The sequence below is a fragment of the Stenella coeruleoalba genome, assembly GCF_951394435.1.
Source record: "Stenella coeruleoalba genome assembly, chromosome: 2".
In the NCBI taxonomy this organism is placed as follows: Eukaryota; Metazoa; Chordata; class Mammalia; order Artiodactyla; family Delphinidae; genus Stenella; species Stenella coeruleoalba.
Window position 1 is genome coordinate 130,653,739 of NC_137147.1, and position 144,179 is coordinate 130,797,917.

At 43.2% G+C, this 144,179-nt stretch overlaps 3 protein-coding genes across 4 annotated transcripts; 1 reads left to right on the forward strand and 2 right to left on the reverse strand.

Annotated features, from left to right (window-relative positions):
- Positions 1-1,965: 1,965 nt before the first annotated feature.
- On the forward strand, positions 1,966-62,205 carry CHRNA5 (cholinergic receptor nicotinic alpha 5 subunit). Its single transcript, XM_079915155.1, has 6 exons — positions 1,966-2,270; positions 50,113-50,264; positions 54,985-55,029; positions 56,590-56,699; positions 58,388-59,216; positions 62,034-62,205. Exons 1-6 carry the CDS (start codon positions 2,144-2,146, stop codon positions 62,193-62,195), a joined length of 1,425 nt encoding a protein of 474 aa, XP_079771281.1. The 5' UTR covers positions 1,966-2,143; the 3' UTR covers positions 62,196-62,205.
- A 3,251-nt stretch (positions 62,206-65,456) lies between these two features.
- Positions 65,457-91,983, reverse strand: CHRNA3 (cholinergic receptor nicotinic alpha 3 subunit; the record flags this gene model as incomplete). 2 transcript variants are annotated; one of them, XM_079915156.1, is made up of 6 exons in its annotated part: positions 91,042-91,983; positions 90,884-90,928; positions 89,650-89,759; positions 73,543-74,554; positions 66,681-66,710; positions 65,457-65,579 (listed from the first exon to the last, which is right to left on the reverse strand). In XM_079915156.1, the coding sequence occupies exons 1-6, from the start codon at positions 91,060-91,062 to the stop codon at positions 65,457-65,459; spliced, it is 1,341 nt and encodes a 446-aa protein (XP_079771282.1). In that variant the 5' UTR covers positions 91,063-91,983. The 2 variants fall into 2 exon arrangements, with proteins under 2 accessions (XP_079771282.1, XP_079771283.1); XM_079915157.1 differs by having other exon boundaries at positions 65,467-66,710.
- A 5,234-nt stretch (positions 91,984-97,217) lies between these two features.
- CHRNB4 (cholinergic receptor nicotinic beta 4 subunit) lies at positions 97,218-115,432 on the reverse strand (the record flags this gene model as incomplete). The annotated part of the gene is made up of 6 exons (XM_079913874.1): positions 97,218-97,602; positions 101,010-101,997; positions 103,073-103,182; positions 103,286-103,330; positions 110,921-111,069; positions 115,378-115,432. The coding sequence occupies 6 exons, from the start codon at positions 115,430-115,432 to the stop codon at positions 97,462-97,464; spliced, it is 1,488 nt and encodes a 495-aa protein (XP_079770000.1). The 3' UTR covers positions 97,218-97,461.
- Positions 115,433-144,179: the final 28,747 nt, after the last annotated feature.

Here is a 144,179-nt window from a genome sequence, read left to right on the forward strand (position 1 = left end):
CAGATTATGTAAATAACTTGTTCTCATGGTCATTTTTAAAAATAATTTTACCCCTTTAATCATTTTTTAAAAATTATTTATTTATTTGTTTATTTTTGGCTGCGTTGGGTCTTCATTGCTGTGCGCGGGCTTTCTCTAGTTGCAGTGAGCAGGGGCTACTCTTCGTTGTGGTGGGCGGGCTTCTTATTGCAGTGGCTTCTCCTGTTGCGGAGCACGGGCTCTAGGCACACGGCCTCAGTAGTTGTGGCACATGGGCTTAGTTGCTCCATGGCATGTGGGATCTTCCTGGACCACAGCTCGAACCCATGTCCCCTGCATTGGCAGGCAGATTCCTAACCACTACACCACCAGGGAAGTCGGTTCTCATGGTTATTGATATAACACTCTGGGGAGACCTAGGAGTCCCAATTATGCTTGCCATGGCTCAGCTAACAGCCATTTAATTCTATTTTTTCCACTGACAGGTGCTGTGACCTTCAACAGTTATTCAACCACTCAGTTTCAAATCCCCTAGCTGTAGAAGCAGAATAACACTTTACTTTCTCCAAATACCGTTAGGGTGAATTGCATAAGTGTCTACATGCCCCATAAATTCTTCAGAGCAAAATAGAAATAAGGGACAATAAATACTGTCTTTCCTTCCTATGTAGAAGTGTAATTAGTGACAACCTGGTTATCATTTTCTGTGGCCCCTTTCTTTCCCTAAGTCCAGCTTAAGCAGACTAGTTTCAATGGATATTGTTTCCATTTTCCTGGTGGACTTAGAAAAATGTCTTAACTAATTTTCACCTTTGGATTCTTTGCAACCAGGTTTAGTTTTTAAACAGATTCAGAGTCTGGAGCTTGGAGTGATATTTCTGCTTACAAGGAGTCATAGAGGTGTCAAATCCGTAAAGCTTTCTGTGAAGAATCAGAGAAACGCACTGTCATTGAAGTTTAAAGATGATTTGCCTGAATCTCTTCAGCCAAATGAAGCTTTCTAATCAATTATGAATAGAAGGGATGAAGTGTATGATCTAGTGCGATTTGAGATGGAATTCTAGCAATCATTATCAATCACCATCGGAGTTGCTAGTGTCAGCGGCAGATGGAGTCACTAATACTTGCTAACGTTAACTGATGGCAGCATGGAGGGCGTTGTCCACATTTGAGACACCTGCAAATCATTTCTGTGGATGGCTTGAATGAGTGTCAGAGCTGGACCTTCCAAGCCCTCTAGCTTATCCTCATCCTTTTAAGGATGAAGAAATAGGCCCAGAGAGGGAGGGTGACTTGCCCAGTGTCGCCTCGCTGGTCTTCTGTTGGGGATCACTTGGCTCTCATAACAGCCTTTTGAGGCAGCAAGCTGCGACTGGTATTTACCTCGCAAGGAGGAATTTAGTGGGCAGCAGTGTTGAGTGGAGAGAGCTTCAGCCAGGAGCCTAGGAGTAAGTGCCCTTCCACTATGTTTCAGTCTCCCGCCTGTTTCCTTTGCGTCTCTCATCACAACTCAATAACTTTATTTATGTTTACTGGTTTTCTGTCTGCTGAGAGCGGTTTCTCTGTCTGGCTCCCCTCTTGGTGCTGGGCACGGAGCAGACATTAATTAATGGTAGTTATCATAGGTATGCAGCGGCTTGCCCAAGGTCACTCTGTGGTTAGACTAAGGACCCGCCTGTGATGCCATCCTCTGGCCTTGCCCTTCCTGGGACTCTGAGCTCCAACATCTCACCCGCCAGGTGTCGGGCCTGAAGGCGGGGCCAGAGTGGTGAGGAGGGGCCAGGTGTGAAAAAGGCGGAGCTAGAATGGATAGTGTGGGGCCAAAACCCGGGCCTGGGGAACGACTGGGCGGAACGGAGGCGGGGCTATGAGTAGGAGGGGCGGGGCCAGAGACGACGAGGCGGGGCTGGGCGGAACAAGAGGTGGGCGGGGGGGGGGTTTGGGCGGGGCTAGGCTTCCTGAGCCTCTTCTCGCGCCCAGAGCCCGCCCAAATCCGGCGGGCAGTGGAGGCTACCCCAGCTGCAGCTGAGGGGCCGGTCAGCCCCTCCGCAGCCGCTGCTAGCCTTTGGCTCCAACCCACACTCCCGGCTCGGTCCCTCGAGTCCGCGTTGCCCACGCGGCCGTCGCGAGGCGGCTCCCTGCATTCCCGCGCGGGTCCCGGGCGATGGCTGCGCGGGGGTCGGAGCGCAGGGTCCTCAGCCTCGGGCACCGCCCGCTCCACTTCCTCCTCGTATTTCAGCTGGTCGCCGGGCGCTGGGGTCCGGAGGGCGCGGGAGGCGGCGTGCCCGGAGGTGAGCCTGGGCGACGGATGGCGGTCCGTGGGTTCGTCCTCGGAGCGGGCGGCGGGGCTCAGGGCCGCCGGGGTGCGCCGGGCGGGGACCGCGGGGAGGCCGGGGCAGCTTCACGGCGGTGCCCGGAGAGCCGCGAGGCTGCGGCCCGCACCGAAAATCTTGTTATACGGAGGGCGGTTATATTTTTCTCCTGGGGGCTTGGGGTGAGGTTTCAGTTTAAGTGCTCAGATGTGTTCATTTAAATGCAGAGAAAAGGCCTCTTTGAATTTTGTTCCACGACCCGCATCACTGGAGACTGCTGTGTACTTCGATACAACTTTTTCAATAAAAGATGCTGTCGTTATCCAGCAGGGCTTTCCTTCCTTGGTTTCAGCTGGGCTTCCCACGTAGTTACTTTATTCACAGGCATCTATGAAGGCTCCTTGGACTTAATACTAGGGATTAGGATTTGATCTTCTACCCCTTGGCCCCGTCCTCCTCCCCAACTCGCCCCTTAGCATTTGAAATCTTCCCTTTTGCCCGAAGATGAAACATGTTAGCTGTAGAAGGCTGGGCAGAGGGCTAACCATTTGCATCCTAAATTCCTCCCTAGCATCTTGGAATAGAGCTTTCCCCCAGCCTTCTCTATTTCAAAATGTTGTGGACAGGAATAGAAACAACAAAAGAAAATGCTTAGTTCTTTTTAAAATTCAAAGCTTCAGAAAGTTTGAGTCTGCCCTCTCAACACCTTGAAGAAAAATACTACTACTTATGGAGCACCTATGGTGTGATCTAAACATAGAAAAAGTAAGACTCCTTTAAGCAAGAGGTAAAAGCTGAAGTTCACTACACCAGTATTTCAAATTTTATGAGTGAGGAAACTTTATTTGGGTATAAGCAGAACCTTTTCTTGTCTTTCCTTCCTTAAGGTTTTTAAACTCTGATTCCTGATTCTAGGAAGTGATAATCTTGAAGACTAGAATTATTTATTGCAGGGTGTATTGCTTAACGAAGACTGTAGAGGAAGAACGTGGAGGATCATTTAAACAAATAAATCCTGTGCAGAGAGAGTCATAGTTTAACAGAAAGAAAGGAATGTGATTTTGGAGCCAGGCAAACCTGGGTTCAAATTATAACTCTGGTGTATCTTGACTTGGACAAGCTTGTCTCAGCGGTCCTCCTTCTTTGAAAAATGGGGATAATACTGCTTACCTCTGAGTCATTTTCAGGATTAAATAACACGTGTGAAATGCCAGGCACTCTGCCTGGCACTCTAGAAAACAGTAGTCTCTACTCCTTTTGGTGAAAGTGGAACTTCTTTCATCTGTTTTAATATAAAACATTGTAGCCAAGATTAAATGGTGTAAATAGCTATTGGTGTTGCTTGGTGTACAGTGTTATATCCAAACAATCCGAGCTGATTAATTCCTTCCTGCCCCCACTCTTCTTAGTGAATACCTCTCTTATAATAACCATCTTGTTGGATTACATTTATATATTTTTTTCTCTTGGTCCCACATGAGCTCCTTAAGAACTGTGATCTTATGTGTATCTTTGTATCTCTAAAACCTAGCGTATTGCAGCAGCCCAGTAAATGTTTGTGGATGAATGAATGGAACAGTAAGATCTCTCTGGATATCAGTTTCCTCATCTGTAAGAGGAGGGATCATGAAAAGCTTCCCTCTCAGACTCTAAAATGCCAAGATTCTGATGCTCTTAGTAAGTGATCATTTGAAGAACAAAGTGATGTTGAAAGAATGATGGAATTGCACACTTGCTCCTAATTGTTAATATGCTTTTGTGTAAAACTGCTGAAGTACTGTCTGGAATTGGGAGACCTGTCATTAATTTCCTGTGTTTCCTTGGGCATATTGCTTGACCTTGCTGAACCTTTAGTTCTCCATTTTTAAAATTAGAAGGTGGTAGTGGATGGATTTCAGGTCCTTCCAACTATAATTAATTTTATATTTTATTGTTTTCATATTCATCTCAGGATCTTAATAACTCTTCTTTGTGGTTTTCTGTGAGCCAATCTCTAGGAAAAGAAAATGTCTAGTCTGCCGGCAGCCATACTTATTTGGCTGGTGGAAGGTTACAGAGCTGTGAAAGATACTCAGGAGGCAATTTTGTCTGTATTAAAGTATAGATAATTAACCTAGTATATTAAGATAATACGAGCCTTTTAAACTGACCTGACCATGATTACAAGAGTGATTTATGGAAATTAGATAGTCATTAGTCAGTTATATTTCTTAGCTGTGTAGTTGTGTGACATTTTCAATGGTTGAAACTTTATTATTAGTATATGTAGGGGCTGAGTTCTGTTTCATTCAAAGGAAAATAAAATAATTATTTTATAGAAAATGAGAGCTATGAAAGATTCTTTTTCTTCTCACCTTTAGTTATTTTCATTAACATCTTAAGAAGCTAATAGAAATACACATATAGCGACTGTCCTCTCTACTTTTGTTATGATTATATCCAAAAGAGTATCTGGATGCCTTATGTAAGGATATAAACTTTTCATGCAGTTTAATTTGAAATTAAAAATTATTTTTGTTTCCTTGCAAATACTAAGTATGCTTTATGAGCTAGACTAAGCACCTGGAAGATAGGGTTTTATTTGTGTATCTCCTGAAACGTTTCAAACGAGTTTGTAAATGTAGCTTATGGATGGAACTTCAAAAAGGTTTTCAGTCATTTCTCAGAATAGGGTTTTTTTTTAACCTATAATCTACAAATTAGATCTAGTAAGTAATTTTTATAATTAGGATATGAGTTTTTAGCACAGTAATTTAAGTACAAAGCGTTTTTCTTCTAAAAGCATTATTTTTCTCCCCTAAGAATTACAATTAAATTCTTTCAGATGTAATTTTAAGTTTAATATTAAATAAGCATGTCTTGACGATGAGAGTTGGTAAATACTGGAATAGTTTTGGAAAAAAGTTTACAATTTGTTTCTTTAGAAAACTGCTCTCCAGAACAGCATAGGTATCGTTTTATAATGGCAATATAAAACTAGTCTGCTCTGTTCCTAAAATTTTAATTTAAATGTTCTGTTTCCATTTTGGGGAAGGATGATATTATTTCTCCTGTGTTTAATTCAGTGACCTCATGTTCTTTTCTTCTAAAGAAGAATTATAAAATATAGACTTTTACCAATAAAAATAGGAATTAAATATGAATATTTGAATTCTGACAAAAAGGACAATATGAACTTCGTTATGGGAGATTGTCCTTTGCCTTGTAGGTTGTTTGGCAGGAAGCTTGGCCTCTATCCACGAGATGCCAGTAGCAGCCACAAAAAAATACCTCCAGATATTGTCAAATGGGCTTTTGGGGACAAAATTGTCTCCCTCTTCCCCCACCCTTGAGAATCACTGCTCTAAGTCTTGTGGACCAGGGCTCCTCAAACTTTAATGTGCACAGGAATCCTCTGGGGATGTTGTTATAATGCAGGCACTGGTTCAGAGGTGGGACCTGAGGTTCTGCATTTCTCACAAGGCCCCAAGTGATATAGATGCTGCTGGTCAGAGTACCACACTTTGAGTAGCAAGGTTGTAGACAGTTTCCCATTCATATGAATTGGATGGATTTTTAAGAGGATCCAGTGATAGTAACTATGGAAACAGAGAATTTACAATGAACTATATAGCCCAAACAGGATAAGGCCAATAGAAACTAAGCACTATCCCACCAGCCTAACAAATAGAGCTGTCTTCCCATTTCCATGTTTCCTTCCAGTCCCCACTATTCATTCATATTTGGACAATCCTAAGGAGGAAATTTGCAAGAGTCTTTTTTTTTAAATATTTTAAGTTTATTTATTTCATCTTATTTATTTTTGGCTGCGTTAGGGTCTTTGTTGCTGTGCGTGGGCTTTCTCTAGTTGCGGCGAGCGGGGGCTACTCTTCGTTGCGGTGCACAGGCTTCTCAGTGTGGTGGCTTCTCTTGTTGTGGAGCACGGGCTGTAGAGCGCAGGCTCAGTAGTTGTGGTGCACGGGCTTAGTTGCTCCGCGGCATGTGGGATCTTCCTGGACCAGAGCTCGAACCCGTGTCCCCTGCATTGGCAGGCGGATTCTTAACCACTGCGCCTCCAGGGAAGCCCTGCAAGAGTCTTAATCAAGGTCACACAGGCTGTAGTGAACTGAGGCAACTTCATATTCCATTGGGTGTTTTAGTTCATGACACTGTAAATATATTAGCTCATAATACATATTTATTGCCTGTTGAGAGGTGTCAAATTACGATAGTGAACTCTGCATTTATTCAATCTGATGGTGCTTAAACTTTTAAAGTGTGCAAGTTGTCTCTTCTTGAAAACTATTGCCTGGACCTAAATTTAACACTGCCTAAGGTCATTTTCTTACTGCAAGTGTTCTGAGAGGGCAAGATGTTAAATTAGGTTTGCTAAAGCGTATCACTTACAGAGAAACTTTATCCGATAATTCTGTGATAAAAATCAATAGAAAATACAATGAAAATCCTAGAGTGAAAAAAAAACCCCTCTGCATTTCATCTGTAACACTTAAAATAATGACTGGTAAGCATACCTATTTGCCACATTGAAAATGTTGGATATAGTATGCATTTCTTCTCGTTTACAAAATGCTTGGTTATGTTCACTTTTTTATCTTGCTATTGCTTAAAATAGCCCTCCTAGCACTGCTGCAGAGAGGATCTTTAAAAAAGGTATACAAGACACTTTTTGTTAACTTAAAAAACATACAAGCAGACTTGTAGGGAAAGATTACTCTAGGAATGCCTTAATTATGAATTGAGTATATATAATATATGTCACTGTTACAAACCTTTTAGATACGTTATCTTATTTCTTCCTATGGTGACCTGTAAAGGAGAAAGGGAAGGCTATTGGCAGTAACCAGCAAAATTTACAACATGTATACCTTGACTCAGCAGTTCTACTCCTGCGAGTTGGTGTCATAGAAGTCCTTGTACAAGGATGTTAACTACAGCATTTTTCCACTGTAGCATGGTTAGAAATAACCAAAAACTAAAGACTGTATAAATGCCTACCAGTGGTGAAAGCTTACATAAATTATGATACACCCATAACCCAGACCGCTTTGCGGCTTATGAAGAAAGAGTGAGATGGATGGATGTACATTGACCTAGAGAATTGAATGACAGAAGCAAGTCGCAGAAGTTAAAAAGAAAACATTTGTTCTTCCTCTGTGTGTGTGTGTATTTTAAGATGTGTACACAACAGACTTAACAGTGGTTAGCCTTGCAGGAAGGGAGATGAGGAGGAGAGGGAGATTTCCTACTCTTAATGTGCTTTTGGTTGGAATCTTGACAATGATCATACATTACTTTTGTCACTAAAGTATTACTTTTCTTAAGATTTTTTAAAATGTGGACCATTTTAAAAGTCTTTACTGAATTTGTTACAACATTGCTTCTGTTTTTTATGTTTTGGTTTTTTGGCCACGAGGCAAGTGGGATCTTAGCTCCCCAACCAGGGATTGAACCCGCACCCCCTGCATTGGAAGGCGAAGTCTTAACCACTGGATGGCCAGGGAAGTCCCTAAATATTATTTTGAGAACAGAAACAAATCTGGGTTCTACTTCTACATCTGCTGCTTACTAGCTACTGTTGTTAGACCAGTGACTCTCAACCAGGGGCAGTTTTGTGCGTCCCTCCCTCCCCGCCACCAGGGGATATTTGGCGATGTTTGGCCGTGTTTGGGGTTGTCACATTGAGGGGGTGGTATATGCAGTGGATGGAAGCCAGGGATGCTGCCAAACATCCTGTAGTGCATGGGACAGCCAGCCCCGTGTAACAAAGAACTATCTAGCCCAAACTGTCAATAGTGTTGGGTTGAGAAATTCTTTGTTAGACTTCAGGGCTGCAGCCATGTTCACATATGCAGGGGGTGCCCTTCACATTGTGGGGTGTTCTCGGCATAGCCATACAGTTTATAATTATGATATGATGAAAGTAAATAAATATGCAAACTTGTCCCCAGGAAGGCAGGCACCAGAGTTTTCTGCTTTACCTCTAGCACCTAACAGAGGCTGGCATGGGAAGCAGGCACTCAACAATTGTTGAATGAATGAATGAGCTAAACTAGGTATTACATGTTAGGCTCTAATATATTCAGGTTGTAGCAGATGCTAAAGATTTAAGAAGAATTTATGGAAAAAAATTAAAATTATAGCAGGTGTTGTCTGTTAATTTATCTTTATCTAAAGATTGGCAAAGGACTACTATTATTCATATTTAGCTGCAGAACACCTTGGCTGACTTTTTTCAATACTTTTTGATAAGAAAATCATGATTCTTCGTGGAAGAATGCCAGTAGAGGACACTATTGTGTCTTATCTTCCTAGAATTGGTTTTAAAAATCCTTATCCATTTAGCTACCTACCGAATTTAGTGGAACAAACTTTAAAAAGAGTTTTAAACTACCTTAGACACTACCTGACATAGTGAGATAAGTACTTTTACATTTTTTCCGCATAACAGTGAGGCAGCAAAGCAGAAGTTATCCTTTTTATTAATGTTTTATGGTGGAAAAACTCAAAACATACACAAAAATCCTCAAGTATAACAAACTGAAGAGTTCTTGCCATTTAACAGTTTTCAACATTTTGCCAACAGATATCCTTATTTCTGTAAATTAGAAAATGGGGGGGATTCCCTGGTGGCGCAGTGGTTAAGACTTTGCGCTCCCAATACAAGGGGCCCAGGTTCGATCCCTGGTCAGGGAACTAGATTCCACATGCATGCCAGAACTAAGAGTTTGCATGCCACATCTAACGAGCCCACTGGACGCAGCTAAGGAGCCCGCAAGCTGCAACTAAGACCCAGTGCAACCAAATAAATAAATAAGTAAATATTAAAAAGAAAAGAAAATGGGGACATATGGAATTTAACACCTATTTAGTGGTGCCGAGTGTTCAAATTATGGTTTTCAGCTTTGCGGTTTTGTGCTGTTTCTTAATCATCATACTAAAATTAAGGATCAAGGTTACATTTCTTTGAAAATATATGTGGTTTCAGTAAGTGACTTAAAAGTGAAATTTCTTCGATAAGTCATTCTTTTAATTCCTCAAACCTGAGACAATATCAGAGTAATGATACTTGGAGTTACAAATGGATTTGTAAAACCCAAATTTAAATTTCTCAGAGTTAATGGCAGTATATATATTTGCACTTTTTACGTATTTAATTTAGTTTTTCTCTTGTATTTTTAACTACTTCAGAAGAATTGCCCATTAATTATTTTTATTGTTGTTCTTGTCCTATTTTCAGTGTGCTTCACAGTTTGGTTCTCTTTGTTTTTCTGAGATATGTGATTTATGTGCTGTTAGTAGGTTGGTATTCTACTTATTGTTACTAGTTGTAAAGGATATAGACTTGAGGAGAGCTATTCACTGAACTGTCATTGCACTGTGTTGAGAGTGCCCGATGCCACAGACATGTTATGTTCTTCCTTCTTTTTTTTTGCAAGGTCCTGTTGTCTAGATTAATCTGTAGGTAGATGATCTTTCTTGGGCTATCGTGGAAGTTTTAGGTAGAAATCAGTAGCTCTGCAGGCAGTGATTGCTTTTGTGGTAATATTTTTGTGTGTTTGCCTTTTGAGGTCTGTCAGGTATCATTACTTTAGCAATCATATATGGACTAATAAGAATGACCCTGTGGGGGCATTTATAGGAATAATTTTATTTAATCCTCACAATAACCTTATTAGGTAGGTATTGCTTTAGACCAGTTTTACTGATGAAAAAACTAATATGCCAAGAGGTTAGGTAACTTGCCTTCAGGTCAGACAGTAAGTATTAGAGGCTAGATAGAACCCAACCTGTGGACTTAAAATCCTGAGTTCTTAGCTAGTATGTTATATTAACTCTCTTCATATTCAAATCTGAGTAAGACAAGTTCTCTCTAACTGCAAGAAGCTGTCTAGTGACTCGTAATCCTTAAAAGCAAAATTGTGTATCTCTTGTGACAGTTGCTTTCACAACCAATGATGAAATTCTGACTTATTACAGATAAATGGGAATCATCAGATGGTACTGACTCCTTTACCCATTCATATATTCATTCAATAAATGGAGCATCTACTATGTGCCAGTATGTTGTTGGGTGATGGGGTTATGATGGTGAATAAAACACATTACCTGCTGCCATTCGTTTCCAGCACAGTGGGGAAGACAGACTTTAATCAGATACATCCAAGATTGTATAATTACACCCCAGATAAGGAACACGGTTCTCTGCAGAGGAACCTAATGGAGACTTTGGAGGCAGGACAGAGTCCTGAAGAAGTTGAGATTTGAAGGATGAGTAGGAGTTAGCTAGGTGAAGGGGAGGGAGGACATCTCAGAAGGGAAGAAGAGTACTCCTTACAGGAGGGAATAGTGTTGTGTGTTTGAGAAGCTGAACTGGCCATGTAGCTGGAGAGAGCAAAGGGGAGAGGCTACAGGGGACAGACCGGGCAGCGTTTGGCCTTAAGGATTTTGGTCTATCTTAATGGAATGCTACAGAAGGATTTTAAGCCAGGGTGTAATATCAGATTTGTGTTTTGAAAAGATCACTTGTGTATCAGTGCAGAGAACCAATTGGAGGGGGCTAAGAAATTGCATGGACACCACTTAGGGCAGTAGGCTTGCCCTTGTCCTGATGAGAGATGCAGATAGCATGTGCTAGGATGGTGGCCATGAAGCTGTTAAGAAGTGGATGGATTTGAGAAATATTTAGGAGGTAAAATCAATAGTTTCCTTGTGGATTGGCAATGCAGGTGGTATGAAAGATGACTCCTAGGTTTTTAAGTTGTGGAACTAGGCAGATGCTGGGACCACTCACTGTGATGGGGAACACCATCAGGGGACCATTTTGGGGAAGATCATGAATTTGGTTTTGCGCATGTTGATTTCATATAGATTAGAGAACTGTGACATATGGAGGTTAACAGGTAACTGGTGGTGCTGAGTATTCAAATTAAAGCTTTCAGCTTTGTGATTCTGTGTCCCTTCCTCTTCATACTAAAATTAATGAGTGAGATTACATTTTTTTGAAACTATGTGTGGTTTCACTAAATGACTTGAAATTTTTTTGGGAAATGGGTATTCAGGTGTGGACCGAGAGGAGAGTTCTGTATAGAGATACAGATTCCGTGAAAGCAATCTCTCTTTTTCCTTAAGCTTATTTTAGTTGTTGTACCCTTCAAAATGACCTTTTGGGATTCTCTGTTGTAAATAAATGGAGAACTAGAGTAGAATTTCTAGAATCTGCACTGTTGAGTGCAATTTTATAAGCCTCCTGAAAAATTACTAAAAGTAATTGTTGGGTACCCTAAAAAAATTCCCTGCCAAAGTAAGGATTAGATGTGCTTAAGCCAGTAGTTTCTGAAAGACTGTGCTTGATTGGTGTTTCTGAAAGTGTGTCCTGAAAACGCAAAGCATCCCAGAGGTCTATCAGGTGGTCAGCACTGGAATGATATTTTTTGCATACATTTTACATACTTGAAATGTAAGATTAATTGTGCTTTTTTAAACATGTGTGTGCCATTGTGTTCTTAATGTTTGCATTTTTTTTTTTTTTTTGTGCGTTACGCGGGCCTCTCACTGTTGTGGCCTCTCCCGCTGGAGAGCACAGGCTCCGGACGCACAGGCCCAGTGGTCATGGCTTACGGGCCCAGCCGCTCCGCGGCATGTGGGATCCTCCCGGACCGGGGCACAAACCCGCGTCCCCTGCATCGGCAGGCAGGCAGACTCTCAACCACTGCGCCACCAGGGAAGCCCAATGTTTGCATTTTTAAAGAATGTATATGTAACGAATTGTCCTTGCTAACATGTTAACCTTGTGGAGTTTCGCCAGGCTTCATGTAATTTAAGGGTAGTTATTGACATTAGCTATTGCATTATATTCCATTTTTAAAAAATGGATCAGTGGCTCGAAAATAGTGATGATGAATAGTAATGTACGATTCAGAATTTTGCTATAATGTAGTGTGTGTACAGAGTATAAATCTATACGTGTTGGGACAAATGTACCTGCAGATATGGTGATTTCACATGTACTCCCCCCAAAGGAAAGCAAAACAATGATTAGCTGGCAATCAGATTTCACCCTATCAGTAATCCATTCCCCAGTACCCAGGGGTTATTTTATTGTGAAACTTTGTCAAATAATGGCAGCCCAGAAAGCATTTGTGACATTTTCAAAGGATAGCAGCCTCTCTGGTGAACCAGTTATTTTCTTGAATAAATATAAAATAACTTTACAGTACAAAATTAATGAATTTTGTTGCTGAAGAGGCCAAGATCCCAGAGACGACATTCAGAGTAGAATGATTTCCATGCGCCCAAAAGGGCTTTAAGGCCTGCTAGTGGTAAGCAGCTTGTGAAGCCAGGCACAAGTTATTCTGTTAGAAGAGAAAGCAGAGTGACTATTACTAAAGTCCCTTTATTAAATGACAGTGCTAGGGACTTCCCTGGTGGCACAGTGGTTGGAAATCCGCCTGCCAGTGCAGGGGACACGGGTTCGAGCCCTGGTCTGGGAAGATCCCACATGCTGCAAAGCAGCTAGGCCTGTGTGCCCCAAGTACTGAGCCGGCACTCTAGAGCCCACAAGCCACAACCACTGAAGCCCGGGCACGTAGAGCCCGTGCTCTGCAACAAGAGAAGCCACCGCAATGAGAAGTCCATGCACCGCAACAAATAGTAACCCCCGCTCGCCGCAACTAGAGAAAGCCCACGCACAGCAACAAAGACCCAGTGCAGCCAAAAATAAATATATTATAAATTAATTAATAAATGACAGTGCTAGATGTCACATGGTATTTTTTTTTTTGTGGTACGCGGCCCTCTCACTGTTGTGGCCTCTCCCGTTGCATAGCACAGGCTCCAGACGCGCAGGCTCAGCGGCCATGGCTCACGGGCCCAGTCGCTCCGCGGCATGTGGGATCCTCCTGGACCGGGGCACGAACCTGTGTCCCCTGCATCGGCAGGCGGACTCTCAAGCACTGCGCCACCAGGGAAGCCCTGTTGCGGGGTGTTAATAGCATGCCAAGTGGAAGAGCTATTACTATCACTTGTGTGCTTTCTGGTATTTTGCTTTTTGGTTAGACAAAACCACTAAATGCAGAGTACGAATCATCCTCTGGTTTATGCCTGGTACGTATGAGGGAGGTGTGCCGGGTGGCATTTTATTTTTATCCCTGGGGACTCAGGTTACAGAAGAAGAGATTTTAAATTCCTTTTGGATCCTTTTGTGATCTCTGATGTAGACTGGAAAAGGGTGTTGAGAACAGCTCTGACAGCACCAAGTCTGTGGGCAGCAGGGAAGGATGTAGCTCTGCAAGTAAGCGGTGTTGCACGGCATGGCCGGGTCCTGCACTTTCATTCACAGAGAGCAGCTGGTGGGGACAGCATGCTTCCTGATCTCGGTTCAGTGTTGAAGGAGATATTAAACAGTTGTGAATAAGAGCAGATCACAGGCGCAGGCGTGTCTTTCAGCCTGGTTCATGAAGAAATGGGCACTCTGTGTAAGCCTCTGCTTTTCTGCATTGAACTGTCTTGGTTCTCAAGGGGAAAAGTGCACACATGAGTTCTTAAACTTGTGGGATTTGAGAGAAACATTTTTTTCATGACATTAATAATGCCATTTTTTCTGATTTCTGATGTTCTCAAGTAGCGTAGCTCCTTGGTACAGTCATATCTTGAATAGTTAGAAGTGATCTATCAAATTTAGTTTTGAGGATGTCAATGTGACAAGATAATATTTTTGAAATATTAATGCCCTCTTTATGTTGTTCCTGGTTTTTTCTTTTGCCTCTTGGCTCTTCCCCCTACCTGCTCAAGCTAGCTAATTCTGTGCTCATACTTCAGAGAAGGAACGTGATGTGCCAGCAGACAGTGGGTCTAGGAGTTCATTTTTGCCTTTTTCAGTTTCAAAAACTTGGACCGTAGAGGGCAACTTAGCATAGGCTACATAATGTTAGAGCACAGCTTTTCCTTGATAGGAGGAAATAATTCCTTGGGCTTGCGGAGGAGGAAAAGACAGAAGAGATGGACAGGAGTAAGAGTCAGTAGGACTCAGGGTGAAGGGACTGGGCTTGAAGGACACTTGGATAGAAGCCCGTATAAAGTCCATATGATGCAGCACTCAAGGTCTTTTTTCAGTTCCCTGTTTTTTTTAATATTTATTTATTTATTTGGCTGCGCCTTGTCTTAGTTGCGGCACGCGGGATCTTCTTTGCTGTGTGCAAGACCTTCATTGCAGCATGCAGGATCTTTTAGTTGTGGTATGTGGGGTCTAGTTCACTGACCAGGGGGTCGAACCTGGGTCCCCTGCATTAGGAGTGTAGAGTCTTAACCACTGGACCACCAGGGAAGTCCCCAGGTCCCTGTTTAAGTTGAATTTCCAGATCTACCAATGCTTGCTGCCATTCCTGAGAGCTAGGATTTTCTTTTTTTTCTTTTTTTTTTTTTGCAGTACTCGGGCCTCTCACTGCTGTGGCCTCTCCCGTTGCGGAGCACAGGCTCCGGACGCGCAGGCCCAGCGGCCGTGGCTCACGGGCCCAGCTGCTCCGCGGCATGTGGGATCCTCCCGGACCGGGGCACGAACCCGCGTCCCCTGCATCGGCAGGCAGACTCTCAACCGCTGCGCCACCAGGGAAGTCCGGTTAACTGATTTCTTTTCATTTCTACTAGTTAAGAAAATCTTAGGGCTTCCCTGGTGGCGCAGCGGTTGAGAATCTGCCTGCCGATGCAGGGGACACGGGTTTGAGCCCTGGTATGGGAAGATTCCACATGCCACGGAGCAACTAGGCCCGTGAGCCACAACTACTGAGCCTGCGCGTCTAGAGCCTGTGCCCCACAATAAGAGAGGCTGCGATAGTGAAAGGCCCGCACACCGCGGTGAAGAGTGGCCCCCCGCATCGCGATGAAGAGTGGACCCCACTTGCCGCAACTAGAGAAAGCCCTCGCATGAAACGAAGACCCAACACAGCCAAAAATAAATAAATAAATAAATAAATAATCCTTCCCTCCACAAAAAAATAATATATATATATATTTTTTTCACTTTTATTCCAATAACTAAGTAATGTCAAAACTTTACCTAATGTCAGCAGTCTTCCTGTGTGCTGAACACACACTGAGATGTGGGAAAGTATAAGAAACTTGTAGCCTATCTGAGGAGTGTGGCTACTTGAGAATTATTTTTTTCATTGAGTTTGGTATTTTCCCCCTTTCCTTTTTTGTACTCTCCCTTTCCCATCTCTTCTGTCTCCCTCCTTCCCTAACCCACATGAATATCCCCCCATATAACCCTTGTTAATTACCCTTGTTGATTTAGTATGCAAAATGCCATAATTTTCCTCAGGCGTATATAATTATATAGGTAGATAGATATAGATTTTAATAATTGATTATTTTACAAAAGTAGGATTACATTATAGTCTCTTTTCTATCCCTTTTTTCCCTTTAACAATACCTCATGAAAATCCTGAAGGCTTTTGCTGTGTTTTGTTCAGCTCAAGTTTTTATTTGATGCAACTTATTACAAACTCCTTGTTTTGTTGTTGAAATTTCAGATGCCATCTCTGTGGGTGATAGTTTCAATTGTAGTTTTTTTTAATAATTAAAAACTTTAATGGTGGTTTAAAAAATACATAGCATAAAATTTACCATCTTAACCATTTTTAAGTTCAGTAATATTAAGTATATTCACATTGTTGTGCAACAGATCGCCAGAACTTTTTCATCTTGCAGAGCTGAAGCTCTATGCCCATTGAACAACTTTCCATTTCTTTCTTCCCCCAGGCCTGGGGAACCACATTCTACTTTCTGTTTCTGTGAGTTTGACTACTTTAGATACCTAATGTAAATGGAATCATGCAGTATTTGTCTTTTTGTGACTAGTCTATTTCACTCAGCATAATGTCCTCAAGGTTCACCCATGTTGTAGCCTGTATCAGAATTTCCTTCCTTTTTAAGGCTGAATAATATTCCATTCTGTGTATATATCACATTTTGTTTATCCATTCATTTATAGATGGACATTTGTGTTGCTTATACCTCTTGTAAATAAAGCTGCTATGTACATGGGTGTGCTAATATATCTCTTGAAAATCCTGATTTCAGTTCTTTGGGAAATATACTCAGAATTGGAATTTGTGGATCATATGTAATTCTATTTTTAATTTTTTGAGGAACTGACATATTGTTTTCCACAGCGGCTGTACCATTTTACATTCCTACCAATGCTGTACAAGGGTTCTAACTTCTCTACATCCTTGCCAGCACTTGCTACTTTCTGTTTGTTTAATAGTAGCCATCTTACTGGGTTTGAGGGGATATCTTGTGATTTTGCTTTTAAAGATGGTGTAGCTAGCTTTTTTTTTTTTTTTTTTTTTTTTTTGGCTGTGTTGAGTCTTCATTGCTGCACATGGGCTTTCTCTAGCTGGGGCAAGCAGGGGCCACTCTTTGTTGCAGTGTGCAGGCTTCTCATTGCGGTGGCTTCTCTTGTTGCAGAGCACAGGCTTTAGGCATGTGGGCTTCAGTAGTTGCAGCATGTGGGCTCCGTAGTTACGGCACATGGGCCCTAGAGCCCGCAGGCTTCAGTAGTTGTGGCACATGGGCTTAGTTGCTCTGCGGCATGTTGGATCTTCCCTTAACAGGGATCAAACCCATGTCCCCTGCATTGGCAGGCAGATTCTTAACCACTGTGCCACAGAGAAGTCCCCATCTTGTGATTTTTCATTTATGTTTCTCTAATGATTAGTGATGTTGAACATCTTTTCATATGCTTGTTAGTCATTTTAATGTCATCTTTGGAGAAATGTGTATTCGAGTCCTTGGCCGATTTTTTAATTTGGTTATTTGGGGGTTTTGTTCTTGTTGAGTTGTAGGGGTTCTTTACATATTCTGGATATTATCTCCTTATCAGATATATGGCTTTCAAATATTTTGTCCCTTTCCAAAGGTTGATTGCAAAGAGACTGTTTAGTATTATTATTTTTCTAACATCTTTATTGGAGTATAATTGCTTTACAATGGTGTGTTAGTTTCTGCTGTATAACAAAGTGAATCAGCTATACAAATACATATATCCCCATATCTCCTCCCTCTTCCATCTCCCACCCACCTTCCTCCCTATCCCACCCCTCTAGGTGGTCACAAAGCACCGAGCTGATCTCCCTGTGCTATGTGGCTACTTCCCACTAGCTATCTGTTTTACATTTGGTAGTGTATATATGCACATGCCACTCTCACTTCATTCCAGCTTCCGCTTCCCCTTCCACTGTCCTCACGTCCATTCTCTACATCTGTGTCTTTATTCCTGTCCTGCCCCTAGGTTCTTCAGAACCATTTTCTTTTTTCTTTTAGATTCCATATATATGTGTTAGCATAGAGTATTTGTTTCTCTTTCTGACTTACGTCACTCTGTATGACAGACTCTAGGTCCACCCACCTCACTACAAATAACCCAATTTCATTTCTTTTTATGGCTGAGTAATATTTCATTGTATATATGTGCCACATCTTCTTTATCCCTTCATCTGTTGATGGACAGTTAGGTTGCTTCCATGTCCTGGCTATTGTAAATAGAGCTGCAATGAATACTGTGGTGTATGATTCTTTTTGAATTATGGTTTTCTCAGGGTATATGCCCAGTAGTGGGATTGCTGGGTTGTTTGGTAGTTCTATTTTTAGTTTCTTAAGGAACCTCCATACTGTTCTCCATAGTGACTGTATCAATTTACTTCCCACCAACAGTGCAAGAGGGTTCCCTTTTCTCCAAACCCTCTCCAGCATTTATTGTTTGTAGACTTTTTTTTACATCTTTATTAGAGTATAATTGCTTTACAATGGTGTGTTAGTTTCTGCATTATAACAAAGTGAATCAGTTATACATATACATATGTTCCCATATCTCTTCCCTCTTGCGTCTCCCTCCCTCCCACCCTCCCTATCCCACCCCTCCAGGCGGTCACAAAGCACCGAGCTGATCTCCCTGTGCTATGCAGCTGCTTCCCACTAGCTATCTACCTTACATTTGGTAGTGTATATATGTCCATGCCTCTCTGTCGCTTTGTCCCAGCTTACCCTTCCCCCTCCGCATATTCTCAAGTCCATTCTGTAGTAGGTCTGTGTCTTTATTCCTGTCTTACCCCTAGGTTCTTCATGACATTTTTTTCCCTTAAATTCCATATATATGTGTTAGCATATGGTATTTGTCTTTCTCTTTCTGACGTACTTCACTCTGTATGACAGACTCTAGGTCTATCCACCTCATTAAAATAGCTCAATTTCATTTCTTTTTATGGCTGAGTAATATTCCATTGTATATATGTGCCACATCTTCTTTATCCATTCATCTGATGATGGGCACTTAGGTTGTTTCCATCACTGGGCTATTGTAAATAGAGCTGCAATGAACATTTTGGCACATGACTCTTTTTGAATTATGGTTTTCTCAGGGTATATGCCCAGTCGTGGGATTGCTGTGTCATATTGTAGTTCTATTTGTAGTTTTTTAAGGAACCTCCATACTGTTCTCCATTGTGGCTGTACCAATTCACATTCCCACCAGCAGTGCAAGAGGGTTCCCTTTTCTCCACACCCTCTCCAGCATTTATTGTTTCTAGGTTTTTTGATGATGGCCATTCTGACGGGTATGAGATGATATCTCATTGTAGTTTTGATTTGTATTTCTCTAATGATTAATGATGTTGAGCATTCTTTCATGTGTTTGTTGGCAGTCTGTATATCTTCTTTGGAGAAATGTCTATTTAGGTCTTCTGCCCATTTTTGGATTGGGTTGTTTGTTATTGAGCTGCATGAGCTGCTTGTAAATTTTGGAAATTAATCCTTTGTCAGTTGCTTCATTTGCAAATATTTTCTCCCATTCTGAGGGTTGTCTTTTGGTCTTGTTTATGGTTTCCTTTGCTGTGCAAAAGCTTTGAAGTTTCATTAGGTCCCATTTGTTTATTTTTGTTTTTATTTCCATTTCTCTAGGAGGTGGGTCAAAAAGGATCTTGCTGTGATTTATGTCATAGAGTGTTCTGCCTATGTTTTCCTCTAAGAGTTTGATAGTTTCTGGCCTTACATTTAGGTCTTTAATCCATTTTGAGCTTATTTTTGTGTATGGTATTAGGGAGTGATCTAATCTCATACTTTTACATGTACCTGTACAGTTTTCTCAGCACCACTTATTGAAGAGGCTGTCCTTTCTCCACTGTACATTCCTGCCTCCTTTATCAAAGATAAGGTGACCATATGTGCGTGGGTTTATCTCTGGGCTTTCTATCCTGTTCCATTGATCTGTCTTTCTATTTTTGTGCCGGTACCATACTATCTTGATTACTGTAGCTTTGTAGTATAGTCTGAAGTCCAGGAGCCTGATTCCTCCAGCTCCATTTTTTGTTGTCAAGATGGCTTTGGCTATTTGGGGTCTTTTGTGTTTCCATACAAATTGTGAAATATTTTGTTCTAGTTCTGTGAAAAATGCCACTAGTAGTTTGATAGGGATTGCATTAAATCTGTAGATTTGGGTAGTAGAGTCATTTTCACAATGTTGATTCTTCCAATCCAAGAACATGGTATATCTCTCCATCTATTTGTATCACCTTTAATTTCTTTCATCAGTGTCTTATAATTTTCTGCATACAGGTCTTTTGTCTCCTTAGGTAGGTTTATTCCTAGATATTTTATTCTTTTTGTTGCAGTGGTAAATGGGAGTATTTTCTTGATTTCACTTTCAGATTTTTCATCATTAGTGTATAGGAATGCCAGAGATTTCTGTGCATTAACTTTGTATCCTGCTACTTTACCAAATTCATTGATTAGGTCTAGTAGTTTCCTGGTAGCATCTTTAGGATTCTCTATGTATAGCATCATGTCATCTTCAAACAGTGACAGCTTTACCTCTTCTTTTCCGATTTTGATTCCTTTTATTTCCTTTTCTTCTCGGACTGCTGTGTCTAAAACTTCCACAACTATGTTGAATAAGAGTGGTGAGAGTGGGCAACCTTGTCTTGTTCCTGATCTTAGTAGAAATGCTTTCAGTTTTTCACCATTGAGGACGATGTTGGCTGTGGGTTTGTCATATATGGCCTTTATTATGTTGAGGAAAGTTCCCTTTATGCCTACTTTCTGCAGGGTTTTTATCATAAATGGGTGTTGAATTTTGTCAAAAGCTTTCTCAGCATCTACTGAGATGATCATATGGTTTTTCTTCTTCAGTTTGTTAATATGGTTTATCACATTGATTGATTTGCGTATATTGAAGAATACTTGCATTCCTGGAATAAACCCCACTTGATCATGTTGTATGATCCTTTTAATGTGCTGTTGGATTTTGTTTGCTAGTATTTTGTTGAGAACTTTTGCATCTATGTTCATCAGTGATATTGGCCTGTAGTTTTCTTTCTTTGTGTCATCCTTGTCTGGTTTTGGTATCAAGGTGATGGTGGCCTCGTAGCATGAGTTTGAGAGTGTTCCTCCCTCTGCTATATTTTGGAAGAGTTTGAGAAGGATAGGTGTTAGCTCTTCTGTAAATGTTTGTTAGAATTCGCCTGTGGAGCCATCTGTTCCTGGGCTTTTGTTTGTTGGAAGATTTTTAATCACAGTCTCAATTTCAGTGCTTGTGATTGGTCTGTTTATATTTTCTATTTCTTCCTGGTTCAGTCTCAGAATGTTGTGCTTTTCTAGGAATTTGTCCATTTCTTCTAGGTTGTCCATTTTATTAGCATACAGTTGCTTGTAGTAATCTCTCATGATCTTTTGTATTTCTGCAGTGTCAGTTGTTACTTCTCCTTTTTCATTTCTAATTCTTTGATTTGAGCCTTCTTCCTTTTTTTCTTGATGAGTGTGACTAATGGTTTATCAATTTTGTTTATCTTCTCAAAGAACCAGCTTTTAGTTTTATTGATCTTTGCTCTCATTTCCTGCATTTCTTTTTCATTTATTTCTGATCTGATTTTTATGATTTCTTTCCTTCTGCTAACTTTGGGGTTTTTTTGTTCTTCTTTCTCTAATTGCTTTAGGTGCAAGGTTAGGTTATTTATTCGAGATGTTTCGTGTTTCTTAAGGTAGGATTGTATTGCTATAAACTTCCCTCTTAGAACTGCTTTTGCTGCATCCCATAGGTTTTGGGTCATCATGTCCCCATTTTCATTTGTTTCTAGATATTTTTTTATTTCCTCTTTGATTTCTTCAGTGATCACTTCGTTATTAAGTAGTGTATTGTTTAGCCTCCATGTGTTTGTATTTTTTACAGATCTTTTCCTGTAATTGATATCTAGTTTCATAGCATTGTGTTCGGAAAAGATACTTGATACAATTTCAATTTTCTTAAATTTACCAAGGCTTGATTTGTGACCCAAGTTATGGTCTATCCTGGAGAATGTTCCATGAGCACTTGAGAAAAATGTGTATTCTGTTGTTTTTGGATGGAATGTCCTATAAATATCAATTAAGTCCATCTTGTTTAATGTATCCTTTACAGCTTGTGTGTCCTTATTTATTTTCAGTTTGGATGATCTGTCCATTGGTGAAAGTGGGGTGTTAAAGTCCCCTACTATGAATGTGTTACTGTCGATTTCCCCTTTTATGGCTGTTAGTATTTGCCTTATGTATTGAGGTGCTCCTATGTTGGGTGCGTAAATATTTACAATTGTTATATCTTCTTCTTGGATCAATCCCTTGATCATTATGTAGTGTCCTTCAATAGTCTTTATTTTAAGTTCTATTTTGTCTGATATGAGAATTGCTACTCCAGCTTTCTTTTGGTTTCCATTTGAATGGAATATCTTTTTCCATCCTCTTACTTTCAGTCTGTATGTGTCTCTAGGTCTGAAGTGGGTCTCTTGTAGACAGCATATATATGGGTCTTTTTCTTGTATCCATTCAGCCAATCGGTGTCTTTTGGTGGGAGCATTTAGTCCATTTACATTTAAGGTAATTATCGATATGTATGTTTCTATTCCCGTTTTCTTAATTGTTTTGGGTTCGTTATTGTAGGTCTTTTCCTTCTCTTGTGTTTCTTGCCTAGAGAAGTTCCTTTAGCATTTGTTGTAAAGCTCATTTGGTGGTGCTGAAGTCTCTCAGATTTTGCTTGTCTGTAAAGGTTTTAATTTCTCTATCAAATCTGAATGAGATCCTTGCTGGGTCGAGTAATCTTGGTTGTAGGTTTTTTCCCCTTCATCAATTTAAATATGTCCTGCCACTCCCTTCTGGCTTGCAGAGTTTCTGCTGAAAGAGCAGCTGTTAACCTTATGGGGATTCCCTTGTGTGTTATTTGTTGTTTTTCCCTTGCTGCTTTTAATATGTTTTCTTTGTATTTAATTTTTGACCGTTTGATGAATATGTGTCTTGGTGTATTTCTCCTTGGATTTATCCTGTATGGGACTCTCTGTGCTTCCTGGACTTGATTAACTATTTCCTTTCCCATATTAGGGAAGTTTTCAACTATAATCCTTCAAATATCTTCTCAGTCCCTTTCTTTTTCTCTTCTTCTTCTGGAACCCCTATAATTCGAATGTTTGTGCGTTTAATGTTGTCCCAGAGGTATCTGAGACTGTCCTCAATTCTTTTCATTCTTTTTTCTTTATTCTGCTCTGCAGTAGTTATTTCCGCTATTTTATCTTCCAGGTCACTTATCCGTTCTTCTGCCTCAGTTATTCTGCTATTGATCCCATCTAGAGTATTTTTAATTTCATTTAGTGTGTTGTTCATCGTTTTTTGTTTGCTCTTTAGTTCTTCTAGGTCCTTGTTAAATGTTTCTTGCATTTTGTCTATTCTATTTCCAAGATTTTGGATCATCTTTACTATCATTATTCTGAATTCTTTTTCAAGTAGACTGCCTATTTCCTCTTTATCTGTTAGGTCTGGTGGGTTTTTACCTTGCTCATTCATCTGCTGTGTGTTTTTCTGTCTTCTCATTTTGCTTATCATACTGTGTTTGGGGTCTCGTTTTTGCAGGCTGCAGGTTCGTAGTTCCCGTTGTTTTTGGTGTCTGTCCCATTGTTTTTGGTGTCTGTGGCTTAGGTTGGTTCAGTGGGTTGTGTAGGCTTCCTGGTGGAGGGGACTAGTGCCTGTGTTCTGGTGGATGAGGCTGGATCTTGTCTTTCTTGTGGGCAGGTCCACATCTGGTGGTGTGTTTTGGGGTGTCTGTGGACTTATTATGATTTTAGGCAGCCTCTCTGCTAATGGGTGGGGTTGTGTTCCTTTCTTGCTAGTTGTTTGGCATAGGTTGTCCAGCACTGTAGCTTGCTGGTTGTTGAGTGAAGCTGGGTACTGGCGTTGAAATGGAGATCGCTGGGAGATTTTTGCCGTTTGATATTATGTGGAACTGGGAGGTCTCTTGTGGACCAGTGTCCTGAAGTTGGCTCTCCCATGTCAGAGGCACAGCACTGACTCCTGGCTGCAGCACCAAGAGCCTTTCATCCACACGGCTCAGAATAAAAGGGAGAAAAAGTAGAAAGAAAGAATTAGTAGAAGTAGAAAGAAAGAAAGAAAGAGAGAGAAAGAAAGAAAGAAAGAAAGAGAAAGAAGGAAAGAAAGAAAGAAAGGGAGGGAGTGAGGAAGGAAGGAAGGAAGGAAGGAAGGAAAAAAAGAAAGAAGATAAAGTAAAATAAAATAAGATAAAATATAATAAAGTTATTAAAATAGAAATAATTATTAAGAAAAAAATTTAAAAAAAAGCAAAACGGACGGATAGAACCCTAGGACAAATGGTGGAAGCAAAGCTATACAGACAAAATCTCACACAGAAGCATACACATACACACTCACAAAAAGAGGAAAAGGGGAAAAAATCATAATTCTTGCTCTCGAAGTCCACCTCCTCAATTTGGGATGATTCGGTGTCTAAGGGAGGGAAGGGAGGGAGGGAGGGAGGGAGGGAAGGAAGGAAGGAAGGAAGAAAGAAAGAAGAAAGATAAAGTAAAATAAAATAAAGTTATTAAAATAAAAAATAATTATTAAGAAAAAAATTAAAACAAAAAAAACCAGACAGATAGAACCCTAGGACAAATGGTGGAAGCAAAGCTATACAGATAAAATCTCACACAGAAACATACACATACACACTCACAAAAAGAGGAAAAGGGGAAAAAATCATAAATCTTGCTCTCAAAGTCCACCTCCTCAATTTGGGATGATTCCTTGTCTATTCAGGTATTCCACAGATGCAGGGTACATCAAGTTGATTGTGGAGCTTTAATCCGCTGCTTCTGAGGCTGCTGGGAGAGATTTCCCTTCCTCTTCTTTGTTCGCGCAGCTCCTGGGGTTCAACTTTGGATTTGGCCCCGCCTCTGCGTGTAGGTCGCCGGAGGGCTTCTGTTCTTCACTCAGACAGGACGGGGTTAAAGGAGCAGCTGCTTCAGGGACTCTGGCTCACTCAGGCCGGCGGGGAGGAAGGGGCACAGAGTGCGGGGCAGGCCTGCGGCGGCAGAGGCCAGCGTGATGCTGCACTAGCCTGAGGCGCGTCGTGCGTTCTCCCGGGGAAGTTGTCCCTCGATCCCGGGACCCTGGCAGTGGCAGGCTGCACAGGTTCCCCGGAAGGGGGGTGTGGATAGTGATCTGTGCTCGCACACAGGCTTCTTGGTGGTGGCAGCAGCAGCAGCCTTAGCGTCTCATGCCCGTCTCTGGGGTCCGTGCTTTTAGCCGCGGCTCGCGCCCGTCTCTAGAGCTCCTTTAAGCAGCGATCTTAATCCCCTCTCCTCGCGCACCAGGAAACAAAGAGTGTAGAAAAAGTCTCTTGCCTCTTCGGCAGGTCCACACTTTTCCCCGGACTCCCTCCCGGCTAACCGTGGTACATTAACTCCCTGCAGGCTGTGTTCACTCCGCCAACCCCAGTCCTCTCCCTGCGCTCGGACCGAAGCCAGAGCCTCAGCTCCCAACCCCGCCCGCCCCGGCGGGTGAGCAGACAAGCCTCTCGGGCTGGTGAGTGCTGGTCGGCAGCAATCCTCTGTGCGGGGATCTCTCTGTTTTGCCCTCCGCACCCCTGTTGCTGCGCTCTCCTTCGCGGCGCCGAAGCTTTCCCCCTCCGCCACCCGCGGTCTCCGCCCACGAAGGGGCTTCCTAGTGTGTGGAAACCTTTCCTCCTTCACAGCTCCCTCCCACTGGTGCAGGTCCCTATCGTTTTGTCTCTGTTTATTCTTTTTTCTTTTGTCCTACCCAGGTACGTGGGGAGTTTGACTTTTGGGAGGTCTGAGGTCTTCTGCCAGCGTTCAGTAGGTGTTCTGTAGGAGCTGTTCCACGTGTAGATGTACTTTTGGTGTATCTGTGGGGAGGAAGGTGATCTCTGCGTCTTACTCTTCCGCCATCTTCCCCTTGTCCCCCTGTTTGTAGATTTTTTGATGATGGCCATTCTGACTGGTGTGAGGTGATACCTCATTGTAGTTTTGATTTGCATTTCTCTGATGATTAGTGATGTTGAGCATCCTTTCATGTGTTTGTTGGCAATCTGTATATCTTCTTTGGAGAAATGTCTATTTAGGTCTTCTGTCCATTTTTGGATTGGGTTGTTTGTTTTATTGATATTGAGCTGCATGAGCTGCTTGTAAATTTTGGAGATAAATCCTTTGTAAGTTGCTTTGTTTACAAATATTTTCTCCCATTCTGAGGCTTGTCTTTCTGTCTTGTTTATGGTTTCCATTGCTGTGCAGAAGCTTTGAAGTTTCATTAGGTCGCATTTGTTTGTTTTTATTTCTGTTTCTCTAGAAGGTAGGTCAAAAGGGATCTTGCTGTGATTTATGTCAAAGAGTGTTCTGCCTATTTTTTCCTCTAAGAGTTTTATACTGTCTGGCCTTACATTTAGGTCTTTAATCCACTTTAAGTTTATTTTGTGTATGGTGTTAGGGAGTGTTCTAATTCCATTCTTTTATATGTAGCTGTCCAGTTTTCCTAGCACCGCTTACTGAAGAGGCTGTCTTTTCTTCACTGTCTATTCTTGCCTCTTTTATCAAAAATAAGGTGACCATATGTGCGTGGGTTTATCTCTGGGCTTTCTATCCTGTTCCATTGATCTATATTTCTGTTTTTGTGCCAGTACCATACTGTCTTGATTACTATAGCTTTGTAGTATAGTCTGAAGTCTGGGAGCCCGATTCTTCCAGCTCCATTTTTCTTTCTCAAGATTGCTTTGGCTATTCAGGGTCCTTTGTGTTTCCATACAAATTGTGAAGTTTTTTGTTCTAGTTCTGTGAAAAATGCCACTGGTAGTTTGATAGGGATTGCATTGAATCTGTAGATTGCTTTGGGTAGTATAGTCATTTTCACAATGTTGATTCTTCCAATCCAAGAACATGGTATATCTCTCCGTCTGTTTGTATCATTTTTAACTTCTTTCATCAGTGTCTTATAATTTTCTGCATACAGGTCTTTTGTCTCCCTAGGTAGGTTTATTCCTAGGTGTTTTATTCTTTTTGTTGCAGTGGTAAATGGGAGTGTTTTCTTAATTTCTCTTTCAGATTTTTCATTATTAGTTTATAGGAATTCAAGAGATTTCTGTGCATTAATTTTGTATCCTGCTACTTTACCAAATTCATTGATTAGCTCTAGTAGTTTCCTGGTAGCATCTTTAGGATTCTCTATGTATAGTAGCATGTCATCTGCAAACAGTGACAGCTTTACTTCTTCTTTTCTGATTTGGATTCCTTTTATTTCTCTTTCTTCTCTGATTGCTGTGGCTAAAACTTCCAAAACTATGTTGAATAATAGTGGTGAGAGTGGCAACCGTGTCTTGTTTCTGATCTTAGTGGAAATGGTTTCAGTTTTTCACCCTTGAGAATGATGTTTGCTGTGGGTTTGTCATATATGGCCTTTATTATGTTGAGGTAAGTTCCCTCTATGCCTACTTTCTGGAAGATTTTTATCATAAATGAGTGTTGAATTTTGCTGAAAGATGTTTCTTCATCTATTAAGATGATATCGTTTTTTTCCTTCGATTTTTAATATGGTGTTTCACATTGATTGATTTGCGTATATTGAAGAATCCTTGCGTTCCTTGGATAAACCCCACTTGATCATGGTGTATGATCCTTTTACTGTGCTGTTGGATTCTGTTTGCTAGTATTTTGTTGAGGATTTTTGCATCCATGTTCATCAGTGATATTGGCTTGTAGTTTTCTTTCTTTGTGACATCTTTGTCTGGTTTTGGTATCAGGGTGATGGTGTCCTCGTAGTACTAGTTTGGGAGTGTTCCTCCCTCTGCTACATTTTGGCAGAGTTTGAGAAGGAGAAGTGTTAGCTGTTCTCTAAATGTTTGATAGAATCTGGTCCTGGACTTTTGTTTGTTAGAAGATTTTTAATCACAGTCTCAATTTTAGTGCGATTGGTCGGTTTATATTTTGTATTTCTTCCTGGTTCAGTCTCGGAAGGTTGTGCTTTTCTAAGAATTTGTCCATTTATTCCTGGTTGTCCATTTTATTGGCATATGGTTGCTTGTAGTAATCTCTCATGATCCTTTGTATTTCTGCAGTGTCAGTTGTTACTTCTTTTTCATTTCTAAATCTATTGATTTGAGTCTTCTCCCCTTTTTACTTGATGAGGCTGGCTAATGGTTTATCAATTTTGTTTATCTTCTCAAAGAACCAGCTTTTTGTTTTATTGATCTTTGCTATTGTTTCCTTCATTTCTTTTTCATTTATTTCTGATCTGATCTTTTTGATTTCTTTCCTTCTGCTAACTTTGAGGATTTTTTGTTCTTCTTTCTCTAATTGCTTTAGGTGTAAAGTTAGGTTGTTTAGTTGAGTTTTTTCTTGTTTCTTGAGGTAGGATTGTATTGCTATAAACTTTCCTCTTAGAACTGCTTTTGCTGCATTCCCTAGGTTTTGGGTTGTTGTGTTTTAATTGTCATTTGTTTCTAGTATTTATTGATTTCTTCATTGATTTCCCCAGTGATCTCTTGGTTATTTAGTAGTGTATTGTTAGGCTCCATGTGTTTGTATTTTTACAGATTTTGTCCTGTATTTGATATCTAGTCTCATAGCATTGTGGTCAGAAAAGATACTTGATACAATTTCAATTTTCTTAAATTTATCAAGGCTTGTTTTGTGACCCAAGATATGATCTATCCTGGAGAATGTTCCATGAGCACTTAAGAAACAAGGGTATTCTGTTGTTCTTGGACAGAATGTCCTATACATATCAATTAAGTCCATCTTGTTTAATGTATCCTTTAAAGCTTGTGTTTCCTTATTTATTTTCATTTTGGATGATCTGTTCATTGATGAAAGTAGGGTGTTAAAGTTCCCTACTATGATTGTGTTACTGTTGATTTCCCCTTTTATGGCTGTTAGCATTTGCTTTATTTATTGAAGTGCTCCTATGTTGGGTGCGTAAATATTTACAATTGTTATATCTTCTCCTTGAATTGATCCCGTGATCACTATGTAGTGTCCTTCTTTGTCTCTTGTAATAGTCTTTATTTTAAAGTCTATTTTGTCTGATATGAGAATTGCTACTCCAGCTTTCTTTTGATTTCCATTTGCATGGAATAAGTTTTTCCATCCCCTCACTTTCAGTCTGTATGTGTCCCTAGGTCTGAAGTGGGTCTCTCGTAGACAGCATTTATATGGGTCTTGTTTTTGTATCCATTCAGCCAGTCTGTGTCTTTTGGTTGGAGCATTTACCTTTAAGGTAGTTATTGCTATGTATGTTCCTATTACCATTTTCTTAATTGTTTTGGGTTTGTTATTGTAGGTCTTCTCCTTCTCTTGTGTTTCCTGCATAGAGAAGTTCCTCTGGTATTTGTTTAAAGCTGGTTTGGTGGTGCTGAATTCTCTTAGCTTTTACTTGTCTGTAAAGGTTTTAATTTCTCCATCAAATCTGAATGAGATCCTTGCTGGGTAGAGTAATCTTGGTTGTAGGTTTTTCCCTTTCATCACTTTAAATATGTCCTGCCGCTCCCTTCTGGCTTGCAGAGTTTCTGCTGAAAGAGCAGCTGTTAACCTTATGGGGATTCCCTTGTGTGTTATTTGTTGTTTTTCCCTTGCTGCTTTTAATATGTTTTCTTTGTATTTAATTTTTGACAGTTTGAGTAATATGTGTCTTGGCATGTTTCTCCTTGGATTTATCCTGTATGGGACTCTCTGTGCTTCCTGGACTTGGTTGAGTATTTCCCTTCCCATATTAGGGAAGTTTTCAACTATAATCTCTTCAAATATTTTCTCAGTCCCTTTCTTTTTCTCTTCTTCTTCTGGAACCCCTATAATTCAAATGTTGGTGCGTTTAATGTTGTCCCAGAGGTATCTGAGACTGTCCTCAATTCTTTTCAGTCTTTTTCTTTATTCTGCTCTGCAGTAGTTATTTCCACTATTTTATTTTCCAGGTCACTTATCCATTCTTCTGCCACAGTTATTCTGCTATTGATTCCTTCTAGAGAATTTTAAATTTTATTTATTGTGTTGTTAATCATTTTTTGTTTGCTCTTTAGTTCTTCTAGGTCCTTGTTAAACGTTTCTTGTATTTTCTCCATTCTATTTCCAAAATTTTGGATCATCTTTACTATCATTACTCTGAATTTTTTTTTCAGGTAGACTGCATATTTCCTCTTCATTTGTTTGGTCTGGTGGGTTTTTGCCTTGCTCCTTCATCTGCTGTGTGTTTATCTGTTTTCTCATTTTGCTTAACTTACTGTGTTTGGAGTTTCCTTTCTGAAGGCTGCAGGTTCATAGTTCCTGTTGTTTTTGGTGTCTGTCCCCAGTGGCTAAGGTTGGTTCATTGGGTTGTGTAGGCTTCGTGGTGGAGGGGACTGGTGCCTGTGTTCTGGTGGATGAGGCTGGATCATTTCTTGTGGGCAAGTCCACGTCTGGTGGTGTGTTTTAGGGTGTCTGTGACCTTTTTATGACTTTAGGCAGCCTTTCTGCTAATGGGTGGGCTTGTGTTCCTGTCTTGCTAGTTGTTTGGCTTGGGTTGTCCAGCACTGTAGCCTGCTGGTCGTTGAGTGGAGCTGGGTCTTAGCATTGAGATCGAAATCTCTGGGAGAGCTTTTGCTGTTTGATATTACATGGAGCCAGAAGGTCTCTGGTTGACCAATGTCCTGCACTCAGCTCTCCCACCTCAGAGGCACAGGCCTGACACCCAGCCGGAGCACCAAGATCCTGTCAGCCAGATGGCTCAGGAGAAAAGGGAGAAAAAAGAAAGAAAGAAAGAAAAAATAAAGTTATTAAAATAAAAAATTTTAAAAAGTATTTTAAAAAATTTAAAAGTATTAAAAAAATAAAGAAGAGAGCAACCAAACCAAAAAACAAATCCACCAACAATAACAAAGGCTAAAAAATATACTAAAAAAAGACCAAAAAAACCCAAAAACAGACAGACAGAACCCTAGGACAAATTGTAAATGCAAAGCTATACAGACAAAATCACACAAAGAAGCATACACATACACACTCACAAAAAGAGAAAAAGGAAATATATATATATATTAAAAAAAGGAAGAGAGCAACCAAATCAATAAGCAAATCTACCAATGCTAATAAACTCTAAATACTAAACTACAGTAAACATAAAACCAGAAACAAATTAGATGCAGAAAGCAAACCCCCAAGTCTACAGTTGCTCCCAAAGTCCACCGCCTCAATTTTGGGATGATTCGTTGTCTATTCAGGTATTCCACAGATGCAGGGTACATCAAGTTGATTGTGGAGATTTAATCCACTGCTCCTGAGGCTGCTGGGAGAAATTTCCCTTTCTCTTCTCTGTTCTCACAGCTCCTGGGGTTCAGCTTTGGATTTCGCCCTGCCTCTGCGTTTAGGTCACCGGAGGTCATCTATTCTTCACTCAGACAGGACGGAGTTAAAGTAGCAGCTGATTAGGGTGGTCTGGCTTGCTTAGGCCCGGGGATGAGAGGGGTATAGAATGCGGGACGAGCCTGTGGCGGCAGAGGCCAGAGTGACGTTGCAACAGCCTGAGGCGCGCTGTGTGCTCTCCTGGGGAAGTTGTCCCTGGATCATGGGACCCTGGCAGTGGTGGGCTGTACAGGCTCCCGGGAGGGGAGGTGTGGATAGTGACCTGTGCTTGCACACAGGCTTCTTGGTGGCTGCAGCAGCAGACTTAGCGCTTCATGCCCGTCTCTGGTGTCTGCGCTGATAGACGCGGCTCACGCCCGTCTCTGGAGCTCATTTATACGGTGCTCTGAATCCCTTCTCCTCGCACACCCTGAAACAATGGTCTCTTGCCTCTTAGGCAGTTCCAGACTTTTTCCCGGACTCCCTCCGGGCTAGTTGTGGCATACTAGCCCCCTTTAGGCTGTGTTCACGCACGCAACCCTAGTCCTCTCCCTGGGATCTGAACTCCAAAGCCGGAGCCTCAGTTCCCAGCCCCCACCCGCCCTGGCAGGTGAGCAGACAAGACTCTTGGGCTGGTGAGTGCTGGTTGGCACTGATCCTCTGTGTGGGAATCTCTCCGCTTTGCCCTCTGCACCCCTGTTGCTGTGTTCTCCTCCGTGGCTCCGAAGCTTACCCCACCCCGCCCACCTGCCATCTCCACCAGTGAAGGGGCTTCCCAGTGTGTGGAAACCTTTCCTCCTTCACAGCTCCCTCCCACTGGTGCAGGTCCCGTCCCTATTCTTTTGTCTCTGTTTTTTCTTTTTTCTTTTGCCCTACCCAGGTACATGGGGAGTTTCTTGCTTTGTGGGAAGTCTGAAGTCTTCTGCCAGCGTTTAGTAGGTGTTTTGTAGGAGTTGTTCCACCTGTAGATGTATTTCTGATGTATTTGTGGAGAGGAACGTGATCTCCACGTCTTACTCCTCTGCCATCTTGAAGGTCTCCTCGTATTATTTTTGCTAACACCCTTTTGAAACTAAAAAGCAACTGTATGAATCCTGTGAATTAATTTATAAGTAGAGATGTTGAACAGTTTTGGAAATATATGCATCTTATAAATCAAAGCCTGTTTAGCAAGTAGGTTAATTTTTTTTTAACATCTTTATTAGAGTATGATTGCTTTACAATGTTGTGTTAGTTTCTGTTGTATAACAAAGTGAATCAGCTATACGTATACATATATCCCCATATCCCCTCCCTCTTGCCTCTCCCTCCCACCCTCCCTATCCCACCCCTCTAGGTGGTCACAAAGCACCAAGCTGATCTCCCTGTGCTGTGCGGCTGCTTCCCACTAGCTATCTATTTTACATTTGGTAGTCTATATATGTCCATGCCACATTCTCACTTTGTCCCAGCTTACCCTTCCCCCTCCCCCTGTCCTCAAGTCCATTCTCTACGTCTGCGTCTTTATTCCTGTCCTGCCCCTAGGTTCTTCAGAACCATTTTTTTTTTAGATTCCATATATATGTGTTAGCATACGATATTTGTTTTTCTCTTTCTGACTTCACTGTGTATGACAGACTCTAGGTCCATCCCCCTCACTACAAATAACTCAATTTCGTTTCTTTTTATGGCTGAGTAATATTCCATTGTATATATGTGCCACGTCTTTATCCATTCATCTGTCGATGGACAGTTAGGTTGCTTCCATGTCCTGGCTATTGTAAATAGTGCTGCAATGAACATTGTGTTACATGACAAGCAGGTTAATATTGTATTAAATAAATTGTTGTTTTATGGCAGGTATTAACACATTCACAGTGTTTTACTTCAACTGTGAATTGTTTTTATTTTTATTTTTTGGACCTCAGATTCGATGAGGAGACGGTAGAGTGTTCTCCCTCATTTTGTTCAGATTTTCCAAGGAATGCATACAAGGGTGTCATCATCGATCCAAGCACGTGCTGGGACGCTGCAGAACCCAACAGGGCAGGCCGTGTGGCTCCGCCGAGGAGCCAGTGACCCCCAAGTACTCCAGCAGCCTGGGGAATCCACAGCCCCCAGGCCACTCAGCAAGAGGAACAGTCAATCCATGCTTGCAGCCACTGGGCCCATCTGAGGGAAACCTAATATCCAGTGGCATATCTTGGGGTGCTTGAAGGCCTGCTGTCCTGAGGTATCCACAGCCACGCTCGGCACCCTGGGCCTACCTCATTTCTTCCAGGTCTCCCTACCACCTCCAGTCCTCAGGCCATGAGAAGGTCTTCTTGTCTTCGCCGACAGCCAGGCTTGCCCAGCAAGTGCACCTGAGAAGTAGACAGAAATCACACAGGCTTCAGAATTGGACCCGGGTCCTCAGAGAACACGATTCAGGCAAACATTTACCTGGGCGTGAGCCCTGCACCTGCTTCCCAAGTACCTCTATCACTTAGGAGAACTGAATGCATGTCTGACAGCACAACTGCAGGAAGGTAGGCACGTAGGTGGGCCTGCGTGTGAGAGGGTGTATGTGTGCGCGCGTGCGTGCGTCTGTGATTGCGTGCGAGGACGTGCTTGTGGGTTTCTGTGTGTGCCTCTGTATCTGCGTCTTGGTCTCTGTGTGTCCCTTTGCTCCTCTGCAGAGCCTCAAACAGTAAAAGCCATACCTTATACACAGAGCCCTGGCCTCGGACCCTCCTACTGAATGGAGAAAGACCCCAGCTGCCTTCAAGAGGCCGCATGCGAACTTTGACCCCGATGGGCTGTTGAAATAGACCACGGGCTCCCACTCTCCAGCAGCCCCGCCTTCTGACCAAAGCACATAGACTTGAGGGACCGGCCTCCCGGCCGTGGGTGTCACATGTGTGTGGACCTGGAGACCCTGCCAGCTACAAGCACATCTGATGTGCACTTGGGGCCACTCCCAGCGCTTCCAGGAACAAGGGAGCCTCCCATGGGCAAGCTGACACCTCCCTGCAGCTGGCTACAGGCAAGATGCAGCCTGTCTTCCTCTCAAGGGGCCAAAGGAATTCAGCCCAGGTGCCACTTCAGGCCAGCTAGGCCAGATCACCTTCTGGGGACCCGCAGGGTCCCCCTTCTGGGGACCACAGGGACGCAGTGGTCTTCAGTAACCATGACCCAGAGTCAAACCCCACGGCGGAAACTAGGCCACCTTCCCGGCCACGTTCCAGCCAGCTCCCCAGCCAGCAGGATTTGTGGCCCTGACCCCGGAGGAAATGCTCAAACACTCAAATGCTCGACAGCCTTGTCCCACGTGCCCTCCTCCTGCCCACAGGGCAACTCGACCCGACTGAAAGCCACAGATGCCATGCAAACATGCGGACACTGAGCACCAGGGAAGACAGCAAGCATGTCTGCTTTGATGACGGCGACCCCACCCCATGCATCCTGGCACCTCTCCTCTGACACAGAGACACTACTGAGGACCTCACAGAGATCCAAGGCGCTGTCCACGAGGACCACAGAAAGACTTCAAATGGAAGACCTCTGCCACGCGAGGGGACCTGGAACCCTGAAAGGGAGCAAGTGGCTGTCTATGGCAGCTGTAAATTGTTGTTTTTACATGACACAGTATTGTTTTTCAAACCTAGCTCAGTTTCTATCCATAGCTTCCCTGAACTGTACAAAGACTTCATTCAGTGACCTGTGGAGCACAAAAATATTGATTTTTGTCCCAATGAATTGAGACTGCTTGTACACTTTTGGAGAAATATGTGAATTTATAAAGATTTTGTATATACTTGTTTAGAAAATTGATTACATCCTTTGATGCACAGAAGTTTTTAAGTTAGATATAGTCTCATTTGTCTATTTTTGTTTGTATTGCTTGTGCTTTTGGTGTCATTTCCAAGAAATCATTGCCAAATCCAGTATTATGAAGCTTTTCCCCTATGTTTTCTTCTTGGAGTTTTATGGTTTGGGGTCTTAAATTTAGGTCTTTAATCCATTTTTAGCTGATTTTTGTATGTGGTGTTAGGTAAGCATCCAACTTAATTCTTTTGCATGTGGCTAACCAGTTTTCCCAGCACTATTTGTTGAAGAAAGTGTTCTTTCCCACATTGAGTGGTCCTGGCACCTTTGTCCTGTAAGCCTTTTAATGACTTCATAATATTTCATGTAATGGATATGTTATACTCTAATTGTTTTGTTTCCAGATTTTTGTTACAGTGTTTACTGTGGTAAACATTCTTGTGCATATGTCCTTATGCACTGGTGCTTTTATTGCTATGGGAGTTAGGTGTGGGGTTGCTGAATCAAGGGAATATATACTTTTATTTTTTGATAAATTTTGCAAGATTAAAATATTTCAAGATTACTTTTCCAAAAGGCAGTAACACTTTACATTTCTGTCAGCAGTGTTTGAGAGCAGCAGGATTCTTCTTTTATCCTAGGACCATTGGTATCAGGAAGGCCTCTCCCAGGGGGGGATCACATATATGACTAAGAAAAATAAAGATGTTTCTCTATATCGTTATATATGTTAGTGCTTAACATTTAAATGCATAAAGAGTCCCCTATTCTCATTTTCCATAACCTCAAGAAGCCTACTGAGTAAGAGGAAAGAGGATTGATCTGGGTTGCAATTAGAGTTCTGTGATTAACTGGCACTTAACCTATAAAGGTGCAATCACTTGACATGGAAAAACCATAGACTTGGGTGACAAACCTGGCTTCAAAGCCTTGTGACAAGTCAGCTTCCCAGCCTTTTGCTGTATGATCCTGGGCAAATGACTACCTTTCAGAACTTTGGTCTCTTCACTTATAAAGGATGTTCGCACATTTGCTGTTGACACTTTAAAAATGTACTGTTGAGGTTTACAAAGAAAAAAATGTGCAGTTGGTATTACTCAAATTCTGGCTTAGTCCATTTGGGCTGCTATAGCAAAATGCCACACACGGAGAAGCTTATACACAACAGGAATTGATTTCTCACACTTCTGGGGGCTGGAAGTCTGGGATCAGTGTGGTTGGATGAGGGCCCTCTTCCAGGTCTCAGACTTCTTATTGTGTCCTCTTATGGCAGAATGTGCTAGGGAGCTCTCTGGAGCCTTTTTTTTTTTTTTTTTAATAATTGCTTTACAATGGTGTGTTAGTTTCTGCTTTATAACAAAGTGAATCAGTCATACATAAACATATGTTCCCATATGTCTTCTCTCTTGTGTCTCCCTCCCTCCCACCCTCCCTATCCCACCCTCCAGGCTGTCACAAAGCACCGAGCCAATATCCCTGTGCCATGCGGCTGCTTCCCACTAGCTACCTACCTTACTACGTTTGTTAGTGTGTATATGTCCATGACTCTCTCTCGCCCTGTCACAGCTCACCCTTCCCCCTCCCCATAACCTCAAGGTCCTAGCCCTGTTCATGGGGATTCCACCCTCATGACTGAAGCAGCTCCCAAAGGCCCTACCTACCAATACCATAACCTTTGGAGGTTAGGATTTCAACATGAATTTTGGGAAGAAACAAACATTCAGACCATTCAAGTACCATAATCTGTTATTACAATAGTTATCAAAATAAACTGTTAAAGGCAAAACCATGGAGACAGTACAAAATTGAGTGATTGCCGGGGGTTGAAGGGGGAGAGATGAATAGGCGAGCACAGAGGATTTTTAGGGCAGTGAAAATACTGTAGGATGCCATAATGATGGGTTCATGCCATCATAAATTTGTCCAAACCCATAGAATATATAACATCAAGAGGCAAGTGTAATGTAAACTATAGATTTTGGTGATAACGATATATCAGTGTAGGTTCCTCAGTTGCAAGGAATGTTCTGCTCTGATGGGGATGTTGATAATGGGGGAGGCTATGCATGTGGGGGGCGCAGGGCATATAAAAATCTCTGTACCTTCCCCTCAGATTTGCTATGAACCTCAAACTGCTCTAAAAGGTATTATTTTTTTAAATTGTTTATGATCACCATAGTAAGTCTGGTTAACATCCGCCACCATACACAGTTACAAATTTTTTCTTGTGATGAGAACTTTCAAGATTCACTCTCTTAGCAACTTTCAAATATGTAACATGGTTTTATTAACTACAGTCACCATGCTGTACATTACACCCCCATGACTTATTTTATAACGGGAATTTTTTACCTTTTGAGCCCCTTCACCCATTTCTCCCACCCCGCACTCCCTGTTCCTCTGTATCTATGAACTGGGTTTTTTTTTTTTTTCCTGTTTTTTTTTTTAAAGATTCCACATATAAGTGAGATCACGTAGTATTTGTCTTTCTCTGTCTGACTTATTTCACTTAGCATAATGCCCTCAAGGTCCATCGATGTTGTCACAAATGGCAGGAGTTCCTTCTTTTTGATGGTTGAATAACATTCCATTGTGTGTGTGTGTACATGCGCACACACACATATTATGTGTGTGTGTGTGTGTGTGTGTGTGTGTATATCACATTTTCTTTATTCATCCATTTGTGGACACTGAGGTTGTTTTTATATCTTGGCTATTGTAAGTAATGCTGCAATGAACATGGGTTACAAATATCTTTTCAAGTTAGTGTTTTTGTTTTCCTTGGGTAAAGCCCCTGAAGTAGAATTGCTGTATCACGTGATAACTTTTTGAGGAACATCTATACTGTTTTCCATAGTGGCTGTACTGATTTACATTCCCACCAATAGTGCGCAAGGGTTCCCTTTTCTCTGCATCCTCACCAGTGCTTCTCAGTACCTTTTCATTTACTTCTTGGCCAGCTGTATGTCTTCTTTGTAAAAGTGTTTATTCAGATCCTCTGCCCATTTTTTAATTGGATTGTTTGGGGGATTTTTTTTGCCATTGAATTGTATGTGTTCTTTATATATTTTGGATATTAACCCCTTATCAGATATATGATTTGCAAATAATTTCTCCCATTCTGTAGGTTGCCTTTTCATTTTGTTGGTAGTTTTCTTTGCTATGTAGAAGTTTTTTAGTTTGATGTAGTTCCACTTGCTTATTTTCACTTTTGTTGGCTTTGCTTTTGGTGTCAAATCCAAAGAATCATCACCAAGACCAATGTCAAGGAGTTTACTGACTATGTTTTCCTCTAGTTTTATGGTTTCAGGTCTTATGTTCAAGTCTTTAATCCATTTTGTGTTAATTTTTGTGTATGGTGTAAGATAGTGGTCCAGTTTCTTTCTTTTGCAAATGTCTGTCCAGTTTCCCCAGGACCATTTATTGAAGAGGCTGTCCTTTCCCCATTGTGTATATCTATCTATCTATATACATTTTAAAAATTGAAGTATAGTTGACTTACAATATTATATTAGTTTCAGGTGTACAATGTACTGATTCAATATTTTTATAGATTACACACCATAATAAAGGTATTGACTATGTTCCCTGTGCAGCATATTACATCCCTGTGACTTATTCATTTTATAACCCATTGTATATTCTTGTCTCCTTTATCATAAATCAGTTGACCATATATGTGTAGGTTTATTTGTGGGATCTCTATTCTGTTCCATTGATCTATGTGTCTGTATGACAATACCATACTGTTTTGATTGTTATAGCTTTGTAATGTAGTTTGAAACCAGGGAACATGATCCCATCAGCTTTGTTCTTTCTCAAGATTGTTTTGGCTATTTGGAGTCTTTGGTGTTTCCATACAAATTTTAGGATTATGTATTCTATTTCTGTGAAAAATGCCATTGGAAGTTTGATAGAGATTTTATTAAATCTGTACATTGGTTTGGGCAGTGTGGACATTTTAACAATACTAATTCTTCTAATCCATGAGCATAGTATATCTCTCCCTTTGTTTGTGTCTTCTTCAATTTCTTTCATCAATGTCTTATGGCTTTCGTTCTACAGGTTTGTCACCTCCTTGGTTAAATTTATTCCTAGGTATCTTTTTCTTTTTGATGAAACTGTAAATGGGATTGTTTTCTTAACTTCTCTTTCTGATAGTTTATTAGTGTATACAAAAGCAACAGATTTTTGTATATTCATTTTGTATCCTGCAACTTTAAACTGAATTCCTTTATTCTAAAAGTTATTTGATGGAGTCTTTAGGGTTTTCTCTTTGTATAATATCATGTCATCTGCAAATAGTGACAGTTTTACTTCTTCCTCTCCTATTTGGATGCCTTTATCTCTTTTTCTTGGTTAATTGCTCTTGCTAGGATTTCCAACACTATGTTGAATAAAAGTGGTGAGAATGGGCATCCTTGTCTTGTTCCTGATCTTAGAAGAAAAGCTTTCAGCTTTTCACCATTGAGTATGATGTTAGCTATGGACTTGTTATATATGGCCTTTATTATGTTGAGGTATGTACCCTCTATATCCGCTTTGTTGAGAGTTTTTAATCATCAATGGATGCCGAATTTTGTCAAATGCTTTTCTGCATCTATTGAGATGACCATATGATTTTTTTTGAATTTAAGTTGATATTTTTATTCAGCAGGTTCTTATTATTTATTTTATACATATTAATGTATATATGTCAATCCCAATCTCCCAATTCATCCCACCAGCACCCCCCAACACCCCGCTTTCCCCTCTTGGTGTCCATACATTTGTTCTCTCCATCTGTGTCAACCATATGATTTTTATCCTTCATTTTGTTAATGTGTATCACATTGATTGACTTCTGGATATTGAATCATCCTTGCATCCCTTGAATAAATCCTGCTTGACCATAGTGTATGATTGTTTAAATGTATTGTTAAATTTGGTTTGCTAATATCTTGTTGAGGATTTTTGCATCTATGTTCATCAGGAATATTAGTCTGTTATTTTCTTTTCTTGTGGCATCCTTGTCTGATTTTGGTATCAGGGTAGTGTTTGCCTTGTAAAATGAGTTTGGAAGTGTTCCTTCCTATTTTTTGGAAGCGTTTGAGAAGGACTGGTATTAATTCTTCTTTAAATGTTTGGTAGAATTCACCAGTGAAGTGCTTGTTTGGTCCTGGATTTTGTTTGTTGGGAGGAACAAAGTCTTAATTTTTAAAAAATAGACTATTCCTGGGAAAGTTATAAAACATCAAAAAGAAATAAGGAAAATAAATGCAGTGGCACTGCACATTAAGTTTTATGTTTATTAAGAAAACTTATGGGGTAATTGTTCAAATAGCTTTTCTGAAGGTTATACCTATACTGTTTGTTATATTTTCTCAATTCTGATATACTACTATATTTGTACATATATTTCTCAGTCATTAGTTAGTCATAAAGAGGTTCTCTTTTAGTAACAGCTTTATTGAGATACAATTCACATACCATATAATTCATCTATTGAAAGTGTATAATTCAGTGGATTTTACTATATTCACATGCAGCCATCACCACAGTTGATTTTAGAACATTTTCATATCCCCCCCAAAGCACCCCCTCTCTAGGCAATCAAAAATCTGCTTTGTGTTTCTTTAGATTTGCCTATTCTGGATACTTCATGTAAATGCAATCATATAATATGTGGTCTTTTGTGACAGGCTTCTTTTATTAGCATAATGTTTTCAAGGTTCATCTAGGTTCTAGCATGCATCAGTAATTCACTCATTTTTATGTCCAAATAATATTCCATTAGATATACTATGTTTTATCCATTTATCATTTGCTGGGCATTTGCATTGTTTCTACTTTTTGGCTATTATGAATAATGCTGCTATGAACATTCATATACAAGTTTTTGTATGGACATCGGTTTTCATTTCTCATGAGTATGTACCTAGGAGTGGAATTGCTAGGTCTTTGGTCACCCTTTAACTTTTTAGGAACTGCCAGACTGTTTTCCAAAGCAACAGTACGATTTTACATCCCCACTAGCAGTGTATGAGGGTCCCAATTTCTCCATATTTTTACCAACACTCGTTTTTATCTGTGTTATTTATTATAGGCATCTTAGTGGGTATGATGTGGTATCTCATGGTTTTGATTTGCATCTTCCTGATGGCTAAAGGTTTTGAACATCTTTTCATGTACTTGGCCTTTCTTCTTTTAGATAACTTACCTATTTTTAAATTGGGTTGATTAGGTTGTTGGGTCTTTTATTATACAAGTCCCTTGTCAGATGTATGATTTGCAAAAACTTTCTCCTGGTTCCCTCTTTTTTTTTTTGAATTTTATTTTCTTTATTTTTTTATATAGCAGGTTCTTACTAGTTATCCATTTTATCCATATTAGTGTATATATGTCAATCCCAATCTCCCAATTCATCACACCACCACCCACTACCATCACTTTCCCCCCTTGGTGTCTATACGTTTGTTCACTACATCTGTGTCTCAATTTCTGCGCTGCAAACTGGTTCATCTGTACCATTTTTCTAGGTTCCACATACATGTGTTAATATACAATATTTGTTTTTCTCTTTCTGACTTACTTCACTCTGCATGACAGTCTCTAGATCCATCCACGGCTCTACAAATGACTCAATTTCATTCATTTTTATGGCTGAGTAATATTCCATTGTATATATGTACCACATCTTCTAAAATCGTTCGTCTGTCAATGGGCATTTAGGTTGCTTCCATGTCCTGGTTATTGTAAATAGTGCTGCAATGAACATTCGGGTGCATGTGTCTTTTTGAATTATGGTTTTCTCAGGGTATATGCCCAGTAGTGGGGTTGCTGGATCATATGGTAATTCTATTTTTAATTTTTTAAGGAACCTCCATACTGTTCTCCATAGTGGCTGTACCAATTTACATTCCCACCAACAGTGCAAGAGGGTTCCCTTTTCTCCACACCCTCTCCAGCATTTGTTGTTTGTAAATTTTCTGATGATGCCCATTCGAACTGGTGTGAGGTGATACCTCATTGTAGTTTTGATTTGCATTTCTCTAATAATTAGTGATGTTGAGCAGCTTTTCATGTGCTTCTTGGACATCTGTATGGCTAAGACATTTCTTTGGAGAAATGTCTATTTAGGTCTTCTGCCCATTTTTGGATTGGGTTGTTTCTTTCTTTTCTTTTTTTTTTTTGCGGTACGTGGCCCTCTCACTGTTGTGGCCTCTCCCGTTGCGGAGCACAGGCTCCGGAAGTGCAGGCTCAGCGACCATGTCTCACGGGCCCAGCCACTGCCTGGCATGTGGGATCTTCCCGGACTGGGGCACGAACCCGCATCCCCTGCATCGGCAAGCGGACTCTCAACCACTGCGCCACCAGGGGAGCCCTGGGTTGTTTCTTTTTTAAATCTGGAGCTGCATGAGCTGTTTATATATTTTGGAGATTAATCCTTTGTCCATTGATTCCTTTGCAAATATTTTCTCACATTCTGAGGGTTGTCTTTTCGTCTTGCTTGTAGTTCCTTTTGCTGTGCAAAAGCTTTTAAGTTTCATTAGGTCCCACTTATTTTTGTTTTTATTTCCATTACTCTAGGAGGTGGGTCAAAAAATATCTTGCTGTCATTTATGTCAAAGAGTGTTCTTCCTATGTTTTCCTCTAAGAGTTTTATAGTGTCCGGTCTTACATTTATGTCTCTAATCCATTTTGAGTTTACTTTATTTTATTTTTTAACATCTTTATTGGGGTATAATTGCTTTACAATGGTGTGTTAGTTTCTGCTTTATAACAAAGTGAATCAGTTATACATATACATATGTTCTCATATGTCTTCACTCTTGTGTCTCCCTCCCTCCCACCCTCCCTATCCCATTGAGTTTATTTTTGTATATGGTGTTAGGGAGTGTTCTAATTTCAATTTTTTACATGTACCTGTTCAGTTTTCCCAGCACCACTTATTGAAGAGGCTCTCTTTTCTCCATTGTGTATCCTTGCCTCCTTTGTCGTAGATTAGTTGACCATAGATGCATGGGTTTATCTCTGGGCTTTCTATCCTGTTCTATGGATCTATATTTCTGTTTTTGTGCCAGTACCATATTGTCTTGATTACTGTAGCTTTGTTATATAGTCTGAAGTCAGGGGGTCTGATTCCTCCAGCTCTGTTTTTTTCCCTCAAGACCACTTTGGCTATTTGGGCTCTTTTGTGTCTCCATACAAATTTTAAGATTTTTTGGTCTAGTTCTGTAAAAAATGCCATTGGTAATTTGATAGGGATTGCATTGAATGTGTAGATCGCTTTGGGTACTATAGTCATTTTCACATTATTGATTCTTCCAATCCAAGAACATGGTATATCTGTCCATCTGTTTGTATCATCTTTAATTTCTTTCATCAGTGTCTTATAGTTTTCTGCATACAGGTCTTTTGTCTTCCGAGGTAGGTTTATTCCTAGGCATTTTATTCTTTTTGTTGCAGTGGTAAATGGGAGTGTTTCCTTAATTTCTCTTTCAGATTTTTCATCATTAGTGTATAGGAATGCAAGAGGTTTTCTGTGCATTAATTTTGTATCCTGCAACTTTACCAAATTCATTGATTAGCTCTAGTAGTTTTCTGGAGGCATCTTTAGGATTCTCTGTGTATTGTGTCATGTCATCTGCAGACAGTGACAGTTTTACTTCTTCTTTTCCTATTTGTATTCCTTTTATTTCTTTTTCTTCGCTGATTGCTGTGGCTAGGACTTCCAAAACTATGTTGCATAATAGTGCTGAGAGTGGACATCCTTGTCTTGTTCCTGATCTTAGAGGAAATGCTTTCAGTTTTTCACTATTGAGAATGATATTTGCCATGGGTTTGTCATATATGGCCTTTATTATGTTGAGGTAGGTTCTCTCTATGCTCACTTTCTGGAGAGTTTTTATCATAAATGGGTGTTGAATTTTTTCAAAAGCTTTTTCTGCATTTATTGAGATGATCATTTGGTTTTTATTCTTGATTTTGTTAATATGATGTTTCACATTGATTGATTTGCGTATACTGAAGAATCCTTGCATCCCTGGGATAAATCCCACTTGATCATGGTATATGTACCTTTTAATGTGTTGTTGAATTCTGTTTGCTAGTATTTTGTTGAGTATTTTTGCATCTATATTCATCAGTGATATTGGTCTGTAATTTTCTTTTTTTGTAGTATCTTTGTCTGGTTGTGGTATCAGGTTGATGGTGGCCTCATGGAATGAATTTGGGAGTGTTCCTTCCTCTGCAATTTTTTGGAAGAGTTTGAGAAGGATGGGTGTTAGCTCTTCTCTGAATGTTTGGTAGAATTCACCTGTGAAGCCATCTGGTCCTGGACTTTTCTTTGTTGGAAAATTTTTAATCACAGTTTCAGTTTCATTACTTGTGATTGGTCTGTTCATATTTTCTATTTCTTTCTGGTTCAGTCTTGGAAGGTTATATCTTTCTAAGAATTTGTCCATTTCTTCCAGGTTGTCCATTTTACTGGCATAGAGTTGCTTGTAGTAGTCTCTTAGGATGCTTTGTATTTCTGTGGTGTCTGTTGTAACTTCTCCTTTTTCATTTCTAATTTTATTGATTTGAGTCCTCTCCCTCCTTTTCTTGATGAGTCTGGCTAAAGGTTTATCAATTTTGTTTGTCTTCTCAAAGAACCAGCTTTTAGTTTTATTGATCTTTGCTATTGTTTTCTTTGTTTCTATTTCATTTATTTCTGCTCTGATCTTTATGGTTTCTTTCCTTCTACTAACTTTGTGTTTTGTTTGTTCTTCTTTCTCTAGTTCCTTTAGATGTAAGGTTAGATGATTTATTTGAGATGTTTGTTGTTTCTTGAGGTAGGATTGTACTGCTATAAACTTCCCTCTTAGAACTGCTTTTGCTGCATCCCATAGGTTTTAGATTGTCGTGTTTTCATTGTCATTTGTCTCTAGGTATTTGTTGATTTCCTCTTTGATTTCTTCAGTGATCTCTTGGTTATTTAGTAACGTATTGTTTAGCCTCCATGTGTTTGTGTTTTTTACTGGTTTTTCCCTGTAATTGATTTCTAATCTCATAGCATTGTGGTCAGAAAAGTTGCTTGATATGATTTCAAGTTTCTTAATTTCACTAAGGCTTGATTTGTGACCCAAGATATGATCTATCCTGGAGAATGTTCCATGCGCACTTGAGAAGAAAGTGTAATCTGCTGTTTTTGGATGGAATGTCCTATAAATATCAATTAAATCTATCTGGTCTATTGTGTCATTTAAAGCTCTTGTGTTTCCTTATTAATTTTCTGTTTGGATGATCTGTCCATTGTTGTAAATTAGGTGTTAAAGTCCCCCACTGTTATTGTGTTACTGTCGATTTCCTCTTTTATAGCTGTTAGCAGTTGCCTTATGTATTGAGGTGCTCCTATGTTGGGTGCATATATATTTATAATTGTTACATCTTCTTCTTGGAGTGATCCCTTGGTCATTATTTAGTGTCCTTCCTTGTCTCTTTTAACATTCTTTATTTTAAAGTCTATTTTATTCGATATGAGTATTGCTACTCCAGCTTTCTTTTGATTTCCATTGTCATGGAATATCTTTTTCCATCCCTTCATTTTCAGTCTGTATGTGTCCCTGGGTCTGAAGTGGGTCTCTTGTAGACAACATATGTATGGGTGTTGTTTTTGTATCCATTCAGCAAACCTGTGTCTTTTGGTTGGAGCATTTAATCCATTCACGTTTAAGATAATTATCGATATGTATGTTCCTATTACAGTTTTCTTAATTTTTTGGGTTTGTTTTTGTAGGTCCTTTTCTTCTCTTTTGTTTCCCACTTAGAGAAGTTCCTTTAGCATTTGTTGTAGAGCTTTGGTGGTGCTGAATTCTCTTAGTTTTTGGTGGTGCTGAATTCTCTTAGCTTTTGCTTGTCTGTAAAGCTTTTGATTTCTGCATGGAATCTGAATGAGATCCTTTCCTGGTAGAGTAATCTTCGTTGTAGGTTCTTCCCTTTCATCACTTTAAGTATATCATGCCACTCCCTTCTGGCTTGTAGAGTTTCTGCTGAGAAATCAGCTGTTAACCTTATGGGAGTTCCCTTGCATGTTATTTGTCATTTTTCCCTTGCTGCTTTCAGTAGTTCTTCTTTGTCTTTCATTTTTGCCAATTTGATTACTATGTGTCTCGGCGTGTTTCTCCTTGGGTTTATCCTGTATGGGACTTTCTGCACTTCCTGGACTTGGGTGGCTATTTCCTTCCCCATGTTAGGGAAATTTTCGACTATGATCTCTTCAAATATTTTCTCGGGTCCTTTCTCTTTCTCTTCTCCTTCTGGGACCCCTATAATGTGAATGTTGTTGCATTTAATGTTGTCCCAGAGGTCTCTTAGGCTGTCCTCATTTCTTTTCATTCTTTTTTCTTTATTGTGTTCCGCAGCAGTGAATTCTACCATTCTGTCTTCCAGTTCACTTATCTGTTTTTCTGCTTCAGTTATTCTGCTATTGATTCCTTCTAGTGTATTTTTCATTTCAGTTATTGTATTTTTCGTCTCTGTTTGTTCTTTAATTCTTCTAGGTCTTTGTTGAACATTTCTCGCATCTTCTCGATCTTTGCCTCCATTCTGTTTCCAAGGTCCTGGATCATCTTCACTATCATTATTCTGAATTCTTTTTCTGGAAGGTTGCCTATCTCCACTTCATTTAGTTGTTTTTCTGGGGTTTTGTCTTGTTCCTTCATGTGGTACATAGCCATCTGTATTTTCATATTGTCTGTTTTTCTGTGAATGTGGTTTTTGTTCCACAGGCTGCAGGATTGTAGTTGTTTTTGCTTTTGCTGACTGCCCTCTGGTGGATGAGGCTATCTAAGAGACTTCTGCAAGTTTTCTGATGGGAGGGACTGGTGGTGGGTAGAGCTGGCTGTTGCTCTGGTGGGCAGAGCTCAGTAAAACTTTAATCTGCTTGTCTGCTGATGGGTGGGGCTGGGTTCCCTCCCTGTTGGTTGTTTGGCCTGAGGCGACCCAACACTGGAGCCTACGCAGGCTCTTTGGTGGGGCTAATGGCAGACCCTGGGAAGGCTCATGCCAAGGAGTATTTCCCAGAACTTCTGACGCCAGTGTCCTTGTCCTCACGGTGAGCCACAGCCACCCCCCGCCCCTGCAGGAGACCCTCTAACACCAGCAGGTAGGTCTGGTTCAGTCTCCTATGGGGTCACTGCTCCTTCCCCTGGGTCCTGATATGCACACTACTTTGTGTGTGCCCTCCAGGAGTGGTGTCTCTGTTTCCCCCAGTCCTGTTGAAGTCCTGCAATCAAGTCCTGCTAGCCTTCAAAGTCTGATTCTCTAGGAATTCCTCCTCCCATTGCTGGACCTCCAGGTTGGGAAGCCTGACATGGGGCTCAGAACCTTCACTCCAGTGGGTGGACTTCTGTGGTGTAAGTGTTCTCTATTTTGTGAGTCACCCATCCAGCAGTTATAGGATTTGATTTTATTGTGATTACGCCCCTCCTACCGTCTCATTGTGGCTTCTCCTTTGTCTTTGGATGTGGGGTATCTTTTTTGATGAGTTCCAGTGTCTTCCTGTTCATTATTGTTCACCAGTTAGTTGTGATTCTGGTGCTCTTGCAGGAGGGAGTGAGAGCACGTCCTTCTACTCTGCCATCTTGAACCAATCTCCCCTCATTTCCTCTTTAAGTAGTGAGGGAAGAAAAACTACTCTTAAGTAACTACTGTGATCAATACTAAGTATTAAACTTTAGGAATGCCAAACTAATGAAATGATTCCTACGTTCCAGGATATTGGTTTCTTTGGTGACCCAAGACTTATGTGACATAATTGAAAAATAATGCAGAACAGTATGATATAAATGAGAATAGTATAATATAAATGCCCCTGGATTCCAAGGAACCTAGGTTGAAAGTGATTGATTTAAAGTATTTATTTTGAGTAGGATGAGCACACATTAACTATTCACAACAACTTTTTTCTTATATGTATAAATTTATTTATTTTTGGCTGCATTGGGTCTTCAATGCTGTGTGCGGGCTTTCTCTAGTTGCAGTGAGCAGGGGCTACTCTTCGTTGTGGTGTGCAGGCTTCTTATTGTGGTGGCTTCTCTTGTTGCGGAGCACGGGCTCTAGGCGTGTGCGCTTCAGTAGTTGTGGCATGTGAGCTCAGTAGTTGTGGGCTCTACAGTGGACTCTAGAGTACAGACTCAGTAGTTGTGTCACACAGGCTTAGTTGCTCCATGGCATGTGGGATCTTCTTGGACCAGGGCCCCAAGCTTTTTCCCCTGAATTGTCAGGTGGATTCTTAACCAGTGCACCACCAGGGAAGTCCTCACAGCAACTTTCAAAATATAATTTTTTAGTTTGATTCAGTTTCTGTAGAATTTAGCTTATATACAGTATCACATTTTCGGAGCCAGTCCTTACTACTGGGCTGTAAATGTGGATGCTGTCTTTGATTACCAGTGTATTTCCTGCATTTGGCATGGTGCCTGATACAAGGCACATTCTGTTAAATGTTTGTTGAATGAATGAATGAACAAACACTGGTGTGGGCTTGAGGTCTCGGCATGTGATATTAAGCTCTTTTAGAAAGTTGTCCCAAGGTGGAAGATGTTAGGGTGGAAAGAGCAAAAGGTAGAGGGGAGGCCTTCAGAGCTCTGCCACTGATGAGCTCTGTAGCACTGGCCTTTCTGGTCATATATCCTCATTTGTGAAGTGAGGGAATGTATTGGATCATCTCCCTTTTAATATTTTGAGGTTTATGAGCAGTATAAACTTAAAACATTTAGAACCAGCTAAAGAAACATAACCTCTAAGTAGAATTTGAGTGCGCCATTAAGGTTTTGTGCTAAAATACCACTGACCTTTGCACCTGGCATTTCTGTAAAGTTGTGCTAAGAAAATGGTATTTCTAGTATTGGATGTACTAAGAAGGTATTCACAAGGCAGTATCTTAAATGTTCTCATTAAGTAGAATGTTAGGATAAATTTATCATTTTGTTTATTTATACCCTATCTACTTTCTTTCAAACAAAATTTGAGGTGGCAATTCAAGTTAGTATTTTTTTCCCTAAGGCAAAGTTTCCTTAGATTCTGTTAAAAAACATTTTGTTATCTCTGTCTTTTAAACAACCTTAAACTTTTGTTGTTTCCATTTTAAAATAGGATCAGAATAGGAGAAATGGTTCAATAATGCTATTTTAACTTGAACCTCTGAAATTAACAGCTTTTGAACATTACAAAGAATGCCTCTCTAGTGTATAATATTCTAACTGAATTGAAATATCTCCATTGCTGCACGTTTCAGCATAAGGAGGCTTTTACAGAGGCATGGCACAAACTCTATGATATTTATAGATCAAATCAAATATCTTAAATTGCCCAGGGGAGCAAGACGTAAACTCTGAGGAGTAAGCTGCTCTATTAATGAAGAAATAAGCAGTGAAAGAAAATCAGGGAATGGGTTTCCTCTAGCTAGAGTAACCAGATACTTTTTAATAGCTCCAAATAGAAAACATGGTCTATCACAACAAAAAGAGAAGATTTTGTGAAAGTGCTAATTTTCTGTTAAATCATTTCTTTTAGGTTAGAGAAAGGCCAACACTAGCTACTCTAAATCCCTATGTATATACTTTATGATAAATAAGCCAGTGACATTTTGTTTTAAATAAATGTTTTTTCTTTGTAAAATCATGAGTCTTGAGTAAATGTCATCCTTGAATTTCACACATTCCACATTTCCTTGATAGAGACTCCAGTGTCCATAAAACACTGAAAACTCATTTCTTTAAAGAGGCTTACTTAAGCTTATTAGAAGTGTAAACATAACTGTGATCCGTAAATCTAACCAGTCTTTGGCTTATGGCATCTAAAACTTTTTAAATTTTATCTTTTTTTTTTTTTAAGTCTTAGGCCCTAAGGTAATTGTATACAAATGTATAGCAAACAGATGTATGACAAATCTGAATAATTTGTTCAATATTTATATATTTGTATATTAAAAGCATGTAAATTAAAGCATGTTTATTTTACATTTATAGTTGATCAATAAACCTTAATATATCTGTTTTCTAGGTTTGGAATTTTATGACAAGCAACCCCCCTAGCCCTGGTAATTTAAAAGCTTTTGTTACTTAGTTTTTAAATTACTCTGTATTAAGTACTGAGTGCTTCTTTTGGAATTCAGCATATTTCCATGTGAATAATCTGATTTAACTAAGAAATATATCTGAACCAGAGTGTCCCTTATTGATCACAAACATTTTAAAATCTCCTTCATTTTAAAATCGCCTTTGACAACAGCCTAAATAATACTTTGGTTCATTAGTAATGCGAAACTTTTTTAAAGTAGAGGTATTTGGTGGGAGAGAAGCCAATCCACTAACTTTTAAAAATTTGTTATACAGGATTAGCTGAACCATCCTTTGTTGCCAAACATGAAGATAGTTTGTTTAAGGATTTATTTCAAGACTACGAGAGATGGGTTCGTCCAGTGGAACACCTGAATGACAAAATAAAAATAAAGTTTGGCCTTGCAATATCTCAATTAGTGGATGTGGTAGGTGTGCATATCATTCCATATTCAATTTCATACAGGTCTATGGAGAGCGTATTGTGTGCCCAGGCACCGTGCTCGGCTGCAAAGATTACAAAGGTGAATGAACATAGTCCTTTTCCTCCAGGAACTCACCAGGGAAAAACAATTATTACACCACAGACATAGGAATACTGTATGTTTACATAATCTTGTGTAGTTTAGAAATCATTTTATCTCATTTGGTAATTAAAATAGGTCTATTTTTTAATAAATTCAAAGATATTAAACCCTTTATATGGAAGTTTCTCCTTAAATATGTTAAAAAATATGACCAAAAAGTCAAAAAATTTAAAAGAAAAAACCCAAGAGTTAGAGTTGTAGATTTTTAGGACCGAAAAGGGATCTCAACAGATCATTGCCTCAGTATCACACTTAAAACATTTCTTAGGTTTTTCCATGTGACATTTACCAGGTAGTAAATTCCCCATTGTAACTTGTTCTTATTGTCAAGAGATTATTTCTATTTTAAACTAAAAGGTTCACGCTAATTTTTAAACTAGTTTATTCTTTTTCTGATCATGTCAATCAATAATTGTTTCCCTGTTGTGTTCCCAGAATAGTCAAATATGTGTGTGTGTATGTATGTATGGACACAGATAACATTTATAGGTGTGCCTTTATTTTCTGATTAGAGAGGCAATGCATGATTTTTGGAAAGAATTTAGAAAGTTCAAAAAAATACGAATAAGAAAATAAAACTTGACTGTAATTCTACCACCCAGAAATGACCATTGGTAACATTTTGTTGTATTTCTTGCCAGTTTTTTCTTTGTGAATATGTTACAAAATTGAAGTATTATTTTAGATATAATTTTGATTACTGCTTTTTCCCCTATTGTTACATGATGAACATTTTCTTATTATATAATCTTCAAATGTAATTTTTAATGGCTGTATTTCATTTATAATTTATTTAAACCTTCTCTTATTGTTGGCAGAAGCTTGTTCCCAATTTTCCCTATTATAAAGGACAATGATGAATATTTGTACATAAATGTTTGAATTTCTCCTTTCCTTAAGAAAGGTGATGAATCAAAGGATATACATTTTTGAAGTCTGTTGACTGATATATGTAACCTAATTGCTTCCAGAAAGATCAATGAATATGGACTCTGTGCTTGATCCTTTGCTAGGCAATACAGGAAGATTTTAAATATAAATTAAACATAGGGAAGTAGGAAGTAAGTTAGTAGGGCTTGCTTTCAACTTTTCTTTCTAGCTGGGGCTGTCAGCATGTAAATGGAGTAAGTGTAGAATGCCGCAGTACTAAATCGTGATGTCACAGAGATCTGGGATTTCAGATCTTGATGATTGAGATTATCAAAGAAGCCTGGGTAGAAGAAGTGGCACTTGAGCTGGGCTTGTGCTAAGTGTAGGATCTGGCATGCAGAGAGGAAAGAACTTTAATAACAAGGAACAGTATAATCACAGGTACATAAGCGATACTGAGCCTTTTTGTTCGGCTGTTTAGATCGATGGTCTGACTGGATGGTAGAGGAGGTGAGGAGTGATGCCTGTGTGCCACTGTGCCTTTGCTCCTGCCATTGCTTCTGTTTGGAGAACTTTCCTTCTCAGCACAAGCCCTTTATCCTTCAAGGCCAAATTCATCCGTCAGACTCTGAAATCTGAACTTCCTAAGACAGTCTCTCTTCTGTTCCAGTTACGCTGACTGGCACTCAAGTGCTGGCAGGGCCGCCTCAGAGCAGAGTGAGCTTTAGTCCTTGTGTCTGTCCCAGAGCCTAGCATGGTGTCTGGCACGTAGTAAATGCTGAGTGAATGAGAGATCTGATGGGTAACAGACATGGTAAAAGCAGTACTTTAAGAGGATCAATAAGATAATTAAATACGTGGCTTCAAAGAGTGAAAGATTAGAAGCTTGAGAGGCAAGTTAGATCAAATATAAGAAGGAACAGGACTTGACCACTGAATATGGAGGGAGGCATCTTATTTTGAAGCCTAGGTGGTTAGAAGGGTAACCAATTTGAAAGAGAAAATTGGTTGTTATGGGGGCAGGGCAGAGAAGACGATGGGTTTGCTTTTGGTATGAGGTCATTGTGGTCCATTCAAAAGAAAATGTTCACTGAGGACCTTGGAAGGTCAAGACTGGCTCCGAGGTGAGAGAAGAGGCTGAGGATGTCAGTTTGGAATTGCTGGCCTGGGGGTGATTGTTGAAAACTTTGAATTGATGCAGTTTTAAAGCAGAGAGAGCAGGAGCCTGATCCTTGAAGAACATTCATAGAAAGTGGTAGAAGCAAGGGTTAACCAAGCAGAGACGTTGAGGAAGGGTTGCTTCTTGAGAGAAGAGCCCAGAAAATATACGGCCGGTGACAATTAGAGGGGAGGAGGACTAGAGTCAAGGAAGATGAGGGTCAAGGGCCCTGGACATTGATAGAAGCTTCACTGAATTGCTTCTCAGTGGGTTTATGTTCCTTTTAATCGCTAAGGTCTTTGCCCCGCAACCTTGTGATCATGTTTAGTGGCTCTTCCTTGAAGTTTCCTCAGATTCCTATCTTACTTCCTACGTGTTCTCGCTCTGTCTTTTTAAAATATCAGTGTTGGCTTGCTTGTTTTATTTTTATGGTCAGGTTAAAAAAAACCCTATTACCCCTAAAACTTTCCTGCCATGCTTATGAGTAGTTAACATTTCTTTATCTGTGGTTTCCTCCTGAGTGTCATCATACATTTGTCTTCACTCAGTTTGGTTTTTTTTTAAAAAATTAATCAATTAATTAATTTATTTATTTTTGGCTGCGTTGGGTCTTTGTTGCTGCACACAGGCTTTTTCTAGTTGCGGCGAGAGGGGGCTGCTCTTCATTGTGGTGCACGGGCTTCTCATTGTGGTGGCTTCTTGTTGCAGAGCGCAGGCTTCGGTAGTTGTGGCTCATGGGCTCTAGAGTGCAGGCTCAGTAGTTGTGGCGCACGGGCTTAGTTGCTCCGCGGCATGTGGGATCTTCCCGGACCAGGGCTCGAACCTGTGTCCCCTGCATTGGCAGGTGGATTCTTAACCACTGTGCCACCAGGGAAGTCCCTCCGTTTGGTTTTTGTTGCATCCTCCACTGTGTTGAACACGTGATAGATGCTCAAGAGATACTTGAGGTTAAAAGAGGCTGTATCCCCCTAAGGCCATGGCTAACCCACATCTTTGGGGCCCGTTGTGAACTTATGGGTTTTTCTTTTATCTATGTTACTATTAAAGATACTAAGTATGGACTAGGTCCTAGCTCACAGAGCAAAATCTATGTGTGTTCACATTTTTCTGGTGAAAAGGTCTATAATTTTCATTAGATTCTCAAAGACGACCTACTGCCATGCAGCATCACAGGTAATATGTTTACCAGAACTTTCCTAATTTTTAATGCCTCTGGTTAGAACTTTTGTCTGAAAGGCATATTCTAATACAGGGCTCAGCAGTTATTCTGGATGGTGTGTGACTTTGGGGTGGACGGTAGAGCTGGTGGTGTAGCGTTTAAATTTAGGAGTTTTGAGTTTTAGAATCGGTTTTACCACTAATTGGTGGTGTGATTTTAAGCAAGTTGCCTCACTGGGCCAGTTTTCATATTTGCAAAATGAAGGGATTACAGTAGATAAAATCTCTAGGTCCTTTCCAGCTCTAGTGTTTTAATCAAGGAAAATTGCTCATTGGAAGACACAGTGTCAGAGGGATGGCCATGCTGTATTTCCTAGGACCCATTCTTTCCATGTAGGGACCTAACAGCTGTCTTTGTCCCTAGGGATGTGCTTCCTTCTGGCCTCCTCCTTTCTCCTAGGTCATTCACCTGTTGTTCGGATGGGATAGGGAATGGAAACACTCCAGTCACCTAAGCTATTTATATCCCATCCTCTCTACCCAACTGTAGGGATTGCCTCGTGCTTCTGTGTGTCTGTGTGCTCTGAGCATTGTATCCTACACAGGGTCTGTTTGTGGTTGATGATCATGGTGATCTTTTACTGGTTCAGTTGGCTTCATGATATTTCAGTAAAACTTAATGAAAGAGTTATCACTTTAATTAGGCCTTGAAAATTCAGTGAAGAACTGGCGTAAGTGAAGGTAAGACAGCAGGAAGGTGTAAGTAGCAAGGACCCCTGGTCCTCTAGAAAAGTAGGATGTAAAAGCTTTATGAAGTTGCCATTCAAGGCTCTGACATCCATATTTTTTTCTACGTAACAGCTCCATGGAGAGATTCAAATATGTGCCTCAGCAGAAGCAAATGACAAGTTATAGTCCCTCAAGAATGCACACATTGTATCTCACTGATTGTAAGATGCACATTTTTCCACATTTTAGCACTTCTGAAGTCAAGATGTCTTATAATTAATGACAACTTACAAGTCATTATCACCCTTTTTCTTTCTCAGTGCTAAGTACATAAAATAATGTTGTGATTCTTAGATTGCATCTTAGATTTGAGGAAATGTAGTAGCCGAGACTATTAATATTAAATCTAAAAATGCCAATGGTGTCCTTTCGGGCAGCTTATCTGAAATACAGAGTATGTTGGAAGGAGTAATGTGAAATTAGGATGGTAAAAATATCCTGCTTTTCTAGAGAACCAGATTGATGAACAGAACGTAGGTACTATATATAGAGGAGTGTTTATATAAAACTGAGAAAATTCTTATTTAAAGAATTATTGTTTCCATAATTGAAATAATCAGACTTATTTAAATTTTTATTTCATAGGATGAGAAAAATCAGTTAATGACAACCAATGTCTGGTTGAAGCAGGTATGTATAAAATTCAAGGGGCCACCCAACTGTTGACTGGTGCCACTGTTATTATAGGGTTTGTAGCATGAGTATCTGGTCTTGGTGGGTTGGCAGGAGGCAGAAGGATGAGGTAGATGGAGTCTTGTATTCATTCAGTTAATATTATTTGAGTGCCCGCTAGATGCCAGGCACTGTTCTGGGCACTGGGGAAACAGCAGTGAACAAAACAGACAAAAGTCTAGGCCCTCAATGAACTTCATTCCAATGGGGGGAATAAATAGGAAGTTGTATAGTACCTTTCAAGCTGACAAGCTTGGAGAAAAATACACCGGGAGAGCAGATAGGGAGGGTTGGGGACTGTACTTTTAAATAGGATGGGCAGGGGAAGTACCACTGAGAAGGTAATATTTGAACAAAGACTTGAAGGAGGGGGAGAAGCAAGCTATGTGAGTATCTGGAGGAGGACTGTTCCAAGCAGAGGGGGCACAAACGTGCAAAGGTCCTGAGGCTGGAGGGTGCCTGGCGTGTTCAGGGAGCAGCAAAGAAGCCAGCTGGCTGGAGGTGAGTGGCCATGGGACGGGTGTAGGAGATGAGGTCAGTGAAGCAACAGGAGGCCGATGGGTGTTCCTAGCATAGGTTATGAGTAGTGGCTTCTAGGCCACTGTAGGATTTTGGCTTTTACTCTTCAGTGAGATGGGAACAGGCAAGAATGTAATGATTTATTTTTATGTTCATAGTCTCTCTTATATAAAGGACTTCTTTTCTTTCTGGGCCAGATGTCCCCAACTGCTGTTGAGTGCTTCCCTTTGTTCTTTATAATTGCTGATTTTTAATACCTACTGCCAGTTTCCTAACCCCCAATTCCTGAAAGACATGTGTGCTTTCCTTGGGGTGCAAGTCTTTTTTTTTTGCGGTACGCGGGCCTCTCACTGTTGTGGCCTCTCCCGTTGCGGAGCACAGGCTCCGGACGCGCAGGCTCAGTGGCCATGGCCCACGGGCCCAGCCGCTCCGTGGCATATGGGATCTTCCCGGACCGGGGCACGAACCCGTGTCCCCTGCATCGGCAGGCGGACTCTCAACCACTGCGCCACCAGGGAAGCCCGGGGTGCAAGTCTTGACGTGATCACAGAATTGTTACTGTGTGGAGGTGGGACAAGGTGTTTAACTATGTGGAATGTGTAATAAATCCAACTGCTCTTTGCATGGACCAGTCCAGCCAGTCATTGACAAGACAGCTAGAAAAGAGAATGTTTCCCTTGAACTTGGACTTTAGGTGCCCATGGCTGCAGCTCCTGGGCATGGTCAGCTGGTGGGAGAAGAGGTGTTGAGCAGATCCATGAATGTACGCAGCTCTGGTCCTCGCCTGTGTCTCCTGAGGACCATGGCTAGAGCCACCACATGAGGGGACAGGGCTATATCCTCCAGTGCCCATAAGAAGGACGTGGAGGTGAGTTTTCTTTATTGGGAGTAGAGGTGACTTCGTGTCTGAAATGTCTGGATTTGGCAAAGAGAGTATAGCTTTCAGTGTTTTTGACTGTTAATTTTATTGAAATTGAGTCAGGTTTCTTTGTTTTAAAGGAATGGATAGATGTAAAATTGAGATGGAACCCTGATGACTACAGTGGAATAAAAGTTATACGAGTCCCTTCAGACTCTCTCTGGACTCCAGACATTGTTTTGTTTGATAAGTAAGTTATATCCAGAATACCATTTTTTGTTTTCAAAAGAAAACAACTGTATTACTATTAGGCACTAGTAATTTTTTCTTCCTTTTGAAAATTGTTTAGCTATAAAGTCAGAGGACTTCATCTCGTGTTCTCTCATTTCATGAACCTACAGATAGGTTCTGTGGATCCTCTCCCTTTTTTGGTATATTGTTTTCTGATCGTAAGTGTTCTTGGATTTCAAAAATTTGTAAAACATTTGGGAAGTCCAAAAAGGCATAAGGAAGTTGGGGGGAATATAATCAATCCCGTTATTACCATCTCTTGGTGGCAACCACTGTTATAAACTTATACGCATGGTGGGCTTACTCTGTGCCTGGCATGACGCTCAGTGCCTTATCTTTATTCATTCAGTTCTCAAGATAACCTTATGAACTAGGTACGATCACATCTATTTGACAGATGAGAAAATGGAGGCCGAAGATAGTTACACTTGTCCAGGATCACACAGCTCACACGTGGTGCGTGGGGAGTAGCCTGACATCCCCATTTACACTCTTATTTTCTAGACTACATATTTGGCAGACTGCCTTCCAGATTTTTTGGTAATTTTTTGGTAAAAATAGTTAAGGTAATTATGTAGGGTAATTTTTTGGTAAAAATAGTTAAGGTCATGCTTTATGTTTAAATATGCATCCTTCTAATTTTGCTTTAAATACTGTATAAGAATCTCCCAGAATGAGGAATGTTGGATTAACTATTAACTCATATTTGTAGGTATTCTACCTAAGTGTGTTTTGAGGATGGTTTTTAACTTAGGGGAGAGGATACTTCTGGGTGCCAGTTTCATTTTTTTCTAGGACCAACCACTCCAGGACATTTCTGGGAATTTGTGCTTATCCTAGTGCACTTTGTCTTGTTTGCAAGAAGGCGTTGACATGAGGACAGAGCAAATGCTAAGCAAAAAATACCTTTCACTTTTCAAACCTTTACCTCCATGCTTCTCAACATGGAAGGAGTGAACAAAGCATGATGCAGCTTCCTGGAGCATCATCTTACTCTAAGTCATTGCAAACATTTGGATATTTAACATGGATATATCACATAGGAGTGTGCAAAAGTCACACGAATTTTAAGATAGAGAGCAATATTTCGAAGATAGCTCATGTTGGTGGTGATGTTTCCTGCTAGACTTCTCCAGTGCGTGAGTTCACACGATGGCAGAGTTGGAGAGGGACGGCTGTTTTCCAGGGCTGTGCCCAGTTTGGGGCTATTGTTCTTTCCCTGTCAGTGTAGGAAGCGTCCAGTATCTGTCATGGAGGGAGAAGAACACTGAGGGGAGAAGGGGACGTCTAGGAATGTGGATTCAGGTTCTGGCTCTGTGCACATCCATTGTTATAAATTAGCCTAATTACATTTTGTGTGTAATCAAAGTGAAATCATTTCAACCACTTGAATCTCAGGATTCTGTGAATATAGATCTGTCAGTCCTGGAGTAGACATGGACATAGGGGTTTAGTTTCAATGGAGTTAGATATTTAAGGGCAGTGTCTTTAAACTAGAGTCCCCTACGTGGAGCAGGTATATCCCAAGTGTAATAATTTAAAAAGTATTTCGCGCTATGGTATAGGTTTTCTTTTATATTAGGCTTGTAAAACGCACGCCCAGGTTGTTTAATCTCTGCATTGTTACTGTGCATGTGTGTATTTCAGTGCAGATGGACGTTTTGAAGGGGCCAGTACGAAAACTGTCGTCAGGTACGATGGCACTGTTACCTGGACTCCACCGGCAAACTACAAAAGTTCCTGTACCATTGATGTCACATTTTTCCCGTTTGATCTCCAAAACTGTTCCATGAAATTTGGTTCTTGGACTTACGATGGATCACAGGTTGATATAATTTTGGAGGATCAAGATGTTGACAAGAGAGATTTTTTTGATAATGGAGAATGGGAAATTGTGAGCGCAACAGGAAGCAAAGGAAACAGAACCGACAGCTGTTGCTGGTATCCTTACATCACTTACTCATTTGTAATTAAGCGTCTGCCTCTCTTTTATACCTTGTTCCTTATTATACCCTGTATTGGGCTCTCGTTTTTAACCATACTTGTCTTCTATCTTCCTTCAAATGAAGGTGAAAAGATTTGTCTCTGCACTTCAGTACTCGTGTCTCTGACTGTCTTCCTTCTTGTTATTGAAGAGATCATACCCTCATCTTCCAAAGTCATACCTCTAATTGGAGAATACCTGGTGTTTACCATGATCTTTGTGACACTATCCATCATGGTCACTGTCTTTGCTATCAACATCCATCACCGTTCTTCCTCAACACATAACGCTATGGCTCCGTGGGTCCGCAAGATATTTCTTCAGAAGCTTCCAACACTGCTTTGCATGCGAAGTCATGTAGATAGGTGCTTCAGTCAGAAGGAGGAAACTGAGAGCAGCCGTGGACCAAAATCTAGAAACACACTGGAAGCTGCACTTGATTCCATTCGCTACATCACAAGACACGTCATGAAGGAGAATGATGTCCGTGAGGTCTGTGACCGCGTATATTTACAAATGCAGATCTGTTTTAATTCTAAGTCGGGCAAACAGCATGACCCTTAAGACTAAGTATAGATTGAGGGCCAGAGATGTTGACACACTGTTCTGTGAAAGATCTTTACTAAAATTTTGGTTAAAACATCTGCAAAATGTGGCATGTACACAAATCTCACGTCTCCTTTTCCCCCATCAGCATCTTGGATGACTTTTGAAAACACTTCGTGTTATGCTGACTGTTCTGTTATTCTAAGGCATAGTAATCCTGCCGTTTGGTTTTTGGCTCTGACATGATTAACTGTTTTAATTTGATCTTCAGTAACTTTGTTTCTGGATTCTATAGTAATCTGCAGGCACAACTGCATTATAGTTTATCAAAAGTGATTTCATTTTTTAAAGAATGAGTCTAATGGAGCCTTTATAAATACAGCCAAGATATTTTTCTAGAATAAATCTTTTTGTTGTTCACTTATAAGAATGTTAGCGAAATCAAAAGCAGTAAGGTATTCTCAGGTGTTATATATTATACATCAACGTGTACAAGTGAAGCTTAGTGTAGTACTTAATAATATGCTTAATTTGCTTAAAAACAAAAATTTGCTCAAAACTTTATTATAGAAAAATAACTCACTGGCTCCTTATTTAAGGTTAATATTTAAAATGCAAGAATTGAACTATGAATACATTTTATTAATGTGATCATATTGAACTGGAGTTTTCTTTCAAAACGTGTAATATTTCAGTCTTGTCGCTATTCTTTATTTCTGTTGTGTAATTTTTAAAAATTATTTATTTTTGGCTGCGTTGCATCTTTGTTGCTGCGCATGGCTTTCTCTAGTTGCAGCAAGCAGGGGCTACTCTTCGTTGCGGTGCACTGGCTTCTCATTGTGGTGGCTTCTCTTGTTGCAGAGCACAGGCTCTAGGCGCATAGGCTTCAGTAGTTGTAGCATGCGGACTCAGTAGCTGTGGCTCACGGGCTTAGTTGCTCCGAGGCATGTGGGATCCTCCCAGACCAGGGCTCGAACCCGCGTCCCCTGCATTGGCAGGCGGATTCTTAACCACTGCGCCACCAGGGAAGCCCTGTGTAATATTTTTAAAGCTACGACTATAGTACTATTTTCATAATTGAATTTACTTTGAATAGTCGCATTAAAATTATATGAATTCTCTCACAGATATAGAGAACAAACTAGTGGTTACCAGTGGTGAAAGGAAAGAGGGGGGAAAGGTAGGGGCAGGGGACTAAGAGGTACAAACTACTATATATAAAAAAGCTATCAAGATATATTGTACAGCACAGGGAATACAGCCAATATTTTATAATAACTTAAATGGAGTATAATCTATAAAAATTTAGAATCACTATGTTGTACACCTGAAACTAATATAATCAAAAAATAATAAAATAGTACCTAGAATAAAAAATGTATATGAATTCTAATCTCTAAAGCCTTTTTAAATGGAAAAATTTCTAGCAGGCGTGGTAAGCAGGTGGAATGAATCCGGTAAAATAACAGCCCTCCCCCCAAAGGGACATTTGACATATGTTTCTAATAAACTTTTTAAAAAATTTTATTGTAGTTGATTTACAATGTTGTTTTAATCTAATAAACTTTTAATGCTTGTGGATCATAAAGTTTCTATTTGGTGTAAGTATAATTAGTTTATAAGGTGAAGCTATCAATGGAGTCTTAAAAAATACAGATATTAGGGGCTTCCCTTCCCTGGTGGTGCAGTGGTTAAGAATCTGCCTGTCAATGCAGGGGACACAGGTTCGAGCCCTGGTCCAGGAAGATCCCACATGCCGTGGAGCAACTAAGCCTGTGCGCCACAACTACTGAGCCTGTGCTCTAGAGCCCATGAGCCACAACTACTGAAGCCCGCGTGCCTAGAGCCCATGCTCCACAACAAGAGAAGCCACCACAATGAGAAGCCCACGCACCACAACGAAGAGTGGCCCCCGCTCGCTGCAATTAGAGAAAGCCAGTGCGCAGCAACGAAGACACAACGCAGCCAAAAATAAATAAATAAATTTTTTAAAATACAGATATTAGATAATGATATGGATTGAGATGGGATTTAATGACTGTCTGCAAAGTGTTGTGCAAAATGATCCGAGCTCCTTCCAAGAGGGCCAGTAAATGGGGTTTATTTACAGGGGAAAAACTTATAAGTAGAGAAGCAGTAGGGTGTTTATAATCCATTAAATTCTACATTATCGTGAAACTTGGGGCACAGTTCCTGTAGAAGACCCGGTGCTTCATAGAGAAAAGGGGCTAGGGAAGCTCGTGGTCAAGGAAGTGGCCTGGTGGGAGGGAACCTCTGGTGCTTGGGGCCTGGTCTCAGCCTGCCCTTCCCTTGAGGTCACTCACACCTGCTGAGCCAGCTCCCTGCTTGGGCTGCGAAAACAGGGAGGGAATGAGCTCACCAGAAGCTCTGAACTCATGAGCTTAGGTTCAAATGGTCCCTAGGAAATCCTAGGAAAGTAAAGCAGGTGGGGTGAGGAAGAAGATTAACAGCTGTTGAACACATATTATTCTGAACCAACTTTTAATTTGTCATGAAATTAACTTCAGGCTGGATTATCTTCAAAAATTAAAAGAAGTAAACAATACTGGGCCGAACAAGTAATAAAGATAACTGTATATAGTAAGAATTAAAAAGATGTTTTAAAGTTTATTTTAAAATATCTAAGTACTATATTTTATTAAAATTCTATCAGAATAACCCACTTATATTACAAGTCGATGTGTAAATTTACGAATTTTGTGTCTTAATTATTTAACATGGGTTTTTTGTTTTTTGATACAGGTTGTTGAAGATTGGAAATTCATAGCCCAGGTTCTTGATCGGATGTTTCTGTGGACTTTTCTTCTGGTTTCAATTGTTGGATCTCTTGGGCTTTTTGTTCCAGTTATCTATAAATGGGCAAATATAATAGTACCAATTCATATTGGAAACGCAAATAAGTGACACTTCCCTAGGGGCTGTAGTAGGAATTTAGTTAAAAGGCACATAATTCTTATGGCACCTATAAAATTATGAAAATGTAAATTGTGTTTAAAATTTGATGCAAGCTTCAACAGATTAACAGACACTAACATCAGTTTATCTCAATAGACTGCCCATTAGAACATCTACCTGCATGACTGAAGTAATAACTGGCTGAATAACATTTGATCTTTTAAAAATAGCAGCCCAAAATATTATCTAAACTGTACTAGTAAAAATCTAATGTTTGTATCCTGTCAATTAATTCTGCTTTGTAATCAACAGTTAAGTTCATCTTTTGACTGTGCTGGGAAATTCCTGTTGTATTTGAAGACTGATTTCATTTAGTAAAGGTACACATTTAAAAATTCTCTCTGTCCTGTATTCATTGGGTAAGAGCTAATCTTAAGTATAATATATTGCTGTAGTAAATAAGCTGACTACTTGGTATGATAATGATCGAATGTGATGCTACTTTTCTATAAGGAACATTTTTAAAAAATGAAAAATGGGAACTGGGAACTCCTTTAAGGCTTACTTTATTTTGTAGATGCGTAAACTGAATAATTATTAACTATTTTTACAGCCTACCTTCCATTGTGAAATCATACAACAGATAACTCGTGTCGACATGCAGTAGCATATCCTTAACATTCATTTCAATCCTTTTGTCCACTTTTTCCCACAATTAATAGAACCACCTTCTATATAAATTCTGGTAGCATCTTTTTATCTTTGATCTTGGAAGTGTCCATGACAACTAAGTGAATCCCATTTTAAGAACACGTCTGTGGATACTACTAAATTGTTCTGTGAGAAAACCATCTTCTAAAATTAAAGGTGGTATTGTAATTATGTATAAGCACATTGTTACATACCTGTGATGTTTCAATTTTATCTCTTTCATTCCAACAGTTACAGTACTAGAATATTAGTGTTGCAAGGGCCTTTAGACATAATCTGGTCTTAGCCTATTACTACTTACTTATTCAATACAGTATCATGTATCACTGGTAGACAAGTTAAAATTTCATCTCTACTGTCATACAGAGTGAAGTAAGTCAGAAAGAGAAAAACAGATATCGCGTATTAACGCATATATGTGGAACCTAGAAAAATGGTACATATGAACCGGTTTGCAGGGCAGAAATTAAGACACAGATGTAGAGAACAAACGTATGGACACCAGCGGGGGAAAGGAGTGGGGGGGTGGTGGTGGTGGTGGTGGTGGGATGAATTGGGCAATTGGGATTGACATATATACACTGATGTGTATAAAATTGATGACTAATAAGAACCTGCTGTATAAAAAAATTAATAAAATAAAATTCAAACCAACAAAAACAGAAAAAATAAATTTTCATCTTTAATGTCCCTGACTCAGCTATGACCAGGAAGAAAATACTGACAGAAATCTTGTATTCGATTTCGAACTCAGCTCTTGAGAGAACAACTGCCTTATTTATTTATAGTAACAGATCTAAGTTCAATTCAACACTCCTTAGAAGGCAGAAGGGATCCTGTCTAATTTGCCTTTTATTTTAGGCAGGTGTTTAATGCTATTTAGTGAGTGAAAGTCTCCTCATTAGATGAGTTTAAATTGCCAGTTGGCTGTCATAGCATGTATATATCCCCGATCCCTCTTATTATGTCTCCATTACTATTACTTTAAAATTTTACATGTAAATACATTTTATAGAAATCTTCTTTTGGCTTACTGAAACATGAGTCACAGTGGGCTGCAATTTTGTCAGTTTTATTTTTGCATAGGAAAAACATCATAATGACTAATGAGAAGATTAAAATGGTCTCTGTGTATCATCATCTCTTGCCAGTGGTTATTCAGATTCAGAAGTGGAGTATGGGATACTCGGGATACTCTCTCCTTAATAATTTGTCTAAAGCAGTGGTTCTCAAAGGGGCAGTTTTGCCCCTGAGGGGATCGTCACACCTGGCAAGGGATGGGGGGGTATGTTATTGGCATCTAGTGGGTAGGGGCCAGGGTGCTGCTAAAGATCCTACAACGTACAGGACAGACCCCATCCGCCCTCAACACAGAATTATCTGGCCCAAAATGTTACTAGTGCTAAGGCTGAGAAACCCCGTTCTAAAGGTTCATTAACAATGGCTGTGTGATGAGGCATAATTTCTCATAGTATAATAATTTAGAATTATGCAAAATAAATAACTGAGGCCATCTACAATGAGGGCATGGTCCTTAGACTCTTGAAAAACAGTAAAAAAAAAAAAAAAAAAGGTGCATGGTAAGAAATGACAGTAGTGAGACCTTACTGAAATAGTATAACCTGCAAGGAGATTGTGAGCTAAACAAGAAAACCATTGGGAAATCTGTTGTGATACTGAACAAAACAATTTTTCGTATTTCTGAACAGTAAGGTTTTTTTTTAAATCCAGTTACATCTCGACCGCTAAAAAAAAAAACCAGTTTTCATATTTAGTCCATTTTTACATGGTCCATAGCACAGCATGCTACTTTATCACTGTAGAAGAATTATATTCTGACATTACCTTACCCGAAAGGCTGGTTCAATATTCATTTAGCCATAATTCTCTTGACATTTTTCTTGCATGAATCTTTTTTTTTTTTTTAACAAAAGTCAAGACAACTGGATAATAAGTAAACCTTGAAATGTCAAAAGCAAAGCCAGTAGCTTGATGATAGGAAGTGATGATAGGAAGCTCTATTGAGAAAAAGCTTAAATGTAAGACCTAAAACAATAAAACTCTTAGAAGAAAACAGGACAAATGCTTTATGACATTGGATTTGGCAATGATTTCTTGGATATGACACAAAAAGCACAGGTAATGAAAGAAAAAGCAGACAGATTGGACTTCATGAAAATTAAAAAATTTTGTGCATCAAAAGACACTATTGACAGTAAAAAGGCAACCCACAGAATGGGAGAAAATATTTGCAAATCATATATCTGATAAAGGATTAATATCTAGAATACATAGCGACCTCCTAAAACAATAAAAACCGCAATTCAAAACTGGACAAAGATCTTGAATAGACATTTCTCCAAAGAAGAAATGGCCACAAATGGCCAATAAGCATGTGAAAAAATGCTCAAAATCACTAATCATTAGAGAAATGAAATCAAAACTACAATGAGATACTGACTCACAACCAATAGGTTTGCTATTATCAGAAAAACAAAACAGGGCTTCCCTGGTGGTGCAGTGGTTGAGAGTCCGCCTGCCAATGCAGGGGACACGGGTTCATGCCCCGGTCCGGGAAGATCCCACATGCCGTGGAGCGGCTGGGCCCGTGAGCCCTGGCTGCTGAGCCTGCGTGTCTGGAGCCTGTGCTCTGCAACGGGAGACGCCACGACAATGAGAGGCCTGCGTACCGAAAAAAAAAAAAAGTATGATGAGGATGTGGAGAAACTGGGGAGAATCCATCCTTGTACATTGTTGGTGGCAATATAGAATGGTATCGCCATGGTGGAAAACAGTATGGCAGTTCCTCAAAAAATTAAGAATAGAATTGCCATATGATCGAGCAATTCCACTTCTGGGTATATCCCCAAAGGAACTGAAAGCAAGGTATCGGAGAGAGTACACCCATGTTCATAGCAGCATTATCCACAACAGCTAAAACATGGGAGCAACCCAAGTGTCCATCAACAGATAAATGGATAAGCAAAATGTATATACTTAAAATTGACTATTATTCAGCCTTAAAAAGTAAGGAAATTCTGCAATATGCTACAACATGGATGAACCTTAGGGACATTCTGTGAAGTGAAATAAGCCAGTCACAAAAAGACAAATACTGTATGATTCCACTTATATGAGGTACTTAGAGTAGTCAAAGTCATAAAGATAAAGTGTAATGATGGTTGCTGGTGGGAGGGGAGACTGGGGAATTATTGTTTAACTGGTCTATAGTTTTACAAGTTATGGGGATGGATGGTGGTGATGGTTACACAACAATGTGAATATATATATATATATATATATTTTTTTTTTTTTTTTTTTTTTTTTGCGGTACGCGGGCCTCTCACTGTTGTGGGCTCTCCCGTTGCGGAGCACAAGGCTCTGGACGCGCAGGCTCAGCGGCCATGGCTCACGGGCCCAGCCGCTCCGCAGCATGTGGGATCCTCCTGGACCGGGGCACGAACCCGTGTCCCCTGCATCGGCAGGCGGACTGTCAACCACGGCGCCACCAGGGAAGCCCTGAATATATTTAATACCACTGAACTGTGCCCTTAAACATGGTTAAGATGGTACATTTTATGCTAAGTGAATTTTACCACAACAAAAAATAAAATTAAAAAAACAGTGAGCCGCCTCTCCCCCAATACACATAAGTAACCTCATAAGTAACACACAGTTTAGTGCTTATGCATCATCCCTGGCCATCAAAGGTTGCAGAAACAATCCTGCTGTCCCTAAAATGCACACCAGAATGAAAACCCACAGAAATATACGATCAATCACCATGGCAACATACTTCCAATCGTCTTGAATCTGAAAGACAAAAACAAACATCATGAAAGAGGAAAAAATAAAGCAGGAAGGAAAAGGCAAGGTGGACACATTTTCAATATTGAATATCGAATAAATGGGTTTCAGTAGAAGAAGCCATTCTGCTTGCCAATATGCAAGAAACCTCTTTTTTCTAATGGATGTAGTCTGAGGAAGTCTACCATTCTCAAGTTTCTCTTTATGCACTAGAGAAACAGGAATAAAATATCTGTCATATTAAATGTTTTAAATCAAATTTCTTAACATCTACATAACCCTTTTTTTCCCTAAAAATTGAATTCCAATTTATAAAGTTAGTTAAAACCAGTTAACTTGATTTACACCTCTGCAGGAGGATTCTGGGCCTTTGTTAGAATAGCTAATACAGTCCAACATAATTCAAAGTACTAGCTCTTATCCAGTTTTAGATACTAATTTCCTTGTAACGTCTGTTTCAAAAATGAAATAAGCACATCAGGGTAAGCCCATCATCACTCTTCCTCTCCCACCGCCCTCTCTCCACAATGCCCAACTAGCCAAGTATCTTCTTCAATTAGAAGGCCAAAGTATCATGGAATTCCGTACAGTTACAGAACAGGTTCAAAATCAGAAATCAATGCTGACCATAAAGTAAAGATGGAAGAAAGAGCAAGACTAATTGTATATAAGACAGCTTCAATTTAGGCTTGAAATAGGAAGGAGAACTGCACATTAATTATACTAGACAACTCAGAAGGGAAACCATAATTGGACTGAGAAAAAGAGAACCCATAAATCAACTGATTTTGAAGAAATAATCACGTAATAGAGAGGCAGCATGTGATTTAGTAATTTAATTAAGTGCACTGAAATGGGGCTGGGAGACAAGGATTTTATTTCACCATTATGAGCGTGAGTGAACATGTCCCTCTGATGACATTGAGAAGTCAGTGGATTAGAGCTATAATGCCCTATTTGCCACCGGTTACTTATTTGAATTCCTAAGACTTTGGGTGTAAAAGATTCCAATATACAATAGACGCTGTGATTCCTGCCAACCCCCTACTGGCTAAACCTCCTAGGGCCTAGGAGGCAGCGGGGTGGGAAAACCAAGACTTGTTATAATCCCAGCTCTGCTCCTTTCTAGGCACGAGAATCTGGGTAAATTATGTGACCTCTCTCAGCCTCAATTTCCTCCTTGGTGAATCGGGGATAAGAACAGTACCTAATTCAGAGAGTTGTTATGAGGAGTAAATGAAATATGTGCCTGGCACAGGGTCCTTAATGAATAATACCTACTGATATTAATGCTGATTTTAAAAATGACCATTAACCAAGTATATATCTCCCTCTGAGAGCACTTCACATGGTTTAGCCTGGTGAAGAAAGAGGGGACTTGGGTTTTACACATGAATACAAACAGTGCTGCAAATAGAGCTGGGTGAAACTTAATTTTATGTCTAACTCTGAGTCTTTAAGGCACAAGGACACTGGTCATTCTCTGGAAACTTTGGCACTAATGATGCATGAACAGGTAGATGAGTGTTGGGCAGAATGGTGAACTAGCCCAAGCACTTGGCTCTGTTTCCCAGCCCAACCCTGGAGATGTCCCAGAAACAAGAGGAGACCGTGCCTTAAAGACTCTCAGAAACCTGGGCAGGTGTGGACTGCTGAGTGTGAGCATGCGGTTGGAAGAGAAGGGTCTCGGTGGAGGGAAGGACTGGGGAAGGCTTGGTTGTGCTCTTCTCTCCCCCAACCCTGTGCCTCTTTCCAGCCTGCCACTCCCAGCCCAGAGATGCAGGCAGGGCCACTTGTCAGCAAAGTACGGCCTGGCTGAGGGGAAGAGCAGAGCAGAGGTGCCCACTGATTGGTGGGGCCTGAGGCTTCCCTCCTCGCTCCCCACATCAAAGATGAACAACTGCAGTTGAGTGAAAGGGACGTGGGGGAGCTCCTCACGGACAAGGTCAGCTGGAGGGGAGGAAACGCCCCTGAAGGGGCATCTAGCCCAGTTTGTGGCCATGTGGGTCCTCTGCCTTGGGAAGCATGGGTTTGGGCCCCTCAAACACAGTTCAGTAAGGATGGCTGACACCCCCAGAAAAGGTGAGTTTACAGGCCCCCAATACACAAACTTAGGTATTTGAAAGAAAATTCATGGAACAGATAGGTTAAGGATTTAAACTAAACAAGACAGTCTTTTGAGACTATCCAGATAGTCACTGGATAGGAGAGAATATTGGAAACACGAAGTAAGGAACAAGCAGTGTTATAGAAGAATCAAGTGGAAATACAAGTGTGAACAACAGACAAGTCGCGATAAAGAACTCAAGAGCTGGGGTGACTGGCAAGGGTAAATACAGCCCCGGAAAGAAACAGGGAGGAGAGTAAGGACCTCACCTGGGGCAGCGATGTAAAAGAAAAGCTAGGAGATGGAGAAGCTGGGAGCAGAGGTATCCCATCTGTACAACAACAGTTCAGGGAAAGAGAAAAGAAGGGTGAACAGGAGATCTTTACAGAAATAACATTGATTTCCCCAGAGTTAAAGTGAGATGAAAAACCTTGGAATTAAATGGCTCACAGGAATGCCAAACAGACTAGGAGAGACCCACACCAACACGTTGTGTTTGGTGTCATTCGATTTCTCTACAAACAGAAAATTCTAATAGCTTCTAGATAGAATAGATTGCTTGCAAAGGAACAACATTCAGATTAACTTAAAACTTTTTCAGAAACGACACTGAGGCAAAAAGGCCATGGAGTGTTATTTAAGTATTTAAGGAAAAGAACTTCAACCCTAGAATTTCGTATCCAGCTAAACTCGCACTTAAAAGTGAGGGCACATGGGGTTCCCTGGTGGCGCAGTGGTTGAGAGTCTGTCTGCCGATGCAGGGGACACGGGTTCGTGCCCCGGTCCGGGAAGATCCCACGTGCTGCGGAGCAGCTGGGCCCGTGAGCCATGGCCGCTGAGCCTGTGCGTCCGGAGCCTGTGCTCCGCAACGGGAGAGGCCACAACAGTGAGAGGCCTGCATACTGCAAAAAAAAAAAAAAAAAAAAAAAAGTGAGGGCACAATACAGTTTAAAAAAAAATTATTTATTTTTGTCTGTGTTGGATCTTCGTTGCTGTGTGCGGGTTTTCCCTTATTGCGGTGAGTAGGGTCTACTCTTCGTTGTGGTGCGTGGGCTTCTCATTGCGGTGGCTTCTCTTGTTGTGGAGCACGGGCTCTAGGCGCGTGGGCTCAGTAGTTGTGGCACACGGGCTTAGTTGCTCTGCAGCGTGTGGGATCTTCCTGCATGAGGGCTCGAACCCGTGTCCCCTGCATTGTCAGGCAGATTCTTAACCACTGCGCCACCAGGGAAGCCCCACAATACATTTTTAAGCTTACAGGCCCCAAAAGGTTTACCCGTAAACAATCTTGAGAAGGCATGCCAACACAAAGAGATAAATCCAGGAGGACACCATAAGTAGATGTGAGGGGTGACTACAGACTAAATAAAAAAAGGAAGGTCAAAAACCAAAACATATATTCATGAAAAACCAAAACTAAAGCTCTAGTAACACCCAGGTAGCCAAAGCAGTGAGGAAGATCAGAGGGGAAGGACAGTGGGGTGGGGGCAAAACACAGATACTTAAAAATGTAAGAGACCAATTGATATGGAAAACGGAACTTGAGCATGGGTTTAAATCAGTTAGGAAGAGCTAGCAGAAGAATAAAAATAAAGCACACGACTTTCAACCAGCAAAAAATATTCAAACTTTCTAGTAAACAGCAAGAACTGAGGCAAAAAAAAAGTAAATGGAAAACGTGAAATAAGATGGCCAAAATTTAACCCTAGAAAACAGTAATTACAACACATGTAAATAAATCATTGATCAGAAGTCTGACTCTAGTTGGAATGAATGAACTAACAGATACACATACATATAGATATATAGATATATCTCTCTATCTGTATCTGAACCAAACAAAACAAGTTGTATCAGGGTTATTAGCTCAAAAGATCATGGCTCTGATCTATGCACACCTCCAAGACCTCAAGAACAACTCATACAGTGGAACCAACTTCAAACGATCAGCCGTCAAAACCGTAAGACGGAGAGTATTAACATGAGACCACAAGCTCCCTAACTAGTTTTCTAACTTGTAACCCAATCCTAGCCCTAACTCTGAATTTAGAGTATTAAACACCTCACAAGTGTGAGCAAGTAGGGGTGACCAACACAAACAACTTGAAAAGAGAACAGCCAAGGCAGGTGACACGATGACACTCCTGTCCCTTTGGGATCTGGCGTGTCCAGGGACAGTCATTCACAGGCTCTCAGCACCCTCAGGAGATGGCTCTGGGAGAACCAATCCTGTTCATTCCAAGTGCCTAGGAGCCCAGGACAGTTAAAACCAACCAAGTTGGAGCCAGGGAATTAGGAAATTAAAATACCTCTAGAAAACTCTATGTAAACAGCAGCATGTCCGTCACACAGTAAGAGAGAAAGAAGGCATCCTTCAGACAGCCCAACTCTCCTCAGAGCACTGAGTAGGCATCTTTATTCTAACACTTGCCACCCTTTCATAAACAGGTTGCAATCCACTGGACGGTGGTCCAGATTTCTGCTTTCTCTGGAAAAACAATGGGACCACATTCATCTGTGGTAACAGATGACCAGAAGTGAGCAGTGGCTGCCCCTTGAGATGAACCATGTGCCTCTAGCTGGCCACATTCAGGCTATTTCACTAATTTACCTTCCTGGCATTTCAGCTGTGACTTCCCTTTCAGTAACATTTTTTTTTTTTACTGTCTGCTTCCGTCACACATCTTGTGGAAACTCTAACGCTAACTAAAACCCTCGTGAAACTCTTAACACCTTGTATGGTTCCTAGTAAATAATTTTTGGAATAAAGATAGTTTCTAATAGCCTGACAAAGACGATGGGTACTTAGATCTCAATCTTTAGTAAATTATCACTCAAAAGAAGTGATTATTTTAAAAAGAAAGGGTAGAGAATATCTGCAAAAGTGAGTAGTGTTAGACAAATGAGATTCTCTAATCATGTACTTAATGTCCAACAACTGCTTCAGGGACTTCCTGGTGGTCCAGTGGTTAAGACTTCGACTTCCAATGCAGGGGGTGTGGGTTTGATCCCTGGTCCCGGAGCTAAGATCCCACGTGCCACAGGGCCAAAAAACCAAAACATAAAACAGAAGCAATGTTGTAAAAAATTCAATGAAGACTTGAAAAAAAAAAACAACCAACCAACTGCTTCAACTGAATTTAAAGGAGGGCCTGACTTTTTGGCTAAATTTCTGGTATCAGTGGGAGGTTTTGCATTGTTACAGTCACAAGTGGGCTCAGAGTTGCTCAGATGGGTAGGGTGAGGACACGGGGCCACTGTTGCTATCTCCCTCCTGTCTCATCTACTTTAATATGCCATTCACAGCTGAATAAAAGAGGCTCCAGACATTTCCTACCAACATTAATTACCTACAGTGCATCAGGAGCTGAAATTATCTGGTAATTAGCTCTTTGCTAATAATCAACTTAAAACAGAACCAGTTAATTTTAAAGCAGAGCTTCTTAAAAAATTATTGAACATGATTCTGGTAACCTTGGGGGTAAACAGTGTGGGAACAGCCAAACACATAAGTGTAAAGCTTCCCCATTACTAATACCTATCACTAGTTCTAGCATAAGATTTTTGAAGGAAATACAAGTTCACCCAATGAAAAAAAGATGGGCAAGAGTGTGAATAGACAGTTCACAAAAGAAGATATCCAAATGGCCAATAAGCATATGAAAAAGAGCCCTAATCATTAGTCCACAGGGACAAGAAAGGCCACTTCACCCCCGTTTGGCGGGGATGGGCAGCAGCTGGAACTCTCAAACATTGCCAGGGGGCATGTCAATCGGCTCAAACCCTTTGGAAACCTGACAGTGTCCACTAAAGTGAAAAATACACCTCTCCAGTGATCCAGCAATTCCACCCCTAGGAATGTAGCCAGGAGAAACGAGTGTATATATTCACCAAAAGATATGTATAAATTTATAGCAGCTTTATTCATATCGCCCCAAACTGGAAATAACCAAATGTCCAACAACCGTAGAACGAATAAACAGAAGGCGGTGTCGTCATACTGTAGAATCTTACACACCAATAACCAACCAAAAGGATAAACCTCAGACATCTTCGTACACTTTGCTGAATGAAAGAAGTCTGATATGAAAGTTTATGCTATGCGATTCCACGTATATGAAGTTCAAGAATAGGTAAAATTAATTAACATAAAAGACGTTGGGATCAGTGGTTACTGAGGAGGGAGGGAGGGGGTTACTGACTGGGGAGGGGCACAAGGGAACCCTCTGGGGCACTGGAAATGTTCTATACCTTTACCTAGATCATGGTTATGTGGGTGTACACATAATGTAAAAGTTCACTGAGATGTAGACTTAAGAGGTGTGTACTTTATGTAAATTACTCTTAAAGGGGAGTAGGGAGACACAACGAGTAAAGTTTAAAATGTCAGCTCAGCTGATCAATACTAATTGGAGATCATCTGGCCTCATGCCCTCTTCCAGCCTACCTCCTAATCCACTCACTCAGCATCAGGTGTTCCAATGGCCCAAACTGCTGGCAGCCCAGCAGCTAAATGCAGGGCACCACATACTCACAACCTTTATCATCCCATTTTACAGATGAAAAGACAGACTCACAGAGGTGAGGCGGTGTATCCAAGGATAAATAACTGGTAAATGAGGAGCTGGTCTGAACACAAGCCACTGATGCCAGTCTAATTCCTTGCCCACAAGGAACCAATACAATGTTTGTTGAATGAATGAATGACCAATGTAATAACAGACATATCCTTACCTCTTTGGCTTCATTCTGTGCTTTCATATTTTCAGCAATATACTTGACACTTTGGATAGCTTCTTTGATTTCTGGTGACAGAGCAGAGAGGGACAGCACGGCATTGACGGATTCAGAACTGGAGCTTCTCGTGAGATTGGCACTGAAATTCAGGATTTTTACCCTGCGGTGGTGGCAGTGGCTACATAGCTCATCCTGGCAGGGGTAGCCTTCTTTGCAGCTCTTGGACTCTATGTGGCTGAAGCAATTCAGGTTTGAGAGCTCAGCGCTATTGAAGGGTCTTGGCCTCTGAGTGTTACCCTCACTGCTTGCCGGCCTGGTCATGAACATGACCCTGGGAAGAAAGTTCAAGAATATGGTCTTCACCCACATGGGCATCGTGTGTGTGGTGGGGGTCCTGTAGTGCACGTTGAGCACAAAGACGGTGATGACGATGGACAAGGTTACAAAAATCATGGTGAACAGGAGGTACTCGCCGATCAGGGGAATCACCAGAGAGGTGGACGGGATGGTCTCAGTGATCACCAGCAGAAACACAGTCAAGGAGAGGAGGACCGAGATGCAGAGGGTCACCTTCTCGCCGCAGTCGGAGGGCAGGTAGAAGACAAGCACAGTCAGGAAGGAGATGAGCAGGCAGGGGATGATGAGGTTGATGGTGTAGAACAGGGGCAGGCGCCGGATGTACAGCGAGTACGTGATGTCCGTGTAGATCTCCTCGCAGCAGTTGTACTTGATGTCATGTTTGTAGCCTGGGGCTTTGATGATGGCCCACTCACCACTCTCCCAGTAGTCCCTGAGGTTCATGGAGGAGCCGATCAGGACCAGGTCGATTTTTGCCTTGTCGTAGGACCAGGAACCAAACTTCATGGTGCAGTTCTGGTAATCGAATGGGAAGTAGGTCACATCGATTTTGCACGAGCTCTTAAAGATGGCCGGGGGGATCCAAGTCACTTCCCCCGTGTACTTGAGTAAAGCTTTGGTCTTGTCGTCCACCTGGAAATCCCCAACAGCACTGCGGAGACAAAGAGGAGGTGTGCGGCACACAGGTCATTACCATGTGGTCAGCTAGCCCAGCTTCTCACGCTGCCAGCAGGTAAACGGCAAGTAACGATTTGTAAAACTGCAGAATATGAGAGCCCAAAGTGCTGTAAAAGGTCTCGCAGTTCACCATCGCATTTACCAATGGGGATACTGAGGCCCAGGACCCCCAACCCCCAACGATCTGACACACTCATCACCCCCCGCCCTGGGGCACGTCATGGGTTCATTCCACACCATACAACTCCCAGCTTGATATATATGGAGACACTCCCAAATGCCAGATTTTTTTTCTCCTTTAATTGAAGAAATAAATGAATGAAAGTGGTCATCAGAGGCAGGTGTTTAGGTGACCTTGGGGATATTTGCCACTCGCTGTCCCTATGGTTTGGCCCTGGTAATGCCTCCTCATTCTGTCTGCATTGGGAGCCCAATGTGTGTACACACACGGATGTCAAACCAGACCGTGGACCTGGAAGGGGCTGCAGAGACCACCGTAGGAGCCCACTGCCATTAAACTGAGCCTGTTAGATGGGTCTATTACCAGGCCCTATCTCTGGACCCTGGTTCTACCGTTTACCAAACTCCCCATTCCTCCCTGCACTGTTTTAGAATGAATAATCATGTTTTCTGATTCCTTGTCTTTCAAACCCAGCATGACAGGTTCCTTTGCCTTCTGTGTCCCTATCCTTCCCCATGTTCCTTCTCCCTTCTGTTTAGCTATGTGCGCCCTTTCTATGCAGAGACATACATTATTCCTAGAATTGGCTTGTTGGCATTTATCAGCTGGTTTGTGCAGTGGAAGATTTGCTGATGACCAGCTCAACACCCCGTCCAAGCTCACATCTGAGCATGAAGCCAGCCGGTCCTCATGACAATGGCCTCGCCCAGTGAAAGCTCTTGACATTTCCGTGGGTCAGCCCTGTTGATTTCTTAGAGTTCTGCATTTGAAGGCATGTATGTCCTTCTAAAGGGAGCAACCACTATACCCATTTGCCTGAAGAGCTGGAAAAAAAAAAAGACAAACCTATACATTTAGGGATATCCTGTCTGGTTGTTACTGGATAGCACTGTGTGAAGACAGGAGGGGGTGTGTCCGGGGTGTGTCTCCTTGCTGGTCTCTGGCCCTCCCACCATCACGTGCGTCTGTCGAGCAGGACAGTCGTTACATGTGAAGGGTTGATGTCAAATCCACTACCCGCCTTCACTCCAGCCAGCTGGGTTGTCCCAAAGGTGCCCTGCTGTGTTTATATGTTCTTAGCCCCACTTTATCCTACTGGGCCCTCAATTCCCCACAAGAAGAGGATTCCCAGCTCCAGGAGGAAAGGAGGGGTATGAGAAGTGGGGAGGGGGTGGGGACCCACACGGCCCCAAGTGGACTTGACCATGTTGGGCACCAAGGAGTCCTGGGAGGCTGGCCTACATTACGCAGAGGGCTGAGAGGACCCCTGGGAAGGCAGAGGCCTCCAGAACAACTTTCCTTAGGCATCTGGATCAACAAAATGGACCTTCAGAGCCCAGGGACTAGTCCACTGGCCTGCCCCCTATTTCTGTACATAAATTTTTATTGGAGCACACAGCCATACCCATTTGTGGTCTATTGTCTGCAGCTACTTTTAAGCTACAAGGGCAGGACTGAATAGCTGCGACAGAGACCCTAAGGCCCACAAAGCCTAAAATACTTAACTACCTGGCCCTTCACAGGAAAGCTTAATGATCCCTGCTTTAGTCTGATCCCCTTATTTTACCGACGAGGAAACTGAAGGTCAGAGGGCAGGACTGGCTTGCTCAGGGTCCCACAGAGTCTGTGGCAGGGCCTTGACCAGTCGGAACTTGAGTCCTTAAGTCTGTGTGTCCAAAAGGCCAAACACTGGAGATCAGCTTACCTTGGTTGCTGGGGCACATGTCTGCTATTTTCCAGGGATCCTGGTCACTGTGGCGGCTGCCTACAGACCCCCACAGCTGTGTCTGCCCAGACCAGGAGGCCTGCTTGCTGACAGCGTCAGCGGCCTAGCTCTGCCACCAGGAGACCGAAGATGAAGACCTCGCTGGGTACCTGGGTCTGGCAGAGCCCCAGCCACAGAGAGGGCGCTCAGTAAGTACTAGCTGACTGAACGGATGACCAAAAAGATAAATGAAGCTCTCACCCCCCTGGCTGCCCAAGAGATGGCTGGCAGCAAGGGTCAGCAGAGGGGGAAAGGTCTCACTCAGCCAGTGTGTTGCTGAACCACGTGAGCTGATTAAAAAAAAGAAAAGGCAGAGTGGGTGCAAATGATTAGTTGAGGTATCACTTTAATAGAAGGAAAGAGTAAGAGCTGAAGTGGGGCGAGGGTGGTGAGTGGTATGAGAAAGATCACGATGGCATCCGTTTCTTTAACCTTTCCAAATTTCCTCAGAAAAACAGGGCAACAAGATAGCAAAAGAAAAATCCCGCTGCCCACGTGGTCAACAAAGTTAGGTTACGTGGAACTCTAAGAACCTCAGGTGTGAGAGAGTGGGGTCGAACCACTACCACCAGTGGGACCTGCGTGGGATTTGGGTGGGGTTAGCTGCTGTGGAGGTGGCTGAGGGAAGAGGAAGGGAAGTTCTCCTGTCCCGAGAGCCCCAGACAGAAATCACCAAGAGGTATCTGCCCCTCAAAAAAGAGGACCCCGCTCTGCACTGCATCTTCAGCAAGGGGAACGGTGAAACAGAGAGGGCACCACAGGTTCCAGTTTGTGGGAGAGGACAAAACGATGGGGAGCCACCAGGGTCTGCAGAGGAGGCTGGGCTGGGCTCGATCTCAGAAACACCTCCCACCCCAACTGCCTTCCAGAAGGGCAAAGACCCACCCAGAAAAAAGCTGCATAGGGTAGGCTTCAAATTGAACAGCGTGGGAAACTGAGGGTAAGAAAAAGAAGATGGTTGAGAAAGTAGAGAAGCAGGTGTCTAGAAGTGGCAGCTCTCAGACTGTGGAGGTGGCTACACGGAGTATTTAAATGCTTCAAGGGAACCACTTGAGGAGGGAACTCCCAAGCAGGTGACACAAGAGACCCACCCTTACCCACTCCCATCCCCTCTGGGAACCTGTCCTAAAAGTACAACAAAGGCCATCTATTTAAACAAGAGCAACAGAAAAGGATTAGACTGAACCTCATATTAACATATTGTAAGAAAAATATGAAAAGTAATTGAATGACAATAACATACAAACAGACAAGTGCACACCGCAAAAATATAACCTCAGAGCAGATGAAACTGATAATCTGACATTACAAATTAAGGTAATAGAAAGAACGATCTTTAGAAACTTTGAAAGAGCAGCATAAATTAGAAATAGAAAAGTTAAGAATTTGGGTGAGCAATAGGAGGATGAATAAAGAACTGACAGAACTTAGGAAGGAACGGGAAGAAAGAAATTTAAAAAATCATTTTAGAAATAAAAACTAAAACGTAACAAGCAGCACACACCATGGAAAGTATTGTGATGAAAATAAAAAACAGAAAGGAGAAAAAAAATTCTTTTAAATCAAAAAGAGACAAAGAAAAAGAATGTGAGAGAAAATAATATGGAAAGAATATAGGTAAAGCAGTTCAAATATAGGTGAAAATGGAGTTCCTGGAGAGATAAAGCAATAGAACAGATCTGAAAAACTCTAATTCACAAAACATTTACTGGAATAAAAGAAGGCTTATTATGTATATGGTACAGAGTAAAACAACTAGATTTTAAAGATAAAGGGTAAAATATCTTTGGGTTACCCAATAAAAAGAACAACGCCCTTGTAAACAAGCTGACTATGCATCCAAGTTCATCCAGAACAGTCCTGGTTTACATCTGTGGTCCTGGCACACGTATTAATAGAGTCCCTTTACTCTCCCCAAAGTCACCAGATTTTACAAGAAAAAAAGAAAATTAGACTGGCAATCGTTTTTGACAGCAACACTTCATACCAGAACTTGAGTCAGCATTTTTAAGGTTTTCATGGAAGGAAAGTATGAGTGAAGGATTTTATATCAGCAAATGACCTAAGAGTATTACCTAAAAAGGCTACAGTGAGTTATGAACTTGTAAGAACTTAGGGTACACTGTGTCCACGAACACTTTCTGAGGATTCTACTAGAGAACGAACTTCAAAGAACAAAAACATGGCAGGAGAAACTGGCATAAGAAGGTAAAAAGTCTTTCTAGTGTGTTGAAATGAAAAGAAACTCTCACCCGAGGTTCAGAGAAACTGAAGTTTTAGTTAGGAGAGAGGAATTGAAAGATAGTCTCTAAATCTTATTTTCAGCTTCAGATTCCAAGGAAATTCCTTATGATATTTGCTCCTCTCCATATCCGATGGAAGCTTTTCACTATGTCTCTCAGTATTGTTAAAAGCACACATCCCTAAAGTACCCCAGCTGTTCACCCAAGATTGCCAGCAAGAAAACAGCTATGAAATGCAAATCATAAGATTAAGATCTGTGCCCACTTTCTTAATTCTAGCTTAGCAAAAATTCTTACCACCCTGCTCAGCTCCTTAAGAGCCTTTGGACCAGGAGATTTCTACAAACCAGTTAATTTATCTCCTGTCCCAGTTCTTTAAGGACCAATTTACAAGTTGCATGAAAGAAACACATTTATGAATGCTGTCTTTTCTTGGAAAAGCAGTAAACAAAACACGGACCTCTAAGAGTTTTATAGTTTCTGGCCTTCCATTTAGGTCTTTAATCCATTTTGAGTTTATTTTTGTGAATGGTGTTAGGGAGTGTTCTAATTTCATTCTTTTACATGTAGCTGTCCAGTTTTCCCAGCACCACTTGTTGAAGAGGCTGTCTTTTCTCCATTGTATATTCTTGCCTCCTTTATCAAAGATAAGGTGACCATATGTGTGTGGGTTTATCTCTGGGCTTTCTATCCTGTTCCATTGATCTCTATTTCTGTTTTTGTGCCAGTACCATACTGTCTTGATTACTGTAGCTTAAACTATAATTCAGAAAGAGTCACGTACCACAGTGTTCATGTTCAGCTCTATTTACAATAGCCAGGACATGGAAGCAACCTAAGTGTCCAGCGACAGATGAATGGATAAAGAAGATGTGGCACATATATACAATGGAATTACTCAGCCATAAAAAGAAATGAAACTGAGTTATTTGTAGTGAGGTGGATGGACCTAGAATCTGTCATACAGACCGAAGTAAGTCAGAAAGAGAAAAACAAATACCGTATGCTAACACATATATATGGAATCTAAAAAAAAAAAAGGTTATGAAGAACCTAGGGGCAGGACAGGAATAAAGATGCAGACCTACTAGAGAATGGACTTGAGGACATGGGGAGGGGGAAGGGTAAGCTGGGACAAAATGAGAGAGTGGCATGGACATATATACACTACCAAATATAAAATCGATAGCTAGTGGGAAGCAGCCACACAGCACAGGGAGATCAGCTCAGTGCTTTGTGACCACCTAGAGGGGTGGCATAGGGAGGGTGGGAGGGAGGGAGACGCAAGAGGGAAGAGATATGGGGATATATGTATATGTACATGTACAGCTGATTCACTTTGTTATAAAGCAGAAACTAACACACCATTGTAAAGCAATTATACTCCAATAAAGATGTTAAAAAAATTAAAAAATTAAAAAAATAAAAACACGGACCATCTTTGGAGTAAAGAACACTTCTCTTTTAACCCATGAATAGAAAGTGGGATTCAACCAAAAACGTAGCTTCTCTAGTCCCAATACGAACAGTAAAACATATTGATTGGTACTAATTCGGCATACAAACCTAAACACAGAATGCTTTAAAATCTGATTAGACTAATTCTATACGAAGTGTTTTGTTGAAAAATGCTCAGTGGTTTTTTAAGACATTAGAACTCCAGAGATAAAGCACAGTTACAAAATTGAAGTCTGTCAATACCTGGAGAACAAACTAGTACATACTGTAAAATACCAATTAAAATTATGTTTGTCTAATAACAGAGGTTAAATGTGGAAGGTGTCAGGTTTGTATGGGCTTATGAAAGAGGCAGGTTTTGTAGGTGCCACAATGGGCAGATTCAGATAGGCAGAGGAAGAACCTCTGAAAGAGAGAGAAAGGCGCAGCTTCCTGTGGCTGGTGGGCAGATGCACGTGTGCAGTGTGAGGCAGGGGCAGGGAGCATTCGTTGGGTGAGTAAAAGAATGAAGCTTGGAGAGGAACCAAGATGCTGGAGTAGAAGGACGTGCTCTCACTCCCTCTTGCAAGAACACCAGAACCACAACTAGCTGCTGGACAATCATCAACAGGAAGACACTGGAACTCACCAAAAAAGATACCCCACATCCAAAGACAAAGGAGAAGCTACAATGAGGTGGTAGGAGGAGCGCTATCACAGTAAAATCAAATCCCATAACTGCTGGGTGGGTGACTCACAGATGGGAGAACACTTATACTGCAGAAGTCCACCCACTGGAGTGAAGGTTCTGAGCCCCATGTCAGGCTTCCCAACCTGGGGGTCCAGCAACAGGAGGAGGAATTCCTAGAGAATCAGACCTTGAAGCCTAGTGGGAATTGACTGCAGGACTTTGACAGGACTAGGGGAAACAGAGACTCCACTCTTAGAGGGCACACACAAAGTAGTGTGCACATCAGGACGCAGGGTAAGGAGCAATGACCCCAGGGGAGACTGAACCAGACCAACCTGCTAGTGTTGGAGGGTCTCCTGCAGAGGCGGGGGTGGGGGGGTGCTGTGGCTCACCGTGGGGACAAGGACACTGACAGCAGAAGTTCTGAGAAGTACTCCTTGGAGTGAGCCCTCCCAGAGTCTGTCATTAGCCCCACCAAAAGCCCAGGTAGGCTCCAGTGTTGGGTTGCCTCAGGCCAAACAACCAACAGGGAGGGAACCCAGCCCCATCCATCAGCAGACAAGCAGATTAGAGTTTTACTGAGCTCTGCCCACCAGAGCAACAGCCAGCTCTACCCACCACCAGTCCCTCCCATCAGAAAACTTGCAGAAGTCTCTTAGATAGCCTCATCCACCAGAGGGCAGTCAGCAAAAGCAAAAACAACTACAATGCTGCAGCCTGTGGAACAAAAACCACATTCACAGAAAAACAGACAATATGAAAACACAGATGGCTATGTACCACATGAAGGAACAAGACAAAACCCCAGAAAAACAACTAAATGAAGTGGAGATAGGCAACCTTCCAGAAAAAGACTTCAGAATAATGATAGTGAAGATGATCCAGGACCTCGGATAAAGAATGGAGGCAAAGGTAGAGAAGATGCAAGAAATGTTTAACAAAGACCTATAAGAATTAGAGAACAAACAGAGATGAACAATACAATAACTGAAATGAAAACTACACTAGAAGGAATCAATAGCAGAATAACTGAGGCAGAAGAACAGATAAGTGAACTGGAAGACAGAATGGTGGACTTCACTGCTGCGCAACAGAAAGAAGAAAAAAGAATGAAAAGAAATGAAGACAGCCTAAGAGACCTCTGGGACAACATTAAATGCAACAACATTCACATTACAGGGGTCCCAAAAGGAGAAGAAGAGAAAAAGGACCAGAGAAAATATTTGAAGAGATTATAGTCGAAAACTTCCCTAACATGGGAAAGGAAATAGCCATCCAAGTCCAGGAAGCACAGTGAGTCCCATACAGGATAAACTGAAGGAGAAACACACGAGACAGATAGTAATCAAACTGGCAAAAATTAAAGACAAAGAAAAATTATTAAAAGTAGCAAGGGAAAAATGACAAATAACATGCAAGGGAACTCCCATAAGGTTAACAGCTGATTTCTAAGCAGAAACTCTACAAGCCAGAAGGAAGTGGCATGATATACTTAAAGTGATGAAAGGGAAGAACTTACAACCAAGATTACTCTACCTGGCAAGGATCTCATTCAGATTCGATGGAGAAATCAAAACCTTTACAGACAAGCAAAAGTTAACAGAATTCAGCACCACCAAACCAGCTCTACAACAAATGCTAAAGGAACTTCTCTAAGTGGGAAACACAAGAGAAGAAAAGGACCTACAAAAACAAACCCAAAACAATTAAGAAAATGGTCATAGGAACATACATATTAATAATTACCTTAAATGTGAATGGATTAAATGCTCCAACCAAAAGACACAGGCTTGATGAATGGATACAAGACCCATATATATGCTGTCTACAAGAGACCCACTTCAGATCTAGGGACACGTACAGACTGAAAGTGAGGGAATGGTGAAAGATATTCCATGCAAATGGAAATCAAAAGAAAGCTGGAGTAGCTATACTCATATCAGATAAAATAGACTTTAAAATAAAGAATGTTACAAGAGACAAGGAAGGACACTACATAATGATCAAGGGATCACTCCAAGAAGAAGATATAACAATTATAAAGATATATGCACCCAACATAGGAGCACCTCAATACATAAGGCAACTGCTAACAGCTCTAAAAGAGGAAATCGACAGTAAAACAATAATAGTGGGGGACTTTAACACCTCACTTACACCAATGGACAGATCATCCAAAATGAAAATAAATAAGGAAAAGGAGCTTTAAATGACACAGTAGACCAGATAGATTTAATTGATATTTATAGGACATTCCATCCAAAAACAGCAGATTACACTTTCTTCTCAAGTGCACACAGAACATTCTCCAGGATAGATCACATCTTGGGTCACAAATCAAGCCTCAGTAAATTTAAGAAAAGTGAACCCATATCAAGCATCTTTTCTGACCACAATGCTATGAGATTAGAAATGAATTACAGGGAAAAAAACGTAAAAAAGACAAACACTTGGAGGCTAGACAATATGTTACTAAATAACCAAGAGATCACTGAAGAAATCAAAGAGGAAATCAAAAAATACCTAGAGACAAATGACAATGAAAACACAATGATCCAAAACCTATGAGATGCAGGAAAAGCAGTTCTAAGAGGGAAGTTTATAGCTATACAAGCCTACCTCAAGAAACGGACAAAAAACTCAAGTAAACAATCTAACCTTACACCTAAAGGAACTAGAGAAAGAAGAACAAACAAAACCCAAATTTAGCAGAAGGAAAGAAATCATAAAGATCAGAGCAGAAATAAATGAAATAGAAACAAAGAAAACAATAGCAAAGGTCAATAAAACTAAAAGCTGGTTCTTTGAGAAGATAAACAAAATTGATAAACCATTAGCCAGACTCAACAAGAAAAAGAGGGAGAGGACTCAAATCAATAAAATTAGAAATGAAAAAGAAGTTACAACAGACATGGCAGACATACAAAGCATCCTAAGAGACTACTACAAGCAACTCTATGCCAATAAAATGGACAACCAGGAAGAAATGGACAAATTCTGAGAAAGGTATAACCTTCCAAGACTGAACCACGAAGAAACAGAAAATATGAACAGACCAATCACAAGTAATGAAATTGAAACTGTGATTAAAAATTTTCCAACAAAGAAAAGTCCAGGACCAGATGGCTTCACAGGTGAATTCTACCAAACATTTAGAGAAGAGCTAACAGCCATCCTTCTCAAACTCTTCCAAAAAACTGCAGACGAAGGAACACTCCCAAACTCATTCTCTGAGGCCACCATCACTCTGATACCAAAACCAAACAAAGATACTACCAAAGAAAAAAATTACAGACCAATATCACTGATGAACACAGATGCAAAAATCCTCAACAAAATACTGGCAAACAGAATTCAACAACACATTAAAAGGATCATACACCATGATCAAGTGGGATTTATCCCAGGAATGCAAGGATTCTTCAGTATACGCAAATCAATCAATGTGATACACCACATTAACAAAATGAAGAATAAAAACCATATAATCATCTCAATAGATGCAGAAAAAACTTTTGACAAAATTCAACACCCCATTTATGATAAAAACTCTCCAGAAAGTGGGCATAGAGGGAACCTACCTCAACATAATAAAGGCCATATATGACAAACCCACAGCAAACATCATTCTCAATGGTGAAAACCTGAAAGCATTTCCTCTAAGATCAGGAACAAGACAAGGATGTCCACTCTCACCACTATTATTCAACATAATTTTGGAAGTCCTAGCCATGGCAATCAGAGAAGGAAAAGAAATAAAAGGAATACAAATTGGAGAAGAAGAAGTAAAACTGTCTCTGTTTGCAGATGACATGATACTATACATAGAGAATCCTAAAAATGCCACAAGAAAACTACTAGAGCTAATCAATGAATTTGGTAAAGTTGTGGGATACAAAATTAATGCACAGAAATCTCTTGCATTCCTATACACTAATGATGAAAAATCTGAAAGAGAAATTATGGAAACACTCCTGTTTACCATTGCAACAAAAAGAATAAAATACCTAGGAATAAACCTACCTAGGGAAAAAAAAGACCTATATGCAGAAAACTATAAGACACTGATGAAAAACATTAAAGATGATACAAACAGATGGACAGATATACCATGTTCTTGGATTGGAAGAAACAATATCGTGAAAATGACTATACTACCCAAAGCAATCTACAGATTCAGTGCAATCCCTATCAAATTACCAATGGCATTTTTTATGGAACTAGAACAAATCATCTTAAAATTTGTACGGAGACACAAAAGATTCCGAATAGTCAAAGGAGTCTTGAGGGGAAAAACGGAGCTGGAGGAATCAGTCTCCCTGACTTCAGACTATACTACAAAGCTACAGTAATCAAGACAATATGGTACTGGCACAAAAACAGAAACATAGATCAATGGAACAAGATAGAAAGCCCAGCAATAAACCCACGTGCCTATGGTCAACTAATCTATGACAATGAGGCAAAGATATACAGTGGAGAAAAGACAGTCTCTTCAATACGTGGTGCTGGGAAAACTGGACAGCTACATGTAGAAGAATGAAATTAGGACACTCCCTAACACCATACACAAAAGTAAACTCAGGGCTTCCCTGGTGGCGCAGTGGTTGAGAGTCCGCCTGCTGATGCAGGGGACACGGGTTCGTGCCCCGGTCCGGGAAGATCCCACATGCCGCAGAGCAGCTGGGCCCGTGAGCCATGGCCGCTGAGCCTGCGCGTCTGGAGCCTGTGCTCCGCAACGGGAGAGGCCACAACAGTGAGAGGCCCACGTACCGCAAAAAAACAAAACAAAACAAACAAAACAAAACAAAAATAAACTCAAAATGGATTCGAGACCTAAATGTAAGACTGGACACTATGAAACTATTAGAGGAAAACATAGGCAGAACACTCTATGACATAAATGACAGCAAGATCTTTTTTGATCCACCTCCTAGAGTAATGGAAATAAAAACAAAAATAAACAAATGGGACCTAATGAAATTTCAAAGCTGTTGCACAGCAAAGGAAACCATAAACAAGACGAAAAGACAACCCTCAGAATGGGAGAAAATATTCGGAAACGAATCAACAGACAAAGGATTAATCTTCAAAATATATAAACAGCTCATGCAGCTCAATATTAAAGAAACAAACAACCCAATCCAAAAATGGGCAGAAGACCTAAATAGACATTTCTCCAAAGAAGATATACAGACTGCCAACAAACACATGAAAGAATGCTCAACATCATTAATCATTAGAGAGATGCAAATCAAAACTACAATGAGATATCATCTCACACCAGTCAGAATGGCCATCATCAAAAAATCTAGAAACAGTAAATGCTGGAGAGGGTGTGGAGAAAAGGGAACACTCTTGCACTGCTGGTGGGAATGTGAATTGGTTCAGCCACTATGGAGAACAGTATGGAGGTTCCTTAAAAAACTACAAATAGAACTACCATATGACCCAGAAATCCAACTACTGGGCATATACCCTAAGAACACCAAAATTCAAAAAGAGTCATGTACCAAAATGTTCATTGCAGCTCTATTTACAATAGCCCGGAGATGGAAACAACCTAAGTGCCCATCATCGGATGAATGGATAAAGAAGATGTGGCACATATATACAATGGAATATTACTCAGCCATAAAAAGAAACGAAATTGAGCTATTTGTAATGAGGTGGATAGACCTAGAGTCTGTCATACAGAGTGAAGTAAGTCAGAAAGAGAAAGACAAATACCGTATGCTAACACATATATATGGAATTTAAGAAAAAAAAATGTCATGAAGAACGTAGGGGTAAGGCAGGAATAAAGACGCAGACCTCCTAGAGAAAGGACTTGAGGTTATGGGGAGGGGGAAGGGTGAGCTGTGATAGGGCGAGAGAGAGTCATGGGCATATACACACTAACAAATGTAGTAAGGCAGATAGCTAGTGGGAAGCAGCCGCATGGCACAGGGATATTGGCTCGGTGCTTTGTGACAGCCTGGAGGGGTGGGATAGGGAGGGTGGGAGGGAGGGAGACGCAAGAGGGAAGACATATGGGAACATATGTTTATGTATGACTGATTCACTTTGTTATAAAGCAGAAACTAACACACCATTGTAAAGCAATTATACCCCAATAAAGATGTTAAAAAAAAAAAACCACAATGAGGTACCATAACACACTATTAAAATGTCTAAAACTGAAAACGCTGATCATATGAAGTGTGATGAAGATGTGGAATAAGTGGAACTCTCCTACATGCTGGTAGAATGTCAAATGGAACAACCACTTTGGAAAATAGTTCGGCAGCTTCTTAAATAAACATACATTTACTATATAATCCTGTCATTCCACTCATAAGTATTTGCCCAAGAGAAAAGAAAGTATACACCCACACAAGAACTAAGACACAAATGTTCACAGCACTTTTATTTGTAAGGGCCCCAAACGGGACACAGTCTAAATATCCATCGCCAGGTGAATGGTAAACAAATTGTGGTGTATTCCTACAATGGATATACTCAGCAATAAGAAGGAGCAAAATATTGATGCATGGAGCAACATGAATGAGTATGAAAATAATTATGCCAGGGCTTCCCTAGTGGCGCAGTGGTTGAGAATCTGCTTGCCAATGCAGGGGACACAGGTTCAAGCCCTGGTCTGGGAGGATCCCCCATGCCGCGGAGCAACTAGGCCCGTGAGCTACAACTACTGAGCCTGCGCCTATGGAGCCTGTGCTCCACAACAAGAGAGGCCGCGATAGTGAGAGGCCCGCGCACCACAATGAAGAGTGGCCCCCGCTCGCCGCAACTAGAGAAAGCCCTCGCACAGAAACAAAGACCCAACACAGCCATAAATAAATAAATTAATCAAAAAAAAATAATAATAATTATGCCAATTATGCCGAGTGAAAGGAGCCAGACAAAAAGAAAGAATATCTACTGTATTGTTCCATGTATATACAATTCTAGAAAATGAAAACATCTATAATGGCAGAAGGCAGATCAGTGATTGCCTAGGGATGGGGTATGGTGACAGGGAGGTGGAGCGAGGGATGCTAAAGGGGTGATAAGTTCACTTATCTTGGTGGTGGTTGTGGTTTCATGGGTATGTACATGTGTCACAAAGCTTATATTGTATACTTTAAATACCTGAGGCTAACTGCATGTCAATGCTACCTCAATAAAGTTTAAAAGTGTGAAAAAAAAAATACACATGCACCCCAATGTTCATTGCAGCACTATTTACAATAGCCAGGTCATGGAAGCAGCCTAAATGCCCATCAACAGACAAATGGATAAAGAAGATGTGGTACCCTATATACAATGGAATATTACTCAGCCATAAAAAGGAACGAAATTGAGTCATTTGTTGAGACGTGGATGGATCTAGAGACTGTCATACACAGTGAAGTAAGTAAGAAAGAGAAAAGCAAATATAGTATATTAACGCATGTATGTGGAACCTAGAAAAATGGTACAGATGAACCCGGTTTGCAGGGCAGAAGTTGACACACAGGTGTAGAGAACGAACATATGGACACCAAGGGGGGAAAACCACGGTGGGGTGGGGATGGTGGTGTGCTGAATTGGGCGGTTGGGATTGACATGTATACACTGATGTGTTTAAAATTGATGACTAATAAGAACCTGCAGTACAAAAAAACAAACAAAAAAAACAACTAATACTAAACTTTCTTTGGGTTATTTGTATGGAAATATATTAATATAAATGATTCAAACATTACATGAAATTTCTAAAAATCTTATATTTTCTGGTATAATGTTAGAAGTCATAATTCTAGTTATTACTTTAAAATGTATATCTCAGAAATAACTAAATTTCCTTGTCAATTGCATTATTATGAACTTTCATATCTTTAACCGTGGTAATATTTAAGTCTTTTGTCATTTACAGAGAGTTCTGGGTGTACTCTGATGCTTTCGCAAAATGTTCCTATAAAAGGGTTTCATCTTCAAGGAATTCATGGAAAAGACTCTGACAAGTACAGGTTTCTGGTAACTGACTATAGTGCTGAACTGAATGAATAAGCATTTTCAGAACTCTAATGGAAAACTGATGAATTCATAAAAGTGCTAACAAAAGATCAAGATGAAAAAAAATTAATTACATGGGACTGAGTGAACTGATGAGGATGATTACAATTTTTGTGACTTTCTGTTTGAATAATAAAAAAAAAATTCCCACAAGGACTCAGAGGCAAAAAATATACAAATCAATTTTCACTGCAAAGTAAAGGAGCTGTTACAGTGGAGGATTACTGGACTGAATGTCAACATTATGACAGTACGAGTGTGTTCCGTGTTTGGTAGTTGCAATCATTGTTGCTTTTGTTGTGGTCATCCATTAAAAAAAAAGAATGAAGCTTTCCTGTGGTCTAACCATGGGGCGTGGCTACAGCCTGACTTACAGGGATGGTCAGGTCCTGCCTTGGTGACAGAAGCCCACCCCCATGTTTCCTTCCTTGCCCTTCCTCCAGTCTGTAATTGCATATTTGGATACTGTAACTCATTCCTGTATTCCCTGGTGTGTCTGATAAACTCCTAGAGGCAAGGGGGAGGGTATCTATCTTGTGCCACAGTATCTCTAGGACCTGGCACATAGTAGGTCAATAAATACCTGCGGAATGAACCAAATGAATGGAGCTCTCTTGGAAAAGGTCCCAGGAAGACCAGGCTGTAAAGCACAGCAGGCCAAGGACCCAGGTCCAGGCTGACAGCCCTGAGAGGTGGGGGCCACCCAGCACCTTACTTGTTATACAGCACAATGTCTGGCTTCCAGATCTTCTGTGCAGGGACACGCATGAACTCCGCTCCGTTGTAGTCGGAGGGGTTCCACTTCAGCTTGTAGTCATTCCAGATCTGGGGGGAGAAGGCAAGGAGGGAGAGGGGGGCAGTGGAAGGACAAGCATGGTTTTACTTTTGACACCACTCATCTTGGTGACCTCCCCACCTCGGCTGCACGTCAGAGCCGCCTCTGCAATGCAGACCACACTGGCCCATTCCTCATGTGGGTGCTAGCGGGGAGACAGCACTGGGCTGAGTGTGCAGGCCGCCTCCTAGCTGCCCCCATGAGTGGGGCAAGCCCAGCCCCCATCAATCAGTCAGGACCACTAGGGCTTTCTCCAGTCATTTCCAGGTCCAGGTCCCTGCCTTAAGCTCCTGCTGTTTACATTCCTGAAACGGCTTGGACATGCCATCAGGCCCCAGTAACGGCGCTCATGACACACAGAACCCTCTTCCACCTCCGGGTTGAGCAGGGTTGGCCTCTGAAGGGTCTGGGGAAGGAGCCATGATCCCACCAGGGCCCAGGAAGTGTTTGGGTGTAGAGGCTGGGGGATGTGAGGCCTGAGCACCTGAGGGGAGAGAGGTGAAGCTGTGGCTGGAGGGAACGTGTACCATAGGGCGGTGAGTGGGCACCGTGCCCATCTGGCTTGCCAGCCTCCTAGGAAGGAAGGCTGCATGAGCTGAGTGTCCAGTGGGCTGAGCTGGTGGAAGGATCACCCTTAGGCCAGTGAGTTATCTGTCCATGTCTGCACAAAGCCTCCCTGGGGAGAACATGTGGAAGCCCATTTCTTTGGTCCCAATCTGAACAGGAAAATCCAGAACCCCAGCTCCCACCCCCCCCATCAACAACAAGGATGAGTTTTTAGCAAGAGGAAGGGGAAGAGGTGCCTCAGGCGCCACCCTAGAGTCGGGGCCAGGGCTCCAGGCCCGGGTCAGCCCCATTTTGTCTGAGCATGGAGGTCTCTCTTTCCAGGACGCAGTCTATCGTCTGTGACTTGAGGGGCTGGGCCCTGCAGTCTTTCCACAGGGGTGCAGAGCAGTGCATATGACCCCAAGCCCAGGTAGAGACAGACCAGTCAGTCAGTGGACCTCAATCTGGGTCCACAGGAGTGAAGTAGGCGTTTTGGCCCTTGGTTCACAGACAGCAAATAAAGCAGTCACCACCAGAGGGCAGCAGTGCCCAGGGTCTGGTCACTTACTTGCTTGAGCCACAGGTTGGTCTCCATGATCTGGTTTACTTCATCCTAGAAAGAGAGATTAAAGTAGATGGTGAATTACAAAAACAAGGCTGGTTCTGGGAAAGGCTATTCCAGAAGCTCCATACCCCACGGCCACGGCTTGTGGCTCTGGCACTCACCACCTTCACCAGCTGAGACATGGACACTTCAAACTGGATGATGACTGGGTCAGACACATTGGCCACTGGCCGGATGATCTCATTGTAATCTTCGAACAGCCGCTCAAACAGACGATGCTCGGCGTCGGAGGCTCTGGCCACTGAGGGAAGTAGCCCTGTCAGATCCTGGGGAAGTCACTTTTCCCCTCACCAGGGACACCATCCACCTACAGCTTCCTCTCCATCTGCTGAGGGTACTCTCTGGAACTCCAGACTTTCAGACTAGTCCTACTCCTTGAAGTTAAAGACTAGGAAACTGAGGCCCAAGAGAGAAGGGATTCCATCAGGTCACACACATTCGTTGAGAAGCACAATGATTACAAGCCTGGGCTCTGAATTTGGATAGATCTGGTGCAAATCCTGACAGAATCCTTGTGAGCTGTGTGAGCTTAGGCAAGTGGCTTAACCTCTCTAAACCTCATTTCCTTCATCTGTGAAAGATTATAAATGTATCCACCTCTTAGGGTTGTTATGAGTGAAGTGCTTAGCTCCATGCAGGCATATGGTAAGAGCTCAGGAACCGTCCTCACCATCTTTGTTACTGCACGGCAGCAGCGTGATCCAAATGCAATCTGCCTGCATACAGCCACAATGGAGAGACGACCAGTCCACTCCCAGGGCAGGAGTACCCCAGGGCCCGAGGGAGACTACAACCTAGGACTGGGGCTTTCCTTCTTCCCACCCAGGACCCTGTAGGGGTTTGGCCACCGAACATCTTAGAAGCGGGTGCCTACGTGGCTCCCATGCTCTCAGAGTGCGACCCACGGTTCCCGCTGATGTTGTCTTCACATCCTGATCAAAGACCCTTCCCTCTCTGAAACCCTTGGGGACCCTCTTTGTTTATAAGCCACACTCCAGGCATCTTGAGTCAGCTGTCTGCTGCTTCTCACAGATCTGGGAAAAATCTGGGGAGGGGATGAGGGGAATCCTTTAAGTCCAACCCAACTTCTCCAGGGATTTTGACTGTCCCCTAACCCCCCCCCTCCAAATAAAGAAGGGGCCACATTCAGGAGCTCCGTGGGGAGTGTTCAGCGCTCTGAGTAGTGGGGGCCTCAGCACCGGAGGGGCAGGAACAGCGCTCTGAGTGCATGGTCACAACGTGGTCTCCCAACACACTTACCCTCCCAGCTGCAGGGACCGCCTGCAGCCCTGCCAAATCCCTCGTCCCCTGGTATCTACCACCCCTCCCAGGACACTCAAAAGCCTTTCTATCAGGGCCGGCTTCTCCCTAACAAGCTCCTCTTAGAGACCGGGCAGAAGGCGAAGGCGGGGAGGTGCCAGGAGTGCGGAGAGGCGAGGACAAGGAGGAGAGGCTGGCGCCCCTTAACGACTCCCCTCTACCCCAGGTGGCCTTGAGCAAATCTTGAGCCCTCTCTGGCCTCAGCTTCCCCAGATATTCGTAAAACGAGGAGGTGGGCGGGATGCAGACAGTGGAACCCGCGGCCTGGGCGCGTCAGTTCAGCACCCAGTGCGCCAAGCAGGACAATGGGCAGGGCCGAGACTCGAATCTGTAACGCTGGGCTGTGGAAGGAAGAGCCCCAGTGCGGGCCCTCCCCGCGCCTCCAGGGAGCGCACAAATCACTCTCAAGGAGGGGCCCGCCGAGGGGAAAACACGCACCCCCCACCTAACTCGCCGCCGGGCCGGAGCCAGTCCACGCGAGTTTCGGGTCCCCAGCCACGGCGCCCTTCTCCCCACCTCGCGCTGCGCTCCGGGCCGCATCCCCTTCGGACCCCGCTCGGGCTGGGCGCCCGTCCCTCCAGTCCCCCTCGCCCCGCGCGCGTACCTGGCAGCAGCAGCAGCAGCAGAAATAGCAGCAGCGGCGGCGGCGCCCAGGGAGGCAAGAGCTTCGCGACGCGGACTCCGCGCGGCTGGGCGCCCATGGCTGGTCTGCCCTCTGGCGAGAGGTTCCGCGCTGACCGAGCGGGCGGCGTGGGGCGGAGGGCAGACCGAGCAGAGCCGGACGGTCGGGAGCCGGCGGGACAGTGGCGGAGACAGACTCGCCTGGCCGGGCTCCAGGCGCTGCCCGCCCAGTCGGAGCGGGACCAGGGCGCGGCGTGCGGAGCCCCGGCTGCTCCAGCCCCACCCCCAATACCGGGCGCAGCCCCGCCCGCCGCCGTGGGGTTTCCGAGCCTCTGCGGGGGAGAGAGGTGCGCTAGCGTCCGACAACAGGGATGCGCTGGTCCTCTACTGCGCTGTGTTGGGCGGTCTCATCCCTCCCTCTGTGGTCGGTGTAGCCCACGGACGGCTCCGCGCCGGGCCAATCCAAGCAGGTACTGGCAAACCACGGGGAAGAATAGGGGTCGAATCTCTGTTCCTGGCTTCCTGGGTGGGTGCGAGTCTCTCCTTTCCCCGGGCTTGGGGACCACCGGGCTAGACGGACGGTCGCCGGCCTGCCTGAAAGGTTCTAACACATCCTTAAGACGAGGACTCAAGATTTTGACACTATTAAGTAATTGTTAAATATTTTAGGAGTGATAATGGTATTTGTGTTTTTAAGAGTCCTTAGGGTTACCGTGAAGAGGAGGGTTGGAGTCAGTTGAAACAATATCGGCCATTGAGTTGGTAATTGATGAGGCTAGATGAGAAACACCTGGAGGTTTGTTATTCTAGTCTACTGTCGAATATGTTGCAATATCTTGATAAAAAGTAAAACAAAAGAAAGAAAGAACCAAATTAAAAATAAGTCTTGGAGATGGAGCCATCAGAGAAAGCACTGCCCTTGCTGGCCCCTGCAGAACCTCCTCTGCCCACCGGCCCATCTGCGCCCTGGGTGCACCAGGATGGTTCTGTGACGGAGCAGACCGCCCTGGGGCCCCTTGGTCTCTCGGACCACCCCCCAGGAGTGGGGTGGGGTACCTGCAGGCTTCCTTGGAATTCCTCTATCACAGGACAGGTCAGTCACCTTTATTATTTCCAGAATGGGTCACCTACCCACATTAAAACCAAACAAAAGGAGACATTTTGCAGGATTCAGAAAATGTTTTTAAGAATTGGGACTTACTGTCAGGCCCCCATTTAGAGAATTTTCATTCTTCTGACAAGAATCCCTTTATCTGGAAAATATTGCAAATCACATATCCAACCAAGGACTTGTATCCAGAACATATAAAGAACCCTCAAAACTCAAAAGGAAGAATAGATGGGTATGAGTGATCTTATTGGGGTGATGTCAGTGTTCTAAAACTGGGTTATAGTGATAAACTTATTAAGCTCATTGAACTGTACACTTAAAATGTGTGAATTTTATGATATGTAAATTATACCTAGTTATTTTTAAGATCTCAGAAGTAAGAAAACTAAAACCCAGTTTTAAAAATGAGCAAAAGAGTTAAACAGACACTTGACCAAAAAAGGCAAAAAGCTCACGAAAAGATGTCCAACATTTGCTGCTAATGTTGCAGCAAAAATAGAAATGAGACTTCTGTTTTCTGATAAACGAGGAAAATAAGGAAACAATGAACAGGCTGGGGAAACAACATAAACAGGCCCGAAAGAGTTAATCAGTCGTGGTTATTCTTTAGCTGTTACTTCTAACAAACACTTGTAGCTAGACGTCCTTCACAAAGCTGATTACTCTCTGACTCCACATGAATTACCCTTTGCACCTGGCATTTCTTCTCCCGCTACACTCCCTTGTAGCACTCTTCATTTGGGACAGAAGGTCACTGGGCCGATAACTTCAGGGACACCAGACCAGGTTGTTGAGCCACCTGATGACAGCTTTGGCCATGAATTTGTAGAACAAAAGAAATGCAAGACCTTCATTACTTTGAGCTTTATCAGTTACCCCAGACCATGAGCCCCAGGCTATATAACCTTTCCCTATTCCCCAGGGAAGGGGGCACAGCTCTTGAGGCGCTAGCTTGCTGTGTTACCCCCTTTGCCAGGCAAAGATTAAAGTCATTTTTCTCGTTTCTCCAAAACTCTGTCTCCATATTTCTTTTTGGCATCGGTGCACAGAGAGCCAAGATTTTGGTATCACTAGCCATTAGGGAAAGCAAATTAAAACCAGGGTGATATACCACTTAACAGCCACTGGGTTGGCTAAAATAAAAAAATACTGTCAATACCAAGTGCAGATGAGGAAACAGAGCAACTGCATCTCTCATACTTTGCTGGTGGGAATGCAAAACAGTTTGGCTGCTCCAGAAAACAGGTTGACAGTTTCATATAAACATACTCTCCCCATATAACCCAGCAATCACATTACTATTTATCTAGAAAAATGAAAAGTTTTGTTCACACAAAATACTATAAGTGAAATGTTTATGGTAACGGTATTGATAATTGCCCCAAACTGGTAACAACCTAAATGTGCTTCAACAGCCGTATGATGGATGCAAAAGAACAAACTATTGGTACACTCTTCAACTTGGATGAATCTCAAAGGCATCATGCTGAGTGAACGAAGCCACTCTCCAGTGGTTCCATACTAACGTTGGTGCGTGCAGGATCTTTAATTGTGGCCCGTGGGATCTAGTTCCCTGACCAGGGATTGAACCTGGGCCCCCTGCTTTGGGAACATGGAGTCCTAACAGCTGGACCACCAGGGAAGTCCCCATTAGAGGTTATTCTTTTTTTTATATATAAATTTATTTATTTTGGGCTGTGTTGGGTCTCCATTGCTGCACGCAGGCTTTCTCTAGTTGCAGTGAGTGGGGTGTACTCTTCATTGTGGTGCACGGGCTTACCGTTGCAGTAGCTTCTCTTGTTGCGGAGCACGGGCTCTAGGCGGGTAGGCTTCAGTAATTGTGGCAAGCAGGCTCAGTAGTTGTGGATCACGGACATAGTTGCTCTGCGGCATATGGGATCTTCCCAGACCGGGCTTGAACCTGTGTCCCCTGCATTGGCAGGCAGATTCTTAACCACTGCACCACCAGGGAAGTCCCTAGAGGTTCTTCTTTTTTTTTTTTTTTTTGCGGTACGCGGGCCTCTCACTGTCGTGGCCTCTCCCGTTGCGGAGCACAGGCTCCGGACGCGCAGGCTCAGCGGCCATGGCTCACGAGCCCAGCGGCTCCGCGGCATGTGGGATCTTCCCGGACCGGGGCACGAACCCGTGTCCCCTGCATCGGCAGGCAGACTCTCAACCACTGCGCCACCAGGGAAGCCCTAGAGGGTATTCTTGAAGAGACTAAACTATAGTGATGGAGAAAAGCTCAGTGGTTGCCGGGGGTTAGGGGTGGAGGGACACGTGACCATAAAGGAGTAGCAGGTGGGAGCTGTTTTGGGTGATGAGTGACTCCTACATCCTGATTACATGACTCTATACATATGTTAAAATTAATAGAACAGTACCTAAAAAGTCAGTTTTATTGTATAATAATTTTTAAAATAGATTTTTTGAAAAGTCCTCCTCCATCGCACAAGTATTTTGAGTGCTTACGACTTGCCAGGCACTGTTCAAAAGGCAGTATGTAGGGGAAACCAATCAGAGCATGTGTGAGGGAGACACACCTGACCCAGCCGGGATAAAAAGCAGAACATGACCAGGGCCGCGGAGCATGGAGGAGAGAGCCATTCCTTTCAGGTGGGGAACAAGGGAAAGCTGCTGAGGGGAGGGGGAATCTGAGATTGAAGGAGGGATAGGAGCCATGTCTTCATTCAACAAACATTTATTGAGCACCTACTATGGGCCGAGCTCTGTCCTAGGCCCTGAGGATACCGCAGCGAACACGAAGGGCCAGGTCCCTGCTCTCACGGAGCTCACACTCTAGCGGATGAGAGTCTCGGGTACCGAGGGCTGCTGGAGGAAGGTGTCGGGGTAACGTGGCTGTGGGGAGAATGCTTTGGGATGAGTGACTGGGGAAGGCCCCTGGGGTAGGTGACATTGGACAAATGATGGATCGGAGCAGAGCCCTGAATGATGCAGCCATGGGAAGAGCTTACGAGACATCTGGGGAAGAAGGTTTGGGTAGAAAGTACAGCAAAGGCAGAGGCTCTAAGCTGGGAAGATCTTGAAGCATGTGAGGGACTAAAAGAAGGCCAGTGAACCTAGTGGACGAGGAGGAGTGCAGGGAGATGGAGTGAGAGGTAAGCCGGCATGCAGGTCAGATGCCTGGCACACTGTGGGTGCCGGTGCTACACGCATCTTTATCCCCAGTGCCTGCTGCAGGGAAGGAAGCCAAGCCGGAATTAAGGTGTCCAAGGACCCTCCTGCAGCGGGTTTCCTGGGGTTCCTCCAAGGCCTTCAGAGAGGACGGTCCAGGCCCCCCCATCCTTGCCCCTCCCATGACCATGGCTGTTTGATGGGGCTGATGGCTGACAGACTCATTTATTTAGGGCCTCATCAGCCGTGACCCAGAAGGAAGCAGCAGACTGTCCGTCTGGCCACTCACGTCATCTCACCCCACATCCTGGGGGCCTCAGACAGGCAGGGCAGCCTAGGGCCCTTCAGAAGGTGTGTGGGTCTGGAAGAGGGGAGGTAGGAAGAGCCCCACAGTGCCGAGCACACACACAACCACGAACACCCACAGGAACAGCCGGTCCACCACCATGGCCACATACTTCCAGTCCTCAATGACCTGTGGGCAGACAGAGGGGCCGGTTACAGGCACCGAGCGCGGAGGTCCTCCCTGCTTTCCCTCCTTCCCCAAGCTGGGGCCTCACTATCTGGCCAGGGACCCCATAGGCCACTTAGAACGTGGAGTGGTAAGTTCTGAGTCTGAGGCTGGTCTTTCAGCTGGGTACCTGGGTGCTTCTCGGGTCCTCAGTCCACCCCTACCCACCCTGCATGGCATCAGGGAGCCACTGGGAACCAGGCTGTATGGGAAGGTTAGGAATGGAAGGGGTTATTAACGCCACATATGTGATTCGAAACCAAACTGGATTATAAATAAGGGGAATGAAACCTGAGGATCACAAGGCCCCTGCTCTCCTTTTCACCCCAAGCCCCTGCCTGAGCTGGCTTTGCCCAAAGGAAGACTTGAGGTGCACCTAGCTGAGAGGGGGTTGGGCAATGGGACCCGCAGGACACCTGGAAATCCTGTTTAATTTGCTCAGTTCCATTAATGGCAGTGTCTGCTAGTTCCTGTAATTAAGACCCAGCCTCCTTCCACATCATCTGGGTTTCTCTCCACCTCCTTCCCCCATCTTCTCAGGCCCAGGTGTGGGGTATAGGATTGGCAGAAACATGGCTAGCCTCCTGAGACGCCACCACAGACGTGCCTGCCTCCTTGGCCTGGGGGAGATGCCCCCAGAGAGACCCAGCATTCTGGTCTCCCTTCCCCTCACCCGCTTGCACACCCCAGCCTGTCTGGATCCTTCTGCATGCGTACTTGTCCTGGTGGAGAATGGCTGCATCAGCAGAACTCAGCAGGGGCTCTGGAGCTGGAAATTCAGGCAGCAATGGGCAAGCGATGTCAGTGACCCAATTTGTCAGAGCCCTGGTCAGTGGTGTGCATCTCCCCTCCAGGATGATCCCTGCTCAACCAGCCCCACCAAACACACCCCCAGCCAAACACAGCTGCTGTCTGTTTCCTAGATGCAGCAGGCACCGCCCACTTTCCACACGGCACGCTTGGGTTTCTTTATGACAGCCCTAATTGCAAACAACCGTGTGTGTGTGTGTGTGCACGCGCGTGTGTGCGTGAGTGTGTGTACGCTCCTTTTCCCCTCTTTTTATATTTTTGTGCTATTTATAGTGACCAGTTAATCACCAGGGAGGGTGAAAGTGCTGAAGATGAGAAACAGCCCAGGCTGGCTTAGGGGCGGGCATGCTCTGGAAGGGAAGAAAGCCTCTTCTCTCCAGCTAGACATGAGAAAGTCGATCAACCAGTAAGGCCCCCATGTGTGTCAGTTCAGGGCAAGGCACTGCGAAGGGCAAGGAATGTTAATGACATCAGAAAGATCTGAGTATGGAGCTTGGCTCTGCTCTGTGCCAGCTGTGTGACCTTGGGCAAGTTAATGAGCCTCTCTGGGCCTAGATTTTTTTTCTATTGTAGAATCGGGATTCAAGTAAATGACACTTCACAGGTTCCTGGCAGAATTAGCAGTAACGTATGTCACTTCCTGGTAGAGTGCCTGATGTGTGGTTGGAGCTCAATGAACACTGGCAAATATAATAACTGTGGGCCCTGCCTGGCTCCTTCCCACAAAATGCTTTTAATTAATTGAGTTAGAAAGAGGCAGAGGCCTGTGAGTGTCTAGGGGGTGGTGAGACCTTTAGAAGAGAGAGCTCGGGATGCGGGTGGCTCAGCCAGGGCTGCAGGAGACCAGTTTCTCAACCTGCATATGCACAGGAACCAGCGGGGATCTGGTGAAAATGCAGCTGCTGGACCACCTCCCACAGAGATCCCAGCTCAGTCAGAACAGGTGGCCCCAAAGCTGTATTTTGAAAAGTTGCCCAAGTGGTTCCTAATTACCCAGGAGGGCCCCAGTCTGTATATTAATATTTGGGAGTCAATGAATTAGGTGATACTGAGCTACTGAATGGTTCTGAACTAAAGCAAGCATAACTAAATTAATTTTTTAGAAAGTGAAATCTGATAATCCTATAGAGCTGTGCTTCTCAAACTGGACAGAGCCTAGGAACCCCCTGGGGATCTGGTGAAAATGTAGCTGCTGAGCCAGCAGGTCTGGGGTGGGGCCTGAGATGCAGCATTTCTAAACAGCTCCCAGGTGAGACCGGTGCTGCTGGTCCAAGGACCACACTCTGAGGACAAGGGTGTAGAAGAACTTGTGTCCCATATTCCGCTTGTTAGCAATTCTTTCTTTTTTTCACAGTGTAATTTTGGAGCTTTTCCACCCTGCTCTTTTCTCTTGGCACTAAATAATGGAATCCCCGTGCTTTCCCTTGAGAATGTGGCTAGTGAAAAGGAATCACAGAAAGGTAAGAACAAGGCGATGCTCTCTTTTTCACGTGCAGCTGCTTGTTGTGGCGTAAAAACCTGTTCAAAGAATCTGATTTGATAAGGTGTTAGAATGCGAACATTCCCAAGAGTCTGAAATTTGTTCTCCAGCCCAGTCTGGAAATGTGTGTGAAAATGTCTAACCGTACCATCACGTTCTGTGTTTAGTTATAAAATTGTCCTTTGAAGCATTAACTTCAAAGGAATCAGTCAAGACACCTAAACTCTAGAGCTCACGGCTTTGCCCTGTGGAAGTAAACTTAACCTCTTTTTAGAAATCTGTAATTGTACTTGATAATTTATTATCCTGGTAGCAATAATATTTAAATGGATGGTTCTATACTCCTAAGAGTTATAAATGTTTGTATGGCTTCTTGGCAAGCCTGACAAGGATGGGAGCACATGCCCTTGGTGCCCTGGCCCACCTGCGTCCCTAAAGGCTGCAGAATTATTTTCCAGCCCACGGCAGCCTTCCACTATCTGCTTGCTTCTCCTCTCTTCTCTGCCCCAGGGCTTTCTCTAGCACCAAAACTGCTTGCTCCACAACCAGCTGGCAAAACCAGGAAGTGCAGGGGAGTTAATGCCCCCAAGGTTACTAGAGCCTTGGGGATGGGAGCTAATGGGCAAATACCCTCCTCCCTCCTGGGGGATGATTCTGAGAGTTGCTTCCATGCTTCCGGCTTCCGCAGAGGCTCTCTGACTGGACTGGCCTCCAGAGCCCATGGCAGTATCCTGCTCACTGATACCGACATTGGCTTTCCGCCTTTCCCTGTCTCACTTTCTCCACTTCCTCACTGTGCTTCCTGGGGATCACTTCTCAAAAAAACTCCCTCTGCCCAGGTGCTTACATCAGGCTCTGCTTTTGGGGAACCCACAACAAACCAAAAAGCATCACTTGTGCTTCCTTCCTATCCCTCGGTGCACGAAACTAGAATAAAACTCATTTCAGTCTTGGATCCCTTATTCAAACAAAGAGTTTGAGAACCCTTGTCTCATGAATTAACTTCAGGAAATGGGAAACTGACTATATTATCCCAGCCTCTTCCATTGGGCGGGTGTTGGGGGCTGGGCTAGCAACTTACACTCTGGTCCTGATCGTCACTCTTCATGTGCTGGGCAATGAAGCTGACACCCTCTAAAGCCTCCTGCACATCCTGCTTGAACCTCCCAGAAGACCTCAGCCGGAAATCCCTGGGGATACCCGCTGAGTCAGAGCCGGCCGGAGACTTGGGAGCTGCAGAGGCAGGGTTCACAAAGTACGTGGAGTTCCCGTAGAGGTTGGAGGAGCTGGTGGGGCCCATGGCCGAGGCGGTGGTGGCGGCCTTGGACTTGGTCAGGTGAGCCTGGCTGGGCTGGGGGGCCCTGGAGGGGCTGCTGTCAGGGCGCTTCATGAAAAGGAAAGTGGGCAGCTTGTGTAGGAAGCAGCGCTTGACCCAGGGCGCCATGGTGTGTGTGCTGGGTGAGCGGTGGTGCACGTTGAGCACACAGACGCTGGTGACGATGGAGAAGGTAACCAGCACCATGGTGAACATGAGGTATTTGCCGATGAGCGGCACGTCGAGGGAGGTGGGCGGCACGATCTTGGAGATGAGCAGCAGGAAGACGGTGAGCGCCAGCAGCACGGAGATGCACAGCGTCATCTTCTCGCCGCAGTCGGAGGGCAGGTAGAAGACGAGGATGGCCAGGGAGGTGATGAGCACGCAGGGGATGATGAGGTTGATGGTGTAGAAGAGCGGCTTGCGCTTGATGATGAAGTCGTAAGTCACGTCCACGTAGCTGGGGTCCTGCGGGTTCACCGTCCTTCGCCCAGGGAGGGCAACTATGTCCCATTCGCCACTGGGGGTGAAGTCATCCATGCTGGCCGTGGGTGACTTGAGGACCATGTCGATCTCTGTGTGGTCGTAGGTCCAAGAGCGGAACTTGAGGGTGCAGTTCTGCTGGTCAAAGGGGAAGTGCTTCACCTCGATCTTGCAGGCACTCTTGTAGATGGCAGGGGGCAGCCACATGATGCTGCCATTGGAGCGGACCACCACATTGGTATAGAGAGACACCTCGTAGGTACCGTCGGCACTGGGGGTGGGGACAGGGCATGGAGGAGAATATCATGAAATCCATAGATGATGCCTGGCTGTTCTTAGAACTCGCCAAAGAGCCCTGCAGGATTATTTCTCACTAATCACTCTTCCAAACCCCCATGCCCTCACTGGAAAGGCCTGCTTTACTTGGCAACTGCCTGGCGGCGAGAGCCCTGCCACGAAACAGCGTGAAGGCTTTACATAGATTTGCTCGTTTAAGCCTCACAACGGTCCAATGAGGTAGATATTATTATCATCCCCATTTTACAGATGGGAAAAACAAGGCTCAGAGAAGTTAGTTGTCCTCTTCAAGGTCAGAAAACTAGTAAGCAGTACAGCTAAGATTTGAAGTCAGGTCTTTCTGTCCTTAGATCACCTACTCCTAATCATTTCTCGCTTCTGCTGGTACAACTGCGACCTGGGAAGTCTCTTTATCCCTCTCCACCTACCTGAGATATTTATGCATATCAAGTCAGTGCTACCAACACCCAACATTGACAAAGCAACCGAAGGTCAGAAAGAGGACAGTATGGGGCTTCCCTGGTGGCGCAGTGGTTGAGAATCTGCCTGCCAATGCAGGGGACACGGGTTCGAGCCCTGGTCTGGGAAGATCCCACATGCCGCGGAGCAACTAGGCCCGTGAGCCACAACTACTGAGCCCGCGTGTCTGGAGCCTATGCTCCGCAACAAGAGAGGCTGCGATAGTGAGAGGCCCGCGCACCGCGATGAAGGGTGGCCCCCGCTTGCCACAACTAGAGAAAGCCCTCGCACAGAAACGAAGAGCCAAAAATAAATAAATAAATTAAAAAGCAAGTTTAGAAAGAAAGAGGACAGTATGGAGGACAGAAAGAGCACTGGACTTGGGGTCAGGATGGTGGCCCTGGTCCCAGCTGTGCCTGAGTGAGTCGCAAGGCCCTCCCCATCTCTGGCCTCCAATTCCCCATCTGTAACCGAGGGTGCTGGCTCTGCTCATCTCTAATTCCTCTTGCAGCCTGACCGCTTGGAAGTCGGGGTGAAGCACAGGGCTGGAGGCCTGGCCCTCACCACCTTGGCCAGCCCTGCCACTTAACTTGTTGTAAAGCACGATGTCAGGCAGCCAGATGCGCTTTGCGGGGATCCTCAGGATGTTCACACCCTCATAGCGGGAGCTGTTCCAGGCCAGGCGGTAGTCTGTCCATTCCTGAGCAGACAGGCAAGGCCCCGTCACTTGTAGGTCCCTCGCCGCCAAGGGGCAGCCCTGGAGAAAACGCCTCCTTGGGCTGGGGACCCTGCAGGGCACTTACCTGTTTCAGCCAGACATTGGTGGTCATGATCTGTTCTCGCTCATTCTGGGGAGGGAAATGAGGTTATCAGTTCACCTGTTAGGAGGTGATAGACCACACTTTATCAAGCAAAAGTCTCCGAGCTCCAGGGCCATGTGACCAACCACCAACTTAACATCCTCGGAGGGCTCAGACGTATTTCCCACCCGACATGCCTGCGACAAACCTCATGATCTTCACCCAGACCTGGGCCTCCACTGGCACTGCCATCTCAGTGAATGGCATCCCCCAGCCATACAATTCCACAAGCCAGAAACCTGGCAGTCGGCCCTGATCCCTTGCTCTCTGATCCATCAGTAAGTCCTGTAGGTTGTACCGCCTACATGAGTCTCAAATTTGTCTGCTTCTCCCCATCTCCTCTGCCACCATCATCTGTTACCTGGACTGTTGCAGTAGCCTCCCAACTGGCCTTCCTGCTCTGCCTTGGCCTGCCTTTAGTCTATTCTCTATAGAGCAATGTGGGTAATCCTTTTAAAATCTCAGCTCCTCAGACTACATCTCTCTGCTGAAACCCTCCACTCCCCTCCCATCTCATCTAAAGTGAAAGCCAAAGTTCTGCCCAGGGCCTACAAGGACATCCATGATCTGCCCCCTCCCCCACCTCCATCCCTATTAGCTCTAGTACCTCTTACCTCAACACTTTCCTGTTTGCTCATCCCACTTCGGCTATACGTGTCTCTTTGCTTCTGCCTTTGCACATGTTATTCTCTCTTCCTGGAAATCCACACAGCTGACTTCCTCACCTTCTTCAGGTCTTCCCTGACCTTTCTACATAAAATAGCACCCCGTTCCCCTCTCTCCCTGCTTCATTTTTCTTCTTTTTTTAAAATAATTAATTAATTAATTAATTAATTTTTTGGCTGCATTGGGTCTTCGTTGCTGTGCACAGGCTTTCTCTAGTTGTGGCGAGCAGGGGCTACTCTTGGTTGCAGCGTGCGGGATTCTCATTTTGGTGGCTTCTCTTTGTTGCAGAGCACAGGCTCTAGGCATGCGGGCTGCAGTAGTTGTGGCTCGCGGGCTCTAGAGCACAGGCTCAGTAGTTGTGGCACACGGGCTTAGTCGCTCCGCGGCATGTGGGATCTTCCTGGACCAGGGCTCGAACCCATGTCCTCTGCGTTGGCAGGCGGATTCTTAACCACTGCGTCACCCCTGCTTCATTTTTCTTTATAGCTCTTATCACCGCTGGCCACCTCTATTTGTGTATTATATGCCACCTCCTACTAGCATCTAAGTTCCTTGAGGGCAGACAGCACCTAGAAGGGTATCTGGGATGTATCAGATGTGAAATAAATATTTTCTGAAGAATATAAGAATCCTACCACAATAATCCAGGCCACCATAATTCATCTCTCACCTGAACCACTGCAAGGCCCTCCCCACTGGTCTATGACCACTCTGCACACATACCCCATACAGACACACATCTATTCTTCCTCTGCAGCCAGAAGAAACTTCCAAAGTTCCTGCCATTTCCCCCTTAATCCTATTTTTACTTAGGTCACTTCTGTGGCTTCCTTCACTTATAAAATAAAAATCCAGCTCCTTCACAGGGTCTGCAAGGTCTTGCCAACTTTCCTGGCTTCATTTCACCTTTATTCTATGCCCTTCCCCCGCCATCCGCCCTGGCCTTCTTTAGTTCTCCAAATGTGTCTTGTGCTCTCCATCTGTACCAATTTCCCTGCCTCCTCTTCACCAAGATAACTTCCAGCATCTTGATATCAGCTTGGGAATCACTTCCTTTAACTAGGTAATCATATCAGTAGAAAAAGGTTCAGTTGCCAGTCACAGAGAGCCAGAGTAACACTGCCTTAAATAAGTTTATTTCTATCTTGTAACAGTTTGGACGTACAGGCATACCTCGTTTTATTGTGCTTCACAGATACGGCATTTTTTCAAAATCAGAGTTTTGTGGCAACTCTGTGTGGAGCATCTATTGGCACCGTTTTTCCAACAGCACTTGCTTACTTCGTGCCTCTGTGTCACATTTTGGTAATTTTTGGAATATTTTAAACTTTTTCATTATTACTGTATTTGTTACAGTGATCTGTGATCAGTATCTTTGATGTTACTACTGCAAAATATTACAACTCACTGAAGGCTCAGATGATGGTTAGCATTTTTTAGCAATAAAGTGTTTTAAACTTAAGTTATGTACATTGTTTTTTAGACATAATGCTATTGCACACTGAATAGACTACAGCATAGTGTAAACATAGGTTTTATATGCACTGGGAAACCAAAAAAAATCATGTGACTTGCTTTATGGTGATATTCACTGTGTTGCGGTGGTCTGAAACCAAACCTGCAGTATCTCTGAGGTATACCTGTAATACGGTGGCTTTGCTCTACAAATTAGGGACCCAGGTTCCTTCCAGATTTCTTCTCTACCACGCCTAGAGTGTGGCTCTCATCTGCATGGTCCACAATGACTGCTGCAGCTCCAGTCATTACACCCACATTCCAGACTGTTGAGGGGTAGATGGGAAGAGGAAAGAGAGGATGCATGCCAATTGTCTCCCCCCAACCCCAAATGTCTTGTTTTAATTAGAGTATTTAGGCCATTTACATTCAGTGTAGTTCTGATAAATTTGGGTTTAAACCTACCATCTGTTTTCTGTTTATTCTCTTCTCTCTTTTCTTGCCTTATTTTGGATTAACGATTTTATTACCCATTTCTCCCGATATTAATGTGACTCTTCTTTAGGTAGTTACTCTGGAGTCTGCAATATGCATATACTTGACTTTTTAGCATCTAATATAAATTAGTTCTTTCATCACTTCCAGAACAAGGCAAGAACTTTAGAACATTTCAATTTTATCTACCCCCTCCTTACTTTTGGGTTATTGTCATGTATCTAATTCTACATATAATTAAAACCTTGCAAGATATTTTTTTCTGTTTTCTTATACTGTCAATATCAATTCAAATTCACCCATATATTTACCCTTTCTGTTGTGCTTCATTCTTTCCTACATTTCTATATTTCCATCTGGGATCATTTTCCGTATTGGGTCTTCTTGTATTAAATTCTTTCTCTCTCTCTCCTGAAAACATCTTTATTTCACCTTCCTTTTTTTTTTTAAATAAATAAATTTAGTTATTTATTTATGGCTGTGTTGGGTCTTCGTTGCTGTGCGCAGGCTTTCTCTAGTTGCAGTGAGTGGGGGCTACTCTTCGTTGTGGTGTGAGGGCTTCTCATTGTCGTGGCTTCTCTTGTTGTAGAGCACAGGCTCTAGGTGCACAGGCTTCAGTAGTTGTGGCACGTGGGCTCAGTAGTTGTGGCTTGCGGGCTCTAGAGCTCAGGCTCAGTAGTTGTGGCCCACAGGCTTAGTTGCTCCATGGCATGTGGGATCTTCCCAGGCCAGAGCTCGAACCCGTGTCCCTTGCATTGGTAGGCAGATTCTTAACCACTGTGCCACCAGGGAAGCCCTCACCTTCATTTTTTTTTTGTTTTTTTTGTTTTTTGTTTTTTGGTTTTTGTTTTTGCGGTATGTGGGCCTCTCACTGTTGTGGCTTCTCCCGTTGCAGAGCACAGGCTCTGGACGCGCAGGCTCAGTGGCCATGGCTCACGGGCCCAGCCGCTCCGCGGCATGTGGGATCTTCCAGGACCGGGGCACGAACCCTTGTCCCCTGCATCGGCAGGTGGACTCTCAACCACTGCGCCACCAGGGAAGCCCGTCACATTCATTTTTAATTATATTTTTACTGGTGGTATATTTCTAGGTTTGCAGTGTTTTCTTGCAGCACTTAAAAAATGTCATTCAATTTTCTGGCTTCCATTTTCAGCTGTTAGTTTTATTGTTGCTTCTGACTTTTGTTTCCCCCGACTGCTTTTAAGATTTTCTTTTTCTTTGGTTGCCAGGAGTTTGAGTATGATGTACCTGGGTATGATTTTCTTTGTATTTACCCCTCATAGGGTTCACAGAGCCTCTTGCATGTGTAGCTTAATGTCTTTAGTTAGTTTTGGAAAATTCTCAGTCAGTATCACTTCAACCTTTGCTTCTTATTTTTATTCCCATTCTTTCTGGAACTCCAAATACACATTAGACCTGACATTTTTATCCTGTATCATATTATCTTCTTTTCTGTATTTTCCTTTCTTTTTTCTATAATTTGTCTAGATATTTTCGTTTGACCTCTCTTCCTGTTCATTAACTTTCTCTTCTGCTATGACCAATCTGCTATTAAACCCATCTAATAAATTTTAACCTCCATCATTATAAGTTTCTTGAACATATTAATGCATCGCATTTTAAGAATGTTTATTTATTTTATTTATTTATTTGCAGTACGCGGGCCTCTCACTGTTGTGGCCTCTCCTGTTGCGGAGCACAGGCTCCGGATGCGCAGGCTCAGCGGCCATGGCTCATGGGCCCAGCTGCTCTGTGGCATGTGGGACCTTCCCAGACAAAATAGGGCTTCCCAGACACGGGCACAAACCCGTGTCCCCTGCATCAGCAGGCGGACTCTCAACCACTGCGCCACCAGGGAAGCCCTATTTTGTTTATTTTTAATAGTGGTAAAATACATATAAGTTTTACCATCTTAATGGTAGTTATTTAAAAGTCTAAGTCTGATGACACCAATATTTGAATCATTTGTGTGTCTGTTTCTCTTCTTTTCTCTCTTCGTTTTTTCTTATTTAGTCTTGTCTTATTGCCTGCCTAGTAAGTTTTTATCTGACTTTATCTGCCTCCAGGGACGACTGACTTTGGCTTTATGGCAGGCAGTTAGAGGAAGGACAGATCACCTTCATCTAGTCTGTGACTGAGCTGGTTCAAAGCAGGTTTTAGTTTTTGTGAGGGCTGGTCTGTTCTTGATTCATTTTGACTCTTAGTGATGCTCCTTGCAAGGTCCTCACCTCCTTAGTGGGGCTCCAATTCCAATTTGTGTCATCCTAGCCCTGTAAGAGTGCCAAGCATTCAGCTAGGCTTCCCAGCCTCTTAGCCACCACTCTGTACTCAGCTCCCTAGCCCCTTGGCTCTATACTGTTTACCAATCATCAAACAACAGGAAAAGCACCAGAAGCTATCAGGGTCACCTCCTGGATCCTGGTCCTTCAAGTCCTGGCTAAGCTCTCTAAGACCTTCAAACAGATTTGGGGTAGGACAGGCATTTTTGTCCCCCTTTTCTAATTGTTCTTGTGGAAAAGTTAATCTGCAACAAGATACTCTGTCATTACAGAAAGTTGAAAACCTTCATCTGTCTTAAAAAATAATTTTTTTAAAGTTGAGGTACAATTTACATACAGTGAAGTTGAGGTACAATTCACAGACAGTGAAATGCATAGATCTTAAGGGTACAGTTTGATCAGTTTTAACAATGCATTATTCAGGTAACCCACCTCCTTTCAAGGTATAGAACATTTCTGCCACCCAGAAAATTCTCTCCTTCTTTAGTCCAGTGCCTTAGTCCCCTTTACTCCCCCACAGCTGCCTTCCCAAAGGCAGTCCTGGCCTTCCCAAAGAGCTGCTTCTGAAGGCTTGCTGGCCTTACACAGCACAAACTCCCTGCCTGCTCCCTAGAAACGTCCATCTTTAAACTGGTTATGCCCATAACCCTTCCTCCTTGAAAACCAAACCCTGAAATACAAAAGGAAAAATAACCCCCCAAACCTCATATTTGTTCTGTACACAGCTTTCAGGGTTATGACAGCTCACAGTGCTACACTCATAGGCATGGGGCTGGAGGCTGTGTGCCCTCCTCCTTCTGGTAACTTCTGTTATCCCACAGGGACCACAGAGCAGATCTGGCAGGGGCAGCCTTAGCCTGGAAGTGTGGCTAGAGAGCTGCCTTCCTGTTCCCCCTCACCAGGGCAGCAGCTGCAAGGCTGCAGCTGGGCTCACTCCATTAAGCAAAAAGCCTTTGGCTGGACAATAACACTCAGACACCAGCCTGGGAGTGGCCTGGCTGGAAGCACTTATTCCTTCCAGTTGGCCTTCGGAGGGGAGAGGGACAGAGAGCACAGGCTTTTCACCCCTCCCCCATTCTTGGGCTGTGCTTCCTCCCAGGGGAGGAAGCCAGCCATTAATCTGGCCAAAGCCTTCAGTGAGGGCTGTAGGTTGGAGGGGCTGGGTTTGTGAGGGCTGAGTGTGCTAGAGAGAGAGGGTGGCAGTAAGGAGGCAGCCACCAGACCAGAGGAGGCTCAGCCGCATTGGTTGGCTTCCCAAGGCTCAGGAGGCGAGGCACGGTGGATTTCCAGTGTGCTGGCAAGGTCTCGGGAAAAGGAGTGGCCAGTCAGTGTGCAGGGCTGGGAGTCAGGCAATTTGGGATCTACTTCTGGCATCGCCAGAACTCCTGGACCAGGTCCTAGGTTGTTCATCTGATCTTTTTCCATATGCATAAATTAAGGAATTTGTCTAAACGTTGAGACCCCTGACTTGGCCTCTAAGTCATGATTCTTTCATTCCAGAAATGCCGTCTGTGCCTTTGCACGTGCTCTTCTCTTTGCTAGGGATATCCTGCCCACTTTGTGCACTCTAGTTTCCCAGTTTGGAGTCACCTGCCAATCCATATCCCAGAACCAGTTAAAATGCTTTGGCTTCAAGCATAGCTGGATGTTCCACAAAACATCCAACTACGAGCGGCTAAAACAATAAGGACATCTGTTATATCACATAAGAGAGCAGGCCAATCATTTCAGCGTTGGTTAATGCAGTAATTCAATGATGTCGGGATTCTAGGTTGTTGACAGTGATGTTAGGACTCTGATTCTCCTGTTTTTCCCCCACAATCATAAGATGGAGGCCATAGTTCCAAATATAAAACCTTCACATGACAATGTCTATGGCAGGAAATGGCAAATCTTTTCTTGGGTCCCTTTTTGAGTATAAGGAAAACTTTCCCAGAGATGCCCCGCCCTTTTAGGCAGCCCCTACATCCCAGTGCCAGGGCTACAACTCTTGCCTAAGCCTTAACTAATTATTGGCTGGAGGAATAGAATTACCATGGTTAGCTACGACTTAACCATACGTGGCAAGGAGGCCGGAGAAGGGCCCATGAAGTTCGTGAGTATCCAATATCAAGTCATAGTTTTATTAACAAAGAAGTTGTGAGGCAGGAATGTCCACTGGGTAGCCCGCCAATGGGCCTGCCATAGACAAGGTGGGCCTCCAACATGGCCATAAGCTTCTCCTCCTTCTACCCTATCATCTCCCCCAGTCTGCTCAACAGATGACCTCACATACCCCCTACCTACTGGGGGGAGATAGGAACTAGGTACAGAAACCGATGGGTACAGAGGCCCAGGTGTAGGGACAGGGCCAGAGGCAGCTGCTGCATCGGTCTAGCCAACTGAGGGTCTGGGTAAATGAGGGCGATCACTGCAGGTATGGAAATGAAGAATGGATTACAGAGTGCAAAAGTAGGGTTGTCAGGTCTTGATGTGTGGATGTGGGGCCTCGTAGGGAGTGCTGAGGAAGGTGCCTGAGGGAACCATGGCTCATTGCTAATCTTCCCTGTGGCCCTTTCCACATCCCCACGCACAGGTTTGGAGCCCTGCCCCTGGAAGCAGCTCTGAGGGGGGCATGCATATGAGGAGCACGTAGCATACTGTGTCCAGCCGTGGGGAAGGCGCAGCTGCCCCCTGTACCTACCACACTGATGAGCTGCGCCAGGGAGAGCTGCAGCTGGATGGAGATGAGCTCTGAGGAGCTGGTGGCTGGGCGGATCAGGTTGTTGTAGCGGGTTTTGTTCAGGAGGTCATCCATGAGCTTCTCCTCCGCGTTGGCCACGCGGCAGTCCCCTGGGAAAACACATAGTCAGATCTGCTGGGTCCTCATCCAGCTGATGGCAGTGAAAGGGAGAGCTGCGAGGGCCGGAGAGCACAAGTGCCCTCGGGGCCAGCTGGAGCAGCTAAGGGGCTGCCAGGCCTGCCTCTCCTTGGAGACTTCAAATTAAATCTACCCAAGACAGAGCTCAGCCCTCTCCTCCCACGCCCTACATCTTCCTCCTCCTGTTCCGTCTAGCAATGAATGGCACCCCACACTCTAGACATCTAGTCCAAAACCTGGGCATCTGTTTTGACCCTTTCCTTGGTTCATCCAAGGGGCCACCCAGTTCTGTCTATTCTACTTTCCAAATCTCTCAGTCTGTCCTCCCCTTTCCATCCCTCCTGGTCCTGGCTCACCACCCTGCCCCAGGCTCTTCCAGTAGCCTCCTTGCTGGTCTCCCCACCCCCACTCTGCCCCTGCCATCATGTCCCATTCAGTGCCAGAGTGGTCTTCCTGCAGCTACTGAACCAGAGCCCATCCCTGCCCGTAACCTCTCAGAGCTGTAGGCAGAATTCAAATCCAAACGTTCCGGCTTGGCATCCAAAGCCCCTTGGCACCAGCATTTCTTCCTCAACCTGATCTCTTCTTACCTCTCCACCTCTATGCCCAGGTACTGTATATTTTGGCCATATATACCGCTTTCCTTTCCCCATGTGGCCTTCATTGTCTCACTTCTAAATCTTCAAGCACACTCTTTCTTCTGCCAGGACAGCCCCCCGGCGACCAGCCGTCAAATATCTGAGAGTCTTTCTTGTGCCAGGCATTGTGTTATGCGCTGGGGGTAACAGCCAGCAAAAACCCTGGCTCCTGCCCTCAGGGAGCCTCCTGTGTAGTGGAGGAGAGAGATTATTCAAACGTGGGTTTGTGTGCAGAGCTGGGGAGATGGTGGTGCTTTCACTGAAAGAGCAAAGGCCTGGGCTAGGGGGAGTTTGCTGGGATCAGACTTGGCCCTACAGCGTTCAGGGTGTACCTTGAGACACCAAATGGAGGGGTCCAGCTGGCAGTTGGCTCCTGGTCTGGAGCTTAAAGGAGAGGTCTGGGCTCAGAACCATACCTGCGAGCCAGCAAACGCAGCCTCCCGCAAGGAGCCTGACCTGGCCGGGAGCCCCACTGAGCTCCCACAGCCCCAGATCTGCCCCTTTTCACAGCCCAGATCTCTTGCCATGTGGCGTTTGGGTCTTTGTCCCATCTCCCTCACACGTCTGGGAGTGAAGGGGAGGTTCAGGAACTCCATCGTTCACTCTGCTGACGTCAGGTAAGGGCAGTTTGGGGAGGGGCCTGGGAAAGAGGGAGCCTCAGAGGAAGGTCAAGGACACCTGAGCAGGAGACCCCAGGAACAGGGGAAGAGATGCAGGTGTGCAGAGCAAACAGTGTCGGGGGGCAGGCAAGGAAGTGGGTAAAGGATAAGGGAATAAGGGAGGCTGAGGAGGTGGGGTTGGGTCTGCCGGCTCACCAGGCCCAGGACTGGGATTACATCCTCCGCTGAGGGGCCAGTTCACTCTGTTTTACCAAATCCCACCCTCTGGATGCGGCCAGAGGGCCCAGAGTGTGAACTGCCTGACAGAGCAAGTCTGAGGTGGACTCCTGGGTGGGTGCTGGGCTGGACACGAGGCCACGGAGAGCAGCCACCACCCTGCCTGCTCCATGCACTTTCCAACTCATTGCCTATCTGGAGCAAATGCAGCATTTAGTGCCTGTGAAAGATGCTCCCAGGGCACCCGCTGCCCACTGTCCCTCCCCCAACCTGCCCCAGGCTGTCCAGAGGGGGTCCTGTGGATGCTTGGCCTACATACTGAGCCCTGCCTCTCATACCCTGGACCCCCTCCCAGAGGCCAGCCGCTTGAATCCCCTGGAAGCCAGTCTGTAGCCCCAGGTTATAGCTGGGTCTCTCCCATAGCCCCTCTTTATTATATATATTTGAGTTGACCCATCATTTCAGCAGGGTATGACTTGCCCAAGTCCATCAAGCATGTCTGGGACAGCTCGGGTCAGAATCTGAGGCTTCTGGTCCCCAGCCCTGCAGTGCTGGGGGAGGCTGGATCCCACGTCTCTGCAGCCCCAGGAGGCTGGTGTACCTAGGTTCCTGAGAGGCATGGGCTGCTCTACAGGCTGCGGGGGCTTCTGTTCCTGCTCCAAGCCCACCTGGGATGCTCAGGTTGCTCACCTTCGGGCCTGTCCTGCCTCTCAGTCATTCAGCTGGCCCCCAGGGACCCTCACCCATCTTGAGGACCAGTTGTGGGATCCAGAGAAAGAGGTTCCGAAAACCTTAGACCATTTAGCCCACTCTCTATTTCTTATCTGGGGAAACTGAGACCAAAGAGGGCGAGGAACTTACTCAAGGAGTCCCAGCAAGTCAGAGGCAGAGCCAGTTAGAGGCCCTCCCCTAACCCCTGTGTCTTCTTTCGCGCCCTTGCTAACTTCCCCGTAAGGAGCCTGTCCCTGCAGAAGCCATGTTGGTGTCCACAGCCAAGTGTGTACTCATGCCTGTGCCTGTGTTTGTACTTGTATACATGCATGGGGGGCAGAGGGGTTTCCAAACTATATTTGTTTAGGCTTTTCAGTCTACTGCTTTATGCCTGTGAGGCCTGCCGGGTTCAAAAGACAAGGAACAGGCCTCTCACCCCCAGATGACAGGGGTGGCCCAGAAGAGGTGGAAGCTTCTAGGGCACAGTTGGGGGTCACCTCCCAGCCCTGGGGCCGGCACAGTTACACAAAGAGGCCACCACTAGGGGTCAGTCATGACCCAGTGATTCTGAGAAGGAGTGGGCCCGCCCTGCCTCTGTCCAGGGCCTTGCCTTCCTTGGCCTTCTCTGGAAAAACTGCTCCCCACCAGTAAGGGGTTAACGAACAGCCTGAGAGGAAGCCATGGCTGGAATTCTAAAACGTGTGAGTGTGTGTACAGTCTGAAAAAGCAGGGCTAATGGTAAAAATCTATATTGGTAAAATGGAAAGGCAATACCTATTGGTTTGGAATACAAACCACAGAAAGTCAAGGGTCAGTGGAATCTTGGCAAGCGGGCATCTGAAAGGCAGCGTGACTTTCAGTGGCATATGTTTGTCCTTAACTGAGGAAGGGAACAAGAGATTTGTATTTATTAAAAGGCAGCTATGGATTCTTTTCAAAAAGTTGAGGTTATTACGTGTTACGAAAAGCTCACAATATATTATCAGTAGCTTCTCCAATCATGTGCAAGAATCACCTGGATACGGGTATAAATGCAGATTCCCAGGCTCCACTTCCGGAGATTCTGATCCTGTGAGCCTAGGATGGGGCCCTGGGGATGTGTAGTGGGTGTTTCTGATGCAGGTGGCCCCAGGACCGTCCTTAAGAAACACTGCAACTGACTCACATCTGAGTCCCTAAGTATGTAGTCAAGGCATATCATCCCCATAGAACAGATAGGGAAACTGAGGCCCAGAGAGGGTCACTGAGCAAGTGGTGACAGATCCAGGATGCACACATGGAGTGCAGACACCATCTTTGGTGAGATCTCCGCTTCCCTATAGGAACTTCATATGTCCCCCTACCCCTTACCTCCAACACCCCTGGTGGTGTGTCTCTGTCCAAGGAAGATATAGCCCTGGTCCTCTAGGCTGACTAGGGCTTGGAGGACAAGCTTGGGCTGGAGGGAAGGAGCTGAAAGAGTCCTTGGAACTCAGGTGGGGAGACTGAGGCCGGGAGCAGACAATCCTCACCATATCTGGACTCGCCTTGGAAGGGCTGACTGGATTTCCCTTCTGGGTGTCTGCAGGTTCCTGAGGGGCAGGCTCCACTTCCCCAGCCCCGCACTCAGCCAAGCTGGCTGCCCCGGCCGGCCAACCGCTAGGAGTGGGTGACCAGAGGCAGAGGTGCCATAAAAGTGTGTTTCTAGGAGATCCACCCCCAAACACACCTGGGCTGGCGAGTTGGGTAGCGCCACCCTCCACCCTCAGGCTAAGTTTCCCTATCTACAGTAGCGCTGGGATTAAGCAGAGCTGCCTGTCAGGCGGGTACCACTCAGCCCCGCTGCCCAGCCCAAAGGCGCTCCATATGGAGGGTGGCCCTGGCGGCCGCGCAGAGGACAGGCGGTCCCCACCCCAAACGTCGCAGACCCACTCATCCTGACCCGCCCCTGCTGCCGCGAGTGGGCTTAGCCCCGCCCACGCCCCCATTCGTCCCGGACAATCTCGGGCCACTCCCCTGGGTGCTCGACACCCTCCCTTCCTTCCCACCTGTGGCCAGTCCAGCCGGGCTCTGGCCGACCCAGGCGTCCCTCCCTCCTTCCCCGAAGAGAACTCACCTCGCCCACAAAGGGCAACCAGGGAGAAAAGGAGCAAGGGGAGCGGGCTTCTCATGACGGGCGGGGGCTGGAGAGGCAGCCGAGGCGAGTTCAGCGGTCGGACTACCCGGGCACCGGCGGCCGCGGGCAGGCGAGTGAGAGCCGGTGCCCACGGCCTCGGAGGTTTGAAGTCGTGGTGACGGCGGGCACTAGGACCCCGGGGAGAGCCCAGCCAAGCCCGCTTGGGGGTAGCAGCTGTGAGCTACGCCCACAAGGGGATGGGGCGGGGCAGAAGAGACCCCAGGGGCGGGGCCGGCACCAACCCGGCGGGACTGGCTCTTTTCGGCCAACTGCCTAGGGTCGACTCCCAGCGGCTGGCCTCTGCACTTCCCGACCTACTCCGGCCTCCAACTTTCCTTGAAGGGAGGTCGGCGGGACCGTGCATGCACCCTTTGTACAGCTGGGGAGACTGAGGCAGACGCTGGCTCGGGATCCCTCTACTGTTGGGGAAAGTGGTTGTACTCCAGCCGGGAGGTCCCTGGGCTTTGTCTGCCGTCAGGACCCAGGAGGTCTTTCAGAAAAAGATCTCAAGTCTATGCTCATGCGGTTTGCTGAAAAAAAGGAGCACTGCAGGGAGTGGGGAGTAAGCCAGCTGGAGTGGGGCGCAGCTATCTGCAGACATTGGGGAAAGGGCGCTTAGGAAAAGCGTGTGGAATTTGGGAGGGTGAAATAGCTCAGGGTCCCCTTACCTAGATTGGGTGACTGGGGAAGGGACAGGATGGAGCCAGAGTGGGCTGGCTGTGTCCTCCCCCTTGAGCCTTACAACCTGTGCTGACCCCAGGCAGCTCTGGTGACTCAAGGGAGCAAGCACCCCCTCCTCCAGCCAGGTGGTCCTGGGTAAGTGTCGGAATCAGTATCATTCCCTTGGGAGCTGGGGGACCTCACAGGCTAGGCATCAGTGCCAGGGCAGCCCTACTTTTGGACCTGGCCAGAAGTGGTGCCTCAATCCAGGATCCAAAAGAGCCTTTGGCATATTCCTGTAGCCCATGGCACTCCTCGCTCGCACTCCACCTCCCCACCCACCCCCTCCCCTGTCTGGGTTCCAACAGGCAAACCTAACGACTGGGACTTCCCTGGTGGCACAGTGGTTAGGAATCCGCCTGCCAATGCAGGGGACATGGGTTTGAGCCCTGGTCTGGGAAGATCCCACATGCTGCGGAGTAACAAACCCATGCGCCACAACTGCTGAGCCTGTGCTGTAGAGCCCATGAGCCACAATTACTGAAGCCTACGTACCCTAGAGCCCACACACTGCAACTACTGAGCCTGCGTGCTGCACCTACTGATGCCCGCGGGCCTAGAGCCCGTGCTCCACAACAAGATAAGCCACCACAATAAGAAGCCCGCGCACCGCAGCGAAGCGTAGCCCCTACTTGCGGCAACTAGAGAAAAGCCAGGCACAGCAATGAAGACCCAACACAGCCAAAAAAAAAGAAAAACTAACAACTGGAGGGAGGGTGGGAAGGGCAGGGTCTGGGAGAGTGATCGCCTACAAACGGCAGCTTTGCCACCTTCTCTCCAGGACTCTCAGTCTTGCTATCATATTGCTTCCCCCAATGTCTTTTTTGCTATAATCTGACATGTTGACATATTCTTTTAAAAGGAACACTGTTGAAATGGAGCTGACTTTCCCTTTAAGATGGCTTGTAGAATTAAGGTTTGAGTGCATCCTCTCCTCTCCAAACTGCAGCAATAAATACGTGAAATATATAAAGCAAACCAAAAAGACATAGCCAGGCTGAAAAAATAAGATCTCCATGAACTAAAATCAAAAAAGAAATGCAAAGTGATGGGGGTGCTGAAGCCTGGAGCCTGCTGGGCTCTGGAAGCCAAAGGCAGTGGCAGGTCCTTAGTGATAAAAAGGGACTAAAAGACTCCTGGATAGAAGCTGGGGGCTTGAATGTACCCCAGTCCCTGAAAGGATGCTAGGGTAGGGATGCTGCTGCTGACCTGTTGTCTGAGGCCCTAACTTCATAGGATGTGTATTATCCCTCATGTACCACAGTATGGGAGCTTGAAAATGCCATAAAACTTGGAGGCATCTGCAAAACCTTAAGTTAGGTAAGCAAAGGTGAGAGGGTAGGAAGGGAGAGAGAGAGGGAGAGGGTATGATGTCCATTCAAAACAGCCTAACTTGTGCTGGAACATAAGTGAAGTGCTCAGAGAATGATCCAGAAAGGATTCCACTGACCAGATCTGGGACAATTTTTGCATTAAAATAAATAATATTGATGAATACTCATTGAATAAAATTAGAAACTTTAAGACTATATTGAAGTAAATAAATGATGAAAGTTTGATGAGAAATGAGGAACTTACATAGTTTCAAAGTACCTCCTCACAAAATACTTATTAATTATAAGGGGGAAAAGAGTTGACAGAGGAGAAACTTTGCAGATACCACCTGTGGTAGGCTGAATAATGATCCCCAAAGATGTCCACATCCTAATCTTGGAACCTGTGGATGTCACTTTATATGGTGAAAGGAACTTTGCAGATGAGATTAAATTAAAAGGTCTTGGGATGGGGAGATTTTCCTGGTGGGACCGATGTAGTCACAGAGATCCTTATAAAGGGAGATAGGGGATCAGAGTGACAGAATGTATGTGAAGATGGAAGCAGAGATTGGAGTGATGTATACATGAGCTAAGGAATGTCAAGGCAGCCTCCAGAGCTGAAGAGGCAAGGAACAGATTCACCTTTGGAAACTTCAGAAGGAACCAGTCATGCCAGTTCGTTGATTTTAGCCCCATAAGACTGATTTTGGACTTCTCACCTTCAGACCTGTAAGAGAAAAAAATTTATGTTTTTTCAAGCCACTACATTTGTGGTAATTTCTTACAGCATCATTAGGAAACCAATATACTACCTTAACCAGGTGATCAAAATTAGTATCATGAATAATGGGGCAAATCAAATTTGTACATTACCTGATAGGATGCAGTACACAGAGTTCCTTCTGTGATATCCCTGCCAAAGATGTATGACTTGAATCTAATCATGAGGGTACATCAGACAAACCCAGATTATGGGACATTCTATAAAATAACTGATCTGTTATCATCAAAAGTGTCAAGGTTGTGAAAGTCAAGGAGAGACTGAAGAACTGTTTCAGATAGAAGGAGACTCAAGTGACACCACAACTAAATACAACGCTTGATTCTGAAACAGATCCTTTTGCTATATAGGACTTTATGGGGACAACTGGCAAAATTTGAATGGGGTCTGGGGATCAGATGGTAGTACTATGTCAATGTTAACTTCGTGATATCGATGGCTATATTTTGGCTATATAGGAGATATCTTTGTAGATAATGCACATGAAAGTGTTCAGAAGCTTGTGTGGTAAATGTATTCAAAATGATGCAAGGGGGAAAAGTTCTGTGTATGGTACTTGCAACTTTTCTGTAAATTTGAGATTGTATTTAGAAAAGCAAAGTGAGCCTACAAACCAAGATTTGAAAACGTCAGCAATCAAAGGCTAACAAAGGTAGCAAACGAGATAAAGAAATCAGCGAATTCACTCCAGATGAAATACATTTTTATAGAAGTATGACACATAATTTTTAGAAAGAAAAGAAAAAGAGGAAATGCTACCCAAACTTATTTGTTGAGGATAGTATAATTATGGTACTAAACCAGACAAGGACACACAAGAGAATTATAGACCAATATGATTTATGGGTATTTGTCACAGGGAGATGGCATGGCTTAGTGGTTAGTACGTGGCCCCTGGAGCAAGGCAGTCTGGATTTGTATTCTGGTGTCACTGCTAATATTCTCTGTGACCTTGGGGAGGTGACTTGACTTTTCTGTGCCTCAGTTCTCTCATATTTCAGAGGAGGAAATAACCTTCAAAACAGTAGACCTTCTAGGATGAAATGAAATAATTCATGGAAAATGCCTTAATGGTGCCTGAAACATAGAAGGCACCTAATAAATGTTAGCTATTATCAGTTTTCATGAATGTAGATTCAAAAATTCTAAATAAAATAATACCAAAGTTGAAAACAGCAGTGTACACACAAAAATAATGCATCATGGCAAAGTAGGGTTTATTCCAAGAATACAAGAGTGAGTCAATATTAGATAAATCACTAATGTACCTTAACAGATTACTCACGCAATGCAGACTGTTAGCAAACTAGCTTCCTTAACCTAATAAACATGTAGCAATGATCAGACTTAATGGTAAAATTTTAAAAGCAATTTCCATCAAAGTCAGGAATTAGACAAGGATGCCTTCTATCATGGTTTCTATTCAGCACTACACTGGAGGTCCTAGGCCTTCATGTGCTAGCTTAAGTGATATGTAATTGACATTTTTTTAGGTCACAGGTTGCCCAACAGCAGCAATTTATATGATTCAACCTATAAAAGAAAGAAAGAAATTTAAGAATTGGAAAGGAAGACTACCTGTATGTGAAGACAATATGATTGTCTATGTAGAAAATCCAAGAGAATATACAGATAAGTAATTAAGACTAGTAAGAGAGTAGGTTGATGAATTCAAGATCAACTTTTAAAAACTTATTAGTATTTTATACCTGAGTAATACCAAATTATAACATGTAATAGAAAAAGAGATTCTATTCACAACAGCAACAAAAATCTGAGAATGCATCAAGCAAAAGACACACAAGACCTTTCATGCAGAGTATTATAAAAATTACTCCAGGACTTAAAGGAAGAACTGACTAAATGGAAATATATAACATATTTATGAATGTAAGGACTCAAATTATAAAATGGAAGTACTTATATTTATGAACAGGAGGACATATATTGCAATTATATCACTTATTACCAAATTAATCTATAAATTTGATGTGATTCCCACACAAATCCCAATAGAATTTTTCATGGAACTTAATGCGTGGGTTGCAAAGTCCCTATAGAATTCAAGGGACCAAGAATAGTGTAGCAGACACCAGTGGTGCCCTGCCCCTGTCCCTCAGCATCACCAACCCCATACATGCCAGGGAGTTGATGCCTCCAAGAGCAGCCTTAGTGTATTAATCATGCCTTTTTATTTTCTGATGTTTTGACATCTGAAGATTTGCTGATCCTGGAGAGACTCCCCCTCCCAGGGGTTAGCCAATTTCTAGAGATAATAAAGGACTCACCTGCAAGTGCAACTTTCGTATGCAAACCAACCGTCCAAAGCCCATAGCCCTCAACCACCTCCTTATCAGGCTCTTATACTCCAGACCACTATCCACCTGCCCTAATCATCCTAGGGCCAAGTACTAGACAACTACAGATAGCTGATATGCCCCAGAGGCCACTGAAATTATTCAAACTAGTCAACACTAAGCCTGCTTACCTTGCCCTGCCTCTCCTGCAGAAATCACAATAAAGACTCATGCTATGTTTCCTCGCACTCCCTCTGCCTCCTGACTGAACTTGGTGCTTCCCCCTGTGGCCCTACATGACATGCCATGCCTCCTGTTTCTAAAGATCTGTGGGTATGGAAAACTTCTTCCTTTATGACAGTGATTTCTATGTCTGTATGTCTTACCTTACCAGATTAAAACAAATCCTGGGTACATTTTAAAAATAGCCAATGAGGAATGAGAGTTAGTAGATAAATACTTCAGTTTCTTTGCCTCTCAGTTGGAGTAACTCTGAAGTGCCCAGTGAGACTGCGCTCAGGTGACCTTCCATCTTGCTCATTAATGCACCTCCATTGACCTTCTTCCTTTCCCTATCTCACTTCCCCACTGTCTTACCTGTTCTTCCTGGGACTGCTTTCTAAAGAAAATTCTTACATCCAAATCCTTGTCTCAGGCTCTGCTTCTAGGGCAACCCAAATGAATACATTTTTAAAGAATAAGAATGGTATATGGGGTGGTGATAATGGAACTTATTAAGATATTTAGACATATGATAGTGCCATAGAAATTAAGACAGTGAAGTGTTGTCAAGGGGATGGACAAATAGACCACTGGAAGAGAACAAGAACCCATCAAGAGACCCGTGACACATGGAAATGTGAAATGAGACAGATGTTTCCATGTAGATCAATGAGGAAAGGATGGAATGTTCTATAAATGGTGCTGGGACAATGGATTATCCACATGGAAAGTAAACACAGTTAGATCCCTAACTCCCATCATACCCCCCAAAAAAAATACCAGGTTGATTAATGATCTAGTTGTGAAATGAAAAACTTTAAAAACTTTTAGAAGGAAATATAGGAAGATATCATGATGACTAGGGTAAATGTCTTAGTTTGGACTGCTATAACAGAAAACTATCGACTGGGTGGCTTTAATAAACATTTATTTCTCACAGCTCTGGAAGCTGGAAGTCTGAGATAAGATGTGCCACATGGTTGAGTTCTTGGTGAGGGTCCTTTTCCTGGTTCACAGACAGCCACCTTCTCCTTGTATCCTCACATGGAAGGGAGCAGAAAAAGAGAGGAAGCAAGCTCTCTCATGTATCTTCTTATAAAGGTACTAATCCCATTCATGAGGGCTCAACCCTCATGACCTAATCACCTCCCAAAGGCCCCACCTCCTAACCATCACATTAGGGGTTAGAATCTCAACGCATGAATTTGGGGGTTGGCACAAACATTCAGTGCATAACAGGTAAAAGTAACTTCTTAAACAAAATATTTAAAACATAATTCCCAAAGAAAAATGTTGTTAGGTCTGATTTCACTAAACTATTTGAACTTCTCTCCAACCAAACATACCTCAAATTAGGTTTCGAGAGAAACCACAGAGTGAGTGAAGATCCTTGCAATTCATATAATCAACAAAGGATACATTCCAGAATATTTAAGGAATTCCTATAAACATTAATGTGTTAAAAAGTTAAACAACCAAAGAGAAAAATAGGCAAATGCCACAAACACATAATTCACAGGAGAGGAAACTTAAATGGCCCACAGACATAGGAAGAGATGTGGGGGTTTTTTTGTTTTTTAAAGGAATTTTGCCTTTTTAAAAAAAATTTTATTTATTTATTTATGGCTGTGTATGGCTCTTCGTTTCTGTGAGAGGGTTTTCTCTAGATGTGGCAAGTGGGGGCCACTCCTCATCGCGGTGCGCGGGCCTCTCACTATCGCGGCCTCTCTTGTTGCGGAGCACAGGCTCCAGACGCGCAGGCTCAGTAATTGTAGCTCATGGGGCTAGTTTCTCCGCAGCATGTGGGATCTTCCCAGACCAGGGCTCGAACCCGTGTACCCTGCATTGGCAGGCAGATTCTCAACCACTGCGCCACCCGGGAAGCCCTGTTGTTGTTTTTTAATTGAAGTATAGTCGATGCACAAATGTACAATGTCGTGTTACTTTCTGGTGTACGGAAAAGTGATTCAGCTCTACATATATAAATACATATATATATATATATATATTTTTTTTTTTTTTAGATTCTTTCCCATTATAGTTTATTACAAGATATTGAGTATAGTTCTCTGTGTCCTTGCTGTTTATCTATTTTATACATAGTAGTGTATAAATATTAATCGCAAACTCTTAATTTATCCCTCCTCACCCTTTCCCCTTTGGTAACCATAAGTTTGTTTTCTATGTCTGTGAGTCTGCTTCTGTTTTTTAGGGTTTTTTTTAACATCTTTATTGGAGTATAATTGCTCTACAATGGTGTGTTAGTTTCTGCTTTATAACAAAGTGAATCAGCTATACATATACATATATCCCCATATCTCTTCCCTCTTGAATCTCCCTCTCACCCTCCCTATCCCACCCCTCTAGGTGGTCACAAAGCACCGAGCTGATCTCCCTGTGCTATGCGGTTGCTTCCCACTAGCTATCTGTTTTACATTTGGTAGTATATGTAAGTCCATGCCACTCTCTCACTTCGTCCCAGCTTACCCTTCCCCCTCCCTGTAGCCTTAAGTCCATTCTCTACGTCTGCGTCTTTATTCCTCTGCTGCCTCTAGGTTTTTCAGAACCTTTTTTTTTTAGATTCCATATATATGTGTTAGCATATGGTATTTGTTTTTCTCTTTCTGACTTACTTCACTCTGTATGACAGACTCTAGGTCCATCCACCTCACTACAAATAACTCAATTTCATTTCTTTTTATGGCTAATATTCCATTGTATATATGTGCCACATCTTCTTTATTCATTCATCTGTCGATGGACACTTAGGTTTCTTGCATGTCCTGTCTGTTGCAAAGAGTGCTGCAGTGAACATTGTGGTACATGTCTCTTTTTGAATTATGGTTTTCTCAGGGTATATGCACAGTAGTGGGATTGCTGGGTCATATGGTAATTCTATTTTTAGCTTTTTAAGGAACATCCATACTGTTCTCCATAGTGGCTGCACCAATTTACATTACCACCAACAGTGCAAGAGTGTTCCCTTTTCTCCACACCCTCTCCAGCATTTATTGTTTCTAGATTTTTTGATGATGGCCATTCTGACTGGTGTGAGGTGATACCTCATTGTAGTTTTGATTTGCATTTCTCTAATAATTAGAGACGTTGAGCATCTTTTCATGTGCCTATTGGCCATCTGTATGTCTTCTTTGGAGAAATGTCTGTTTAGGTCTTCTGCCCATTTATGGATTGGGTTGTGGGTTTTTTGGTATTGAGCTACATGAGCTGCTTGTAAATTTTGGAGATTAATCCTTTGTCCATTGCTTCATTTGCAAATATTTTATCCCATTCTGAGGGTCTTCTTTACATCGTGTTTATGGTTTCCTTTGCTGTGCAAGAGCTTTTAAGTTTCATTAGGTCCATTTGTTTATTTTTGTTTTTATTTCCATTTCTCTAGGAGGTGGGTCAAAAAGGATCTTGCTGTGATTTATGTCTTAGAGTGTTCTGCTTATGTTTTCCTCAAAGAGTTGTATAGTGTCTAGCCTTACATTTAGCTCTTTAATCCATTTGAGTTTATTTTTGTGTATGGTGTTAGGGAGTGTTCTAATTTCATTCTTTTACATGTAGCTGTCCAGTTTTCCTAGCACCACGTATTGAAGAGGCTGTCTTCTCTCCACTGTATATTCTTGCCTCCTTTATCAAAAATAATGTGACCATATGTGCGTGGGTTTATCTCTGGGCTTTCTATCCTGTTCCATTGATCTAAATTTCTGTTTTTGTGCCAGTACCATACTGTCTTGATTACTGTAGCTTTGTACTATAGTCTGAAGTCAGGGAGCCTGATTCCTCCAACTCCATTTTTCTTTCTCAAGATTGCTTTGGCTATTCGGGGTCTTTTGTGTTTCCATACAAATTGTGAAATCTTTTGTTCTAGTTCTATGAAAAATGCCATTGGTAGTTTGATAGGCATTGCATTGAATCGGTAGATTGCTTTGGGTAGTATAGATATTTTCACAGTGTTGATTCTTGCAACCAAAGAACACGGTATATTTCTCCATCTGTTTGTATCATCTTTAACTTCTTTCATCAGTGTCTTATAGTTTTCTGCATACAGGTCTTTTGTCTACTGAGGTAGGTTTATTACTAGGTATTTTATTCTTTTTGTTGCAGTGGTAAATGGGTTTGTGTCCTTAATTTCTCTTTCAGATTTTTCATCATTAGTGTATAGGAATGCAAGAGATTTCTGTGCATTAATTTTGTATCCTGCTACTTTACCAAATTCATTGATTAGCTCTAGTAGTTTCCTGGTAGCATCTTTAGGATTCTCTATGTATAGCATCATGTCATCTGCAAACAGTGACAGCTTTACTTCTTCTTTTCCGATTTGGATTCCTTTTATTTCTCTTTCTTCTCTGATTGCTGTGGCTAAAACTTCCAAAACTATGTTGAATAAGAGTGGTGAGAGTGGGCAACCTTGTCTTGTTCCTGATCTTAGTGGAAATAGTTTCAGTTTTTCATCCTTGAGAACAACGTTGGCTGTGGGTTTGTCATATATGGCCTTTATTATGTTGAGGAAAGTTCCCTCTATGCCAACTTTCTGGAGTGTTTTTATCATAAATGGGTGTTGATTTTGTCAAAAGCTTTTCTGCATCTATTGAGATGATCATATGGTTTTATTCTTCAGTTTGTTAATATGGTGTACCACATTGTTTGATTTGCGTATATTGAAGAATCCTGGCATTCCTGGAATAAACCCCACTTGATCATGGTGTATGATCCTTTTACTGTGCTGTTGGATTCTGTTTGCTAGTATTTTGTTGAGGATTTTTGCATCTATTTTCATCAGTGATATTGGCCTGCAGTTTTCTTTCTTTATGACATCTTTAACTGGTTTTGGTATCAGGGTGATGGTGGCCTCGTAGAATGAGTATGGGAATGTTCCTCCCTCTGCTATATTCTGGAAGAGTTTGAGAAGGAGAAGTGTTAGCTATTCTCAAAATATTTGACAGAATTTGCCTGTGAAGCCATCTGGTCCTGGGCTTTTGTTTGCTGGAAGATTTTTAATCACAGTCTCAATTTCAGTGCTTGTGATTGGTCTGTTTATATTTTCTGTTTCTTCCTGGTTCAGTCTTGGAAGCTTGTGCTTTTCTAAGAATTTTTCCACTTCTTCCAGGTTGTCCATTTTATTGCATATAGTTGCTTGTAGTAATCTCTCATGATTCTTTGTATTTCTGCAGTGTCAGTTGTTACTTCTCTTTTGTCGTTTCTAATTCTATTGATTTGAGTCTTCTCCCTTTTTTTTCGTGATGAGTCTGGCTAATGGTTTACCAATTTTGTTTATCTTCTCAAAGAACCGGCTTTTAGTTTTATTGATCTTTGCTATTGTTTCCTTCATGTCTCTTTCATTTATTTCTGATCTGACCTTATTGATTTCTTTCCTCCTGCTAACATTGGGGGTTTTTTGTTCTTCTTTCTCTAGTTGATTTAGGTGTAAGGTTAGGTTGTTTATTTGAGATGTTTCTTGTTTCTTGAGGTAGGATTGTATTGCTATAAACTTCCCTCTTAGAACTGCTTTTGCTGCATCCCCTAGGTTTTGGGTCATCGTTTCTTCACTGTTATTTGTTTCTAGGTAGTTTTTGATTTCCTCTTTGATTTCTACAGTGATCTCTTGGTTATTGAGTAGTGTATTGTTTAGCCTCCATGTGTTTATATTTTTTACAGATTTTTTTCTTGTAATTGATATCTAGCCTCATAGCTATGTGTTTGGAAAAGATACATGATATGATTTCAGTTTTCTTTAATTTATCAAGGCTTGTTTTGTGACCCAAGATATGATCTATCCTGGAGAATATTCCATGAGCACTTAAGAAACAAGGGTATTCTGTTGTTTTTGGATGCAATGTCCTGTAAATATCAATGAAGTCCATCTTGTTTAATGTGTCATTTATAGCTTGTGTTTCCTTATTTATTTCATTTTGGATAATCTGTCCATTGGTGAAAGTGAGGTGTTAAAGTCCCCTACTATGATTGTGTTACTGTTGATTTCCCCTTTTATGGCTGTTAGCATTTGCCATATGTATTGAGGTGCTCCTATGTTGGGTGCATAAATATTTACAATTGTTATATCTTCTTAGCTTGATCCCTTGATCATTATGTAGTGCCCTTCTCTGTCTCTTGTAATAGTCTTTATTTTAAAGTCTATTTTGTCTGATATGAGAATTGCTACTCCAGCTTTCTTTTGATTTCCATTTGCATGGAGTAAGTTTTTCCATCCCCTCACTTTCAGTCTGTATGTGTCCCTAGGTCTGAAGTGGGTTTGTTGTAGACAGCCTATATATGGGTTTTGTTTTTGTATCCATTCAGCCAGTCTATGTCTTTTGGTTGGAGCATTTAATCCATTTACATTTAAGGTAATTATCGATATGTATGTTCCTATTACCATTTTCTGAATTGTGGGCTTGTTATTGTAGGTCTTTTCCTTCTCTTGTGTTTACTGCCTAGAGAAGTTCCTTTAGCATTTGTTGTAAAGCTGGTTTGGTGGTGCTGAATTCTCTTAGCTTTTGCTTGTCTGTAAAGGTTTTAATTCCTCCATCAAATCTGAACGAGATCCTTGCTGGGTAGGGTAATCTTGGTTGTAGGTTTTTCCCTTTCATCACTTTAAATGTGTCCTGCCACTCCTTTCTGGCTTGCAGAGTTTCCGCTGAAAGATCAGCTGTTAACCTTATGGGGATTCCCTTATATGTTATTTGTTGTTTTTCCCTTGCTGCTTTTAATATTTTTTCTTTGTATTTAATTTTTGATAGTTTGATTACTATGTGTCTTGGCATGTTTCTCCTTGGATTTATCCTGTATGGGACTCTCTGTGCTTCCTGGACTTGATTAACTATTTCCTTTCCCATATTAGGGAAATTTTCAACTATAATCTCTTCAAATATTTTCTCAGTCCCTTTCTTTTTCTCTTCTTCTTCTGGGACCCCTGTAATTCGAATGTTAGTATGTTAAATGTTGTCCCAGAGGTCTCTGAGACTGTCCTCAATTCTTTTCATTCTTTTTTCTTTATTCTGCTCTGCAGTAGTTATTTCCACTATTTTATCTTTCAGGTCACTTATCTGTTCTTCTGCCTCAGTTATTCTGTCTGCTATTGATTCCTTCCAGAGAATTTTAATTTCATTTGTTGTGTTGTTCATCATTGTTTGTTTGCTCTTTAGTTCTTTTAGGTCCTTGTTAAACGTTTCTTGTATTTTCTCCATTCTAGTTCCAGGATTTTGGATCATCTTTACTATCATTACTCTCAATTCTTTTTCAGGTAGACTGCCTATTTCCTCTTCATTTGTTAGGTCTGGTGGGCTTTTACCTTGCTCCTTCATCTGCTGTGTGTTTCTCTGTCTTCTCATTTTGCTTAATTTACTGTGTTTGGGGTCTCCTTTTCGCAGGCTGCAGGTTCATAGTTCCTGTTGTCTTTGGTGTCTGCCCCCAGGAGCTAAGTTTGGTTCAGTGGATTGTGTGGCCTCCTGGTGGAGAGGAATAGTGCCTGTGATCTGGTGGATGAGGCTGGATCTTTTCTTACTGGTGGGCAGGTCTGCGTCTGGTGGCATGTTTTGGGTGTCTGTGACCTTATTATGATTTTAGGCAGCCTCTCTGCTAATGGGTGGGGTTGCGTTCCTGTCTTGTTAATTATTTGGCATAGGTTGGCCAGCACTGGAGCTTGCTGGTCGTTGAGTGGAGCTGGCTCTTAGCCTTGAGATGGAGATCTCTGGGAGAGCTTTCACCATTTGATATTACATGGAACCTGGAGGTCTCTGGTGGACCAATGTCCTGAAGTCGGCTCTCCCACCTCAGAAGCACAGGCCTGACACTTGGCTGGAGCCCCAAGACCCTGTCAGCCACACGGCTCAGAAGAAAAGGGAGAAAAAAAGAAAGAAAGAGAATAAAATAAAATAAAGTTATTAAAATAAAAAATAAAAATAATTATTAAAAATTAAAAAAATAAAAAGTAATAAAAGAAGAAAAAAAAAGAAAAGAAAGAAGAGAGCAACAAACCAAAAAACAAATCCACCAATGATAACAAGCGCTAAAAACTATACTAAAAAAAAAAAACAGACAGACAGAACCCTAGGACAAATGGTAAAAGCAAAACTATACAGACAAAGTCACACACAGAGGCATACACATGCACACTCACAGAAAGAGAAAAAGGAAAAAAAAAAAAATATATATATATATATATATCATTGCTCCCAAGGTCCACTGCCTCAATTTTGGGATGATTCGTTGTCTATTCAGATATTCCACAGATGCAGGGTACATCAAGTTGATTGTAGAGATTTAATCCTTTTCTCCTGAGACTGCAGGGAGAGTTTCCCTTTCTCTTCTTGTTCGCACAGCTCCCGGGGTTCAGCTTTGGATTTGGCCCCGCCTCTGTGTGTAGGTCGACTGAGGGCGTCTGTTGTTTGCTCAGACAGGACGGGGTTAAAGTAGCTGCTGGTTAGGGGGCTCTGGCTCACTCAGGCCAGGGGGAGGGAGGGGTACGGAATGCGAGGTGTGCCTATGGCGGCAGAGGCTGGCGTGACGTTGCGACAGCCTGAGGCACGCCATGTGTTCTCCCGGGGAAGTTGTCCTTGGATCTCGGGACCCTGGCAGTGGCGGGCTGCATAGGCTCTGGGGAGGGGAGGTGGATAGCGCTCTGTGCTTGCACACAGGCTTGTTGGTGGCTGCAGCAGCAGACTTAGCACTTCATGTCTGTCTCTGGTGTCTGCGCTGATAGACGCGGCTCGCGCCTGTCTCTGGAGCTCTTTTAGGCGGTGCTCTGAATCCCTTCTCGCGCACCCCGAAACAATGGTCTCTTGCCTCTTAGGCAGTTCCAGACTTTTTCCTGGACTCCTTCCTGGCTAGCTGTGGTGCACTAGCCCCCTTCAGACTGTGTTCACGCAGGCAACCCCAGTCCTCTCCCTGGGATCTGACCTCCGAAGCTGGAGCCTCAGCTCCCAGCCCCCACCCGCCCCGGCGGGTGAGCAGACAAGCCTCTTGGGCTGGTGAGTGCTGGTCGGCACCAATCCTCTGTGCAGGAATCTCTCCACTTTGCCCTCTGCACCCCTGTTGCTGTGCTCTCCTCCATGGCTCCGAAGCTTCCCCCCTGCTCACCCCCCGTCTCCCCCAGTGAAGGGGCTTCGTAGTGTGTGGAAACTTTTCCTCCTTCACAGCTCCCTCCCAGAGGTGCAGGCCCTGTTCGTATTCTTTTGTCTCTGTATTTTCCTTTTTCTTTTCCCTACCCAGGTACGTGGGTAGTTTCTTGCCTTTTGGGAGGTCTGAGGTCTTCTGCCAGCGTTCAGCAGGTGTTCTGTAGGAGTTCTTTGACATGTAGATGTATTTCTGATGTATCTGTGGGGAGGAAGGTGATCTCCATGTCCTACTCTTCCACCATCTTGAAGGTCTCCTGTTTCTGTTTTGTAAGTAAGTTCATTTGTTTCATTTTTTAGATTTCACATAGAAGTGAGATCATATGATATTTGTCCTTCTCTGTCTGACATACTTCACTTAGTATGTTAATCTCTAGGTCCATCCAGGTTGCTGCAAGCATCATTATTTCATTCTTTTCTGTGGCTGAATAACATTCCACTGTATGTATATACACCACATCTTCTTTATCTATTCATCTAATGATCCATTCCAGGTCTTGACTATTGTAAATAATGCAGCTATGAACATTGGAGTACATGTATCTTTTTGAATTAGTTTTCTCTGGATATATGCCCAGGAGTGGGATTGCAGGATCATATAGTAACTCTAATTTTAGTTTTTGAAGGAACCTCCATACTGTTCTCCATAGTGGCTGCATCAATTTACATTTCCACCAACAGTATAGGAGGGTTCCCTTTTTTCCAAACCCTCTCCAGCATTTATTATTTGAAGACTTTTTGATGATGGCCATTATGACTGGTGTGAGGTGATACTGCATTGTAGTTTTGATTTGCATTTCTCTAATAATTAGAGATGTTGAGCATCTTTTCACGTGCCTATTGGCCATCTGTATGTCCTCTTTGGAGAAATGTCTATTTAGGTCTTCTGCTCAATTTTTGGATTGGGTTGTTCATTTTTTGTATTGAGTTATATGATCTGTTTGTATATTTTGGAAATTAAGCCCTTGTCAGTTGCATCACTTACAAATATTTTCTACCAATCTGTTGGCTGTGCTTTCGTTTTGTGTACGGTTTCCTTTGCTGTGCAAAAGCTTATACATTTGATTTGTTTATTTTTGCTTTTATTTCTATTGCCTTGGGAGACTGAACTCAAAAAACATTGATGTCACAGAATGTTTTGCCTATGCTCTCTTCTAGGAGTTTTATGGTGTCTTATCTTGTATTTAAGTCTTTAAGCCATTCTGAGTTTATTTTGTATATGGTGTGAGGGAGTCTTCTAACTTCATTGATTTACCTGCAGCTGTCCAGCTTTCCCAACGCCACTTGCTGAAGAGACTGTCTTTTCTCCACTGTATATTCTTGCCTCCTTTGTTGAAGATTAATTGACTGTAGGTGTGTGAGTTTATTCCTGGGCTCTCTATTCTGTTCCATTCATCCATATGTCTGCTTTTGGCCACTACCATGCTGTTTTGATTACTGTAGCTTTGTAGCATTGTCTGAAGTCTGGGATGGTTATGCCTTCAGCTTTGTTCTTTTTCCTCAGAATTGCTTTAGCAATTCTGGGTCTTTTCTGGTTCCATATAAATTTTAGGATTATTTGTTCTAGTTCTGTGGGGAAAAAAATAGGAAAAAATGTTTACCCTCAATAGGAGTGGGAGGATGCAAATAGAAACAACAATGAGATACTATTTCATATGATTTTAAAAGCCCTATAATAGCAAGTGATAGTAAGGATACAGAACAACAGAAATGCTCATATGCTGCTGCTGGGAATGAAAACTGGCACTGATTACAGAGAGAAATTGGTGCTGGGTCATGAAGTGAAAGATGCTTATGTCCGAAGCCCAGCCCTTCCACATCTTGGTGCGTACTCACACATTTACACAATGATGTTCATAGTTGCCTTGTGTGTAACAGTGAAAATTTGGAAACCACTGAAATGTCCAGTAATAGGAATATGGAGAAATCAACTGTGGGATAGTCATACAAGAGAATATGACCTAGAACCAAATCTGGCCCATGGCCTGTTTGTGTACAGCTGGGGAGCTAAGAAGAATGTTTTTTACATTATTAAAGGGCTGTAAGAAACAAAACAACTGCAACACAAGCAGAACAAAGAATGTGCAACAGAGACCACATGTGGCCTGCAAAGCTAAAATATTTACTATCTGGCTTTTTACAAAATAAGTTTGCTGACCCCTGACCTAGAGTCATGTTAATTAACATTAAATAAGTCTTTAAAAAGTAGGTTTAGGGCTTCTCTGGTGTCGCAGTGGTTAAGAATCCACCTGACAATGCAGGGGGCATGGGTTCAAGCCCTGGTCCAGGAAGATCCCACATGCCGCGGAGCAACTAAGCCAATGTGCCACAACTACTGAGCCTGTGAGCCACAACTACTGAAGCCTGCATGCCTAGAGCCCGTGTTCCACAACAAAAGAAGCCACCGCAGTGAGAAGCCCGTGCACCCCAATGAAGAGTAACTCCTGCTCGCCGCAACTGGAGAAAGCCCGCATGCAGCAACAAAGACCCAATGCAGTCAAAAATAAAATAAAGTTTTTTTTAAAAGTAGTGTTAAGCAAAAAAGTAAATTTTGAACCATCTTTACAAATCACATATATTATATATGGGTATATACATATTCACTAACATTTAAAAATATGTTTAAAGGGCTTCCCTGGTGGCACAGTGGTTGAGAGTCCGCCTGCCGATGCAGGGAACACGGGGTTGTGCCCCGGTCCGGGAAGATCCCACATGCCGCGGAGCGGCTGGGCCCGTGAGCCATGGCTGCTGAGCCTGCGTGTCCGGAGCCTGTGCTCCACAACGGGAGAGGCCACAACAGTGAGAGGCCCGCGTACCGCAACAACAAAAAACAAACAAAACAAAACAAACAAAAAAAAAAACACAAAAAAAAAATATGTTTAAAGATACCCACATAAGTAGCAGAAGTATAAACATTACAGGAGTGATAAACTCTAAGTTCAGAGAAGTGGTTACATCTGAGGACAGGAAGAGGATTAAGCTTGGGGAGAGGTTCTGGGGGTTTCACTTGTATCAAAAATGCTTTTATTTCTTAAAACAAGAAAAGGAGATCTGAAACAAATATGACTAAGTGTTATTAAGTCTGAGAAAGCTGGATAGGGGTACACAGTTGTTCATAATATGATTTCCTATAGATTTATGTATGTTTGAGATATTTCCTAATTAAAAAAAATTTTTTGTATAAAAAAGAGTGCCTTTGGTGAGTAGGCCCAGGAGGACAATGACTACAAAATGAGTAACACCCTCCCTTCTGTGTGCCAGGTCCCTTGGCTGGCCTGGCCCCAGCTGCAGGCTGAGCAGTTCTCCAAAGGCCAGAGAGCTAGGCTGATGTCCTGGCTTGGGGCTCTGCCCATGACTGGTACGTGCTCTTTTTGTAGTTGCCCTGGCAGTGGGTCAGGCCAGCTGGCTCACCAACTGAGGCTGCAGTGGTTCTGGCCAGAGAGAAGGAGTAGCAGCCTGGGATCTGCCACAAATCTATAGTAGACTCAGAGCCTGGTTTCTCCATCTGTGGTGAGATTGTAGATTGTGTGGTCTCCAAGGATTCACCCAGCTCTATTTTCTTGTGTCCAGGGTTGGTCCTGAGGCCTGTGGCTGATGCCCTGGGCTCCAGCCTCTCTAACCAAGGTAATAGGGGCTGAGCATAGGTCCGCCTTCAATTCCTGGCATTTCATCCCCATCCCGGACTTGCCTTTTCCTGTTAGTGCTTCCCTCTTAAGAAGAGACAAATACTGGACACACACACACACACACACACACACACACACACACACACACACAGAGACACATTCTTAGGCATCACCCAGCCACAAGACACGTAACTCTCCCCGTATTCCCGCTTCCAAGGAGCCCAGAACTCTGTGAGGTTGCAGGCCAGCATTGCGTCTGAGGCCTTTGGGCTCAGGGTGAACATAACCCACATGAGCAGAAGTGTACTGAAGTCTGCCACTGACTTTAAAATGTACAAAAAATAAGATGGAGCAATGGATGGATAGAGGGATGGATTGATAGGTGAGGAAGCAAGTATAGTAAAAGGCTAATTAAAGAATCAGGTGACAGGTATTTTAGAGATTACTGTTAACTTCTCTTAACTTTTCTTTTCTTCATTTGTTTCAAGCATGTTTGCAATTGCCTGTTGAAACATTTTTATGATGGCTGCTTTTAAATCCTTGTGAGATAATTCCTACATCTGTATCAGCTTGGTATTGGTGTCTGTTGATTGTCTTTTGTCATTCAAGTTGAGTTTTTCCTGGTTCTTGGTATGACATGTGATTTTAGGTTGTGTCCTAGACATTTTAGATATGATGTTTTGAGACTCCAGATCTTATCTCAACCTTGTGTTTTAGTGCTCAGTGTGGGTGAAAGTGTAGGCTCCCTCTGGTGTCCTTGGTTGACACCAGTCTGGCTGGGAAGGGGAGGGGCATCCTATTACCATTCCCCAGTGACCCCTGCTGACACCCTCTTTGGGAGTTAGGGGCCCCCTGCTACAGCACAGTAACAATGGAAATCTTTGCTCATGGGATGTGGCTGGGGCCACAGTCTTTTCAAGGATGTTTGGCTGGAGGAGAACAGTTATTGTCTAGAGCTTTCTATCTTGCTGGGCTGCTCCTTGCCCTGTCCTCTGGTTAGAGAGTAGCCTAAGTTAAGGCATTTTTTGTCTGTGCCTCTTGATGTTTTTAGGTTGCTGGCTTCTCTAGCTCCAAGTTGGGCATACATTAGGCAAAAAAGAAAACCCAGGAACTACCTGCCCTGTCATTCCTCAGGTCCTGAGGTTCCTGGCCAGTCTACTTCCTTCCCTCCACCTTTCAGAGTCCTCTTATCGTTCATTTGTATATAATATACAGGGGGTTTGGGTGCATCAGTGAAAGGGTCAGGAGAAGTGCTTCGATTCCATTTTCTTTTGAAACTGGAAGTTGTTTCAACTTTTGTTTAAAATTGTTCATAATAAAATGTCGGGGAAAAAGTTTTTAAGTACCTGGGACAGATTCAAGAAAGGAAAAACGAACAAACAAAAACACTCCCCAAATCAAACCATATCGTCCTCTGCTGGGAATGTGAAAAGGAAGTGGGCAAGAGCTGTAAAGCATCAGGTCAGAAGTCGACACACTTTCGGAAGACCAAGTAGAGCCTTAAAGCCTTCCCGTGTCTTTGTGACTTCCACACAGCGCCCTGAGCTGGGGGAAGGGGGAAGGTGGGAGTCTAGAACTGGTCCAGTCTTAGGGGAGGGATGAGGGTGCTGTTTTTAGGGCATGGGGACACCCCCAAAGACTGCCTTGGTACAAACTGCCTCCCCATAAACACCAGTACTTCCAAATACTGTCCTTCCTGGCATCTCCTGCAATTCTCGGAACAACTCCCAAGTAAGGTTGCCAAATTAAATGAAATATGTCCCAAATATTTCATGGGACATAGTTAAACTAAAAAGTTATTCATTGTTCATTTGAAATTCAGATTTCACCAGTGTTCTGTGTTTTATCTGACAACCCTATCTCAAGGCAGGTACCCCTGATGCTTCTCTGTTTGACAAGTAATCAGATAAGTAAGTGAACTCCCTCTCCATCTCACTCTCCTTGCATTCAAAGGGAGAGACTTTGGGCTGAAAATTTAAGTAAGTACTTTTAAGAAGGCCGTTTTCAAGTGCCTCTTCGGAAGTACAGAGAAATAGAGGTTCGGGAGTAATGGACCCTTTTAAAAAATTAAAATATTGTAAGTACATTTAATGCTACCTGTATTTATCTCTATTTAAAAATATTATATGATTGCTTATAATAATCACTGCTTAATGGGTATGCAGTTTTCTTCTGGAGTGATGAAAGTGGTTTGGAATTAGATAGAGGTGGTGGCTGCACAGCATTGTGACTGTGCTAAATACCAGTGAACTGTACACTTTAAATGGTTAATTTTGTTATGTGAATTTCACCTCAAAAAAAGGAAAAAAGTTTTATTATTTTAAATAATTGTGGTTACTGGCTCTGAGGACCTCACTGTCTGTTCAAGGTCAGTGATGTGAGTGCTACAATGTGCAATCGATGAAAGCATGAAGGACCTGGGAGAACAGAGGAGAGAGAGACTGATTCTGCAGGAGTCAGGGAAGGCTTCCTGGAAGAAGTGATCCTCAAGCTGAGTCTTGAAAGAAAAGACTGCAGTTGTCAAGCTTGGTGAGGGGATGGGCATGGAGGGGGTTCCAGATAGTGGAAGCAAAGTTGACAAGAGGGGGGTTGACTTGGAGAAAATGACACAGTGAGGGAACCCCAAGGAGTTCACTATGATTTGATATGGAGCATAAGGGACAATGGTGAGAACTGGAGGCTGAAGAGAGGTAGTTGCAGAGGCATAGTCTGCCGGGATAGGGTAGTTGGCCCTGAAGAAATGGGGAGCCACAGAAGGTCGGGGGGTGATGTAATTATGCTCAGGTTTGTACTTTGCACTTTTGAAATACAACCCTGGAGACTGCATGGGCTGGAGGTGGAGAGGCCAGGCTGGGGTGTGGGTGGGGGCTGTGGCAATGATCCAGGGGAGCAGGAAGAAGACTGAGCAGGAGAGGGCTATGAGGATGGGTAGAGCCCCTTTTCCCAGATGCCTCCCTGAGCTTCTGCATCCAGGCTGCTCCCACCCAAACACTCCAGAGACCAGGAGCTGGGTCCAGGTGAAGAGTTCTGTTTTCTTCCCAAACATTCAATCCATTTTGGTAAATGTCACCCTTTCACTTTGACACTGGAGCCAGGACTGAGCTCCTGCAGCAGCAGTTCTCCTACCTGCTCCTGGCACTCTGAGTTCTGGAGGGTCCCAGGGCTTGACAGGCTAGGTTCTGGCTCTTGGGAAGATCTCAGATTTTCAGGCTCCAGACCGTGGCATCGTGGTTCTAGCCCCTCTGGCTCAGCACTGACTGCTTCCAAGGTTCAAGGTCTGCCTTCCTTAGCAGGCTTAGCCCCCCTACCACCTCCTCACTCTAAACACTACCCAGACATGCCATGAATCTATTCCCTTCTTCATTCATACCACAAACATTTATTGACCATTATAACAGTTCAGTTTGGGTTGATTGTAAAGAGTAAAAACCAAAAGTAACAGTGATGTAAGCACTGCATAGAAATCTACTTCTCTCTTACATAGAAACCTGGGGGTTGGCAATACAGGACTAATATGTTCACTTTATTTCACAAACTTCCTGGGGACACATGGTCCTTCTAGCTTTCTGCTGTATGATCCTAAGGCAATATTTCTTGTCTGTATGTTGCAAGATGGCTGCTAGAGCTCCAGCCATCACATGTGCACTCTAGGTAGCCAAAGGAGTAAGGAGTCAAGAAGAAAAAGCTAAGAGCATAGGCCAGCTTTCTTTTAAGGAAACTTCTTGGAAAACTGCCACTTAACACTTCTTTTTACATCCCACTGAGCAGATCTTAGTCACGCTAGACTCCAAAGGAGCTTGGGAAATGTAGTCTTTGTTCTGGGTGGCTGTAGTCTAGCAAATAATCAGGGATCTACCATGGTGGAAGCAGGGGAAATAGGGCATAGTAGACTATGCCCCAAGCACCTACTTTGTACCAGGATCTGTTCTTGGTGCTGGAAATAAATTGATGGCTAAGCAGAGTCTCTGCCCTCATGGAATTAACAGTCTAGTGGAAGAGACACACATTAAACAAACACATAAAGAAGAGAAGACTGACATATTATGATGAGGAAAACTACTGAATATTCCAGGAGAGAACAACAGGGTGTGTATATGAATGTGGGTGGAACTAAGGTGGGAACAGCTTGGAGTGTTCATGCCTCTGAGCCTTTGCAAGTACAGTTCCCTCTGCCTGGATGCCCTTCCTTGTCTTTGCTTCCCACTCATCCTTTGTGGTGGTTTAAACTGTGTTAACTTGGTTAAGCTGGAACTACATTTCCCAGAATCCCCTTCTGTGTTTGGTTTTGGGTTGAGTCAGCCAAAAGACGAATTTGTATGAGATTTGGAAGGCAGATGTGAAGAGGCAGCCATTACTGTCTGAAGGCTGCTGTGGTTATATGTGGTGATAGATGTAGCAGTACCTGTGAGGTCCAGCTCTCTGCCCTGCATCCAGCTCTTCTTCCCGGCTTTTGACCCTGCTGTCCAACACTGGCCCCAGGCCTACCTCTCAACACTGAGCGGCAGACCCGCAGATGTGGTAGCTCTGGGTTGGCACAGCTGCCCAGAGTCCTCTCCAGGAGCGTCCCCTTGGCAGTCCCACTTAGGTGGCCGGACATGACTTCTCAGACTGAACGATTGGTGACCCCTTGTCTGATCCTCCAGCACCTCTACTTCCCCACAATCAAGTAGGGCCTAATTCCTGTAATAAATCCCTCAGCCCATAACGCATGGTGGTTCTGCTTCTTCCCTGATTGAGCCCTGACACTTCCTTCAAGGCAGGCTTGAAGTGGCAAGTGCTCTACCAGGATGCTCCCGCCTCCTCCAGGAAGCCTTCCCTTCTCTCCCTTGGCAGCTCCCGTGAGACTTGCTTCATTCAGCCTCTTAGCAGAATCGTTTGTAAAAATGGTCTACCCCATACTAGTCTGAAAGGGCTTCAGGGACAGGGTGGGGTCTTTGATCCTCATTTCCTGGAGTAGGTGGGAGGAAGACACAATGTGCCAGGCCTCTACACGGTGTCAGATACTTCGTAATTAATTTTCTCATTTTGTCATCACAAGAATTGATGGCTCCGTTTTATAAATGAAGGGCAAGACCGTCGGTGGAGTTGGTGTTTGCACCCAGGACTACAAGGCACCAGAGCCCACGGCCCCTCCACTTGCTCACAGCTGGGGTGGGAGGTGGAGCTGCAATTTCCATCCATGCTCAGCCTCTGTTGGATCCCTGGCTCCCTGACCCTGCCGCTCTCTGCCTCTCCACTGCTCCCCGACCTGCTCCCTCTTTCCTGCAGACAAGCTCCACTCTCCACTCTGCTAATGGCTTCTGGGGCCTGCAGCAGCTGAGGCCACAAAGTCAGCAGCGTTGGTGGCTCTGCAGCTGGGCTCAGGGATGCCAGTCAAGCTGACTCAGGGTGGAAACCTTGCAAGTGCAGTCACCCAACCTGAGGGGATGAAGAGGAGGAGCAGCTGGTCCCCTCCCCTCTGGCTGGCCCCACCCCAGGCGTTTCTGAGGGCTCACCATCTGGGCTGCTCCCATCTCAGTGCCTGCGGCGGCCAGCCTAACTATTTTCCTGGTCTCAAAGAATCCTCCTCCGTTACACGGCAGGTCAGAGTGAATTTTCTCCATCATCCTTCCAACCCCTAGACTCCATGGCTTTCAAAACTTAGGGCCGTGAAGTCCATAGACAGGGCCCCTATCCTGCTCTGCCACTTGGGAGCTACATGACCTTGGAAAACTTACTTTCTCCTTTTCCTCTGCTATTGGGCTGTCCTGATGATTAAATGACATAATGTGGGCAAAGCATGCAGCCCAGCCACGGAGTACTGGGAAGTAATGGCCACACCAGGAGAAGCTGTGGCACTGGGAGAGATGCAAGACACAGAGTATTACCAGCCCCCCAGTGCCCCTTTCCAGTCACTACCCTCCCTAAATGGAGCCACTATTCTGGCTTCTAATGGTGTAGTTTCACATGTTTAAAAAAAATTCCACATTTATGGAGGTTTAATTGAAGAATAATGACCTGCAAATATTTAAAATGTGCAATTTGGTCAGTTTTGATATTCATATATACATACTCATGAAAGCAACATTCAGAGGACAAACATTTCCATGACCCCCAAAAGTTTCTTGTGCCCCTTGGTAATCCATCCCTCCCTCCACTCCTGCCCCAGGCAACCACTGATCTGCTTTCTGTTCCATAGATTTGTTTGTACTTTCTAGAACTTTATGTAAATGGAATTACACAGTATGTATGCTTTGGGCGGGTGGAGAGGGGAGTCTGCTTTCTTTGCCTCTGCCTAGTGATTTTGAGGTTCTTCCATTTCGTCAAATGTGTCAGCAGTTTGTTTCCTTTTATTGCTTTTATTCCGTTGTATGGCTATATCCCAGTTCAGCTATTTACTTGTTGTTGGAGATTTGAATTATTTCTATTCTTTTACATATAAAGCTGTGAACTTCCTTGAACAAGTGTCTGTGTGGAAACTTGTTTCCACACAGTAAGTATCTGTGAGTGGAATGGATGGGTCATGTGGTAGGTGTAAGTTTCATTTTTTAAGCGACTATCAAATGGTTTTCTAAAGCGATTGTACAATTTTATATTCCCACCAATAGTGTTTGAGAGTTTCAATTGCTGCACGTCCTCACCAACACTTGGTATAGTCAGCTTTTTAAAGTTGAGCCATTCTACTGGATGTGAGGTAGTATCTCATTGTGTTATAATTTGTATTTTCCTGATAACTAATGATGTTGGGATATTTAAAATGTGCTCATTAGCCATCTGTATATCTTCTCCTGTAAAATGTCTCTTCGAATCCTTTGCCCATTTTCTTTTTTTTTTTTTTTTTTTTTTTTTGGCGGTACACGGGCCTCTCACCGTTGTGGCCCCTCCCGCTGCGGAGCACAGGCTCCGGACGCACAGGCTCAGCGGCCAGGGCTCACGGGCCCAGGCACTCCGCGGCACGTGGGATCCTCCTGGACCGGGGCACGAACCCGTGTCCCCTGCATCGGCAGGCGGACTCTCAACCACTGCGCCACCAGGGAAGCCCTGCCCATTTTCTTATTGAGTTGTGTGTCTTATTATTGAGCTGTAAGAGTTCTTTATACATTCTGGATGTAAGTCTTGTCTGATATATGTTATAAATATTTTTTCCCAGAATATGACTTGCCTTTTTATTTTCTTACAGAGCAACAGTTGTTTTTTTTTTTTGTTTTTTTGTTTTTTTTGCTGTACTCGGGCCTTTCACTGCTGTGGCCTCTCCCGTTGTGGAGCACAGCCTCCGGACATGCAGGCTCAGCGGCCGTGGCCCACGAGCCCAGCCACTCTGCGGCATGTGGGATCCTCCCGGACCAGGGCACGAACCTGTGTCCCCTGCATCAGCAGGAGGACTCTCAACCACCACGCCACCAGGGAAGCCCTAGAAGTTTATATTTTTAGGTTTTACATTTTAGTCTTTGATTGTACTTTGAGTAAAACTTTGGATATGGTATGTGGTATTATTATTCATTTTTTTTCCACTGGATGTTCAGTAATTTCAGCACAATTGTTGGAAAAAACTTTCCTTTGTCCATTGAGTTGCTTAGTATTTCTGTCAAAAATCTATTTGCCATGTATGTTTGGGTCTGTTTCTGGGCTCTACTCTGTTCCATTTATCTATGTGTCTATCTTTTTACCAGTACCAAATGGTCTTGATTACTGTAGCTTTAAGGAAGTCTTGAAATCAGGTAGGGTAATTTTGTTCTTCTTTTTAAAAGTTGCTTTTGCAGGCCCTTCCCTGGTGGCGCAGTGGTTGAGACTCCACCTGACGATGCAGGGGACATGGGTTCGTGCCCCGGTCCGCGAATATCCCACATGCCAAGGAGCGGCTGGGCCCGTGAGCCATGGCCGCTGAACCTGCATGTCTGAAGCCTGTGCTCCGCAACGGGAGAGGCCACAACAGTGAGAGGCCCGCGTACCGCAAAAAAAAAAAAAAAGTTGCTTTTGCTGTTCTAGGTCCTATGAATGTCCATGTACATTTTAAAATCAGACTTTTGAATTCTAAAAAAAAGTGACTGCTGGAATTTTGATTGGAATTTCATTGAATTTATAGATCAGTTGGGGGGAAGCTATACTAGGCATTTTGTATCTGTCAATGCAAAAATTGGCGTATTTCTCCATGTATTTATATCTTTAATTTCAGCAATGTTTTGTAGTGAGGTTTGATAAATCTATTCCTAAGTATTTGATAAATTTTGATGCTATTTTAAATGGGATTTCTAAAATTTCACTTTCAAATTGCTTGCTGCTAAAAACTTTCATGGTGAATTCTCCTTCCTTTCCCAACAGAGATGTTGGGAACATCCGGATATAGGGCACATTCTTGCAGTGCTCACTGTCAAGTGCAGTAGATAAGATGTCGAATGTCTGAAAGAAGGAGAGCAGAATGACTGATGGGGGTCCAAAGAAAAGCATAAAAAGCTCCCTCCTCCTGCTTCCCTTGATTATGCTTCTAATTTTTTATTACGGAGTGTGCATTGTTATGGTGATGAGAGCTGGGGAGATCCTACAGCGGGATCCTGCAGCCCTGGCCCAGGCGCTGATCCTGAGGTCAGGCTTGGCTCAGGAGAGAGGATGCTGGGGTGGATCCTCGTCTCAGGGGTTACTGAGAGCTCCCTCCAGCTCAGGTAAGTCTCAGGATCCCGGCAGCACACCTCCCTTGGTCTTTTAGAGCGGCTCTCAAACTTTAACATGCATGTGAATCACGTGGGGATTCCACTAAACTGAAGATTCTGACTCAGCAGGACCCTAGTGGGTCCAAGATTCTAATTTCTAACAAGCTCCCAGGTGAAGCGGATGCTGTTGGTCCACCTGCTACACTTTATAGAGGGCGGTGGAGGTGGGAGTGGGATGGGGTGGGTGGAGAGGAGAGAAATGGAGGGGCTGAGGTCTGGGTAGCTGTGGTGTGGCGTCTTTGCAGGGAAAGAAGCTCATCCTCCTTCCTGTCTTTCTGTTCTACTCTTGTAAATTGTGGTTAGAAACCTCTCTTCATCTCTCTTTCTCCCCCATCAATAGTATAGAGGTAGCTGAGCATCAGGACATCTGCATTCTTGTCCTGCCCAGGGGAGTCCACCCCCCAATTAGGACCCCAGGGTGCTAGCAGGTAAGCTCCCTCCCTCTCCCTGCAGCCCTGTGGCTCTAACTCCAGGTGCCCGTGCTGGGGTGGGCACCAGGGTGCGGTGACTCTGCAGCTGCTCCCCAATGAGTCCATCACTTAGAGGGAGCGGACAGGCTGTGGGGTAGCTGAGGAGAGGCCCTTACTACTTCCTAGAACTTCTACCCGGCCCGCAGGGCACAGGAGTTAATGAAGACAGAGGATGGCCTCCTCCTAATGGACCTTTCAAGTCCTGCAGGCAGAGGGTAGGGAGAAGCTGGGCTTCCCAGCAAGACCGGGAGCCTGCTGGATGCACCACCTTTGACCTTGTTCATTGTCAACATGTTCTAACGTGAGGCATCAGAGTCAGACACAGAACAGTATCTCTGAATGGGAAGTTACCTTCAGGTTAATAAGTTCCAAGCAGGATCCTAAAGGAATTACTTTGTGGGGAGGAGAATGGTAGTGAACTTAATAAATCCATTCTAAATATCACTGGTAAATGGGAGAAAATAGTCAAATACTGAAAGAAAGAATATTGTATGGGGCTATGATACTTATAAAAGATATACAAATGTAATATAATAGAAAGCCCAGAAGTCCCAAATATACTTTCTTTTTAAAATTAATTTTTATTGGAGTATAGTTGCTTTTATTGGAGTATAGTTGTTAGTTTCTACTGTACACCAAAGTGAATCAGCTGTATGTATACATATATCCCCTCTTTTTTGGATTTCCTTCCCATTTAGGTCACCACAGAGCATTAAGTAGAGTTCCCTGTGTATACTGTAGGTTCTCATTAGTTATCTATCTTATACATAGTATCAGCAGTATATATATGTCAATCCCCATCTCCCAATTCATCCCACCCCCTCTTTCCCCCTTGGTATCCATACATTTGTTCTCTACATCTGCGTCTCTATTTCTGCTTTGTAAATAAGATAGTTTATACCAATTTTTTCAGATTCCACATATATGTGTTAATATATGATATTTGTTTTTCTCTTTCTGACTTACTTCACTCTGTATGACAGTCTCTAGGTCCATCCATTTCTCTACAGATGACCCAGTTTCGTTCCTTTTTATGGCTGAGTAATATTCCATTGTATATATGTGCCACATCTTCTTTACCCATTCCTCCGTTGATGGATATTTAGGTTTTTTCCATGTCCTGGCTATTGTAAATAGTGCTGCAATGAACATTGAGGTGCATGTGTCTTTTTTTTTTTAAACATCTTTATTGGAGTATAATTGCTTTACAATGTTGTGTTAGTTTCTGCTGTATAACAAAGTGAATCAGTTATATGTATACATATATTCCCCGTAACCCCTCCCTCTTGCGCCTCCCTCCCACCCTCTGTATCCTACCCCTCTAGGTGGTAGGTGGTCACAAAGCACTGAGCTCTCCCTGTGCTATGCATCTGCTTCTCACTAGCTATCTATTCTACATTTGGTAGTGTATATATGTTAATGCTACTCTCTCACTTCGTCCCAGCTTACCCTTCCCCCTCCCTGTGTCCTCAAGTCCATTCTCTACAACTGCGTCTTTATTCCTGTCCTG

What these genes read in the sequence shown, in the direction of transcription:
- CHRNA5 (XM_079915155.1), top strand. Translation starts at nt 2,144, where the DNA reads ATGGCTGCGCGGGGGTCGGAGCGCAGGGTCCTCAGCCTCGGGCACCGC. An exon ending in TATCTCAATTAGTGGATGTG is followed by an intron (nt 50,265 to 54,984) that starts GTAGGTGTGCAT and finishes TTTATTTCATAG; the next exon opens with GATGAGAAAAATCAGTTAAT. An exon ending in GACATTGTTTTGTTTGATAA is followed by an intron (nt 56,700 to 58,387) that starts GTAAGTTATATC and finishes TGTGTATTTCAG; the next exon opens with TGCAGATGGACGTTTTGAAG.